Here is a 134,230-nt window from a genome sequence, read left to right as displayed (position 1 = left end):
AAAAAGACATTAAAAAGACAATAGGACCTTCTTGGTTTTATAATCTACATTTATTTTGCAGTCTTTCTCTATGCATCCTAGAACCACCAAGGTTTGTTTCCTTATTATGTCATCACAGTCTTGCCTATGTGTATCTCATCTTGCGCATTTGCCTGCCAAGGTGTCAGCTGCAAGATGTGACCTATGCAAGAATACTCGACAGCAGCAGTGAGCACACATGTGGGAGGTGTGCCCAGGTAGAGGAACACCTTCACTTAGTGACAGAACTGTGGGAGGCAGTGAGTAGATTGAGCAGCATCGGAGAGTCTGAGTGAGAGATAGACTACTTGAGAAACCCCCTACCTTCCCAGGGACAGACCTGGGAGGATGCATGATACAGGGGATTCCCTATCCTATCCTATCCTATCCTATCCTATCCTATCCTATCCTATCCTATCCTATCCTATCCTATCCTATCCTATCCTATCTTTAATCTGCAGAAACCATGGCTTAAGGGATAGGGGGAAAATGGTGACAACTTCCTGCCCTGCATAGCGGAGCATCCCCTCCATTACTACCCCACCTTTCCCAGATGCCCTGGCATAACAGGTACAAGGCTCTGCAAGTGCAGCTGAACAGTGACGAGAAGGGTGATTCATCTAGGTTGGACATGTCGCTGAGGTTGAGTCAGCCTACTCCTTGTGTCAAGACTGCTTCCATACAGAAAAAGAAAAAAAGATGTGTCATTGTCATAAGAGACTTTCTTCTGAGAGGAACAAAAAGCCCAATATGTACACTGGATCCACTCCTTAGAGAAAGTCTATTGCTCCTCGAAGCTGTGTTAAAGACATTAGGAGGAAACTTTCTACTCTGGTACAGCCCTCAAATTATTAACCATCAATACTTTTTCAGGAAGGCAGTGAAGAAATTGCCATAAGAAATCTAAGGGCAATCAAAAAGGGAATTCAGCATCTTGTGACTAACTGGTTAAGGGATCAGGAGCACATGTAAAATTCTTCTCTATCGTTCCACTTGCAGGGAATGATGAAGGAAGAAACAGGAAGCAGATCAAGAGAGTAATAGATTGGTATCTAGCTCTGAGACTGGTCAAACTGATCCCTGGTAGAATTTTGTGGGTTTTGATCATCAGGCATGCTGCTCCCAGGCTTATTTCTAGTGAGCCTGTTTTTATCCCCTTTTCCCTTCAAATGTAGTTTAAAACTCCTTCAGTGAGGCTTGTTAACTCCCGAGTGAAGATCCTTTTCTCCCTTAAAGACAGGTGCACCCCATTTGTCAGCAAATGATTTGATGATCAAAAATATTCAAGGGGGTGGTGTGCAAGTCGACACTGTAGCAGATTTGAATTGCCCCTGTACTAATTTGTGCAGGAGGGATGGGTGTTTAAGTGTTAGAAACCATAGAAGCACCTGAGAACAGTCATACAGGAATTAGGTCTTCTTCCCCTAAAGGTGGCAGGACTGATAACCCAACTGAAATGTAATGGAAAACATTGTGAAGCCCAAAAATTACAGTGTAAGCAATCATGGAAAAATAGTGGGATGACTTGTGCTTCTGGAATGCTGCAACAAGTGGCTATAAACTATTCAGAATCAGCAGGGAAAGAGAGCCCTCTTTAGGAAGTGGAGGAGTTAGGGAGTCTTTTGATGATCTAGAGCTTGACAATGGTGATGAATGGGTAAAATACGCCTTCTTGAAATATGTTATGCCCTTTTCTAAATGCATTTATTGACTCCAAACTAAGGAGAACTCCAAACAGCAGGGAAAACCTAATGACTGTCAGACTTCAATAAATGTATTAGAGTTGGAAAGGCATCTAAATGAAAAAATATAAAGACAATGCTGGCATTAAAAAGATTTTATGTATTATTGCCATTGAGCACATTTCTTTCTAATAATTTGTGAACTGTTTTAATCTATCTGAAATATATAGACTTAAAAACCCCCAAGATATAACAGAAAAAAAAAAGACAAACACTGAGAACAAGTCATAAAATGGCCTGTTTCAACTACAATCAGTTTCTATAACATTATATTAATATATTTTTCCATTTTCTTAGTTTGACTTTTTAATGCACCTTTGACAAATTAATGTTATTATGCTTCTCTTTGAGCAACAGAATTAGAACTGTAGCACTTAAAATATTAATTTGTCAATTTGTAATCAAATTTCTGTGAACAAGATAGAGATGGTCCAGTTTTGCTTCACTACTATCTTCACTTATCCCACATATCTAGGGAAACAAGATAATTAAATTCAGGTGAATACATATTATAAATTAGCCCACAAAATCAAATCAAGTAGTGAATGCTAGGTACAATGCTTAAGTTAGCATTGGTTACAAAATTTTCTTCATCTAGACAATGGTTAAACTAATTATTGAGTTAATAATTTATGACTACTATTATTAAATGCTTTAATCAGCACTTTTTATGTTTATCTCCTTGGTTTTGAGCCTATTAAGTTTCAACACTTCTTTATAATTATGAAATGATTTTTCTTGGCATGGTTATTTTTTTCAATCACAGCTTCAGTTCCCATTGACAGGACGTGTCAATTTTGTCTCCATTTTACTATTTAACATTTTACAAAGTTACTCATTCTGCGTTCTTTACTTCCTTCTCTTAAATAAAAAATTTAAAATGTATTTCTGTTGACGTTGAAAGATTTCTACTTGCTGCATTCCTAATTGGCTTAGGATCACTTACTTAGTTCTTATTTAACCTGTCTTGGAACTCCTTTTACACTTGAGGATTGTTCATGCAGAGAGAATAATAAATAGCTGTACCCCTTTGTAGCAGGGATTTAAATTGCATGTAAGTGGAATGTGTGTTCTAAAATTAGTCTTCTTATGGTTGTTTGGTTACACTTCGGAATACTTTGGAAGTATCCTTAAGAGTTTTGCTCTTTCTTATCATAAAACAGCCTCAGTAAGATACTTCAGATGAAGTTTGAATATGAGAGATGAATTTTAAATACTGTCTTTAAGGCGAAATTTAGAATTGGAATCACTGATCCATGGTGCATGACCTGGAGGAGAAAAAACCATCATTTCAACAAGGGATATTTGAATTTAAGAAAGGAAGCTGAAGGTTCTTTTCAAAGATTAGATTAGAAAAGCAATAAGTTTTATTCTTCTGAAAATGGGAGATACAAATGGTGAATTATATTTCTTCAGAAAAATTAATAAAATACTATTTCTTCTCCACTGACAGCTGTGGTATGTGTAAATGGTGTAAATGACACTGGACAGTTTATTGTGATGCCTAATTCAATTCCATGAACTGTACTCATGGATATCATGTATCATGAATATCAATGAAAATTAGAAAAACTGTTGTACTTGGTTTGTGTGGCAAGGTTTTTGTAGTGGGGGCTATGGGGTGGTTCTGTGAGAAGCTGCACCCATGTCCAATAGAGCCAATTCCAGGTATCTCCAAGCTGAACCCACTGCTGGCCAAGGCTGAGCCCATGAGCAATGGTAACAGCACCTCTGGGAAAACAGAGTTAAGAAGGGGAAAAAAATGGCTGTGAAACAGCAGCCAGGAGAAATGAGTGAAACTGTGTGAGAGCAACTGCCCTGCAGACACCAAGGTGGAGGTGGAGGTGTTTCTCCAGGTGCTGGAGCTCGTATTTCCCTGCAGCCCACGGTGCAGCCTGTGGAGAGGCCGCTGTGCCCCTGAGCCCATGGAGGACCACAGGGCAGCAGAGATCCACCTGCAGCCTGTGGAGCACCCCACACCAGAGCAGGTGGAAGTGCCTGAAGGAGGCTGTGACCCTGTGGGAAGCCCCCACTGGCTACAGCCCCCATTCCCTCTCCCCCTGTGCTGCTGTGGGCAGGAGGCAGAAAAGATCAAGAGCCCGAGAAAAGGGGAGGGATGGGGGAATGTGTTTTAAGATTTTGCTTTTATTTCTCATTCTCATTCTGATTTAATTGGCAATAAAGTAAATTAATTTTTTCTGCAAGTTGAATCTGTTTTATCCCTGTCAGTAATGGGTGAGTGATCTCCCCCTGTTCTTATCTCTAGCCATGAGCCTTTTGTTATATTCTATCACTGTTGCCCAGCTGAGGAAGGGAGTGTTAAAGCAGTGGGCACTTGGCAGTAGATGCCACAGTCAACCCAACACATCTGTTAGAGGAATTGGATCTAAAAATGAAACAGACAATTATATGCATGAAAAATTAACAGAAAGTATCCCATGGATATTTCCAAACTAGGGACAAAACACTGTCTTTGTTATTTTCTTAAGTCTAGCACAATCTAGAACTCTATGATGAAAAATAAGAGCATCCTGAAGAATATCGGAATAGATTCTGGATCTCTCTTAAGCACTCCTGTGCTGTGACACTTCTAGGACTTTTCAGGTAGCTTACCAGATTGTTCCTGTTAAATTTTCAGACCTTTTCAGTAAAAGTAGTAGGTCATAGTCTGTGTGAAATTGTTGGTGATAGAAATTTCCAGACTGAAAATGGCTAATGGCTTTGAAATCTAAAGATGCCGTCAATGGGTACATAATGACTTGTCTTTGGTCTCATGGTCTTCTACTGTTTGGCTGCTCACCTAGCAAATATTGCTCATACTGAAGAAAAAAGAATTACCAAACCCTAATTATTTGGAAGGAGGAAAACTTTCAGTCAACATTTGAGGGGGGAAAAAGATTCTGTAAAGATGAGAATATTTCATGGGCTCTGTTTTTCAGTGTTCTAGTATTCTTAGAGACCTTTCATTTTTCTTACTTATTGAGAGACAAGATGTCTTAAAGGTTACTCTGTGACCGATATTTTAACTTAAATACTTTCAGCAAATGACATCTCCTTATGATAATGTTGAAGGAAATCTCTTATATGATCAGTTTCCCTTTATCACTTTTTAATTTCCAGGAAACTCCTTGTATCTTGAAAGAGCTAGCAAGTTAAACACCAAGTTAAACTATGGGTCTGATTCAGAACCATGAGTCAGTAAGAAGAGATGTTTTCCCTTTCTTTGAAGGGATAACTTCAGTGGATTTCAGATCTTGTCCCAAGTGACTACAGACATACTCCTACATGTCTGCAAGGAGAAAGATTATCCACACAGTTCAGGTTGGATTTGAACAGCAAACACAGTGGATTTTTGTCATTTAACCAAAGAGAATGGTATCATCTCAGCTTGCATAACCTGGCAGGTCAGTGAAAAACTGAGAACCTTGGTCTCCCAAATTTTAGTTCTTTTATCTATGCATTAGGCTTTGCTGGTCTTAATAAATTTGAAGACATTTTCTTTCTTTTTTTGAAGAGAACATTAATGAAGCTGAATGTGCTGTATAATATAAGAGTGGAGAAATCAAGGACAAAAAATGTCAGGTCCCTCCCCCCTGCCATGTGGTCCTGGGAGAGGGGTCCTGGGGGGAGGCACGGGGTTTCCCTGCCCCTGGTCAGCCTCGTTCCCCATTGGTTGTTTTGTGTTCCCCTGCGCGGGCAAGGACCCTCGGGTCCCGGGATTGCCGCAGTTCCTCGGCAGAGCCCGGCCATGCAGCTGGAGAAATAAACATCTCTGAAACATCTATCAAGAATCAGTCCATATAGATTTCTTTTCCATGGGCCTCGTTGATTGATACGTGTGTTGCAGTTTCCCCACTGTAACACAAAAACATCAAAATACATCTGTAGTCTGTGATAAGTGGTAGCAAAGATGCTAAAATGAGACATTTTTTAGAGTATTTTAAGAAAAAGTCACTTGGGTCTGTTATTCCAGTTTGGGTTGCTACCAGATCTACTGTTAATAATGGGATATATACAGCTAATAAATTTATTTAGACTTCATAGGTTAAGAGTAGGCAGGAGCATATCCAATGAAAAACTAAAGGGAAAATGGACTCAGAGATGACTTGGGGGTTGCACAGGTGTTTGGATCAACTTGTCGTGTGCTAAGGGTACATAGTAAGTGTCCTTCAGACATTAAGTGAAAAAAAAAAGGAAAAGAAGCATGTTCTGTGTAATAACATTCTTTCCCAATTCCTCTATCACAACTGAAAATGTAAATGTAGTTACAAGAAAGCAAGTGGAAGTCTCAGAGTAAGCATCAGCAATGAAGTTACGTGGTCCTAATGAACTAATAATGACAAAAAGCACTAGTGCTGTTCTGCCCTGAGGGAATGACATTAATCAAAAACTGCTGGCACTCAGTCACTGTTCTAACTCAGGGTTATATTTCTTCCCATAGATATGTGATTTCTAAGATTATATCTGTACACATGCATAACCTAATATTCTTGGAAAATTCCTATTGTTATAGAAAAAAAGAAAATGAAGGTCAAATACATCTCTACGATTGTGACGCTAAAATCTAGTGATGCAAGTCACATTCAAGTATCTGTGCTAGCCTGTACAATAACTCCTCACAGAGGATTAAATTAGAAACTAGTCTTTGCTGTTTTCTATGAATAACAGAACATGAATAATATGTATATAGCAACTACCTAACAAAAAATAACAGATATGAATATTATAGTGCCAAAGACCACAATATTGAAAGTGTGCTAAAGCTGGTCCTTAAGGCATATATAGATGATAGTGATACATGGAAAAGGCAGTCTATCAAGCAGTAATCTATACTTGCATTTGTATGGATTTGCTCACACAGACTATTTCTGTAATTGGTAACACTGCCAGTATGAGTTAGCATCTGGTCTTAGATGGACTAGATGGACAGAGAGTTAGAGACAGTTTTTTTAATCCCATTATGGAGATGGATAACTTTAATAGAAGGATTGTATGACTTGCCCACAGATGCTTTGGAATGATAAAGACATTAGTTTACTCCTCCACATTCCATTATGGCATCCTATCCAGAACACATTATATACAAAGGTACCTTTGGAGCTAATTATCATGTGCTGTGAAGTTCATTTGCTTCTAGACAGTGTTTGCTGTGTTATATATATTGGGTTCTTTTTCCTTCTAATTGATGTGCAGATTGGATGTGAGCTGTTTTTTAAATTTCTAAATTCTCAAAATTGTGTAAAAAATTACAACTGTCACAAAGATGAATAGACTCATTTCTCCCCCTCACAAAGTTTATGTAAGTTACTGTTTGAGTGAAAAGTACTTAAAAGACAGTTAAATATAGGATACAGAACTGCAGAACTGAAATCCCTGAGCTGAAAGGGACCCAGGAGGATCACTGAGTCCAACTCCTATAGGGCAAAGTAAAGACAAGTCATCTCCTTCTTGAACACCAACAGACTTGGGGCCATGACTACTTCCCTTGGGTGCTTGTTCCAGTGCTTGACCACCCTCTCATTGAAGAACTTTTTTCTAATATCCAGTCTTACCTTCCCCAGGTATATCTTATATCCGCTTTACCATTCCCTTGTGTCTTATCACCAGACATCAGAGAGAAGAGATCACTCCACTCCACTCCTTTAGTACCTGTACCAAAGTGTTTTCTTTGAGGTGCTTCAGGAGTTTCCTGGACCTCTTTGTGTCTGCTGTATGACAGACTCAGTTAACCTCTGGGAATTTGAAGTCACCTGTAAGGACCAAGAGTAACTGCTCTGGAGATTTCCATCAATTCAATTTAGAATAATACACTGGTGCCATCATCCTGGCTGACTGATCTGTCCTAAACTCCCACAATAACATCTGCTTTATTTACTTTTCCTTTAATCCTTACACAAAGGTTCTCAACCATGTCACTCCCAGCTGTAAACACTGTACAGTCTGACCCCTCCTTTACATGTGGTGTTACCCCTCCGCCCTGACTGCTCTGCCTCTCTCCTGAAGTGTCTATAACTGTCCATTCAAATAATCCATTGAGCTTTGGAGCATGAGTGTTCCAAAGATACAAAGCCCTTATGTGTACATTAATTTTGCCACCATCCCCAGAAATTTTGTATGACCTCCCTCACCAGGAAGGCAAAATCAAAGGCTTTCACTCCATTGAGGGACATGGAGTGAAATTCTCTAGGAGATAACCAAAGTGAAAAATTGATTTTCTCTCTGACCTTACTTTGGAGCTCAACAATTTTGTGTTCAATGAAGTCAGTCTATAAGGACACCAAAACCAGAAACTTGACCCAGTTGCCCATTTTGGTCATCTCTCAAAGACTCATTACTTTATTGGTGCAGATTAAAACAAGAGTGAAAGTGCAGCAAAATATGCAGTGGTGAAACATCTGTGTTCTTTTTCACAAGCTAAATCACTTAAGAAATTTTGTACAGAATGTAAAACTGAAATGCAGAAAAGGCCAGATTATGTACTGCATTGCACAATCAGCTTTTTATCAAGTATCCAATGCTCACTGCAAATTAGCTTGTACACTGAATGCAAGTATATGTTCCTTTCATGCCACTGGAAAGCTCACCAGACAGTGACAGAAATGCTACCCACATTTTAAGTGGTTATCAAAAAGAACTGCAGACAAGACACAGTGTGGACACAATTTATTTTTCCTAGTCTTGTTTAGAAGAAAAGATCTCCTTTGATTTTTCATGAGGGAAAAATGAACTAGCAGATATAAATTCTTCTAAAGTAAATGTGTGATATATAGCTTTCTACTTTGATTCATCAGGGAGTTATGCTCAGAGGTATTCCTGTGAAAAGCTTTTCAGTTGTGCTTAGGATTTCTATTGCAATACTTCTCAGTGGTAAACAAAGGACTGTTACTTTCTTATACAGTTTTTAATATTATTTCTGGTACTAGTTATTAGAATTTAATCATCCACTTAGTCTTTAAGAAATAGGAAGCTGAAACGATGGAATATAAATAGGTAACTCTTTATTTTCAGTGATCTTCACACAATTGTAAAATGTGCACCATGTCTCTTAAGATCAGTCAGATGTGTTATTTCCCATATAGTGGCCAATCTTCACCTGATCTTACATGTTTTCTGTTAATAGCACTCAGCAAAGTGAAAAAAGGATATATTTTAGGGATAACAAGCTTTAAATTAATTTTCTTAATCCTACTTCATTACATCTTGCCCAATTAGGGCAGTATTATTAATTGAAAAAAACTTAATAAATAAATTCACACTACACAAGACATTCTGATTTTTTTTGTCTCTAATGCATAAAGTGATGCTGGACCATACTGCACATGGCTACTGCTAAATATATTTTTAATGTGAAAAATAAAATTCAGGTAAAGTGCCTAGATGAAATGCCTAGTCTAAACCAACAGAATGTTTCTGTAGGCATAATAAAATTTATTCAAAGTTTGCAATCTCTGCCTGTGTATACAGAGATGCTGACTCAATTACGTTTTGTGTGAGGTCTCCTTCTTTCACCTTTGTTAAAAAGCATATAACCATTACTAGAAATACATGAGATATGGAAGCGTAAAGTGTGGCCATTGTCATTATTACTTATAATAAAATGGCCATGAATATTACCTATTTAGATTTTCACAGTGTTGAACGCATCTAGTGTGGCAGGAGAATGCACAGATTCAGAGCTATGTAAGACCATTGTAAATCAATCATAGTTGGTTGGGTTTTTTTTCCTTAGTACTAATTACTAGATGCTTCAAAGAAGGATCAGCGTTCCTTTGTACAAAATATATTAAAGGAAAACAGTGTTTCTTGCTCTCTTCTTCACTACTAATATATACTAAGATATGTCAATTATCAACTATCTGTCAGGCTCTTCCAAATCCTCACTTGACTACAAGCCTAGGATAAGTGTTGGAGACTAATTACTGCAAATGACAGTGTTTAATTTTATTATAGAATATTGCATTACTGAATATTCTGCATGTTAAATACTTTTTCCCAGTCCAATTAACTGATTCTTGAAAACCTAAGAACTTTGTCTTGCTAGTGCAGTCTAATACTTTTAAAGTATTCTAGCCTGGATCCTTCCCTTCTGCTCTTGCTTTCATAGCAGAATCAGAGAAACATTTTAAAGTCTTAAATTCTGTGTTTAAAGTGGGCAATGCCCAAAGACTAAACAAGATATAATTTATTTTTTTAATATTTTACTTTTCTTCCATACCTCTTTACTGGTAGTGAGGATTTTAGTTTTGCCTTCAATCTAAATTCTATAAGGTTATAAAAGCGGTGTGTAAAAATCAATAGTACTCACAGTCCTGGATAAGCAAAATTTAGCAGTGCCTGTATTTTTTCTTTTGCAACCTGTAAATAACCTTGAAAAAATTAGAATGAGGCAATTTGGATCATAGTGAAATGCAATCAGAACAACTAGATTGCAAAGGACACTGGTCTCAAGACATACATTTTTAGTAATAGACAGAATTGTACGTAGATGATTTCCATATCATTCCACCTCCAGGGAGAATACATACACTGCATTAATTTGCAAGTTAATACATTCTGCTGTATGCTAATACGTCAAGCCCCAAAAATCTTTCCACGGGAAATCAATAAGGCCTCTAAAAAAAGTTCTAAGAATTTAATATATTTATTTAAAATTCTAGACTCTTTCATTAGTTGCTGATTCAGAAATTATTTCTAGTATGTTCTGGTGCTTGTCTTTTCCTTGGATAAGATTTTAATAGCAAAATGGTAAGTGAATGATATAGCAGTGTAAATTAAAATAACATCTAAAAGTATGTTCTACAGGAATTGAAAACTTTACTCGTATTGCTAAAATTAATGATCATTACACCACAGAAGCACATCCCTTTCCAGGTATTCTCTCACTTTTTTTTTAACTGCAGTTTTACATTCAGAGCAACTTAGTGAAAAGACGGGAATGGTACTAGAAATATTTTTTTAAAAAGCAGAAATTTTGAAGATTTGTTGTTTTTCCTACTTTATTCATCCAAAAAATGCAATGAAAACTTTCTTACTGGTGCTGTATATTGCCAAGAAGAACATGCAGCATTACAGAGTATTAGCACCAGGTACTTTTAAAGTGCTTTATCTGTTTTAATACAGAAAAATAACCTGTACATTAAGGATGGATCTCTTGAATAGAATAATTTACCTTTTAATTGCATGTAACCAGGGCTCCAATTAGGAATTTTTGGGGCTGAAGTCACACAATGCCTACTTGCACTGATGGGTGGTGGATTCCACCCTAGGCATTAGGCAAGATCACATGAATGCCCCAGAATCAAGGGCTGAAATGTGTTAGTGAGAAGAATGTTTTAATGACAAGAGACACTGACAAATGTTGACGACTTATACTAAAACACAAAAAGCAGTAATCTAAAAGTATTTTATTTTACTGGATATCTACATATTCAAATCTGGTTTATTTGCATTCGGTTTTCACTGTATTGTATTCCGGGGATAACTGACATATTTTTGTGATTTCTTAACATTAAGTAATTCCTGCTTCGATTTTATATTATTAAGGGATTTTTAACATCATAAAAATTATAATCTTCACCCTGCCATGCTTGAAAAATGTAAGCAGTCCTGGTGAAGTCAACAGAATAATTCATGTGGAAGAAAAGCTATTCATATGTTTGGGAGCGTTCACGTCTTAAATTTTTTGCATGACTTCTTCTCAATAGTGAGAACGCGTATAACTTTACAATTGGCTCACAGTAATTCTACATGGTAGAGAAAAGTATGTCCTCTCCAGATCAAAAACTGTTATAGTGGGAAAGGAAATTATACCTGGTGACTATTCCATATTTTTGTTCCATGACAAAACAAACTAATTGCATATGTTACTGGAGAAAAAGAATTTTAGATGAATAAAAATAATTAATTTTCAAGTGAAAGGTGGATTAAATTATCAACGCGAATGCTTGATAGCATTCCAACCTTCCACATTTTTTCTATTGACTTTAAAAAGACTTCAGATTAGGACATGAATTACTTAATTTCTTTCAGATCAAGCTACATCAGTATTAAGTCACCCAGTTCTATCTTCCTCTTTTTTTGGCACAGAAGTTCACCTGCAAGTATTGATTATATACTTTAGGTAAACTCATATTTCTATAATTCTCTGATATAGTTGGCAAATAACATAATATTATAAATATTATCCCCATAAAGAAGATGGGGATTTTTCCCCCCTCGGTTTCCAGTAGTATAGAATTTATAGACTGACATAGTACTAAAAGCAAGGGTGAGTTTTGGGCTATTTGCCCAATTATATGGCCATTGGAAATCTTTTGGGAAAAGATTAGACTAGCATTGGCTTGAATTAATGTAGGTGTAATCGTGAGACAGGGTGTTGGAAATTGTGATCTTTAAGGGCCTCTTAGAACATTATTTTTTAATTTAGCTGTGTCTAATTTTTACATATGTACAATACATGCACTGACAATTTAAAATTGGTGATTTTAAGATTTAATTAATTTATGATTTCAAGAAATTACATGAGTATAGGTCACAAAATTCAGGAACAAATTTATTAGAAGTGAAAAAGCAATGTTAGACTGCTTTATCCAGCTGCAAAGCAGGAAAAAGTGCTGGTATATTTTCCCAAGAAGGCTATGAAGTTGAGGAGAGGGGGGAATGATTCCTTTGAATAGTTCAGATGGAGGATAAAAGAATCTTTTGGCTGAATGTTAAAAATACACTTGGTATGCAATGTTAATTAATTTTGGCAACACTGTGTGTGGACACAAAAAGTAGTTCCCCTTGCTGTAATTGCTTAGCTGTTTTAGGTTTTTTTATTTGGTTGGTTGGTTGGGGTTTTATGTTCTTTTTTTGCTTGTGTTTGTTTTGTGACAATGATCTAAATAACTAAGAAAGTAGTTCAAAATTTTTACAGTGGGCTGAGAATGGATAGCATGTTAATGGCATAACAGGAATAAGAGAAGACTTCATAGTTTCTTCAAATTCTCAAGGTTCTACTTTTTTAGCCTTGCCAGAGAAAAAAACAAACCACTAACAACTAGTGAAATAATTGAGAATTTACTCTACACAAATATAAATAGTGTAGAATATATGGAACTTTATAGATTTTGAAGAATAATAACAGCAGAGTTAAAGCTATTAGGGTAAGTGTAAAATATATATTTATCTTTATACCGTGTAGCCTATATCACAAGCAGTGCTACAGCTTCTTGTTTAGATTTTGTTAATCTGAGCGATGCCTTGGTAACTTAGACCCTTAAACTTTTTCTTTTTTCCTTCTTGCGTTTCAGACTGTGACGGGAAGTAAAATGCATACATTGCACACTGCCTGAGCTTTTATTAACTACACTAAGAACAAATAAGACACACTTCTCTCACAACAAAAGTATTTTGGTCCAGACACCTTAAAGGATTTCCTTCCTCCACTCTCTCTGTCTTCCCAGCAGAAAATAACTCCCTATATTTTCTTTGTCTTAACACTTATCTTCATTATTCCTCAAATTCAACAACTTCAAAAACATTAGAGAGCCATATCCTGCTAGATAGCTTCTATTGTCCATGAAGTGGACATTCACACTCTTTCGAACCTTTAGATATGCAGTGAAAGTGGGATTGGATGCCGTTATGCAGTGTGGGGTTTGTCTGAAACTACACTGAGGGATTTTTTGTCCCACACAGGAAAACAAAGATATGAACTTAAGGCCTATTTAAATGGGAAAAAAATATAACTTAGCTGCAGTGTTTTGAAAAAGAGCAAACTGCTTACTCTTTGAAAAGAGTATTTTTTTTTGAGTCAGATGCTGAGAGATAAATCTTCAGTGGTACAATTGCTTTCTGTACTATACTTAGTGTGATGGAATTACCATTTTTTCTTAAGATAAATGTCTTGTCATTTGCCTTTTCATCTTCTAGTGTCACTTTTTTTCAAAACAAAAGGTAACTACAAACCCAAGCTTGATCTGTATTTTAAATGTATCTTAGAAATGTGTACCAGTCTGATTTTTTAGATGATCTAATGATAAAAATTCCTGCATCTTATACGGCCAAATTTTGCCAGCTGAAATGCCAGGTGAACTTCCAGACAAATAAATGTGAAATGATGGACCTGTGGCAAAAGAACCCTAGTTTCACACATAAAAAGGCAGGCTGATCATAACTATGCAGAAGATGGACCTTATTTTATGTGCAAAACTTCAACTTAATGCTCTATATAGGCCAAAACAAAAGAAAATTGGAAATTAAAAATTGTTTGAAAAGTAATACAGAAAGAACCAACGAGGATCATCCTGATCCCCGTATCTCGGAAGAGATGTATTGGAATTGTAGAAGATTCAGAGGAGGGTAACAAGGATGAACAATGCATGTTACAGTTTCTTTATGCTTCTTTACAAGGAACAAAAGAATAAGGTGGGATTTTTCAGTCTGGAAAAAAATCCCCAAAAAAACAAAGAACCCCTCTTCCCCCCCAAATCAGTTTAGTAAGGGTTATGTCAGGGGTTGCAAAACCACTGGTGGCATAAATTAAGCAGGACTTCTAACAAGAGTAAAGGGCAAGAAGAGCCAGGTTCAAAACAAGCAAAATTCTTCACAGCAGCTACATTTTCTGTGAATCTCCCCACTACAGGATGTTGTCAGTGCATAGACACGACATGACTTCAAATGGAGCCTTGAGTACATTGCAAAAGAGATCTATTGAGGGTTACCAAACAGCAAAAGCAAAGAAACTTGCTGCAGTGGCCCAGCCCACTTCTGGGCTGTAGCAGTCAAATGTCAATCAGGCCAAGGCCATCCCATGGGTAGATTTCCCGCCCAAGACAGTGAGTCAGAGGGCGGGTTAATAGGTGGCACAGAAGTTTAAGCTGCATCCCCCTGGATAGCACTGTGACTTAAACCGCCTCCCCCTGTTCTAGAAAGTTCTTCCACATTTGGTTCGTTATTGGCTCCCTGTTGTAACTCCCGCCCCTCTGTTACACCCATTGGTTGCCATTGAATTGTTTCCTCCCCTTTACTAGTGCCCTATTGGTTCCTCCCCTTTTCTCCACCCTGATCCACCCCCTATAAAATACCCTGCACAGTCCATTTCCTTGTCTTTTTGGTCCCTGGACGCCCCACCGCATAAACTTTTTGGAACCCATAACAAAAGGCCCTCTCTGCTTCTTTGCCTCCGGGTGACGCAGGCCCAGACCAACAGCCTCCCGCTGTGCCTCCTCCGACAAGGAGCCAGCACACGCGCCCAGCAAGCACGAATTCCCACTGAGGACGTACTAAGGACGTCTGTGGTAAAGATGCTGCGTCCCCTCTGACTGAGGGCATACCCAGGACAGCAGTGTCAGGAACTCCCTGACCTGAAAGCAATTAGTGACTTGGAAAATATGTGGGGGCAGTTTTATATGTGACTGCTATGTTCTTACTAATCCCTGGGCAGTGATGGTTCAGGTCCTTTGGACAAATAACAAAAATCCTGTGGAATGCTGTTTGCATTTGTTCTCATATAAAGGCCAAGGGCTGATTTCAAAACATGCTTCAGGCTGGATCAGGTGGAAACTGCTCAGTGTATCTTTAAATCAGACTGGTATTATCTTAAAGAGTTTCTTCAGATGGGGCTTCTATGAATACAAAGCGGTTATAAGGTGCCTTATCAATGTAATTTTCCTAGGGGAAAGCTTTGGGAAATTTTCTAAGAAAAGTCAACTTTTTTTTCCAGATGGAAATGGGAAGCATTTGATGACACCTCTGGGCAGTAATACATCTTTGTCTTCAGAAGGAAGAAAAACGGAGGAAAAATTAAGAAATATATAAACTAGTTAATTCAGGGATCCACTAGCTGCTTCAAGACAGCATATTCCATTGTCTCAATTGCTCATACAAGATTATAAATCAGGATATATTTTACCTTTGTAACCTTTAGAGACAGAGTATAACTAAGGATAAAATATGATTCTTAGAACTAGAAATTTGCTTGCATGATTTTTGAATTGACAAAAAAAAAGTTCAGAAGTTTAACTAATTGAAGCAATAAATCCATTACTGGGACACCAGTACACCCCTCCCCCCCCCCCCTCCCCCCCCGCAACAAACAAACAAAATCAACCCCCCAAACAAGCAAACTTTCCGAAACTCAAAAGAAAACAAAACAAACCCCAAACATGTCTAATAACATATAGCAACTATTTGTAAAAATAAAAAAGCTCATATTGTATTTATCTTATCTTTCTACCTTTCCCCACACAATCCTTTTCTTTTTCAGTACAGCAAACAGCTGCCAGAATTTGTAGATTACAAATGCAAGGATTTTCACAAAGAGCGATTCATAGAAATGTCCTTGATCTTGTAATAGTAATCATCCTCTGAGCTTAGCATTTATATACCATACAATAATATACTATTATTCTTCATGAATAAAGAAGGTGAGTTTTGTGGAAATGCCCATGTTTTCAGCACATCATTGGCAAGTATCCAGAGAAAATTATATAATAGCAGCAACATAGAGAGACCTTAAAAACAGGTTTTTATTGAATTAATGAAAAGGTAGTGATGTCACGGAAGCCAAGCTATTTCATCCCTTATGTTCCATCTGATTTTATAAGTGGTTTCTATTTCTGGATTGGGCAGGTGATCTTATTTTGTCCTCCAAATCCATGTGAATCCAATTTTCAGAAATTTAATACTCATATCTTAAAAAGATACGTAGCACTTCTTTAGGGTCAAAATTAGTGGAAGAAACTCATATGAAATCAATAGCATAGATAGAAACCTAAATAAAGACAAGAGAATCTCCTTTTGAATGTGTTTTAACAACAAAGTTATTTTTTAGGTTCAGTTCTTCCTTAATTTTCTATCTGTAAAATACAGTCCATTTTTCAGAGAAATGTAAGATACAGTGCAATATTTATATCTGGAAAACCAAGCAGAAGCAATACAAATCTGAACATGCATTTTACTACTGTAAAACTAGTTACTTCCAACAGGAAAGCATGATTTGAGTAATGATGGATATGAGTTACTTCTCTTTAACATTTTAATGTTAAATGCATTCCCATTAATTTCATAAGAGCCAGTACAGTACATAATAAGATACAAATCTTCAGAGCATTCTCTAGCTTCTACTATACAAAAGCCACTTGGGCTCGGTAGCACAGCCATAATTTTGCCATGTAGCTCTGTATCTGATCAATTACTCTATTTCAGGAAATATTTTTAGTGTCAATGAGCAGAATGCTATTGATTGGGTAGACAATTAGAAAGCCAAACCCTAATGTGACTAATGTACTATTGATTTTCTGAAGTAGTATTCAAACAGTTAATAAACTAGAGAACAGATTTGAGGGCAGAATCTTGGGTGTAATCAAGGGTAAAAATCTAGATTCACAGGAGTATTTGTTGCTCCTCTTCAAGGGAAAGGATTGGGGAGAACTATGAATATTAAAGCCAAATAATGAACTGTTTAGCAGCTGGCATAAAAATAAAGTACAGTTTCCAGTGTAGTTTGTGATATATTAGCAAATGCAGCATTTTAAAAACCTTGAACCTTACTACCTACTCTTATGAAAGGAAATGTTGCAGAATAGCTTGAAACAGTTTATTTGTACTTCCTTACTGTTACAGTAAGAGAGGGAAATAATCACAAAGATCCAGTGCCTGAAAAAGATTGAAAAAATTTACATCACAGCAGTATTCTTCTGGGTTTTGGTTTAGGTTTTTTTCATTATTTTTCCAGAATTATGGAGACACTACTAAAACATACTGAAAACAGAAAATGGGATAAACAGAATATAAGGAATCTTATACCGATGAAAAAGAAAAGTTACTCTTAAAAATACTCTATATTAATAAAAACCCCCTCAATTAAAAAAAAAACCAACCTGTATCAGCTTTAAATTAAAATACTTAAAATTGGAACCATAGAATGAAAACCACGAAGTAGCTTTATAATGAAATCAATACATTTCTTTCTAAATATTCTGAGAGAAGTGTCTAGTTTTATTTTCAACATTTACTGGGAAGCTCAGCTTTGAAAGTGCTTATGGGACAGAAAACCTTTTCAAATGCCTCTTTAATTTTTTGCCAAAAACTTTCAATCTCCATGTTTTCTTGTCCCTGAATTTTGAGCTTTGATGATCACTCCTACTTAAATGAAAAAATATGTGTGTTCTGTTCAACCTCTTGGATAAATGACAAAGTGATTACAATAGGTTAAGCAGGTCTATGAATAAATGCTTAAAACAAACAAAATCCTCTCTGTACATGAAGCAGCCTTAGATCAACAATCAGATCACTGATCAGTATCTCAAACTCCAGAATTCTAGCATTTTGCCAAAGTGCATGATCTTCTGTACCTTATCATGTGGTTCTTACGTATGTGGCCTTTTCAGTCCTTTCACTTGACCTGACTCACGTATTTTTCATTATACAATTTAATGGGCTAATTCACCAGTTGTATGGAAACAGATTTAGATGCAGTTGAGGCATATCACCAATGAAGGTCTACATGTTCTCATGTCCTCTTTTTGCTTGTTTTTTTTTCCACTTTTTTTTTTTTTCTTTTTTTTTGGTGCAATTCTGATTTCCAGCAGCTTTTAAAAGCTCATTTTTGTCCATTACTATGGAGGGAATCAACCTGATCCCAGAACTTTTTCACATCTCTCTCTCATGTAGGATTACTATTCCCCGGTTATGGGGAGTTCTTCCAAAGAAAAATGGTGGCTAACAAATGGCTGAGCAGTTAGCTCAGCCAAGAATTTCAGGATTGTGAAGAGAAAGTAGTATAACATTTGTACGTGAGTCAGATGACATAAACAGCTGAAGTGAGTAACTGTTTTTTATTTCTATTTATTCTATCTATTTTTTATGATTGTATGATGTATGAGATTGATGCATTACAGGAATTCTTTAACTGGTCACGTCACCACCCTTAGCAATGACAGCACTACACCATGACCTGCACAAGCCTCACGTGTCTCTCTTACGGTATTAACAAATCTAGGTTCCTTGCTGGGCTATGTTCATAAAAGGACTATAAAATGCTCCTTGTGGTCCTCTAATTTTGGAACCTAAAAGTAGACTACAATTCCAGTCAGCAATGCATACTGCTCAGTCCAGCCAGGTAAGGCTTTCTCCTTCATATCAGCATGCTGCCAAACTGCATGAACTTTAGAACAAATGAAGGGTACCCAGGGTTGTTTGTTTTCTCTGTTTGTAGGCACACATTTGCAGCAGCCAGGAACAGATTCCCTCCACTGCCTCTCCACATAGGGCTAAAAGCTGGTGAAGTGCTGGCTTGTGACTATATACTGTACTGTGTCACAGTAATTTTTTTATCACTTGCTGGTAACTTTTAGACCAGAATAAAGAACTTAAACGAAAGGGTAATTTAACAGAATTTGGATGATCCATAAAAAAAAAAAAAATTACTGCAGCAGCTTATATTACTGCCTGTTTAGCTCTATATTTAGGTGTTGAGATCTTCCTAGGCACATGGATTAAGTTACAGGATCCTGAGTGGAAGAAATTTGAAGGGACTGTGTTTGAGATACCAGAGTGAGAGCAATCATTCTAAATGAGCTTGACTGGCTCAAATCCTATGCCAGTGAGAAAAATACCAATATTTAGAAATCAGTATGAATTTAAAACAAAGGATGGAAGGAGGAATCACATTCATTTCTTCCACATGTGTGAAATGAACAGAGATCTTAAGAAGCTGGAAGAGCTTTTAAGATGTGAAGGGAAAGCGGAACTATAATACTTAAAAGCCAGATGTTACCCCTGTGGGTTTCTAGTGCGAGAATTTAATTTATTAGTATCTAGTATTTAATTACTATTTTTGGCATGGCAAGGGGGAATTAGTTCATTAGAAAAATACAGCATAAATAAAATGGTGTAGGCTACTGGAAGCAGCTGGTGAAATAGTGCCAAATGGTATTAAAATGCAAGCTGAAATATTAGGGGGAACAAAGTATCATGTCACCTTTATAATAATGTACTTTATAAAAAGATAAAAAGTTTTGGAAAGTTAAGAGGTGTGGTACCTGGCAATTTCTGTTACTTTGCTGTGTGTGCAGGGACTGTCAAAGGATTCCTTTCCATGAGGGCAACAACGCTCAGACTAGGATTAAACACTGGAAGTACTTTTTCCTTCACTTAGAACAGCATCCATATATATACATAGCAAATTATATCACCTTTTGGGATGTTCATATGGTGGTTTTGGCTGGGATAGAGTAAATTTTCTTCACAGTAGCTAGTATGGGGCTGTGTTTCACATTTGTGCTAGAAACACCATGTGTGGTAACACATGTATATTTTAGTAAATGCTGAGCAGTGTTTACAAGGAGCCAAAGCCTTCTCTGTCTGTTGCTCGTGGCTGCTTGGTTCCCTGCCTGCCTCTCACCATAAGTAGGCTGTGGGTGCACAAGGACCTGGGATGGGACACAGCTGGGACAACTGACCCCAACTGACCACAGACATATTCCTTATCACGTGGCGTCATGCTCGGCATATAAAGCTGGCAGAAGAAGTAAGAAGGGGGGAGGGATGTCTGGAATGATAGTGTTTGTCTTGCCCAGTCACCACTATGTGTGATGGGGCCCTACTCTCCTGGAGATGGCTGAACACCTGCCTGCATGTGGGAAACAGCAAATTAATTCCTTGTTTTGCTTTGCTTGTGGCTTTTGCTTTCCCTATTAAACTGTCTTTATCTCAACCCTCAATTTTTCTGGCATTTACTTTTCCAGTTCTCTACCTTATCTTACTGGTAGGGGAGTGAGTGAGTGAGTGCTGCATGGAGCTTGGTGGCTGGCTGGGATTAAACCACAAGAACACTATAAAGTTGAAGCCACAGCACTCTTTTTCTGTTTTATGTACTTGATGTATGGCATGGCATGTCTCTGATGCTCTTAAAAATTAAGATTACATGTAGCAATCATCCACTTTCTTCACCACTGCAGCCCAGCTGTAATTCTAACTACCCAAAATCGATGCACTGTTCTTTAAATTCTGAGATGTGGAAGACATCTTTCTCTTTTGCCTTATGTTCATCAGCCAAATCTTAGAATTACAGGTAATCAAGTAATTTGTTAAGTTGAACTAATGGCCAGTCATAACTGGAAAAATATCCTACAGCTTTTACACACAAACCCCTCCCAAACCTGCACTTACTGTTAGGTTTATGAGGCCGTATTTAGAAAAGGTTGGGAAAACCAGTATTGGTACTTGTGAATATGTGTCCATTTCTGATTAAAGTTGATGAACTTGGCATCACAGTAGTACAAGACTGTTTTTTGTCTCTGCTTAGTTGCTGGGGAGAGTGGAATGCTTGTGTCTGTCAGGATCCTGCAATAGAAATTGGAACTAAGTATGTGCTCACTCCTCTTTGATAAAGGCATCTTTTACAGAGGGGAAACTTTCAAAGCAGAACACCAGCTCTCTGTACTGTCACATATGATGCTAGAGAGGTGGAGGTGAATTGCTGGCAGAGAGAAGTTCTGAAGGTGATTCTGTGCTCCTCAGGGTAAGCGAGGAGTTAACACATTTCTGAGAATGAAAGACAGTGACGTTCCTGAGGCCTGCCCTATATACCAGCACACTGCAAAATACTTAGCATGAATACAGGGCAATAATCAATGGGCCTAAACTGCAAGATCACAGTTAAATGTTACCAAGATCCTTCTTAATAGGACTAACAGCACAGATTGCCTATGGAGAATTTTTTGGCAAAAGTAATTCAATGTCTACTAAGACAAGGAAGTGAAGCTTGAGCAAATGATTTGTGAAAGTTTCTTGAAGGTATATTGCTTCTAATTCTTTTTTCTACAAGGAGTTCTAGAATGTTCTCGAATGTGCCAACTTTAGCTAAAAAATTATTTGAACAACCAATACTCCCAAGAGCTGTCAGAACCTCCAACACTCACCCTTTGCATCCTCTCTCCTCCATATTTATGATTGTAAACCAAGTTGTTAACAAACTTTTAAAGTTATTTTTATGCTTTCAAATACAAAAAATACTTAAAGCCTTACACCCTCTGTGGCCTAAATGCTACTCAAATTTCAAAGTTTTTAAAATGCTAGTCTCCTGACTGGAGAACTAAAAAAGGGCCTAAAGATCTTTTCCTTTGCACGACTGTTGGCACAAAGTCGGTGGTGTTATATAGCGTTTATATATATTTTTAAATAATTACGTGGCAGCTGTTGCAGACATCAAGCGAGAGCGGGGTTCTGTCTTCCCCGTTTCCTGTACGGATACACAGGACAGGGAATGCAGGATGCCCGAGTGTGGCGAGCAGGGTAACCTCACCCACGTGTGGCGACAGTGCGAAACAAGCGGTGTGGCCGCCGCCGAGCGCGGGGAGCACAAGACGGGCACAGCATTTCTGTGAAACTGCCAGGCGCGGTTCGCCCGGCGACGAAGGATGCTGGTACTTGGGGACTCTTACCCAGCAGAGGATGGAAAAGAGCTGCGGTTCCAGGCGCCCCGCAGCTGCCGTCTGACACTGACTCAGCCACCTCTGGGCACAGGGCAATCCCTGGAAGCCAGACTTTCACTAAACAGGTGCCTTTGTCCCTACTAAGGAGACGCTTGAGGCGAGGGAAGTGCGCAGCTGGGCCGCTGCCTCCTCCGAGCGGGATCTCGGGGGTCTGACGGGAGAGCCGACGCTCAGCCTCCTCACACCGGACCCCTGCCGGCACTGGTGCCACGGCCCCGCCCCGCCCCGCCCCTCGCGGCCCCGCCCCGCCCCGCGGCGCTCTCGTTGGCTGCCGGCTCTGCCCACCAGCAAGCCCCGCCCCTCCCCCGCCCCGGCGTTCACTTCCCGCCCCCAGAGTGGCCGGCGCGGCCTGTCAATCACCCGCGCGAGGGGCGCGCGGCGCGTCCCGCCCGCCAGGGCGCCTATGCCGCGGTGGGAAGGGGCGGGCGCTCGGGGCTGCCGCCGCTTCACCTCCGCTTCGGAGCACCGCCCCGGCCGGCCCCCCTTCGGAGCCCCGCGCCAGGGGCGGGGCGGGACGGAAAGCAGTGCCCGGAGGTGAAGGGCCGAACGCCGAGAGTGCGCTCCGCTCCCCTCGGCTCCCTGGTAGGTCGCTGTCCCTGGCCGCCTTTCGGAGCGGCGTCGGTCGCGGCGGCCGCAGCACCTCCGTGGGCCGAGGCCTTGGACTGGCTCCTTCCCCTTTCCCTGGCGGCCGGGGGGCGGGCGGGGGCTGCGGAGCCCCCTGTGAGCGCGGCAGCGGCCGGGGCAGAGTGAGCCGGCGCCGTGCGGGGCCTTGCCCCAGGCGGGTGCGGGGAGCCGGGCAGAGCGCACCCCGCGGCCGCCGGCAGTGCCGCCGGGGCTCGGCCGGCGCTGGAAGGGCCCGTCACCTCCCGGGGGCTGCGCTCCTGGGTATCAGAAGCCGTCGTTGTGAGACCTCCGAGTGCCCTCTCCTGCAGGAGTTGGTCGCGGCGGTGGGGTTCACTGGCTGGCGGCCGGTGTCGGTGGTGCTGGCGGCGGTTGGTCCGACCGAGCACTGAGCTGGGTTTGTAGGAACAAGTAAGTTTGTTTTCCTGTTCTGTAGACGCAGGTTGCTGGAGTGCGATTCTGCTGGGTTAGCAGATTAGCAGGTTAGAGGGAAATTGAGCTGCCAGTGCTCTTCTATTCTTACCTTTTATTTTGCTTTATGGGAAGTTATTTATAGGCACTCTGAATGTAGTGGTTTTAAGTTTGATTAATTAAAATCTCTAGAAGTGATATTTCAGTGGTCCGCCATGGAACTTGGACAGAGCTTATTTTCAGGCATTCCTGTTCATTTTGCTGGTACGTCCTTAATGAACGTTGAAGTGACATGCAGTGTGTAAAAAGAAATTGGAATATAATCGAAGATTTTTTTTTTCTTGCTGAATTTTGTAGTTAAGATCAGTTGTATTGACATACATAGTTAGAAATGGATACTGTGCATGTCCTTAAGCATGATTATAAGTGAAGCACACTGTTAAGCGTATTAAGCCTTACTGCTTGGGTTATGACTGCTTGTAAGGATAAACAACTTATCTGCTCTTGACTCTCATACCTCTTCTGAACACAATTATCTAGTGAATGCGTTTTATCCTGAGCTGCATTGGGATGTTAAAATCCAAGATGGGAGTAATGCAATTTTGCTTTAAAGGGTAAAGATGAGATAGAAGTTTCTGTGCTAGCTATATTTTAGCAGATGTCTTCTCTCGACCTCAATATCCCTTAGTCAGTTTCTTTTTAATTGAGACGTTTCAACAGTTAAACAGTATTTGCAGTGGAAAAAAGTGGTATTTTGTTGTGCTGGCCTGAAATGGAGAAATTATCTGGCAAACGGCTGACTATTTACATCAGCTGAGAATAACTTTCAGCTAATGAAATTAATCTTTTTCTCTTGCCACTTTGCATCAAATAGATTGGCTTATAAAATATAAGTGAATTTCAGAATCTAGAGTACCAGTTCTCATTCATCACATTTTCTGTAGAGCTTTTTTCTTCTGTGTGATCAAGATAAATATATTTAAGATTAATTAAGAGAATCAACCTGTTACAGTCCATATCTTAACACTTCTGAAGTTTTTCTTCCCCTAAAGTAACAGAACCTACAAAAGAGTTTTTCCTTGTCCAGCCTACTTATGTATGATTAAAAAGACTGAATTTACTTCCTGTTGTAATTTTTCAGTTTTTGGTAGTCTCATAATTAAATTAATTGCATTATTAAAGCTCATGCAGTGTATCAAATCTTAGCATCCCCACTGTATCTGCAGTTTGTCCTATGAAAATAAAGTTGTTCTTGTTTCACTAGTTACTGTGCTAAATGGTTCTGTGATTAGAAGTATCAAAGTTACATGTATTTCTGACTTGTCTATTCTTGTCTTGAAAATTTGTTTGAAAAAGACTAGGAAGTCTTATGATGTTTAAGAATTACTTAGTTTAGTTATGCCCTTGAGACAACAATAGATGGAACATGAGGAATAGGGAAGTGACAGTGGTTACTTTTCCCCAATATCTTCTGATTACAAAAATGAACTTTCTAAGGAACAGGTACTGATCAGCTCTATTAACTGTCTTTATCTAACTTTTCTCCTGCTGAACATTTTTTTCAGTCTGCTGTAAACAAAACATATAGCTACATCTTGTTCCTCAGGCTTTTCTTTTCACTTTCAAGTGATTTTTTTAGGATGGCATACATAAAAGTGTAATTAAAAGCACACACAAACCACAGGAATAACAAAGTTTTAAGGGAGTTTGACATACTGTTTCTTTACAGTTAAAGCTCAATGATTCAACTGCAAATTAATGTCAAGAGTCCTCAGTCAACCCTTCATACCTCACCTGAGGTTGTATGAGCAAAATACCTGACAGTGCTTAGGGGAAGAGTAGAACAATCCTTTTCAGCTGTGTCTGTGTTCAGATGATCTTAAACTGACTGTGATAGTGGGGAATAATTCAATAATGTAAACGGAATGGTATGTTTCCAACTAATGTATGCGGGGCCTTTAACACTTTCAAAAATGTTTTGAGACTTCTATATAATTGATTTCCCATATCTATTAAAAGGTAAAAAAATAACTTTGAAGTACTTGTTTTATACTTTCTGATAGTCCTTAATTTTTTTTATGCTATGTAGGCATTTTAATGCTTCCTCAGTGTGGCTGCAGAAACAATGCAGTGAGATCAAGCCTGATGCTGCTGAGCTTGTTTCTAAGTTTAATTCTGAGTAGCCTCCTAGACATTGTCACTGGAGTTCTAGAACTTTGTAAGCTGTAGCTGAAACAGTTGGATGAACAAAAATAGGTGTGTTTAAGCTAAATAGTTGCTTAAATAAAAGCAGACTAGTAAGAAAGTAGTTAAAAGCTAGGGTGGTGATCACAGATGAAGACAGTGACTGGACCATCCGTCTCTCCTTGTGATCTTAGGTAAGCCACTTACAATTTAATGTCTCTTTGGTACAGGGAGGATGTAGAAGAGGAGACATCACACACCAGTCCATGCTGTGGAATTGGTTTGGATTATGGTTACTTAGGGAGCTTTCTGAAAGCAGTACTTTCAAAAGAAGTTCTGAAACTCATAGTAGTAAAATATGCATTAGTTTATTTTGGTCAGATTTAGCTCACGTCTTATATTTTGTTCTAGTGTTTTATAGATGATATATTCATTGCCTTAAGTGAAAAGGATTCTTTCTAGGAAAAGGGGCAGAAAATATTTTTATATTAAATATACATATACATTAAATATATAAATATTTGTATTAAATATAAAAATAAATATATGCTATTAAATACACAACAATTTTCGAATATTACAGATGTGTTTCCCAGCATATTGTTCTAAGGTGTTTATTTAACTCTGTGTTCCTTATCTCTTACAGAGAATATTTTTAAGAACTATACTCCCCTCTCTTTTTCATTCCTTTATCGGGTGTTTTTGAGTTTGTGTAGGAAAGCTTTTTAGTATAAGATACATTAAAATCCCCATTTGGCTGTTCAAAGAAGGGTATTTAGTACAAAATAAGTACATCCTGGAGGTGTGAAAAGCTAAAACAGTTTTCTTGCCATTTGTGTGTCTGGTATCCTGCCTTGTGCAGTGGAGTTAGGAATGGGAGGAGACATACTGATCAATCAGAACTGTCTTTGCCAAAATGTTTACTCAGATAACTGTAGGTCACAGACGCCCATGATACACACCCAAGTAAGATTTGCATATTCAAGTAAGTTTATTACTTAATCTGACTTTGTCTGTAACATCATTAATAAAATTACAACCATTTTTTCCTATACTTTAGGGTCTTCTCTCTAAGCTTACTAGCCACCTTAGCTTTTAACATGCCAAGACTTTGTAGTAGCAGTTTTACTTCACTGAAATCTCTTAATAATTTAATGTCATTTCCCTAGAAATAATTTCTTTTCCCTGCAGACTCCATCAACCATGTGTTTAAATTATGTTATTTTTGATTAAGACAGGATGCGAACTGCAACAGTGGAGGATGATGTCCTTTTCAGTAGGCCAAAAATACAAATGTTTTATGACAAGCAGAGGCTGGACTTCAGTTTGAAGTATGTGGTTTGTCGCACCTTCTTGTATTCTCTGCAATTATTCACTGAGTAATTTGTGAGTTGCCATGCTCTTTATTCAGTAAACCGTGTGCAATAACAGAATGTAGATGTAACAGTTTCCTGCAGAAGCAGAGTTGAAGGTGGTGTTTGGGTGGCAGTTTGCTATGGAGGTCACTGGGGTGTGATGTTCTTGAAGGGATGCACTTGATGGGCTGTGAAACACCAGTCATTGCGACTGTGCTGCTGGCTGTTGGAAAGGCCCTTCTCTCTACTACCAGGCATTCCCCTGCTCCGTTCCTGTCTGTGCAGTTTTGTAGCTCCACTCATGCTCTCTGTCTTGCCTCTTGTATCCTCCACTGAGTGGATTCAGCTTATTGAGTGTGTGAGCTTTCTGCTACTCTGAGGGAGTAATGTCTCCACTGAGGCATGGAGTGCTGATGCTAGTGAGCAGCAGGAGCAGCAGGTAGTGTGTCCCATGCAGTAGAAGAGCCATTGTACTAACCCATCATAGTTATCTAATTGCATTTTTCAGGACAAAGTTTCAGACTTGGGTTCTATTGTGCCCATCAAACTGTTCTTTTTGGTCCAGTTTGTCTTCCAGCTCGAGGTGCTGATTACCTAGTGAATGTTGCATCTGTTATGTTTTGAGAGCTGCATTGGCTGTATTTTTGTAGAAAATGCTTTAAAAGCATGGGCTTCTTGGCAGATTCCCTTTGTGAGGCTGGAAGGTGTGATTTCATCCAGGGTAGGACACATGTCTGCAGCCTAAAAGAAAGTACTATTTAAAAAATTGCATTGTTATATGTAGAAGAATCCTGTGAGTATCTTTCTGTATTTAAGGCACTAAGCATGTTCCATTTTAGGTCTTTATATTTGAACTTAAATGAAGTAGCTAACATGGCTGTTAGCACGTTTCAACAGCTTTTTGATGTAATGGTATAAAGAAATCTTTAAAGGCATTCAGTGTTGCTTTAGAGGAGTTCTGCTAGCTTAAAATGAGGAACATATTTAATGTCATATACTCTTGATATTTTTCATGTCAGTTTAAATATATAATGTCCATAAAAATACAGCTATCTTAAATCCTAAGTAATTGTGCAGTAATCTTGGGAAGATGAAGTAATGCTGTAGAGGCTGAAGTCAGGGACATGATTGCTTTAAGGGTTATGGGAGACATGTTTCACTTCTAACCTCAACCACTAGTATTTTCTTAGTTGCACCTTGCAAATACTTTCTTCTGAAAACAGAGAAGTTCAGTATAAAATGTTTTTTACTGTCTGTGGAAAATCACCTCAGTTGGCACTCATTCATTTCTTGCAGTGTTCCAGGAGCAGGTTGCTCAGTGTGTCAGGTTATTAAAGTTTCTGTGTAACATTTGCTGATGGTAGGCTGAGGAATCTCTAAATCTGGAGAAATAAGGATGAAACTTGAATTTATGGTTAACAGTAAAGAGGGAAGGCAGAATTTTTCTGACAGACAAGAGGAAGACAGAATAACTAAATTTGCTCTTAAGCTTTTGTCAGATTGAGATATAAATGTCTTTATGGAAATGCTCTTCTTTGCTTTTCATTTTTCCAACAGTATTCAGTATTGTTTGTTTTTGTGTAAAACACTGGGAGACTTTTAAGATTGTACTTTGAATTTTCTTCTGAAAAAAGTCTGTTTTTTAAGGAAATTAGGTATTTCTGATGTGTAGCTCTCTCAACTGCTGCCTATTGAAATTTGGAATTTCTAGGGCAGTTTTCACCAAGCTTAGATTGTTATGCCTGTGAAGATAAGTTCCTATAAGCTTCATAAAAACCAATTTAGATAGTACATATTTATTAACCGTTACCGTGGTGAAGGGGGGATGTTACCTGTTTTTTGTGATAGTAGCTTGAGAGCTCTTCAGCTTGCAACTTGTGATACCAGGCAAGCAACAGAACATCTCTCTTCACTGAGCGAGAAGGGAACATTTTAGTGTGGGAAGGAACAAGGGGTTTTGTGAAGAAAGAGAGCTGAAGATGTATCAGAGGGTGGCTTGGGAATACTGTGGAAATGTGGAAGATACCCAGCAAGCTGAAATTACTGCACTGGGGCTGTTATGGTGTTGAACACTAATATGTAGACAGCTAAGCTTACCTAGTGTTGATGCTTGAGGAATGTTTCTATCTTAATCTTCCTGAGTAGTACATCAAGAGTTTACTACACAGTGCCCACATCAAGATACTGACATTTTCTCATTTTAGTGCTTGAGAATTTTGTTTTGATTTAAAATCAGTGTAGTTAAGTAATTACCATCAGACCGTGGCAAAACTGGTGTCAATAGCGTCAGGTTATTTTGTTCTCAGAACTTTTAATTTACATCAGATGATTTTATATTCAATGTTGTTTGATTTTGTGTAAAACACTGGGAGGCTTGTTTTTTCCTCTTGAGTTCCACAGGAAGGCATTGGTTTAAGTATGTTTTGTTTTACCTCACTAATGATGAATCCAAGATCTTAACTGTGGCTAGTGTTTTTCCTTAAATTTGTGTCACTAGGCATTATATGCATTCAATATGAATGTGTCAAGCATGATTCCATTTGGTGTGGTGTCTGAGACTTTTTCCGTACATTTTTTTCTGTATTAAAATTACGACACAAGAAAAAGGCTTTATAGCCTTTTGAAGACTGTAGAGCTATAGTTTCAATTTAATAAAGACATTTTAGGTATACATTGCAGTGAAAGCCATGCAAGTGAGAGGAGAGTTGCAAGTGTATTTCATAGTGAAATACTTGGAACTGCTGTGAAAGGTACCTATCCAGTTTATGGAGACAATAGGACAGCAGAATAATCTGATTGCCGTGTAGTTTGTTATTATTAAAAAGCCTTGACAGATTCATAGCTGCAAAACTTAGTCTGGAGACATTTCCTATACTCTGAGTTATCCCTTTCCTGACATGTGGAGTTACTAAATTTGAATTTGGCTCCTATCTAAGTTCTTGAAGTAGAATTTGATCATGTAATTAAAGTTAAGTGACAGAGTGAATTGTGTCAGAAAACTAAAAATACCTTTAATTTTGAAAACTGATCTTCACAATCACCGTGGAATACTAGAGCACGTTATGTATTTTAGCCAATACAAAATTTAACCTGGAGACAGAATTAGTGTTTTTAGGACTCTCAGAAATGTTTTGGGGTTTTTTTTCCCATGTAGCACTGGTATGTGCTTTACCATGGTGCTTAATTTTGTCTTCAGATGTAGTTACGGTGTTAGATGAAATGCAATACTCTTTGCTTTGTTTTCTAACTTTTAGATGTGTTAACTTCACAGTTTCTCTGGCCTAGCCTTAGGCTAATCTGAACCTTTCTGTTGTGCTGCTATAACAGTTGTGTGCCGTGGTACAATTATTCATGTAGAAAATTGAAGCCTCCATTATGTAGTATTAGCTAGCTCAGCGTTAGCTTTCTGTCAGCTGTGGACAATATAACCCATTTAAGTCTGTATGGTTGTGGTGGTGGAAAAGTGAAAAAACAAATGACTGAAATATTGCTTAACCATCAGTTTTGTTCTTTCTGTGCTCTTTAGTAAATCAGCTTTAATACTGTCATGATTAGACTTCTAAAAGTTATTCCTGTTGTTATGACTCTCCTTTCTGACAACTTTTACTCTGAAATGGTGATTATATGAAAGTGCAAGAAGGATGCATGCACAGAAGCTTTGATCAAGTAAATGCATGCACTTGCATGGAATCATAAAGTGAAGTTGGTAGGGTTTTGTGGTGAAAGCCTATGATGAAGTCCAATTTATAGGTTAGGGCCAAACTTGCTGTCCAGGTCAGTGAGAAAATAAAAATGTTTATGCAGTGACCATCTCTGCTAATGTTTGTTTAGAATTAACAGAGATGAAGAGATTGCTTGGAGATCTTAATTGCTACATAGTTAGTCCTGTCTGGTATTTGTGGAAAAATTGTATTGAGTTAGGATGACCTCGAGTACTATACCTGTCTTCTGATGTGACAGCATTTTGACCAGAGCTGGCAGTGGGGTGGTGCAGAAGGATGCATTATTGTTCATTAGGTAGCAGATTTTCAACTGACAAAATTAAATGTACAGAACAGATACTGTAGTTTGGATATTGGCAGCCCTCAGATTTGTTCATGTGACTTTAAACCTTGGTACGAAAAAAATTACGCTAGCTTAACTAGAATAGACTTCTTAAACAAGCTTCAATAAAGATGAGGTAGGTTTTTGGTTAGTTTTTGCACAGGGGAGTGGTTGATTAAATGTGTTAATAAAGCTGTTTCCCTGTTAGATTTTGTGCATTAAAGGAGGATTATATCTGGCCATATGTGGCTTGCCGATGAACTTTCCCTAGGGAAATGCCTATGTACATGCAAACTGAAATGCTTATTCTAGAATCTCAAATTAATTATTTTTGTTGAAAATAGTGTGTGGCAATTGATACGGTAAGAGAAAAAGGTGATTTTTTATTTTTCTTCAATATATTTACAGCTGGAGATGGAAACAAGACTTTTTAGAAGGCTTGGTTATGTAAATTTTCGTTCATAAGAAGGACATTTGGATTTACTTTGACATTTTCAATTAGGCTGCCTCTTTGAGTGCATCTCATTCATATGTGTTTGTAGACTGAGAGTAGGTGTATGTAGACTTACGTTCAGTTACCTATACCTTTGTTTTATGAGGAAGATCATACATATCTGTAAGAGTAAGCAAATATATATTTAGAAAAAATAGTAATTTTTAGGACTGCTGATAGTCTAATTTGTACACCAAAATTAATAAATTCTGTTCTTGGTTTGCAAAACTTGAGTCTAGAATAGGTTAGCGTTACAGAAGGCATATGTGGAAAAAGAATGTTGTGAGAACAGTACTGTTGTCTGAGTTTCAGAAAGTGAAAATAAGAATATGTGAAAAACTGAGACTTTTAAGTAAAAAAGAAGTGGTAATTTAGAAGGTACTTGAGATACAAACATCTTATTGTTGGAAGTTCTGGTAATGGAAACAATTTATGTGTACTTGTGATCTTAGTTGCGTTGGAGTGCTAAAGAGCATGAATCAAAATAAAAGTGTTTTGGGGCCATGCACACTGAGAAATAAACTGCACAGTTGAGCTCCTGCATGATCTGTTATGAGGAGATTTCATTTGCCTTTGAAATTAGGTTATTATATTTGCCTTCTTAAATAAACACCTGTGTCTTCTGAAGTGTGAAAAATTTGATGTGATCAAGAAGTAGCAGTTGCTTTGTGTGTTTTCCCTCTTTGCTGCTGAAACTCTAGGAAGGATTTCCAACCTTGCAGTATATTATGTACTTTTTCTCTGTGGAAGAAATGTAGCAAATGTGGGATTTGTAGTTCAGTATTTTGAAAGGCAAACTGGCAGGGAAAGGATCTGGCAGTGGTTTTTCATGGCTTGAATGGGGATGCTGCCAAAGACCTTATTTAGGTGCGTTGTCATTTCTTGTATATCCCCTATGTTTCTTACCTTATTATTGTGGAGAGAGTAGTCCTCCCATGTGAAGCTGAGAAAGACTATCCTTATTTTTCGATTAGTTCACATCTGCTACAAAATATTGGTGGTCTTTTTAGGAAAAAAGATGCTACTTCAGAGGATTTACATGTTCTTTTTATAGTGCTTCCAAGGTAATTGAAGTCAGAATAAGTACCTAAGGAATGGGAGAATAAAGTAGTCTTTGAGGAATTAACTAACATCTGAAAATATAAAGAGCAGATAAGGCCTGTATTTTGTTTTTATGTTAAAAGTTTTTTAAAATGTTATAAGATCAGGCTACATTAGTCTTGGAATTCCCCAGGTATATGAAGTACATTATATTGTTGAGAACACAATGAGTTACTGATGAGTAAGTTTTCATTATGTTCAAGTCACATTTAGAGAACACCATCTAAGACTTGTAAAGTGATTCAGTAATGAGCAGTTTTGATACAGGTTATTGATAACTGGAGAGAGAAATTTTGACAGGAGAAATTTGTTTGGAAATGTTCTTTGCTTTTGAAAGCTGATACCGTGAGTATGTACCATCTTTGAAAGTTTTACGTACCGAATATTTCAGCACACCCATTTTGTCTTCAGTTTTGACTAAGGTGTCAGTGATTTTGTGTATTTTTTCTGCTTCTGAAAAATGATGAAGTAATAATTTGGTTGCATTTAATTGTGTTATGCAATGAATCATTTAACAACTTTTTATTTTAGAGTTTGCCTAGGAAAATATTATACAAAAAATAAAGCTGTAGACATATTTATTTGTAATATAAATGATTGGAATAGCAACTCAACCTATTTGGGTCACATCAAAGTCATGTGAAAGCCTGAATTTCTCTCATTGGACTAAAGTGAAAATATTTAAATCCACTCTTCAGTCATGAAATATTTATTTTTCATTTTAAATGAACAATGGATCTGACTAAACCATATATAATTTTAGAGGTATTTTCAAATTCAAATTCTATCTGAAAACTTTTTCACAGTTAGAAACTGCTGTCCTAAACTTACAAGGGGTCTTCAATTATGAGCCTATTTGCTGTGGATTTGAAATTCCGTAGATTTCTTCTGTTGTATGGAGACATGTATATAAAGATGAATGAAAATTATGCAGTAATAACTAATCTAGAAAGAACAGTTTAGACTTTCTGTGAGGCATACAAAAATAGCAGACATAGTTGATTAGATATTTAAATTTTGTATTGATGACCTCACAATGAAGCTCTTGCTTGGTATCAGATTTGTAGAATGAATTTCAGATTTTCTACTCTTAAGTATTTCTAAAGGAGTTTTGTTGCATGGAGTCTTGTATTATTCTCTCTGTAGTCCAAATGTATTTGTAACATTCAGATGATTGTTGGAAAGTGAACATGACTGTTCTCCCATCTCAGTTAAGGGCTTTGTAGTAGGTGGAGTGTTCCATAAAAACTACGTGTGATGTCAGAGAAAGTTTCTTGGAAGTCTTTAGTGGAGGCACTAGAAACTTCTTCTGCACTCTTCTAGAAGATGTGAGGAGAAGCCGTGTTGCTGAATTACTGTCATTGCCAAAAATCATGAGCCCTTGGGAGTAGAAGTATGTGAGCAGATACTTGAGAGGCGAGAAACGCAGAGGTATGAAAATGCCAGGAGGCTGAGTGAATTTTAAGTTCCTTGTGCTTAAACCAGGACTGTTTTTTACTGTCTTTCATAAAATAATAAAATATCCTGTGTTGGAAGGGACCCATAAGAATCATCAAAGTCTACCTCCTGGCCCTGCACAGGACACCCCAAGAGTCACACCATGTGCCTGAGATCATTGCCCAAACACTTCTTGAACTCTGTCAGGCTGGTGCTGTGACCACTTCCCTGGGGAGCCTGTTCAGTGCCCAACCACCCTCTGGGTGAAGAACCTTTTCCTGATATCTGACCTAAACCTTCCCTGACACAACTTCAGGCCATTCCCTCAGGTCCTGTCACTGGTCACCATAGGTCTGTACCTGCCCCTCCTCTTCCCCTCACAAGGAAGTTGTAACTGCAGTGAGGTCTCCTCTCAGTCTCCTCCTCTCCAGGCTGAACAGACCAAGTGACCTCAGCCACTCCTCACACGGCTTCTCCTCAAGGCCCTTCACCATCCTCGTGCCCTCCTTTGGGCACTCTTAACAGCTCAATGGCTTTTTTACATTGTGCTGGTTGTGGTGGTTAACTGTCCTTAAGGAGTTTTCAGTATTTCCCAGAACAATCTTCTCTATAATTTTACCAGTAACTGAAGTTAGAGTGACAGGCCTGTAGTTTCTGGGGTCATCCTTCTTGCAGTCCCTGAAAATTGGGGCATTAGCAACTTCAAATCAAGTGGGACTTCAGCAGATTCCCGAGACCTTTCAAAAATCATGGAGAAGGGTCTTGTGATAATATCAGTGATCTCTTTGAGTATTCTTGGATGAAACCCATCAGGCCCCATAGATTCTTAGGGATCCAGTTGAAACAGCAGGTCCCACAGAAGTTCGGGATTGACTGGGAGTTTGTCATTCTCACAGCCATAGTCCTCCATCTAGGAATATTGAGACCCTCTTGACCGGTCATCAGTGTTGAAGACAGAGGCAAAGATAGCATTATACTTCTCTCTGCCTTGTCTCTGTCTGTGAGATTTGTGCGATGACCATCCTCATTCTGTAATGGGCTGATTTTATTTCTGATTGCCTTTTGCCATTAATGTATTTGAAAAAAACTCGTTATTGTTCCCCACAGTTCTGTCCAGCTTCAGTTGGGCTTTGGCCGCATGGATTTTCTCCCTGAGGTGGTAAGCAGCATCTCTGTAGTTCTTCCATTCCACCAGACTGGGTTATGGGAGACATGTTTCACTTCTAACCTCAACCACTAGTATTTTCTTAGTTGCACCTTGCAAATACTTTCTTCTGAAAACAGAAGTTCAGTATAAAATGTTTTTTACTGTCTGTGGAAAATCACCTCAGTTGGCACTCATTCATTTCTTGCAATGTTCCAGGAGCAGGTTGCTCAGTGTGTCAGGTTATTAAAGTTGCTGTGCATACACCTCACTTTTTTGCCTTATTTGCAAGAGAAAATCCCTGTTCAGTCAAGATGGCCTTCTGCCTCCTCTGCTTGACTTCTGACATTTTGGAACTGCCTGTTCCTGTGCCCTTAGGAGGTGGTGCTTAAAAAATGACCGGACCTGATGGACCCTCAAAAAGCATTTCTCAGGGCACCTTACTCATTCCATAAACAGCTTGAAGTCAGCTCTTCTCATGCCCAGGGCTGGAATTTTGCTGGCACTTTTCCTTCTGACAACGGAGATTTTAAACTTGATTGCTTCGTGGTCATTGTGGCCAAGGCAGCTTCATTCATGAGATCCTCCCTGTTAGTAAGCAACAAATCAAGGAGGGCACTTTTTCTAGCTGGCTCTCTCAGTAGCTGTATTATGAGGCTATCCAGGTTTAGGACTCTTCTGGACCTGTTTTTGCCAGCTGTGTGATGCTCCCAGTTAACATCCGACAAATTGATGTTCCTATAAGGACAAAGGCAGTTGTTTTGAAGGTGTCCCTTAGTTCCTCAAAGAATAATTCACTGGCATCATTGTCCTGGCTAGGTGGCCATAGCAGACTTTTGCGATGACACCTGCATTATTTGTGTGTCCCTTAATCCTTACTCAGACACTGTCACCCTGCCATTGCCAACTTCAGGCTCTGTACATTCCAGCCCTTCCACCTCTCCTGCCCTGCCTGTCCCTCCTGAAGAGCCTGTGACTGTCCAACATGGCACTCCAGTCACAGGGCTCATCCTGCCTGGTTTCATTTATTCCAGTGATGTTCCTCGTGCTGTGTGTGTTGGTGTGGAAACATTTCGGGTGTGATCTGTTGTAGCTGACATCTCATGGACCAGGTTAAGGATCTCACTAGCACTCAGTTCCTCGAGTTTTGGCATACCATCCTGTCGCTGTGACCCGCAGGGATGGTGAGAAGCACGACAGAGGAGTCCAGGGTAAATGGGATGGAATCCTTTAATTAATTACAGACTCATTTATATAGCATTGTTCGCAAAAGTGGTATAACATTATTGGGTGCTTGACCATACACCTCCCAGAGTGATTGGCTGAATGCTACGATGCCTATTTTAAAGTATTTTCTTCAGTGAACTGAAACAGTATCCACTGCATTCTCACAACACCCTGCCCCTGCAAATAGTTTACAAAATAGGAAACAGTCTCTCAGCTTAGTTTGCGTGAGAATGGAGACTTTCACAGAAGACTGTAAAAGGTGGAAAATTTCTCTGCTAACTTTTTTAGCATTCATACTATCCCATTGCTTATCACTGTCAAACCTGTTTATGTCCTTTTCCTTCTTCCAATCTAGTTTAACGCTCTATCAGTTTTTTATTTTCCTCTGTGGCTCTTTTGCTACTGTGTGCTTTTCTTAAAAATAGAGAAAAATGTTAGTATACTGATACTAGCAGTGATAGAGACTCTTGTAATTGCAATGTGAAGGGTAATGTTTATGTTACCTAAGGGAGCAGTTATGGTTGCATGTTTCATTTAAGTTTGTCATTCCTGGGCAGTGGAATGGTCTATTTAGCAACTTTAATGTTCTCTTAATTAGTTTATTTAGGAGTAAATGTGGAACATAAAAAAGGAATGAAGTAGCTAGTAAGTTTTTATTTTAAAGGTGACTTGCACACTTGAATGTGAACATTGTCATGACAACACTTTCGGAACATGTCAGCTTGTGTATAATTACAGTGGTACTCCTGCTGCTGCTGCAGGATCAGGCATTTGAGAAACACATGAATGAAGAAGGTACTTAAATGAGCTTTTCTTTTATTCTGCATTATATAGTATCCTAGAGAGTTGTTGCTGCTACAGAATAGGGTTCTTATGTGGCATATAGTGTTTGGTAGTGTTAACTGGAGCATTTTCAAACTGAGATTAGAGAGATGTGTAGATTTATAGCTCTAATCTAGGGATACTTCTGCAGGTGTTAGTTTGTGAGACTTGTCAGTCAATTGAAAGTCTGTTGTCATTTAGTTGTCTTCACTTTGTCTCTCCTTACTTTTCAGCTGGTCTCTCTAGAGTGCTTGGAAAAGTCTATCAGTTTACACAAAAAAAAAGGAACCTCTGGTAGCTATTGTTAGTTCTGCATCTCAGTTACTCTGAAGTTACTTGCTTTTTTCCAATCTTGTTTTATATTTTATCTTCAGTCTATATGGATTGTAGATTTAGTTTATAATTGAGATCTAATTACTTTTCCTTCAATGTAATACCATTTTGACCTTTTTTTTGATAGCTTCTTTTGCCTTCTCTTTCTCTTCGTACTTGAACATAGTCATTTCAGTCCTGTGATGTTGCTTTGTTAACTTGGCTTTGATGGTGTGTTTGCCACTATCCTGATGTTTAGTCATATACTTCTTTAGCTAAGAGCAATTATTTAAATCCTAACAACATTTGCTGATGCTGTGCTGAAGTTTATGGTTTAAGTGTGCTCATTTTTGTAGGCAGAGATGAAAAAATGAAAATTAAACAAAATTAAGCTGCAAAATGGGGACAAGGATGGTATGTTTTTCAGAGTGCCTGTAACTATCACAAAGCAAGAAAAGAATTTTTGAAATAATTTAGAATGCTTACACTGTATGTATTCCTTTTTCACTTCAGATGATGCACACTTTTGAATGATGTCTGACTTCTGAGCCTTAAAAATTATGTTGAGTCTTTGAGAAAAATCTGCTGAATCTTCCTTAACAGTCTAAGAAAACTAAGGCAATTCCAAAAACTGTACTTTCATTCTATATCAGAAATTTTTACATGCTAAGTAATTGCAAATACTACATATATGTGTCTCTTTGCCTTTTGGTGCTTTTCCTCTAGAATGTGAGCATTATGGTGAAGAAAAGATATTGCCATCAACAGTATAACACTGCCATAGGTAAGTGCAATACAAATAAAAGTAACCATGAAAACTTTTTGTATTTTTTAAGGTAAATACATCATAAAATGTTGTACAGGAACTTCAGTATGAAGAAAGTCATAAGTGCTGTCCTTATTTTGACTTAGTTGCAGATTATTTTATTAGGAAAATGTTGTAAGAGAACGTTTGCATCCTGGAGAAACTGTGACAGGAATGCTTGCATGTCTTCTTTTTAATAAATAGTGTAGGAAAAATGTGTAGGACTTGTGCTGCTTGTTTAGCAGGTATCTTCTAAAAGGTACTAATGCCAGTTTATGTAAGAAGGCTTACCCATAATGTAACTGGAGTATCTGTTGTTTCAGCAGGAGGAAAGGGAAGGACAGAAGTTACTCTGTAATAGACTTGTCCATATAAGGACACATTTCTGGAAATCAAAATTTATGTTGTTTGTAATGTATTTGGTACACTAAAAATTCTAGGATTGTTTATTGTTAGTTCTCGCTGAAGAAGCCAGTAAGATATGGAACATAAGTCTTCTTTTCTTTGGTACCTAAAATATTTAGTGGCATTCTGTTGCATCAGATGTGCTGACCTTCTTTCTAAGAACCGAATGGTGACCTTGAAGTTCTACTTCAATACACTTAATGTCTAGCTTTCTTAATGTCTACACTTCTTCCCTAGCTTTTGTAGTGATGGGTGAGGGAAAATTACCTATTGTTTCTCATTGAGTCTGTTCCTTTGAGATCTGTGGTTTAGGAAGTGACTTTAGGGTATCTGGTGGTGGTGCTTAAAAACCTACAAGATTATGTTGTAATGTGCCTATCTTTTTCTCTTAAATGCTTCTGTCTGTACCATAAAAGACCACAGCGTTCATTATTTACTGCTGAAGTCCTTTTCCCTGGCATTAAGCAAGTCATCTTGGATTGGAATCTGCATTTGTGTTTTTTGATTGCTCTCAGAACAAGCCTTTCATTCCCCCTTTCACAGTATTGTGGTCATGTTTCTTTGCCAAACAAATCCATTCAGGTAATAGGTTAGTTAGCTGTTGATTAATGATTTTTAAATGTCATCTAGTTATAACCATGCTATAACTATGTATGATTTAGCAGATGCAATTATTCAGATGACTGTTCATATTATTTGGTGTATTTTCACTACTATCTCTTTGATTTTTGAAATTTTGCAGTAACCTATGATGTAAGTAATTATTTTACTTTGTGAGAAATTGGTTTATGAAATGAAAGTGTCTTCAGCTCAAAGTGTTAAAAATAAGTTCCTGGTGACTACCTTTAAAATAGGCTGTAGTGCATGAATTACATTTTTCCAAAGGAAAATGTAATTCCTTTACTGCAGTGTATTCCCAACATTGAAGCAAATGTAGCAAAATAATTTTGGACAGGTGTTTAACTCATCATGGAATTTTGCCTGTGTAGAACCTTCTGAATTATGAGGTTTTATGCCATTGTCATCAAATAGAAAACAGTATCCAGTGTTCTTGTAACTGAGATTTAAAACCAAAAGCTTTCTTATGGTTCTTTATTGCAGTAGTAAGATAACATTGTTTTTGCTGAAATCCATGTAGGAATTAGTGTCTAGGCAATGATGCTAAACAAGGGAGAAGGGGAGCAGGGGAACAGATTTATGACATAAGTATAGTAGGGAAGAGTAAATAAATACAGGGTTTTTTTAGATTCTAGGAGTTACTGAAAGAACTCAAGTGTCCTTGCCATGAGTTTATAATTTGTGCATCTCAGAAATTACAATTCAGAAAATACAATATATTTCTGTAACTTCAATAACTGTGCAGCTTGAGCATTTACTTTAAAACAACAGATAATATTTGAGAGAAAATAAATAAAATGCTTTCTTTTGCAGAGCTGGCATAAAGTGGAATGAATGGGTCCAAGGGTCAATTTTAAATGTGTTTATTCAGGAAGAAGTTTTATAGGGCTTTTTTGTTGCTTTTTTGAAACTATTCCTTGAAATGTTGAAATTCTGGCACACTTCAGTCACACCAGTATCTCTTGTCATTACATACTAGAAATAGAGACAATTAACCTTAAAGTAGTGCTTTTCATAGATCTGTAAAGCAAAATACACTTAGTTATAGCTTAATTGTGTGACTAGTTGAAGAGAAAGGTAATTTTGTGCAAGAATCTTAGTGTCTCAAATAACTTTGTTTTTCTTTTAACAGAGTTTGTCTGAAGACTAGGAAATATTGCTGGTGTTGTGCATTCTGGAAGTACATTTCATTACAGATACCTCCAAGGCTTTGCAAACAGGATGAACATGCTGCTGTTGACTGCTTACTGACAGTAACCAGCTGGGCACTTCACTCATGATGTTTGCATTCTCACATTGTCCAATTGGAATTTGCTTATACTGATTTTTAAAGAGAGGAATACGTCAAAGTGGAGTACCGTAAACTTGACATGGAAAATAAAAAGAAAGACAAAGACAAACCAGATGAAAGAATGGCACGGCCTAGTGGGAGATCAGGCCATAATCCACGTGGAACTAGTTCTTCAAATTCTGGAGTGTTAATGGTTGGCCCTAACTTCAGAGTTGGTAAAAAAATTGGGTGCGGTAATTTTGGAGAACTACGGTTAGGTAAGATCCTTGTTTCTTTATTTCAGTTTACATTATTCAAGGCCATTTTTATGCAGTCTAGGCATAAAAATTTCTGTATGAATACCATGCAGCTGTTTAAACTGCTTTGAAGTTTCAGATACGCAAGGCTTATTTAACCCATCTTTTCTGGCTTTACCCCAGCCAGTGCAAGCTTGATGACTTGAAGAATCTGCACAGCAGGATACTTTCTGGGACTAAAGTGTTTTCTAACTGTGCAGTGCTCTCCTAAATTCACTCGGTTTTCTCTTCCAAGATGCTGGAAGTTACATCATGGTTATTGTAAATGTCTTTTCTGACTTCCTGAGCCAGTTTATTGAGGTATATTTAGGGCTAAATGTATCCGAGGCACATCCCTGTCCTGTAGGTCTGATGGATCTCTTGGAGATACTTGGAGTACCAGGTACTACAGCATTTTTAATAGCAGCGAGCACAGAAATTCCTTGGTTTCTTTTCTAATGTAGTGAGGCTAAACATTGAATTGCTGTTAAACACGGCAGTGAGAATCAATCTGTAGAGAAAATCTGAGATAATTCGGTTTCTAGTTCTGTGGTAAACAGATGGGTGAAAATCAGATGGTGGAGAAGGCACAGACTGAGAAGGACCTATGGAGTTTTGAAGAATTTGGGCAGTAAAGCTGTCCAAATGAAATGTTAGCATTTAGTAAAATAGACACTGATGGGTGTGTGGTTTTGGAAGACTCTGTTTAGTTTTGTATTTCCAGGATGGACAGCATGATTAGCCAGGGTTTTCAAGGTGTGCAAATTCTGTATGTGTTAACAAATGCAACTTGACACTTAATGGCAAGGATTTATTCTAGTATTGTTAGAAGGTTTCAGTTCAAGTGCCTCATGCATTAAATAGATGTGGGTTTCAAAGTTAGGTATTTGAGAAGAGGGTGGGCTGTATAGGTGTTCTTTCTTTTGATCTTTGCCTATAGTAGAACTAATGCTCATTGGCCTTCAGGCAATATTTATGATAGAGTGCTTGCATAAAATATAACATGTTTTTAATATAGTGCATTGTGGGGGCTGTCAGGATGTAAACAAGCTTAGCAAATTAATACTGGAAGGGGATTAAAGACAATATTGCTGCAGCTCTGACTTAGGACACTGAATTTTGCAGTCTCAGTAATAGGTACTCTTGTTATTATTATTGATAGTATTTAAACAAAATTGATACATTTTGACTGTTACAGTGTTGCATATGTGCCTTTCCACAAATCAAGCTGAAAAATAGGTCTTCCTCACTTCAAAACTTATGCATACTGCCTTCGAATTGTAACTTCTGTTTCAATCCTCTCAATGAACTAAGTCAAACTAACAAGATTAATTTTCCATAAAGGCAACTGCAAACTAATAAATTTAATTTTTTTGTCTGTTATTTGGTCACAATGTACAGAGCTCATTAAAAATTAATATCTGATTAATTCATTTACTTGCAGCTGGTACAGAGTGAAACAATTATTTTAAATACAGTATTAAATAGTTAAGACTTACAGTTTGATAGTACTGAAATAAAATAGAACAAGTAGGTAAAAGAAATAGGAGGAAGATTACAAGGCAGTGTACTGTCCTGCAACAGTTACCAGGACAAGTGTGGCTTTCTCATTTTAATATCCTTGGGTTTTGCATATATACTAGATATTTCAAATCCCTATTTATTGTTGTGAGGTAAGATGTTTTAAATGTAAGTTACTGAAAGCAAGAGTTAATACTGCTATTATAGATTCTGATTTAAATTTTTTATCCCTTGCTTTGCTACAGTAGCAAGTACTTAGAGTGCATCCTTTCTACAAAGATGTACAGAAGCACTTTGTTTTATGTGTTTCTGCAAATGGGAGTATATTTTGAGCATGTGTCCTAAGTTTAAACCTGAGGGACTTAAAGGAAGATTAAAGACTTGTAGAGTGGTGAAGTTGCGTTCAGAAGATAAAAATCCAGTTATGTATTGGGAGCTGTTGTAGTTCTTCCACCTGAGAAGAAAGCAGTGGTCAGAATTCAGTAGTGGCTTATGGATCAAATGGGAAATTGGCTATGTGTAGCAAATTACTATCTGTGATGTTCAACCATTAGCTTGTAAAGGACTAAATTGGTTTGGATCTTGAGCTGTTAATTTTAAGGCTCTTTGTTATAGTTAAGTTAAACTGATTTAGTTAAGATAAACTGATGAGGTAGTAAGAGAGAACTTGTTTCTGTTGCAAGTGATGCATTACTCAAGACCTGTTGTGTGTTTATAGACAGATCAACAGTGGCATCATTTATACTTGTCTGCTGTATTTTAAAGAGACAATTGTCTTGACTGACCACCTGGAAAGTTAGTGTCCCTTCTGATACTACTTCAGAATAAACATGTCATTACAGCTTTTGGAACTCAATATCCAGCTACTTAACTGTAGCTGGATTTGATACTTACTCAGAGTAGATGATTTTTATATCTGAGAGATGGAATGAGCAGGGCTCCTGCAAGAATTTCTATTAAGTGTTTTATAGATTGTAATACCATACAAAGGCAAAGAAACAACTTCAAACAAAGTACACTTTTTATCAGAAATGTAACTGATACGATCATCAGAGAAGAAATACTTATGATGCCTGGATTTCCACTCTAGTCCCTAGATAGGTCTTGGAATACACATCCTTTTGTGGGTCAGATTATGGCATGCTGCTGGTATTGATTATGTGTTTGTTGTTGTGAAGGCATCAGGTAATTCGTTTTTGTTTGGGTTTTTTTTGTGAAGTTGATCCACTAAGGGATGCATGTTTTTAATGCATCTTGTTTCAGCTTTACAACAATACTCTATTTTTTAAAAGGATGATTAGAGCTTAAATCAGTCTTTGACTATTGGTGTAACTCAGTTGGTCGCAGCATGGTGCTAGTAACAGGAAGGTCATGTGTTCAATCCCTGTATGGGCCATTCACTTAAGAGTTGGACTTGATGGTCCTTGTGGGTCCCTTCCAAATCAAATATTCTATGATGCTGTGTAACTGTCTTCACAGGGAACTCTTTAGACTTGGTCCATGTCTTTACCCCGTTGGATTTCTTTAACAAAACTGAGCTAAATATGGGAAATTCAGACCTGAGTAATACTACAGAGAAAAAAGTAGGATTATCATTAAGAATAATATACACTAAATGCATTTGAAGATTGTAAAGAAACAAAACATGTTGGAATTGATAGCTTAATTTTTCCTTTATCTGCTATTTTTTAATTTTACACTATTTTTTAATTTTAATTTTATAAAACTTGTTTAACATTTTAGTCATTGCATACAGTTTTAAGTGATACTGAAAAGTTCTTATCCAGTTACAGAATCTCTTTTAAAGCAGCAGATGTGTTTTCCAAGTGGTGTAAGCCTGTCAGGAATGTCATTGTCCTGTCCTAACTTCTAGCTTAGTAAATTACATAATTGAGGGAAAAAAAATACTCCTAGTTAATTCTAGTTTTAATTAGTGGCTGATGTTTCAAAATTATATGGTAATTTTAGAATAAGTTTAAAATAGTTCTCAGCAATAATGATGAAAATGTAGGATATCCCATTCCAGTTACAGTGATTTGCCAATGTTCAAGCTTTTTTAGTACATAAAAGTTTCACAAACTTGGTGAAATAGCTGAAACTCTGTGAAATTTCCACCTCTTACACTATTCAAGGAAAAATTCTTTTTAAAGTAAGGTATTAGACTAATAAACACACATTTCTTGTCACTGCCAGAACAACTAGCACCTTAGGTGAAAAATGTTTTGAAGACTTTCATGATGTTTAAATGGCATTTTATTTGAACAGAAAAGCCAGTGTCTCACATTCTTGTTTTTCTTCTTTTTCAAGGAAAAAATTTGTACACAAATGACTATGTGGCAATTAAGCTGGTAAGTTAATATTTTTTTAAAGGATTTGAGATGAATAATTAATTAGATTTTTTTTCCTTTCAGATGTTATTGGTTTGATTTATTGCATTGAAACCTTTAATAGTCTTGTATGATTTCATCGAACTAGATAAAAGCAATTAGTGATAGATGTAATTGTATAGTTTGGCCATATTGAGTAAAACCAGTTTTTAATTGTTGTCACTGTTTTCAAGGCTAAATGTATGTTTGCAAAGTCAGCAGTGGTTTAATGCTGCTTTAGGGATGTGCTCTGTGGCAGTCATCTTAGTAGATTCCTTTGTTGTCCAACAAGTAGAGGTACAACAAATTTACTGTGAATCTTAATATCAGGTGACTACAGAGAAATTCCAGAAATTCTTCAGACTGCATGTGTTTTAATGTCCACACTCCTGCCCTTAAGTGTTTTTCATCTCTAATTGTTGGTATTTGCACATCACTTTGGTAGACATGTTTTATTTGCAATGTTGTTAATACATGTACTTCACTTGTGAACACGATACTTTTGGATATTGTGTTAGTTGTGTTAATGTTATTGTTTGGCTTTTTCATAATCTTTCATCAGAACTACTTTGGTAACACCATAATTTGCTTCTGGTTATTTTTAACCTCTTGGTAAATGACTGTTTTTATAACTGAAGTCTTTCATGATGAAATCCACTTGATTACTTTTTATCATTGAAGGGCTTGTAGGACTACAATTAATTTTTGTTGCTGCAGTAGCACAGAACTTTTTACACAGTGTAGTAGGGTTCCATAAAGTGAAGGGTAAGCTGTGGGAACAGAAATGCATGGCTTTATATAAGAAATCTAAAAAGCATTGCAAACATATAATAAACTCCTGAAAAATATGGGTATCACTGCCCTTGCTTTGTAAAATATTTACTTTGGGAGTAGTAAAAGTTTTTAGAACATGCAAATTATGGCTTGAGAGAGCAACATTGGATATAGTTTTGAGGGTTATTGTGTGTTAAATCAGATTTAATCATTTTGTTTTAACCTATCTTGAACTTATTCTGTATGTCTGGTGAAAGTTGAAAATAGTCTGAGAATTCTTCTAGTTAAAGGCTGTCTACTACAAAGCACATTTAGAACTACTTTGCAAGATAGTGAGGTTTTTTTAAGCACTAATTACTTGATCATGTAGAGCAAGAGAACTTTTATCTGATCGGTTTTGGTAAAAGCGTTTTTATTACATATGCAACTTAGTAAGCTTGGCTACCATTTCAACCGATTTCAGCTGTCACAGATGATACTGTTCGTTGGCAGCATTTACTTTTTTGGTTTCCAAATATCTCAGTCTTAGAGCTGCTTGTTTCCAGCTGAGTAAAAAGCTTGAAGTAACTTTATTGAGTAACTTAGTTTGAAGTCACCTAGAGAACCAATATAGTTAAGTCTATCTGTAATTTACTACTAGCACTGAAAGAGCTCTGAATATGTGATGAACTTCCCATTTGTCCTCTTACATTAGTGGTGTGAAAAGCTGTAATGTCTTTGCAATGAAAAGCAGACGAAGAAATCATAGTGAAAATCAACACTGGAGCTTGCGTCATCATAGTAAGATAAAAATACACTTATCTGCAGGTAGAACTAGTGGATTCTTTTAATATGGTTCTCCCTTTTTTATTTCAGTATGTGTTTCAGATACATACTTATTTCCAGATTGGAAAGGATTTGAGTCACAAGGTTCAGCCTGCTAAAAGCAGCTGCATCAAACTGTAGGATTTATTTGGATTTTTGCATTTTTTTTCTGTTTTTTTCCTTTGAGACAGTACCAGGACTTTATTCTAACAGTATAGATACAATGGCATATCATCCTTTTCCTTTTTAAATGTAAGCGTTTGTTTTCTCTGCCACTTTTACTTCTGTGCTTTCAGAGCAGTCATTAGGCCTATGCTTAGCCTTCGTTTTGTTATTGTAAGTTAAATACTCTTAACTTCCTCCCTGTTTTGTACCTGTTATAGTTCAAGTTTAGCCTTCATGAATGGGGTTACTTGAATTATGTTTATGTTATAGTTTGAGCAGTTACCTTTGGCAGGTCTGGTTGTTGTAATCTCTCCTGCAGTATCCTAAAATTGTATTTGCATTCCTTATGGTAGCATTCCATTGTTGACCTACTGTTGTCTTGCGAGCAGCAAGACATTTCCTATGCCAGATGTTTTGTGTATCAATGATAACCATATACTCTAGTGCAGGAGGACTTTGTGGGTTTCTCTCAAGTGCAATGAATGGCTGTGTTTATACAGCAGTGTTCAAGAGTGCTTCTGATGGTAAAAGTAAGTGTTTTTTAAAAGTGCTCTTTTGACTCAAAGTTTTTAATTGTGTTGAATTAGTATTTCTTTTGTGGACAAAATTATACAAGCACGTTCCTGTTACGATGCTTAGGGCAGCTTCAGGACTTGTGTGACAAAATAGCTTAAAAAATTTTTCTACATGAGGTCTGAGGGTCATACAGTGTATGCATTTTAAAGTATAATATTTGTATGTAAATGCGTATTTATTTTGGTAAAACGGCTACAGTTCCAGAATCTTCCTCTTAATCTTAGTTCATTATGGCCTGTTCTGTTTGGGGACATACTCCAGTTTGAGACATCAGAATAGGCTTTTATAAGAAGTAGAATGAAACTCTTTAAGAACTGGGCTTTACCAGTTCTGTGCTGTATAGTGGTGTTTGTACATTTCTGCTGGTCTTCTAGTATACAAACTGATTACTTGTGATCAAGTCATTCTTTAGCAATAGCTGTTTGGTGTGTAAAAACTCTACTGCTCACTTGTTCTAACTGTTAGATTTACTAATTTTATTATATGTCCCTGTACTTGACTTAAACCTCCTATTCACTATTCAGCTTTTCCCTCTCCTTCATTGTTCTTCTCTTTCCCTTTGACGTATTTCTCCACTGCTCAAACTTACCTCTTCAGCAGACACTTAAACACTACCGAAAGACTAGCTAAAGGAATTTCTGCTTGAGCATGTTATGACCCATAAGTAAGAGGCCATGATGTTCATTATAAATTCTCATCAAGATTCAACAAAGACACTGGACACACTTCAGGGAGCTCTTGTGCTTTTTTGTGTGATTGCCTTGTGTCCAGCAAACAGCCCACTATTTAAACTTAAAAGGTGTTGGCTAACAAGCCCTTATGTTTGAAGACTTCCACAAGTGCTGACTAACAAGCCTGTAATTTTTACACTTTAATATTAAAGTCTCAGCACACTACTCAAAGGTGCTGGCTCACAAACCACAACACTTCCACAACTCTCCCACAACAAACTTCAGTATGGAGTATGGAATAGAAAATGATAGCCATGCTTTGCCCAGACAGAGTGAGGAAGAAGAGAAATAAAAGCAGAAAAGAAAGAACAAAGAATATCATCAGTCCTTAGATCCTGCCTTGTGTCACTGCGTGACTGGTCCAGAGCTGGAATTGTGACACAGTGAAAGAGAAAGAGAGGAAGGAAGCCCAATTGGCTTCCTTTTGTAGTTAACCTGGTGCAACCTCTTACATGAATGAGATTTTTTGTGGTGTTTTGTTCTTGGATGCACAGCCAGCCCTTGGAGCCCTTCTCCAACGAGTTGAGTCCAGGGTGGGGAACTGAGCATGAGTCTCCAGGTGGAGCAGGGAGTCGGCTCAGCAGAGTGCTGCTCCACCTCAGTGAGACCCTCTCTTCTAATCACAGCTTTCCTGCCAGAACAGTCAAAATGTTTGAGACAGAACATGCTTATGCCAGGTCCTCCACAAGGCCCAGTGGTTCAAACATTCCTTACTGTTGGTTGGGCATATGGCTCATCTTTGGCTGTGGTGATCTCTATGTATTGGACAGAGGGCTAGAAGAGGGAGGAAGGAGAAGACAGTAAGCAGCTAATCATAGCTGCAAATAAGGTCCATGCTCATCATTAAAACCAGAAATCCACCAATATTACAATCCTGATTTATGTCAAACACTTTCCCCACCCCTTGATTTCAAAACAGAAGAAATCTGGGGTTTAAGGCTTGATTCATTGAACCAATCCTTTGGTTGGAGTGATTGGAATAGTTCAGTCATCTGGTCAGCAGCTTCCTTCATCTTTGCTCAGGCCTCTTCAGTTGAAGTTGTAGCATTGTGGATGGTGACAGAGCACTCCCTTTTGGTGAGGCTGAGCATCCCATGTAGCTGTTGTTCAATAATGGGTGTGCTAAGGGCGCATCCATCTCTGAGGGGTTGTCAAATTGAGCACTGATAGGATATAGGGAAGGAATTCAAACACTGCATTTCAATCCAGTATGTGTTCTGCTGTTAGATAGGAGTAAGATTTTTCATCTGAACTCCTCCAGGCCAACCCCAAAGGGGCTGTGTATTTTGTCATTCTTCAATTCAGTAAGATTTAGGATAATTATTTGTGGCTCTCTGGCAGGCTAATTCCTGCCATTGGGTACCACACTGAAAAATATATGGGGCTTTGGTCCCGTTACAACTGTAACAAGTACACAATTTTTTTTCAAAATTCTGACACCAAGTATGAACTTTGTTTCAGGGGAAGTCTTCAGGTCAAGTGCTACAAGTAATACACATCACAGCAGACAAACTTACAAGCAACAGAAGGAATCTTAATTCCTTCCAGTGTGAAGCAGGGCATGGCAAGGCAAAGCCCTTGGCTCTGAGGCCTCCATATTCTTACACATTTTTGTATTAGCTCCCAAGCTACATTGGAGTCTTACTACAATAGTTCATGTTTAACGGGCTGAAGGGAGAAGGATACATTGCTGAAATATCTTGGGTCAGTAGTGCTAGGTACTAATTATAAAACAACAGCAATATGCAGTTAAAATGCTTGATGTTAACATTAGTCACTGCTTTTGTCATAGTTCCTGTAGGAAAAGGAAAAATGCCTAGTCCTAAGCCAGTGGTTGAAAAGAAGGTAGTATCCATTGGCATGAACACAGTGCTCTTTATCATGGGCATTGGTAGCTATCCACAAATAGCTGCTGAAAGGCATCTTAGGTCACTGCTCCAGTAGTGAAAAAGAATCTGCTAAAACTGGTTGTCCTGGGTGATGCTTAAGTTTAATTGGATCTTTATCTATCCTTTTGTGAAAGATATCATTGATTCCTTTTCCCATGGCCCACTCCTATACCACCAGAGCAGTAAGGTGGTTGCCATTGTCTCACTGGGTGGAACTGGGTAAATAACTGAACCACTGCTTTGAATCTGTATACTTTTGCCTGTGCCTGGACTAACAACTTCTACTTGGATTAGTCCAGGCACAACCTCCATATTTGAGTTGGGAATATGTACAGCATCTCCCTTCTCATTTAACTTACCCTGCAATAACTTTGATATTTTGGTTGCCTTATACGGCACTATTTTGTAGCAGTTTGCTGACCCTGTCCATCATCTCTGGTTTCAGTTTTTTAACTAGGGGTCCAGATTCCAGATTCTACATCCTGCAATTCCTTATGAAAGATTCTCTCTTACGCATCCCAAAGCTGCGCCTGAAGCCTCCTAATATGACCATGCTGGACAGCAAATAGCCCTTCTGCCTTCAGCCTCTTTTCCTGATAACTCTCAGCAGCAAGTAACATCTTCTCCTGAGGCCTCCTCTCCCTCTCCAGGCAACAGGCAGCCACTGGATGAGGGTCCAGGACTCACAGGATCATTTACCGTATGAAGACCTCAGGTTCCCAGTATGCCTTGGCCTCCTCTTCTGCAGCTTCCTTGTGCTCTACAGCAGCTGCTGCCTACACTTCTATCTTTCCTATAGCCACTTCTCTGGCTTCAGCCTCTTTCACAGCTGCTCAAGGACCTGGTTACACTTGGTGGGTAATGCAGAAAGACGGGGAAACCTTAAGATTAGGTCTCATTGTGGTACACAATGGGTCCTTGAGCAAAGACAATCCCACAGATTAATCCAAACAGTCTTTCCTAAAACGCCTCTCATGTGTGCCACAGGGACTCTTGTCTCTATCCACTGTGTGCAAGGATTCAGACTGGGCGGGACCAGCTCGATTGATGGACCGTCAGGTATTGACCATCCAGGTGGCCTTTGCTAAGTTCACTTCCCAATTTTTGAAGGTCCCCCACCAAGTGCCTTCAGGCTGGTTTTAAGTAGTCCATTGCAGCATTCAACTTTCCTGGCAGCTGGTGCATGATAAGGGATATGATATATCCATTCGATACCGTGTTCTCTGGCCCAGGTGTTTATGAGGCTGTTCTTAAAATGAGTCCCATTGTCCAACTCGATTCTCATGGGGGTGCCATGTCTCCACAGGACTTGCTTTTCCAGGCCCAGGATGGTGTTCCGGGCAGTAGCATGAGGCACAGGGTAGGTCTCCAGCCATCCAGTGGTTGCTTCCACCATGGTCAACACGTAGTGCTTGCCTTGGCGGGTTTGGGGAAGGGTGATGTAGTCAACTTGCCAGGCTTCACCATACCTGTACTTTGACCATCGTCCACCGTACCACAGAGGCTTCGCCCGCTTGGCCTGTTTGATTGCAGCACAGGTCTCACAACTGTGGATGACCTGTGAGATGCTGTCCATGGAAAGGTCCACCCCTCGGTCACGGGCCCATCGGTATGTTGCATCTCTCCCCTGATGACCAGAGGCATCATGGACCCAACGAGCTAGGAATAATTCTCCCTTGTGCTGCCAGTCCAGATCCACCTGTGATACTTTCACCTTGGCAGCTCGGTCTACCTGCTCGTTGTTGCGATGTTCTTCATTAGCCCGACTCTTGGGTATGTGCGCATCCACCTGCCGAACCTTCACGGTCAGCTTCCCTACTTGGACGACGATATTCTGCCACATCTCAGCGGCCCAGATGGGTTTCCCTCTGCGCTGCCAGTTGGTTTTTCTCCAGCGAGCCAGCCATCCCCACAGAGCATTAGCTACCATCCACGAGTTGGTGTAGAGATAGAGTCTTGGCCACTTCTCTCATTCTGCAATATCCAAAGCCAGCTGGACGGCTTTAAGCTCTGCAACCTGACTCGATCCACCTTGTCCCTCGGTAGCTTGTGCAACTCGTCGTGTGGGGCTCCATACTGCAGCTTTCCACTTCTGGTTAGCACCTACAATTCAGCAGGAAACGTCAGCGAAGAGGGCATAACGTCTTTCAGTCTCCGGTAGCTCATTATATGGCGGGGCTTCCTCAGCACAAGTCACTTGCTCTTCCTCTTCTTCAGAAGATAATCCGAAAGTCTCACCTTCAGGCCAGTTTGTTATAATTTCCAGAATCCCAGGGCGATTCAGGTTTCCAGTTTGGGCGTGCTGAGTGATGATGGTGATCCACTTGCTCTGTGTGGTGTCGGTGGCGTGATGCATGGAAGGAACCTTTCCCTTGAACATCCAACCCAGCGCTGGTAATCGGGGTACCAGGAGGAGTTGTGCCTCTGTGCTAGTTACTTCTGAGGCAGTTTGGATTCCTTCATAGGCGGCCAAGATTTCCTTCTCTGTGGGAGTGTAGTTGGCTTCAGACCCTCTGTAGCTTTGGCTCCAGAATCCCAGTGGCCAACCCCAGGTCTCACCAGGCACCTTCTGCCAGAGGCTCCAGGACAGACCATTGTTCCCGGCTGCAGAGTAGAGCACATTCTTCACCTCTGGTCCCATCCTGACTGGGCCAAGGGCTACGGTGTGAGCGATTTCCTGCTTGATCTGGGCAAAGGCTTGCTGCTGTTCAGGGCCCCAGTGGAAATCATTCTTCTTGCGGGTAACCAGGTAGAGAGGGCTCACGATCTGGCTGTACTCGGGAATGTGCATCCTCCAGAAACCTATAGCGCCTAGGAAAGCTTGTGTTTCCTTCTTGCTGGTCAGTGGAGACATTGCTGTGATCTTATTGATGACCTCAGTGGGAATCTGATGTCGTCCATCTTGCCATTTTACCCCCAGGAACTGGATCTCTTGAGCAGGTCCCTTGACTTGCTCTTCTTGATGGCAAAGCCAGCTTCCAGGAGAATCTGGACTATCTTCTCTCCTTTCTCAAATACTTCCTTTGCTGTGTTGCCCCACACAATGATGTCGTCGATGTATTGCAGATATTCTGGAACTCACCCCTTTCCAGTGCTGTCTGGAGCAGTCCATGGCAAACGGTGGGACTGTGTTTCCACCCATGGGGCAGCTGATTCCAGGTGTATTGCATGCCCCTCCAGGTGAAGGCAAACTGGGACCTGCATTCTGCTGCCAAAGGAATGGAGAGGAGGGCGTTGGCAGTATCGATGGTGGCGTGCCACTTTGCTGCCTTGGACTCCACCTCATAGTGAAGCTCCAGCATGTCTGGCATGGCAGCACTCAGTGGTGGTGAGACCTCATTCAGGCCACAGTAATCCACCGTCGGTGTCTGTTCTCTGCTGGACTTACGCACTGGCCATATAGGGCTGTTGAAAGGTGAATGGGCCTTGCTGACCACCCCTTGGCTCTCCAGTTTGCGAATCATCTCATGGATGGGAACCACAGAGTCTCTGTCGGTGCGGTATTGCCGGCGGTGCACTGTTGCTGTGGCGATTGGCACCTGTTGTTCTGCAACTCTCAGCAGTCCCACAGCAGAGGGGTCATCTGAGAGACCAGGCAAGGTGCTCAGTTGTCTGATATCTTTGGTCTCTAGAGCAACTATCCCAAAAACCTAACGATGTCCTTTTGGGTCTTTGAAATATCCATTTCTGAGATAGTCTATGCCGAGGATGCATGGGGCCTCTGGGCCAGTAACAATGGGGTGTTTCTGCCAATCATTCCCAGTTAAACTCACTTCAGCTTCCAGTACAGTCAGCTGCTGGGATCCTTCTGTCACCCTAGAAATAGAAATGGGTTCTGCTCCCACATACCTTGATGGCATCAGAGTACATTGAGCACCGGTGTCAACCAAAGCCGTGTATCTTTGTGGGTCAGATGTGCCAGGCCATCGGACCCACACAGTCCAAAAGACCCGATTCTCCCTTTCCTCTGCCTGGCTAGAGGCAGAGCCCCTCTATTCCTGGTCATGGTACATGTTGCTCCCTTCCGGTGAATATGTTCCTGAGGTCCCTTCAAGAGAATCAGTGATACTATCATTCCTATACCATCTGGAGTTCTGTGCACAAGAGACCAGAGCAGCATTGACTCTAGATGAGCTTCTTGTGGTAGTGGTCCCTCTTTTTAGTTCATGTACAGGGGCTACTAAGGAGGAGGTGGGTTTTTCATCCCACTTATTCATGTCTTCTCCATGTTACTGAAGAAAAAACAGAGATTACCTTGTGGAGTGTGTCCTTTCTCCCTAGTTGCGGGATGCCTGCTCCTAATGGCAGAGACTCTTGTTGGTTCTGGTGGGATGTGGTAAATCTCTTCCTTAAGTTCCTTTTTCAGTTTCTGATGGCCCTCTTCAATCAAGCCCCGGACTTGCTCAGCCAGCCTTGTTTCCACGGATGAGACGTGGGTGCGAAACGGGGCTGTGACGGTGTCCTCGTAAATCCTCAGTTTGTTCACCAAGACGCCCACCCTGTCCTCGCCTTCCCTCCATTGCAGTGTTGCCAGGTAATGGGAGTATATCTCTGGTCCAAGGCGTGCGAACCTCAACCACATCTGTGACGTGCACTGGACACCATCTGGGCTCTTAGGAAATCTCTCATCTTCTGAGAAAATGATCTCCAGCACAGCCAATTCCCTCAGGCACCGGATACCTTGTTCCATTGTGCTCCATTTTCCTTGGTGCACCTGGAGGTCTTCTTTACAAAGGTACCTGTCCCTTATGCTTGTAAGCAGTCGCCGCCAGAGGCTGAGAGTTTCTTGGGTTCTCCCGATCCCCTGGTCAATGACCACATCCCGGGACAGAGATCCCAGTTGCCTGGCCTCACTTCCATCCAGAATGGTGTCATTGGCTGCAGTGTCCCAGATGCGGAGCAGCCAGGTCAGGATAGACTTGTTCGTCTGGCGGGTGAATTCCCTCCACAGGGCATGCAACTCACCCAGGGATAGCGACCGAGTGATGATCTCTGGCTCTGCCTCTTCTGCTGGGTGCGAAGGTCCTGCTGCATCCTCGTCAGTCACTATGCGGACTGATTTGCTTTTTCATTTCTTCTTCTGAACCGGGGCAACTGCAATCGGTTTAGGCTGTTCTGGTTCAGTGACAGTTTGTGTGGAGAAGCTGAGAGTGCCTTTGTTTTTTTTTTTTTCCTCTGTGTCAGTCTGCATAGGCACGGACACTGTTGTCTTGCATTTGGTTTCTTTCTCCTCTGTGTCACTCTGGATAGACATGATGTTTGTTGCTCTGCTCTTTTTTTCCCCTCTTATCCTGAGGATGCTGTGCCGTAGCTCTTACTCTAAGCATGGTGTACATGGTGCAGACTGTACAAAGAAGACAAAGCAGAGCTAACAGCAAGTTTATGCTGTCTTTGACATCCAGAGGGAGCTCAATATTTTCAAAATCTGCTGTGTCAGGCCTGAAAGACTGGAAAAAAACATTCTTTACTCCTTCCCCCAGGGGCTGGGTGCAATTGTTGAGGCCCCAGATGTAGCAGCCTAGACTTAGGACAAGCAAGCCAAGTTGAGTATGTATTCCGAATTATGTTCATTGCCTCAGAGGTTATCATGCAGTATAGGCATAATAGACCAATAAAGCAAATTTTATACCATACTGTCTTGGGGTGACTTTATGATGTGTATCCCCTATCTCTGCTCTATGCCCAGAAATTAATTTTGTGCCTTTTTGTGCCTTTAAACTGAGCGTGAGAGGGGGAAGAGAAAAAACTGAGCAAAACTTTTCAAAGCAGTTTGTTTTAAGGACACAGAGATAGAGACGGCTCTCTGTGTTCTGCAGTGGCGGGAGCGGGAGGAAGCAGCTTGCTTGCTTTTCAGCCAGCTTTCGGCTTCTTTTTCTCTGGAGAAAGACGGAGAGTTGCACTTTGTTTTTTTCCTGGGACTTTGGATTTTCCTCTTCTTCTTTTTTGGACTGTTTCAACATCAGAATACATCGGGAGGACCTTCCACCGAGGCCTTGGCCCTGGAGGTGGACCCATGACCCAGCTCCAGGGAAGGGGAAAGAGACCTGTGGAAGGACTCTAAAATTATCCCAGGTTTTCTCTCAGCAGAGCGAGAGGCTTTGTCATTTAGCATTATTATCCTTTTCGTGTGTGTTTGTTAAATAAATAGTTTTTATCTCTTTCACTTTCCTTCAAGGAAAATTTCTTTTTTCCTGAACCTGGTGGGGGAGGGCTGGTTGTAACCTCCCGTCTATCAGAGGATATTTTCCTCTAAATTTGTACAAACTGGCGCACATACCCTGATCTACATGGGAGCATTGCAATTGTCAGGTAGTTCCCCCTGTGCAGAAAAAATATAGAGAGCTAGGTACAAGACCCATGAGCATCATAATGAGTAGGTGGCTTCTACAATACAAAATTGTAATTCTGACTTTTCTTCAGTACCCTGCTGCATGTTGGGCGCCAGAATGTGTGCTAGTTTGAAAACAAACCAGTGGGAGGCACCAAGTCAGAATAACAATTTAACAGGGAAATTAAAGAAAAAATAAAGGCAGAAAACACTGGTTTAAACTGACAGAGTCAGGATACAACCTGACACCCTGTTAGTCATGGTGGCAGTAGCAGTCTGAGAAGATGGTGGCTGCAGTCCTCCTGAAGTGTTGGATGTGGTTCTGTCGAAGCGGTGGTCCTGTAGAGGGGTCTGCTCTTCCTCAGAGGGGCCAGTGGTGGCTGTGCAGCTCCTGTCCTCTGGGAATCCAGTGGAAGGGGTGGCTGTGGTGCTCAGAATCTCAGATTATATCCAGGATGGAATGCTTGGTTCCTCCTTCTGGGTGGAGCATCTCCCAATGGGATGATGAGTCATGAGGCCAGGCATTGATGGGCTCATTAGCAGAAGATAGTCCAGAGGGAGGAGGCAAGGAAACACTGCCCCTCCTGGTTTCAACAGCTCATCAGGATGGTAGTAGAATACACTGCAACCCAGGACAGGTCTTTCTGTATTCAACAAAGATTCCAATTTTACTCTCTCATTTTTCTCTCTATCTAAACAATTTCATAAGTGGTCAGCCAAATCTTGTGGGTGTTTTTATAAGGACTCAACCAAGACTTTAAAATGTTTTTGCAAAGAGTCAACCAAATTTTGTAATAAATTGTCTCTCTCTTTTTGCTTTCTACACATTTTGGTAAAAAAGAGTCTTGTCTCATGCTCTGTGTATGAACATTTTTGTAAAGAGTCAACCTGGTTTTATAGAAATGTCTCTCTCTTTTTGCTCTCTATCTAGACATTTTAGTAAGGAGTCTTGAATCTTTTTATCCTTTCGTGTTTCCATTGGTATGGCACACAGTACTCCACATATGTAGATGAGTATAGGGCAAGTATTGTCCACAATGGGAAAGGGGTCCGTGCTTGACATTTCCTGGGCTGTCACGTCCTGCTTCTCCCTGTTCCGGATCCATCCTGTCCCCCAGTCAGAGATGGAGATATTCAAGCCCATCCCAGCCATAAATAGCTCAAGAGCTGTTCAGTCCCTCTCAGCCTCATAGGAGTCCTGTCTGTGACACCAATTTATTGTTACAAGCCATTGGTAGGAGTGTGATGTTTGTTGTATATTCTTACTGCGCTAAATGAAGACACCAGACCACACGGTGGGGAGCTCTTGTGCTTTATTGTACAGTTGTCATAACTTTGGCAACCCCCCACTATTAGACTCAAAAGGTATTGGCTAACAAGCCCTTGGATTCTTACAATACACTTCTCAAAAGTAGTGGCTAACAAGCCCTTCATTTTGTACAGTACAGGGAAAAATACGACAGCTGTGCTTTGCTCAGGCAAAGCAAGGGATGAGAGAAATTTAGGTGGAAAAGAGAAAGAAAACAGAAGTTCACTGATCTGTAGATTCCTGCAGTTGTTCCTGCTGCATGGATGGTCCAGAGCAGGGACAGCAAAACAAAGAGAAAGATATGGAAAAAGAGAGTGAGGGGGCCTAGTGTGCTTCCTTTTATAGTTAACCTGGTGCAGCCTCTTACGTAAACAAGACTTCTCATGCTGTTGTGTTTGCATATGCACAGGCAGCTCTTTGAGCTCTCCTGGGAAGTCAGTTGTGAGGGGACTAAGGAGCAGGAAGCTGGCTCAGAACAGCACTACTCCATCACCATGGTACCCTCTGTTTCGTTCAACTTTTCCTGTCCTAACAGTCAGAGTATTTGAGACAAAACATGCTTATGCTTAGTCCTCCACAGAACTTCTTCTGGAAATATGTCAATTTTTCTTTCTTTGGGTGAAAGATAAGTTACAAAATAGTCATCACTGCCTTTTAAACTGTAATCTTTAATTCACTGATTCGTTAGTCCACTAAAGATTTGAATTTCTAAAATTGTAAGTGAGGGGTGTGTGTTGGAAAGAAAGTTGTGCTTCATTTCAAGGTTGTAATGTTTTTTCTCTCAGTTTTTGTTTTTAAGGGGTGACTGTGGTCTAGAATGACACCTTTTCAGAATCCCTCTAGGAAATGTAGTAAATCCAAATCTAGTGCAAGTCTGTTTAATGGACTGGTCTTTTCCTGTAACAAGAGCCTACCTCTTGACAAATTTTTTTTCCTGAAAATAGCTTGTTTGCCATTGCTTATAAATGTGCGAAGCAGAGACAGAACGTAAATTGAGCTGAATTCTCGCTGAATTACTAAAACCATGAAAAGTAGGTAATAGCTGAATGTTTATATTGTGCTTTGGGTTATCAGACTAGAAATTTCAACCTTACAGTTCAAGCAAACTGCTTCTTCAAAGCCCCTTAAAAGAGAAGTGACTTGAAAATTGTACAGTATTTTATTCCGTGTATTTGGGACAAAAATAATTGTGAAAAGAATTCATAATGAACTTGAAACAGATTTCACATTTCAGATGTCTTTTTCACTTTGTTTGAATGTATAAGCATGCTACAGAATTAAAAAAGGAGGGTAAGAACCTCTCTGATAAACTAAGGAGCAGTTGTTTCTGTCGCTCAGGTAACTGGGGCTCCGTAAACTTCAGTAAACTGCACGTAATTCTTTGATGGCATCAAGACCGCATATTCCTCATTTAGAGAGAAATGGTCTTTTGCAGGGAAAAGAATTTGTTGATGTTTGAATACTGAAGCTTTGAAATAATTAGATGTGAATGTAAAAGCAGGGTAGAGAGGGTCATTTGCAGAACTTTGCAGATCCTGGAACAATTCTTTCAGGATACTTCAGTGAAGGCATGGGCTTATTTAAGTAAAGAAAATACACTAGTTTCTTTTGGTTAGAGAAGTTGGATTCAAGGGACTCTGGGGTTAACATGATGTTTGAACAGTTATGTGTTCTCAGGCTTATTTTTAGATGCTGAAATGTACTGAAACACTAATGAGACTAAAGAACTATGATTTGCCTTTTATTTTTTTTATTACTGAATATTCTTTTTAGACTTGTAGATGCCCTGGTGCATTTTTCACTCTTATGGTGAAAGATTACATTTAGCATTCTTTTGTCTTGATTTATCTTTTCCTGTCTTTTCTCATTTATGTGTAGATACTACATAGTACAGAGTGGGATATGCAGAAATAATTGTATGTGGAGAGGTTATTGTGCTTGCCCTCTTACAAGTTTTGTTGAACAAGATGGCATGTTCCCTTTGCATGTTTGGAATTACAGGAAGATATCTAAGCCTTCTTACAAAAAGAAGTCAGTCAGTAAAGGAGCTACAAGTACATATTGCCATATTTTTTTCACTTTTACTGGAGGGAATAAAAGTATTTAATTGTCTCTCTGCTGAACAAGGTTTAGCTTCAATCTTTGGCTGTGTGTAGTAGTTCAGTAGATGTGTGTGACTGTTTGAGAACATTGCCTTCTGGAGATTTATCAGAACTGCTTTCTGCTGATGGCCAGCATAAGCAGCGTTCATGAAAAGGAGGATGTATGTGTTAAAAATTGGATACTATTTCTTTTCCCTAGAAATTTTTTTTTATTTAATCTATTCCTGTAAATTTAATATATACAAGCTGTTTTTCATCCTTTTTATGGGACCATGTTACAACACTGAGGGGTTGTTAATGTACAGTCAGTTGAGACAAAACTGTATAATTGAAAAAAATTAAACTTCCTGTAAGCCAGTGTTATTATTATCAGCAGACATGCAGAGTTTTGTGGACTGAAATATTTTCTTCTTAGCTGGCAGAATCCTAAGTTTTAATTAGGCATTATGTAGAGTGTGGTGTATTCTGCAACTAACAGACTTGTATGCTACGAGTAAACTAGTTGCTAAATTTATGTAGTTTTCTAAAAGGTTAAAGTGTTTCAATAAATGCTTCATAGTGGGTTTCCTCATACCTCTGAAAGCTGAGTAGGAAAGGTTGATAGTTGCCCTGATTTGCTTTTGACTTAAGGTGGTTTTTTACGGAGTATCTCTCTTCAATACTTGACCATAAACTTAATGTGTCTTTCTTGTAAAATGTAACTAGGCCTTTGGTGGGCCAGTTAGTCTTGCTTAGTAATTAACTTTTGAATAATAAACACTTCCTTGTTTTATAAAATTCTTGCTCTCTTCTTTGCAAAGAATACCAATGTTATGCTGGTTGCTCTGAAGTGTAAAAAACATACAGTAAATTCTATTTGTTTTTTGCAGAAACTGTTACATTGGTCCTTCTTTACTTTTAGGCATCTGCCTTCGGCATCCTGGCAAGATCAAATGCATGAGTGTACACTAACAGGGACTTTGGCAGCAGTTGGAAACACCTAAGTCATGGAGGGAGATGGGTTGAGGAAGAAGACTAAATTTCTCATGCTTGCACATTGGCTCATAGTTTTTATGCACTGGACGTGGCACTGAGAAACAACACAGGTTTATAAACTCGTAGCTTCTGAAGATGATGGAGTAAGGAAAAAGATGAGCACTTCGCCCAAGCTTTTCCCAAAAATTGATATTCAGCAGTATCAGTTATTGCTGATAACTCTGTTAGCAGTTACTTACTACGTGCTGCAGTTCTAGTAGTAACCAAATTAGTTTCCAATTTATCACTGATGCATTGGAAGATCACAGAATCAATTAGGCTGGAATAGACCTCAGCATTGAGTACAACCTCTGACTGAATACCACCATGTCAACATCCCGCTCAGTGCCATGGCCAGTCTTTTCTCAAACACCTCCAGGGATGGTGACTCTACCACCTCCCTGGGCAGTCAATTCCAATGTCTAAGCACCCTTTTCTGTGAAGAAGTTCTTCCTGATGTCCAACCTAAACCTCCTCTGGTGGAGCTTAATCTTAAAATCATGTTACATACCAGAAGAAACAAGGCACAAGGCATATATTCTAAAAGATGCCGTCATTTAAAGAATCTTGTGGTAAAGTACCTTTTCTGTGCAAAGGGAGGTACTCAAGAAATTCAGGTTTCCATTTCGGCTGCATGTGTGTTCCTCTGCTTAATCTCATGTCACTTCATTTTGTTCTATGAGACCCTGACACACTGGTGTGTGGAACACAGAAATACGATTTAATTAATGTGCGTAAACTACAAACTTATTCTGGGGCTTTTTTTTGCTTGTTTTGGATTTATAATTTGGAATGGTGGTACTTAATTTCTGCTAAGCTGTTACTATTTGGTGGAAGGATTTGGTATTTTTTGTTAAGATCCTAGGATAAGACTTTATTCTTACAAAGATATGCCCATCATGTATTAGGTGTTCGGAGGTTCTTTTCAATCTGTTAAGCTGTATATTAATGCCACTTTCTGAGAAATGTAGGACATATCATCCATGTGCTTTAGAGAAACATACTATTTTTTAGCTGTTCCATTGTGTGTCTGTTATTTGGTTCGCATGTTGAACCCTGGTCCAGTGGAGCAATACAAGATGAAAATGTCCTTATATGCACTAGTCTCACCTGAGGGAGGTTTAGTTTTCTCTGTTTCGTAATTGCCAGTCACTTTGGAAGAAATATTCAAACTTTCTGTGTTGCTTGGAAGCAGTAGGGCTAGTTTGGCTGGTAGTAGGTTAGCATGTTAGTTTTTAGGCTTTGTTTTAAATGTTGTTTTTGTTTTTAAATCAGGAGCCAATGAAGTCGAGAGCACCACAGCTACATTTGGAATACAGATTCTACAAGCAGCTAGGATCTGGAGGTAAAAAAGCAGTGTAATGCATTTTACTGTGATGTAATATAGGGTCAATTTTTGGCTGAAGTTTTCTGGTTTAGAGGTATAAATCTATTTAATAAAGTGTTCCTAGCTACTTAAAGCAGAAAAAAACCCCATGAGTTAGAGGATTAATGTATACATTCCGTATTCTAACATTTTTTTCTCTACTCTTTAAAGTGTATCTATGAAGTCCTGACTATTTAATAGATCTTACCTATCACAGCATTTGTCTACATACAGGTGCACCTTAAACTAAGTAATCTTAGACTATTCCCAGTACAAGTCTTTGACAAAATTCTGCAGATCTCCACACTGCTAATCTACTAATCACATATTTTAATTAAAATTGATGTGGTATTTAAATAGCTTCAGATTCAGTTTTACTTTACTTCATTTTAATGATACAGTATATATTGCTGCTTGCTAGTTTTAAACCTCTTAAATACCTGTAGAAAAAGTTTAAATGCAGTTTAATATTTGAATTTCTCATTTCACTCCCCTTGTTGCTTTTATACCCAGAAGTACTCTTATGATGGTCACCTAAATGATCCAATTGTCACCTTTTGATTTTATAGGTGAGCGATACCTTAAATTTTTCACATATTTTTTGTGCCTTTCACAAAACTGCATTTAATCAGTCAGGAAGATGTGAAGTTTCTTACACTAGTAAAGTGAGTACAGATATTCTCTAAATCAGCTATAACCTAGGAAAAAGAAATCTTTTGACATCTCTTCCTTTAAACTATTCCTAGAGTAGGTAATGTAATTAACTATTTTTACCTTTTTTTTTTACTAATGTAGAAGCTTGTTATGAGTGGACCACTAACAGTGGTTTTCTACGTGTGTTTGGGGGTTTATTAGCAAAGGCAGCCTGGAATTTGTAACAGTGATTTTAGTTGTGCTTAAACCAGAATAAAATCCAACTTAGTATGAAAAATTGTCTCTGAAAGGGAATACACAATGAACACGCCCATACCACTTTGATTTTGTTACTTTGAATGTGTGTGTTTAATACTTTTAAATTACTAGTTTCACCTTTTTACTTAAAATTCAGGATCATATGCTCATTGCTGCACTGACGGGATAGTGTTTCTCAGGTAGCTTTCAAAATTTCATGCTCCTCTTTAAAGACTACATCTGGTGAAACATAGTTTCTAATATGCTCAATTAATACAGAAATTTTTTTGCTGCTGTACTAAGAATGCTTTGCAACCAGGAATTTGTAGAGATTATTCTTTGTAAAACAGAGCATTGTCAGTTTCTCTTCCTAGATGGAAAATAAAGTTGTAGATAGGTAGTCAAAATCTTGAGTCTTACATGCTTGCTATTTGGAGAAAGTCATCAGACTATGATGTATGGGTGGTTTTTTGTAATAAGTTTTAAATTACCAGCATACCTTACACTAGCATTGTGAAATAGCTGATGAGTACAAAGCTGAGATCTTAAGGGCTTAACTAATGGGGCATGACTACCCACAGGTTAGGTACAGTCTATCTGTGAATATAAAGGTGTAACTATCTAAAATTGTGAAAGAGCTGTGTAGTAGAGGTAAGAATAAAGCGGTAATTTCTAGTTCAGACTGTAGAAATCAGGCAGTGCTCCTCAGAGGTAGCAACCCTTTATTAGGAGTATTTCTTGGAAAAATGTCTTGGTGAATGTAGCTATGTTTACCTTTTTATTTACTGAATAAGACTGGGAACTGTGTTTAGTGTAAGAACATAGTGAAGTCAAAGTTATTCTGCTTTACTCAGATATCATTTGGTCTTTTTAACCCTATTTGCTGGTTGCAACAACTTCTCTCTCTTTCTCTGATGCATTATTGAAGTACTGAAACCTGTCTGATTCTCTGCATGAAGACGAGGTGACCTTTAGGGTGAAAACATGAAGATAGAGCTGGTGGCTTACTAAGCATCATCAATATTTATGAAGAACTTGGTTATAGACCTCCTTTGTTTTTGCAATAACCTTCTTTAATTCAAAAGTGAAAGCCTCTTCCAGCACAGAACCTTCAAAGCTCCTTTTTGAGCCTTTCTCAGGCACCCCACTTGAGATACTTTAATGGATCTTATGGCAAAGGCTTATTATGAAGAAAGTAATTTTCTTGTTCCTATCTACATAGAAGTTAAAAAAAAGCTGATTCCTTCTCTTTTGGCGGCAGTCTCTTTTTCCGTCTTTGCTGGAGTTGGGCCATCAAGCCGAGGAAGTTACGCAGCCTATGATTTTCAGAAAAAAAGTTGCAGTATTACGTAGTTTCTGTTCTCATGTAGTCTGTGGCAGTTGGTTTGAGCTTACTGATTTTTTGTGACGTGTATTTACTGTCAAGCATAGATTTAAGTAATTTTATCTCATGAACAGTTGAAAACATAGTGTTGGAAAGTTGATCCTCCAAGCGATAAATTCAGGAAACAAGTATGTAAAACTCCTATGTAAAACAGGAGATATTAAAAAATCTGATGCCAAGTCTGTCCATACAGACAGTATTGCGTTATGGGCAGCGGTTGTACTTTGGTCAGAGAGAGAGTAGATTGAAGGAAGTGGTCTTCAGTGTGCAAGTTGCAGAGGAGTCTGTCATATCAGGTATAAAAATAGCTGCCATTGCTTGAAGAAATTTGAAATATAGTGATTGTGAACAGATAGAAGGTTTCTCTGATACACAATTACGCACAATGCTAGCAGTTAAAATTGTGTGAAGCTTTCTGTCTTTTAAGCTTCTAAAAATACACATTTGCAGGCTTTCTTATGATGAAGTAGTCTTTTACTTAGCTAGTTTTGTTTATTCGCACAAACTTGTAATTCGGCTGATAGCTTTACAACTGTGTTGATTGTGTGTTTTGCATTTGGTTGTACTAAATTGTGCTTCCCCTTGGTCTCCTCATGTTTACATGCATACTTGTGTATTAATAGCAGGTGACTACTTAACTATGGTTTCAGAAATAATTGGTGAAAAGAGAATTGTACTCCCAGTACTCATTCCCAGTCTTGTAAGCAGAGCCATTATTTTCTATAAAAACCCTATAATTTTCACAATTAAGAACTCCGAAGTCCACAGTTTATGCTAAAAATTGCCTTATGCTTAGTGTGAAATAACCTGAAGCTTAAGGGATAAAATTCCTGTAGCCCCCATGAAATCCCATTTGACTTGGAGGTGGCAGGAGGAGGAAGGAGAGGCGTTAACATGTGAACGAATACTTCTAGGAGAAAATTAGGTTATTTTCTGGTAATATCTTCCTGAAAGCAAGTAAAGATGTTTTTGGGATTAGAGATTATTTTACCTTCAAACTGTTTTTAGTAGAGCATCTTTCTGCTTCCTCTGATCTTCTGGGCATCCTAGATGAAAGGAGCAGCATTTTGAAATTTTATGTTTTCTTGGTGTTTCCTTTTCTCCAGCCAGTATTTGTCTACGTCTATTTATTTATTTTTATAGTATCCCTTTTTTTTCTTTTCTAATGACCTTGTAGCTTGGGTTTATACATATATATATATATATATATATATATATACACACACATGTATATATATATATGTATTATCAATCTGTGCTATTTTTTGTCTTGAATCCCTTCTTGAGGGAGGAAAAAAATCAGATCTTTTATAGTTCTCCTCACTGAGGCATGAAATATGATAGATGCGCAGTTTTGATGCACAGCACTTTGGAACTAAGAATATTAATTCTTTGTATTTAATAAAAAGTGGTTTTGACTTGCATGAGTAAGAATTAACATTTCAAAACTATATTCCTTTGGAGAGGATCTGCTCATAAGGAAGGCGTAACTGTAACTTTGCTCTTAAATATGCTCTTTGAAATGCCTGTGAATGTGCAGTAACATGTAGATGTTTGTCAGGAAAAAAATGTGAAGAATCTTTCTTAAAGAGGAAATAGTTTCTGTGCTTTTGGGTTTTCTGAAATATTTTTAATGTTTTAGGGGAATGGACCTCAAACTTATTAAAAGTAGCTTTTAAAATTAGTTTAAAGATGTGGCTTATTTTAGTTTCATCATTATTTAGCTTTCATTTAGGTTTTATATATGAATAGCGATTTTTATGAAAATTGCGTTTTCTTTTCTGCGATAATTTTGTCATTCAGTAACTACGAGGGTGTTTTCCTTGAGAAGTTTGAGATCATTAGTCAATATGCAGAAATTTCTAGTCAACTGAATGAGCAACATATGGATGGAATTTAGAATATCTTCGCTTCTAATAAATTTTGTTCATTGTGTATTTTCTTAATATGCAATTATGAGTTATAAGAAAAACTTAATATACTATTACAGATGCAGTACTCCAAATAGAACTATGGCTGAATTGTTACCTGAAATTGCACTTAGGCTTTTGGAATTAATAGAAAACAGTTTTGTATTTTCTGTTGATTTTTGAATTCATCTTTTATGCTATCAGCCTTTCTTTGCATGAATAGAAGATGGGCTGTAGGTGTATTTCATGCGCTATGCTGTAATTTAACTGACAGATAGGTATTTACAGTATGGTTCAGTTTCCCTTGGCAGAAAGGAGTCAGTAAATAAAAGAAGTTATGTGTTGTTATGTGTTGAAGAGTGTAAAAACTACTCAGCTTTAATTGTCTTGATTTTTCTAACCTCTCTTAATAAATGGGTCATTATCATAATGACTGGGAGGCTTTGCAAGTGAATGGGATCTCTTTTGTTCTTAATTACCTGACAAGTGAAGCAAAAGAATGGCAAGCAGCTTCTGCTGCTTAAAATGACTTAGCAGAGCTCCTGTTTGTAATGCTGCTGTTAGAACACACTTACTGTAGTTCTTGTTTATAGCAGCAAAGGGTATCTATAATTAGATTTTATTTTTTTCATTTAATGTCATTTTTGAGATCACAGATCTCAAAACAGGTCCCAGATCTGTTCAGCTCTGGATTATCCTAGTGGTGAAACTGCTGTATTAATGTTACAGACAAGGCAGATGCTCAATACTGTAAATCAGATTTTATTTTTCTTAACTTTTGTACATCTGTTCTTTGAGTGGAAATCTAGTGAACACTTCCACTTGAAAAACTGGAAGCCAAACAGTTTTCTTACAGGGTGATTATTGGCCTGTCAGTGTATAGGTTCTATTTGTGTACAGTGGAAAAAGGTGTTGTATTTAAGAAGGTAATGGCCAGTGTGAAATGAGTGCTAAGTATTGCATTTTGTACATGAATTGTCATGATTTGGTACCAACATTCATGTGATGTACTCTGTATTGCTATCTAAAAATGCTCTTTTCAGTTCTGAGATCATGTGAGCCTGCCTTTGACACAACAGAATCATAGTACTTGTGCAGCTATAAAATGTAACTGTTGGATTAGTGATTCAAGAAGATTTCAGTGTGGGCATAATGTGATTTTGGAAGATACAGAAATATTACCAGATGACTTGTGTACATGTTGGCTAGTTAATGTTGTTAGTGTAAAACTGGGCTGTAGGTAATGCTGAGAAGCTGCAGCCAGGGAGGTGTGAAGCATTTGTGTGTGGTAGGCAGCTGCTGTTGTAGAGCAGTGGAGTCTGCTCACTGTTTTCTAGTCAAGCTCAGTAGAATATTTATTTTAGCATTTAAAGCATGTCAGGATTTGCCAGATTGATAGTTACATTTTGGTTTGGGAATGTAGCAAAGTGAGTTTGAAATACTCTGAGTTTCTGATTTTGAGGGGGGCAGAGTACCTTAAGGCAAGAACACTTTTTGTTATGAGGTACCTTATACACAGTTTCATGTGGAATAGTAGGTTAGACATTGCTGTTTATAGTTTTCTTTTTTGTGTTGGAAATGTGTTGGGCCAAAGGCTAAGAATGTGGTTCAGTAGTTCAGTATTCGTGTTTTTTCCTCTAGATAAAGACAAAAATATTTAAGAAGGTGAGAAAATGTGATTCTTATCTAATTTCAGTTTGGGCCAGCTTTAGCCAGTGTGTGTGAGATCTGAGTGTTCAGTGACAGCTATTAATTTTTCTTGTACAGCTCTATTCAGGATATGGAATCTGTGAAGCAGATTTTGCCAGTGAAAGACAAGCTATCTTCTGTATTTAAGATAATTACAGGTGGCTTTTTTTTAGTCTGTCATTGAACCACTGGGAGAAGCTAACGGGCTCTCAGATTTCTAGTAAGACCATTTCTAGTTCATCCCCTGCACTGTAGCCACCTTGCCTTCCACTTCAGCCTCGGAGGAAACGCAGCCCAGCATGATTTCATCGTGGTGTATCCAGAATCTGTGTCCAAGACAAAATTTTCAGTACAATAATTTCTTAATTTCTCTCTCAGTTGGTGGACTGTAATTTACTTTAATAGATTGATATTGTATCATGAGTAAGTATCTCAATAGCAAGTCTCCTGAGGGTAGTGCTAGAAACAAAGCCCTACAGCTAGATTAATGTGTCAGGTGTTTATTTTTGTTCATGGATCTTCTAGAAGCAATTTAAAATAATCTAATTCGGTATTTTTCAAGATATTCTGGGCTTGGTGTCTTGCTGCTATTATAGGATAAATATTATGAAAGTTATGAAGGTTTGTAGCAAGTTTGAAAAGATTTTTATGAGAATACTCAAATGCGACATATGTGCAAATATATTAATTGAATGTTCCTGGTATTTAGTTAAAGCAGCAATAATGTACTGGAACTTCAGATTTTAGAATATTATTTAATTTCTAAAAGAAGGGTGTTATGTTTCTAATGCTCAGGAACACTGGAAATTGAAGACAAAATGTCTAGCTATGAACTACAGAGTTAGCAAGTAAGTCAGTTCAGGGTAGTCTTAATTTACATATCTAAATAACATTTTATCAGTTCTTACAGATATATCTGAGTTGTCTCACTTCATATCCTTTCTATACATCTTGCTAGCCATCATTCAGTATACATGCAAAGTGACTTTTATTAGTACCTTCACGTGAATATTGCTTTGAGCTATACTTCTAGGTAGGTAGATGAGAATTTACTCTTAAACTGAAAGCTGTTTCTTTAATTTTTTTTTTAGTAATGCTGTCCTGCTTTATTACTTCTGTTGTAATTTGACTGGGATTATTATGTTGGGGAATAACCAATAAGCAGTTAGTTGAAGTGGTTTGTAATCTATATTAAGTAAGAAAAACAAACATGCAGGTCATCTTAGAAAATAATTTTCTCTGCTTGATTTAAGAATGTAGTGTTAGAGCACTTAAACTGAATCAAATATCGAATCTCTTGACTGAGGAGCAGTCTGTTCCTAGGCACTGGTAATCTGTGTACTGATGACTGCTCTGGTTTCGTTGTGAGTTTGGGGAAGGCTGACTCAGTTTTGAGTTTTTGCTGCTGATACGCTTCCTTTAATAGGAAGGTTGAGCTGCTTAATTATTAATGTGAATATGCTAATATTTATGTTTATATGGATAAACAATGATGATAATATCTAATTTATTTTTTAAGGGTAGTCCAACAATAACTATAAAAAGTGTTGCTGGTAGTTTTTCTTGTTTTATGCCAATCGTTTTCTAGCACTTGGCTTAATGTAAAGCAATTTTTTCCCTTAGAATAAGTGTGAGAGATCTGGTAAGAATGGCAGCTGCATAATAGAGTCACATGATAATGTTTCTGAGAAACAGCTGTTACTGCCTGTCGCGATAGAGGGGAAACCCAGACGCTCAATATGAGTGATCAACAGGAATCTGTTTATTGATTGTACCAGAGATTCTTATATACTATTAATAATGGGCTCATGCATATTCATAAAGGCATGTTCTAAGTGGTTCACGTTGTCTAAGCTGATCTCTAACCCCTCCTTTAGTTCCCCTTCTGTGGTCAGCAGCTCTTCTTTTTCTCTGGCCTTCTAACCACAGATGTCTATTGTTTTGCTGCCAAAACCTATCCTTGCTAACTCTGCAGATAAACCCATAGCTCAGCAATAAGACTCAATGGTGGTTCAGTTATTGAGCAAGATACATGTAATATTCTGCAACTTCAGTTGTTACACATAATGTGTGGTGCAGTGTTCTGTGAGACCTTGCTCAGCTAACTGCAAGGGTCTATGTGCCCGTTCTCACGTAGCCAGCTTCTCAGATAAGTAAGCTGCAAAGAATCTATATGTCCCTTCTCACATAACCAATCCTTCACAATTCCCCCGTTTTTATTAGTTTGAGCGAGCAAAACTCCCTGAGTTAACTGTTCTACACGTTTGGCTAAGCAAGAAAACATAATGCATGCTCCAAGCAATAGCAAAAGTATAATGCTGACCCATCTGAGACCTTCCTTTATGAGGCTTACGGCCCAAACTCTGAGTCCCCCAAAAGTTCTCTGGAACCATCCATCGAAAGGACTGTCTTGAACTGTGAGCTTTTTGGTATGTTCAGTGAGCCATTGGAGCTGGGAGTGTATGGATTGACTGTGATCTGATAAGTTAAAGCAGCACATTCCTTCTACATCTTTGCATCCATGACCTTGTGCTAACAGTAAAAAATCAATGGCTGCACGATTTTGCGATAAAGCGTGGCACAAGCTATCCACGTCTGCAACAAGCTCACCTATCAGGTGTGAGGTGACATTTGCTTGCTTGCCTGTCCAACATGCCAACCTTCTAAGCTGAGTGAGGACACGTGCTGATGCAGCTCCTGGGACTAGAAGAGAAGCAAAAAAGACAGCAGGAGTTTTCCATAGTTGCACATCGTCTCTGCAATTAGGATCCAACGGAAGAATGCTCCGTCGTGATCGCTTGTGTGTAATATTTAGTAGCTGCTGAATGCTAGGGGCAAACATTGTTAGTTTCCCAAAATAGCATGGTCCTCCCACTGGTTTAGAAGGCACTCCTGGCCATGCTCTGTCTCCACAAATGAGGAAAGTTCCTGAGGGCAGAGCCCTAGGTTCTTGTGGAGGATTATCAACTGGCCATACTGAGCCATTGCAGTACACTGTGATGTTAAAGTACCATGAGGTGGTAGGGCTCAGCCATGTGCTGTCTTTGTTTGGCCTTTGGGGGCTGACACTGCTGTCAAAGTGACTGCCTTTAAACATAAGACAATAGGGACTAGGCTGAGAGCCTAAAAGATCTAGCTCTTGTGGCTCAAACATAGATGTATTAAGGCCTAAGGCAATCGCTTGTGCTTGGGCAGCTAGAGGGTTTTTCTTTATTTTAAGGGCATTGCAGGTGTTAAAAGTGGAGAGGTGAGCATCGAGATAATTATCAGTGAGGGTGGAATGGCTTGCATTACAAAAGGTTGAGAGTGCAGTTTCTGGCTCTGAATAGCTAAGGGTATATTTTTTGAGGCTACTAGTTTCTGCTAACGGAACCCCAATAAGGCAGGTACGGAAGGGATCAGAAGGTGTTGCTAAAGATATGCAAAAAGAATCTTGGCCTGTTTGGTTAGCCCAGGTAATCCACATGTTCTTTCGGTGGTCTGTATAGCTAACGTGGTGTGGATCGGTAGCGTGCACGGTTATCAGCAATGCTACAAGCATTAAAGCGCTGACACATGCGTTCCCACTTAAAAGCACGCACCAATCCTTCACAACTGCCCATAAGAAGCCTGGTTGTATGCAAAAATTTATATTGATTTTCTATTGTGACATAACACAGATTTCAGAGATTAATTGTGGGCGTTGTGAAGCACACAATAGATGGCTCTAATTGTGAAAGGAGGCTTGATAATACAGTTCACTGCACAAAGTGAATGTTTCATAAATGGATATTTAATAAAGATTACAATAAAATGCATCTCTAATTCTGTTTTAGTAATGTAAATAACTAGTTCCTAGTTATCTATGTCTTCCTAGTTAAGGAAGATTTTTCCTTTGAAATAGATCTAACTATTATATTACTATTCTTCTTTTTGCAAACATATTCTTATATTTCTAAGTAAGAAATGTAGTCTGAGTGTTGCAGCGATATAGTGTCTCATTCCATGTTCAGAGTTTTGTAGTTCGTGGCTGATCATGGCTTCAGTAGCATTAAGGTGCTATGTTTCCAGAGATTGTATGACCTTCTGTGTATGCTGCTTTTGCTCAAGTCAGTATACACTACCCTGGGTTTTATAATCACTTCTTTGAGAGGATTCAAACCAGATTCCATAGACTAAGTAGGGAATACTTGTGTTTGTGGCAGTTTTTTGATTTGTATCCTTGACAACAGAGTACCAGTATGAATGTGCCGTGAAAGACAGCTGCAAGTCTTCCAACTAGTTTAAGGTATTTGGCTTGTGTCCAATGAATTGTCACATAGGAGAATAAAAACTGGTAATAAAAGGCAGTGCGGTATGGGAAGGTGAATGCAGAACACCTTGATCTGCAGTGTGTTTTGCTGGCATTTATGTGTCTGATTTAACAGACTCTAAGCAGCAGGATATAATGCAGATCACATCAGTCTGTTTCTTGACTGGTTTAGAGAAAGCTCTAAAAGGAAATGGATATTACAGAAAGCTGAAAACCACTGGAAATCTATTTACTACCTTAGTATCTTTACAAATATCTTTACAGATTGTATTGTATAGAGATGTTTTGCCAAGATACAGCTCAAAATCACGTCAGTAATAGATGAGGTTAAATACAAGTAGTATTGCCATTGACCTATGGGTTACATATTCCTTTGGCAGTCAAACTTTGTTGCCTCTTTATCAATTTTTTTTCCTGAATGGTGACACACACACACAATAATTGAAGCTGCAATGTAGTATTTGTGTCAGAGCAAGTAGATGGAATTTTTTCTTTAAGATACAAAAGTGTGTTTGTGCTAGTGATGTATATTGCTCTAGACAACTGAGTGAACAACATGCAGTCTCAAATTTAAATCAGGTTTAGTGATGAAAAAGACAGTGACCGAGATGGATAACGGTCCAAAAGCAGAAATAATGTCTACATTATTTTCTTTACTTTAAAGAGGTTTGGCAGATACAGTTTAATCTACTAGTCATATTTTCTTTATTCTAATGTTTTTATCCTTTCATCATTTTAGAAGAAATCAGATCTGTCAGCTTTAAAAACTTCCTTTAAAAACATCATGTACATAAACATGGTGGACTAAAGCATTTGAGTGAAAATTAAACAACATAATCCATAAATCCACATAACTGCTTTAGCATTCCTCCCCTCCCCCCACGGTGGATAGTCAAGTACTTTTGGGGTGTTTCGACTTGATTTTGGAGACCAGAAGTGTACAGCAGTAATTTTAGGTGGCTAATGAAAGTTAACTTTTCTAGAAGAAGAAACTGGAGTCCAAGTGATGTTGAAATAGTTAATTTCCAAGTCAAGACTTTTTTGATTTTTGTCAAGAGTAAAATAGGACTCAAATCATGCTGGTTTAAAATAGATTTACAATTTTATGGCAGGGCAGTCACATAAGTATTGTGGATTGCTTTAGTCAATGGAGCGCATTCAAATGAAAGTGTTTTACTTGTCAGCAAGTGTAAGGTATCTAGGGATAAACAAATATGACTCATATCTGGAAAAGAAGATGCTATATTCAGTTTTAAACCTAGAAAGGAAAGATGTTTAAATGTTAAAGTAACTTAGTGGGAATAAGTGAATCTGTTTTTTGGCCACAAGTAAATTTCTACTTTGGTGGAAGAGTAGGAAGTTACATCTAACTTTTAGTGACATCAAAAAAGAAGATTTAGAAGATCTGTCAAGGTACTAGAAAGGATTGAATGGTAATCCAATTAATTATTGGTCAAGAAACCTAAGAACAATGACTTCTTTAAATTCACAGCAAGAAGACTGGGATGCATTTTACAGGCTCCGAGGACTTCCTTCTTATATTCTTCCATGGTTTGAACCGGAATAATTGAAAATGGAAATAAAATACATCCTCTTAATTGGTAATAAGTAGGGGAATATCTTGTCAACAAAATAGGGCATTCTTAATTTTCTAAAACTTAGAGTTTTTTCATTTTTAACTTAACCAATATTTCTTAAACATATATAAAAGAGCTTACATTTATCTCTCTATATTGGGAGAAAAAGCCTCATATACATTTTTATTAGTAGCATGTTACTTTTTGACTTCTGGAGATGTAGAGACGTGAAGAAAGAATATAAGTACAGCTTGATATTCGCCTACTGCTTTTAAGTGAAAGCACTAAGAGGGCTTTGATTAAGAACCAAAGCCCCTAACTTCTAGTACTTTGAACTGTTAATATCAAATTATTTGTCTACTTGGGTAATTTTAGATAGGATGCTCCATATGCAGTGCAGAAGTTACAACATGTTAAACAATTTTGGTATGTTTTGGAATTCTCATCTAGTCAGAAGTTTGAGTGTTTTAAGTGTCTATCTGATAACTCAGGATGATATTTTTAAATTGAAGAACACTATCTTGTACCATATTCTGATACAGAATGTGGTATGTTCTATGCTTCTTCATTAGTAGCAATAAGCTACTCCTGCAAAATCTTCCTGAAGTGCATATGATTATGCATTTTAAGTATATTAGTATAGAGATAGGTGTGATGATACATATTTAAAAATAAATTTAAGCTCAAGTCATGTGAAAAATGAACAGTTAAACTGGATTTTTAGGGGATCTTCTTTCTTGTAGGAAAAGAGATTAGTGAAAAACCTCTTAAAAACAGTGCATTCATTTGATGTTAGTTTTGCTGAAAAAATATTTTTAAAATTCTTTTTTTAACCAGAGCTGTAGTGAATACAATTACAAATTTGAGCCCTCAATGTAAGTGTCACTGTAGTAAGGTATCAAAAATTGAGGGCTTTATGTACCTCAGAAAAAACAGAGTTAGGGTTACGTTCGTCCTACAGAGAATGATGGTGAAATCCATTGTTTCATTGAGGTCTGAAAATAGGTTTGGTACTTCTGTGTATTGTAACAGTGGACACTGTAGGAAAAGCTCACATGAAAAGAAGAATACATTTTCAGAGTATTGAATATTTGGAATAAATGAAACAGAGGATACCTACTGAAGAACAAAAAACCCAAAATCTGGAATAATTTGCTTCCTTAAGTGAACAAAATTTATTCTGCTGAATGAAGAAGACGTCCTCTGCATGTGAAAAAGTACAAAATGAGTAGAAGCAATTATACCAAGTTATTTTTAATTAAATAGACACACAATGCATATTGTACAAAAAGGTGGAAGTAACATTGGATCATAAGGCTTTAACTGTTTATTTCAAACTTCTGGATTGCCTGTGTTCCTAAGGCAGGTGTTCATATAAAACTATAAAGCCCAGACTTAATATATCGTTAAACTCTCGGGTTCATTAATCTCTTTTTTTGATTTTTTTAAATGATTTCTCTAGATAATAAGGTGGTTTTATGTTAAAGGTAGGAATAGTCTTAATTTAAAAAGTTTAGTTTAAGTGTATTTTTTTTTGTAAAAGAGCTTATTTAAGCCTTTCTTCATAGCATTTTAAAACCCTCTCTCAATTTATGGTTACAAGACTTAATAGAGAGGTTCTAATTTTAATTTTTTTATAAAAATCTTCATACCTTTCACAAGTCAAATATGTAATAGTACCATTTCATTAAATATTTTGTGACTATCTTCAGTGTTCCTGTGGTATCTTTTACCTGTAGTTTTTATCAGGTTTATTTTTGCTTTTATGTGAAAAATGTATTTTTAACTTAAGATCAACTTGAAATTGGGTAGGAATTTTATTGGTGTGTTCATTAATCTTATTTAACCCCTTATCATTACTTTGTATTTTCATTTTACAGATGGAATACCTCAGGTTTATTATTTTGGCCCATGTGGCAAATATAATGCTATGGTGCTAGAACTACTTGGACCTAGTCTGGAAGATTTATTTGACTTGTGTGGTAGGACATTTTCTCTTAAAACCGTTCTTATGATAGCCATACAGTTGGTAAGTAGAATAGATGTTAATTTGAGTGTTCACTAGAATAACTAAATCAGTCCTCAATGGCTTAAATGCTTATTTCACTTAGGTTTGCGCTTCTTATGTTTTAAATTGGTGTTGGTATTTAAACTACTTGTGATACAGTTTTAACAGGAATACTCTTATATTACTTTCATTTACTTTGTTCCAGTTTTTATATTACTTTCACTCACTTCATTTCAGTTTTTCAAGTCATTTCTTGAATGTAATTACTTGTGTCTTCTGAGTTCTCGTCACAACCTGAAATGTGAATTTTAGTTTGGCATACTCTTTCAAAAAAGAAGACCTTAAAGAAATAAAAATAATTAAGCCCACACAAGTACTTGTATTATGGGACTCCTAAATAGCATAAATATTTTTTTCCTGGGCATTCCTATAAGCAAGAAAGCAAACAGAAAAACAAAAAATTCCCCAAATCCTTCCAGAAGTTATAGCACAAAATTATTCACTGAAGTATTATTCTCTTTTTTGAAGATTTCTTTATTTGGTTCTGACCTAAGGGTGGGTTGAAGTGGAAAGAAGAACAGTTAAGGCTATGCATGTTTACCAGATTTCCACTTCCCTAAATAGTGATATTTTTACCTGTGAAAGTTAAAAATAGCTGTTTAAAACATGGCTGTAAATTGTGTAACAGGCCTCCAACTACTGACATACAGACACATTGAACTTATTTACAGCCAAAATGACCAAGTTCTTCTTCTAAAATGCTCAAGACCTCACAGATCCAAAGATCAGCTTTATTATTAATACTTCCTGTTCCTTTCTGAATATGGAAATTTTGATAGAAATTAGGTATTGTCCAGGTACAATGGACAGTATGTGCATAGTGATGAATTTTCAGTGCCTGTCTTATTTATACCTTTAATATGTAATTGATGTACATCAAACTTGGCTGCTTACTGCCTGGCATAATTTCTGGTTTTACTTTTAATGTACACAAAATATGCTTGTGGCAGTTGTTCTTCTATTATGTACAAGATTCATGACTAATGTCCAATGTGAAGGTTTCCAATACACGAACTGGTATGTCTGCTTTGGGAAAGTGTACAATTTTCATTGACTTTTAACTGGGAGATACTTTGTTAAGAACAATATCCCTTCGGTCTTAGGATACTAGGAGGGGTGATCTTCTAAATGTAAAGCCAGTGTAAGATATTTAGCTTCTAACACGTTTTAATGTGGCAACCTGAAACTTAAACTAAACTTTCTTGTCTTCTTTTTTTTCTTTTATTGAAGATTTCTCGTATGGAATATGTGCATTCAAAGAACTTGATATACAGAGATGTAAAACCTGAGAACTTCTTAATAGGACGACCTGGAAACAAAACCCAGCAAATTATTCACATTATAGACTTTGGTTTGGCAAAGGAGTACATAGATCCAGAAACAAAGAAGCACATACCATATCGAGAACACAAGAGCCTTACAGGAACAGCTAGATACATGAGTATAAATACACATTTAGGAAAAGGTATGTGTGCTTTTTAGGTACAGAAACAGCTGTGATTTATCATAAACCATCTTGTTCTCAAGTTATTATTTTTCTTAGTCTGTAGTAACTAAGAACTGCAAATTTTGTGTATTGTGCAAAATATAGTTGGCCTTTGTGGAAATATTGTTTATGGGAATAATATTTTTTGAAAAAAGTCTCTAATCATCATGATCATGTCTTAGGAATTGTCCTCTTTGTTAGATATTCTTAAAAGAAAGATGAGGTATATCTTTTTGTGTCATAATACTTTCACATTATAAGTATAGCATGGCAGAGTGAGGTGTCCAGGAAATAGATGTGCTTATTAAATACAGTAAAGCTGATAGGTTGCAACAAATGGGTTTTCAATGCTTCCTTGCTAGTTTTCTGATCTCTTTGAAATGCACATAAAATAATAAAGTAGCTGAGATATGATATTGATTTCTTGATTATTTTTTTAGTGCTTACACTGTTAATAAGGGTTTGTCAGATTAATTATGAGTTATGCCAGCAAGCTAAAGAAATGACAGGAGGTTTATAAATGTCAAAGTTGTTATTATTGAATGAATAGATTCGCCTTGAAAAAGGTATAAGCACTCATCTTTGTTTATGCCAGCTGTAGAGAGGTTTCCTAGTGAAAACAGTTAGTTTGAATTCGTGTAAGCCAGTTGCTTATCACTGCATGGTAAACACTAATTAGGGTACTCTTTGAATTGGTCATAAAAACATTGCACAATACTTACAGTTTAACTGTAAGTATGGCAAATGAGAAACCATTCACACTTCACAGGCAGGAATAAGGTGCTTTATCAATAAAGCAGAACCACAGAATTGCTTAGGCTGGCAAATACCCTTAAGGTCATTGAGTCCAACCGTTAACCCAGCACTGCCAAATCCACCACTAAACCATGTCCCTAAGCACCACATCTACAAGTCTTTTGACATACCTCCGGAAATTGTGACTCAATCACTTCCCTGGGCAGCCTGTTCCAATACTTGAGAACCCTTTTGGTGAAGAAAATGTTCTCAATATCCAATCTAAACTTTCCTGTGGCATGACGTGAGGTTTTTTCCTGTTGTCGTATTCCTTGTTCCTTGGAAGAAGAGGCCAACGCCCACCTGGCTACACCCTCCTTTCAGGCAGTTGTAAGAGTGATAAGGTCTCCCCTGAGCCTCCTTTTCTCCAGGCTAAACACCCTCAGCTCCCTCAGCTGCTCCTCGTAGGATCTGTGCTCCAGACCCTTCACCAGCTTTGTTGCTCTTTAGTGGGCATAATCCAGCACCTCACTGAAGTCATGTTGACTGTCATCAGTCACCTCCTTATTTTCCATGTCCCTCAATATAGTTACCAGGAGGATCTACACCATTACCTTGGGCACTGACGTGAGACTGACTGGCCTGTAGTTCCTCATGTCTTCCTTTTCTTCCTTTTGTAATAATGGGGGTTATCTTTGTCCTTTTTTAGTCTGTGGAAGCTTTACTGGACTGTGATGACTTCTCAGATGTAATAGAGAACCTGAGGTTCCTAAAGACTCATAGATGCATCTCAGCAGATTCCATGGATTTGTGCAGCTACAGTTTCCTTAGATGGGCTCCAGCCTGATCTACAGCAGGCAGTTCATTCTGCCAATCCCTGCCCTTGCCTTTTGTGACATGGGTGATGTGACTGGAATACTTGCCAGAGAGACTGAGGCCAAAAATAATTTTTTGCCTCAGCTTTCTCCATATCCCAGGTCTCGTTTTTCCTTCTGGAGAGGTCCCACATTTTTCCTAGTTTTCCTTTCGTCACTGATATACTTACAGAAGCTTTTTTTGTTGCCCTTGACATCCCAGGCCACATTTAATCCTATCAGGGCTTTAGCTTTCTTAAGCTGATCTCTGGCTACTCAGACTATTTCTCTGCATACCTCCCAGACTACCTGTCCTTGCTTCCCCTCTCTATGCTTTTCTTTAACCAACTTTCTTAGGGCCCTGCTTTCCTGCAGAACTTCATCTCATGGTACTCTGCCAGGCAGATCCCTGAAGAGGCCAAGTTGCCTCTGCTGAAGTTCAGGTTACTGAGCTTGCTTTGCTCCTTTCTCACTACCCTTAGGATCTCAAAACTCCAGCATTTCATGGTCACTGCAGCCAAGGCTGCCCTTAAGCTTCACATTCCCCACCAGCCTCTCCTTGTTGGTGAGCACAAGGTCCAGCATGGCACCTCTTCTTTTTAGCTTCTCTGTCACTTGGAGAAGGAAGTTATCATCATTGATGACTTACTGGATTGCTGATGCCCTGCTGTCTTGTCTCCAAGAGATACCAGCGTGATTGAAGTCCCTCATGAGGACCAGGGCTTGTGAACAGGAGGCGGTTCCTGTATATCTTAGACGACTGTTGCGAACGAGTGTTTGAAATTGCTTAAAAAATCATCAGCAAAGGTATCAGTAAAAATCTGATTTCATACTAAGCAACAGCAGGACAAGTTCTTTGGCAAGATTCACTCTGCTAATTACTGGACAGTTAAGGCACACTAATGAAAAAGGGAAAAAACCCCAAAAAACAACAAAATCCAATAAATCAAAACAGAAATGAACTGAGATATGGGGGCGAGGGTGTGTGTGTGTGCTCATGTGTGTGTATGTTTTGGTGCGTGTGACAAAAGGATGGTGAGGGCAAGGATAAAAAGTAATACAGCCTAAAAGATTAACAGCACTCAAAAGTATTCAACCTTAATTTAAACCTTAACTTATACCTTAAACATAACAATTTAACACAGGAATAACACTTAACAGCATTTAACCTAACTTTCTATTTAACCTTACTTACAGGCCTAACTTACTTTGATATCCAAGGTACTTAAACATCTAAGAGAGCAGTATTTCTCACAGAATTTGCTTTAGCATATGTGTGTGTGTACATTCATGCACACAGAGTCAGTGCAAGGTACCTGTGAAAAATTCCCTTCAAAGGCAGTGAAATACACACTCTGGTTGCTTTTCCATCTCCTCATTTTGTGAAGAGTTGAGCCTTGAGGAGTGGGGGTATTGGCCCAGGATTCATTGTTGTTCAGTAATCCTCCGAGTACAGCAAATGTGGGAGTTTGTGGGCTCTGAGAGGCTCCGCTCAGAGGGAGGTTGCTGGACACAGCTTCTGCAGTCCAGAAGAACTCACACGTTCTTGTTTTGGACCGCTGTTTATACAGTCGCAAAAGAGTGGGCTTTAATCATAACAATGTTTCATCCTGACCACAGTGTGGGTTGGCACTCTTTCTTGTAAAGTGTGACAAAGGGATGTTATGCTATGCAAGGAAGAAAATTAGTTTCCAAGGCTGTTCATAAAGAAAATAGGAGCTTGTTAGACAGCAGAAGTTCCTGGGAGCAGAGTGTTTCTGCTAAACTCAAGAGAAGCTGAGCGCAGGTCCTGTTTGTCAAAGCCAAGACCTAATGAGCATTTCTCAGGTCACAGGCCTGGAAGGGGTGGGGGAGGGATGCACCACCACAAGGACTCAGCTGCTCAGTCTTCCTGGCTGGGGGGCCTGTGGCTGCCTAACCCTCCCCTCCCATTAATCCTTCTCCACTAGCTCTCGGTCAGTTCCTCTTCCACCCCCAGACAGAACTCCATGCACTCAGCTGGCTATTGCCATCGAGGGTGACATCACCTCCTGGTCTCCCTTACCTTTCCTTCCTAAACAGCCTGAATCCTTCTATTCCAGCAGTTTTTTTATGTTCTGTGATATTCCTCTAAAAATGTAGTACATTTTTAAATTCATGCAATGAGACGTATAAAACACTGAAGGTCCTCAAGCTCTGTGTTTACAGAGACAGTGGCATATAGGATACAGGTTGCACTGAAAATAGTGATAATAAGACAGTTTTTTAGGGTGGTATTTTTAGTCTGTAGATAATTTCCTGAGCTGCTTAAACGGTCTGATAGCTGACCCTTGTAAAAAATAAGTGTTTTCAGTAAACAGGGTGACTGTCAGGTTTGCGTTCTTTTATAAGTTACTTTTGAGTATGTCTCTATTGAACTGTAGCTTTATCTGTTACTGCATATGAGTAAGGAAGGATTTTGTCCTTGAATCAAAAGTACGCTTAAGGATCCATAGTATTTAAAACTATCATAACAAATGCATAGCTACTAGAAAGACTTTAAATGCATAATCAAAACTTGCACAAAATCACCAAAGCCCACTCTTTTAAGGTACATACAGAAAATATACAGTTACTGAACGTGCTGTAGCCAGTAATCTGTTGTTTCAGAAGAGACATTTGATTGGATTTCTGGTAGTTTTGTGCCAAACTGGGAATTTGTATATGGAATAGAAGGTATTTTGTCTCTGTGAAGAATAACATGGCTTTATTCAGAGAGCTGTTTGAAGGAAATACAAATACTCTGCAGCCCTTACTAGAATGTAGCTGATGCTCTACCTTCCCATGAGATAATTTCTCTCAGGGATAAAATTTCTCTGTTTCTTTTCCAGTTCACTTCATTTTCAGGAAGGGAAAGTGAGGTTCCAGAGAGTGTAGATTCTGACTGGGAGGTTAATGAAGACAAAAATCTGCATCTGTAAAAGTCCTTCAATTTTCTGTGTTTGCTGGATATGTAAATTGGTAATTATTTTGGGATTTCCCTAAATTCAGAAAAACAGTGTCTTAAAGTGTTGTCAAAGTTATTGACTACAGAAAGTATAGTCACATGGAGTCATAACTTACTCTAATCTAGCCATCTGTAATGGTCTCTGGGGAACAACCCATATCCTTGATTGTATTGGTCTTTTCATGGTAGCGCTTAATTATTGAAGAGACAGAGGTTAGTTATCATACAATGAATACTTGAAACTCTTCTGGGAATGAATCAGGTCTGCTCTTAATGCCAATAGAAAAGCCAAATAAAGCCAATTTCTTTAAACTGTGCTTATCCTCAAACAGAATTAGGAGAACCCCATTCTTACCTTTAATATGTGTACTCTTTTGTCAGACCTTCATATCTTCTAGATTGAAAATCACTTTTGTAGGGGCTAGACTCCTTTGTAATATAAACCATCAGCAAGAAAAATAAACATTTGATCCTAAAATTTTATGAGCCAGTGGTTCAGGATGAAGTCCTTTCCCAGACCTAGGTTCCCTTCTAGGAAGTTTGGTGTTTTCCTTATACTCACTGAATTATCACTGGACCTCAGGGCAGAATTTTAGCTGTTTTAGATAAATCCCTTTTCCTGTGTAAGTTAACCTTATAAATCCACAGTAATATGAAACAGTGCTTCTAATAAAAAAATAAATGAGTCTTTGCACCCTTAGTTAAATGTATAAATGAAAATAAAGTTTTTTTTTATTTTCAGTCTCTATTATTCTTAAGACAACAGTATGGTGTAGAATGTGTGCTTATGATAAAATTGGCATGCAACTTCATTGTTATGAACCAGAATCATTAACTTCAGGATTCATGGTTTTATTTGGGAAGAAAGGTTTTCTTCTCTCATAATATTGAATGAAATCCAGTCATTTTTAGTAAGAGTACAGACTCTGGGATTCAAATTTATTTTTGCTAAATTTTAAGAACTCAGAGTTGAAGCTAGGTAATCACTTCCCATCTCTGTATCTAACCATGTCACCTTCTCAGTAACTAATACTGTGTCTTCTGATCCAAACAGATGTTTCTACTGCTAAAGCTTTCCTAAACTTTCTTTAGGGAGTTCGATGCTTACTAAAGACTGAATGTCTGTTGTTTAAACTGTGTTACGGTTACTTAAGTGTTTATGCTAAAAAAAGATAATTTCTGGGGATAGCCTGCTGAATGAAGCTCTAGTTTTTATTTAAATCAGCCTATTTGAATTGAGATAATTGTCGGTAGTTTATGAGTTAAATAACAAATATTAATTTTTTACCAATTTAGCTAGCTTCAGGTGATCTCTTTGAGAGAGAGGAAACCATGTGCCCTAAAACTTTGTTGTGTATTTGTTATCTCATGATTGTATTACCTTTTAGGCAACATATCCTCTCAATCTCTTTAAAATGTGATGCAATAGGATCTATATACATCAGCAGCTCTTCCTCCAGCTGATGCTTGAAATCCTTTTGTCTTCCAGCTAGTCCACTGCTAGTTTTTTCCAGTTTTTGGATGTCCTTCTTTGAATAATAGCAGTATAGTCTTTGGATTTCCTGTTTTTCAGGCTCATCTTGAAGATTTCCATAGGAAAGGATATTTGACTACTGTTTCTTAATTACTCCAAAGTGATCAGTGAAGAACTTGCATGGATTCTAAATAACAGTCCCTGTCCCCCAAATTAAAACAAACACAAAATCCTTTCCTGTAGCATATTTTTGAGGGCATTGTGAATTTAAATGTTCTATCCTAGTTCCCAAAGAAATTTCTGTTGTCCTACAGAAATATTGCCAACAGTCCACATCTCATTAAAAAACAAAACAAAACAACAAAAAAAAAACCCCAAAAAAACCCCCAACAAAATACCACCACGAAACACCTTAATTTGAAATAATAAAGATTAAAAGTGTCATAGATAGGACTCTCTGTAAAAGAGCAATTGCCTCAATAAGATGCTATTACTTTGGTTGGTTTTTTTAAAGAGAAAAGGTTAATTTTTCATTGGCATAACTCATAGAAATTAATTGAAAGAGAGGAATTATTGTCCCTTAGCAAAGACCAAGTGGAACATTCCAGTACATTTTTAAGGGCCATACCTTAGTGTTGCCCAGAGGTGGACCATCTGTTGCATACTTTCAACATCCTCATATGCTTTGCCACCATCTTAGCACTGATCTGCGTTACATGAAACGCACTGCATTGCATGAGGTGTCTGTCAGGAGCACTGTCCCTGAAGTAGTGATTTTCTGCATGTTCACTCTACCTCATAAAGAGCAGAGGATTTCTGCCAGCAACTGGACCTAACGTTTCTTTCACGCTCTGAAACCTGTCAGGTGTAGAACTTTGCAGCTTACTCCTGCTTTCTTCTTAACCTATGAGATTGTATCAGGATAGCATGTGGTCAGCAAGTGGGATGTTGCAGAGTCAGCAGAGAAATTCAGATAGGACCAAATTGTCTGGAGTTCCCTCACTGAGACAAGTGGCAGCAGTGGACAGCAAGAGTGCAAAAGTGAGCACAAGAGTGTTGGCAAGGGAATTGGAAACATGGAAATGAGTGAAGGAGAAATCACTGAAAGAGCCTCATGTGGCTGGCAGATGTGTGATGAAGTGAGGGCCTAGATGTAGCCTACATCTTACCACCATCCTTTTTTTGGTATTTGCTTACTCATTTGATAATATGTGTTTATTCAGTGTTCAAATGAGAAGATAGGGCTAGGAAACAGCATAGTAAGTACATTGTTCTATTTATACGAAAACTAAAAATTGTTCCTCAGATTCAATATATTTATGGCAATATTATCTGTTGATCAGATCAGGGCCAGGTTGGCTTTGTTGACATCTTTTTCTTTTACCTTCCTGCTCCATTTCTCTTGTTATCAAAGCATAGTAATTTTGTTTTGTGAAATACCGAGTAGAAACAATGTTACTATTTTGTTTTTCTTCCTTGTGTCAGGGACAAAGTCAAATGTAGAATTAGATACTGCCTCTTACTACAATACGTACAATGTGTAACATTTCTTTCAACAGCAATACAGAATGAAGTTAGGTGGAAATAAAAAGGTCTGTTTTCTGCTAGTAATTTAGAGACTCACTATTCTCTATAACCTTTAGTTTTCCCAAGAATGATGGATTTAATTTAAAACCTATGTGAAATATACTTTGAAAACTTTGAATACACTGTGTTTTACTTGTTACTTTTCTTTTTCTTTAACCTTCTGTGAGCTTTTTGAAGGACTGCCACTGCTTTACTGCAGATGAAAAATTGTAGCTTTGCCAGGCATTGTGTTCTGTGAAAGCTCATATGTCAGCTAGACTTGATAGCAGGCTGAAGGTACATGCTGCTTTCTGTTCAAATAATAGTACTTCTGAGCCTTCTTCAATCTACCTTTGGCTCAGAAATTCCATAATGGGTCCCTGAAGAAAACACCATCTTCTCCATGATTTTTTAGAGGAAAAATTAATTCTGTTGAAGCTTTCTTAAATTGTTTCAAGTTCACAAATAATAGGTAAAAAAAATGTCAGAATTAAAATGCAATTTTAAGGGTCAAAGGTGTTTTAGAATAAGAACGATTTCTTACAGTAAGAACGATTTCTTACAGTAAGATCATTTGCTTAAAGTGCTGTTGAGATGAGTATACCTGCAGTTTGCACCTGCTTTTTTTCTGGGTTTAGCTGTGTTCTTAAGGCAGTCCATAGTACACAAGAACACCCCCACATGCACAGTTTGGTTTCAAGTACTTTATACCTAACAATTATTATTATATAATTTGGAGGCTAGTTTTTAAAATATAATGTAAAATTACACAGATTGAAATTTCTAATAATATTTGCATTTTGTTTCAGAGCAAAGCAGAAGAGATGATTTGGAAGCTTTGGGTCATATGTTTATGTATTTTCTCAGAGGAAGTCTTCCATGGCAAGGTTTAAAGGTAGTGGGTTTTGATGTCTTCCTCTGTCCTATTTTCAGATCATCGGCTTTTATTGATGTGTTTGGGGTTTTTTTGAATGTGTGTCTGCAAGCTGTATAACTTCAAAAGCTTTTTTGTTCTTCTGTCGTAGGCTGATACATTAAAAGAACGTTACCAGAAAATTGGAGACACTAAACGAGCAACTCCTATAGAAGTATTGTGTGAAAACTTCCCAGGTAATGTCTGCTGTTAGTAAAATGTTATGTATTAATTTATAAAATGAAACTGGCATAGGTAATTGCTTAATATCTGGGTTTAAAATTAGAGTATGCTTAGTAGATTCCAGAATATCAGATGGGTCAGGTTGGAAGGGACCACAGTGGGTCGTGTGGTCCAGTCTCCCTGCTCAAGCAGGGCCATCCCAGAGCACACTGCACAGGGTTTTGCCAGGTGATCTTGAATATTTACAGTGAAGGAGAATCCACAAGCTCTGGGCAAACTGTTCCAGTGCTCAGTCACCTGCACAGTAAAGAAGTTCTTCCTCATGTTCGGGTGGAGCTTCCTGTGCATCAGTTTCTGCCCATTGCCTCTCCTTCTATTGCTGGGCACCACTGAGCAGAGCCTGGTCCGTCCTCTTGACAACCACCCCTTAGATATTCATAGGTATTAATCAGGTCTCATCTCAGTTGCCTTTTTTCAAGGCTGAACAGGCCTAGCTCCCTCAGCCTTTCCTCACATGAGAGATGCTCCAGTCCCTTGCTCAACTTAATAGCCCTTCGCTGGACCCAGTCCAGGAGCTCCATGTCTCTCTTTTACTGAGGAACTCAGAACTGGACACAGCCACTGAGTAGAGGAACAGGATCACCTCCTTCAACCTGCTCTTTGCAATGCACCCCAGGATGCTGTTGGCCTTCTTGGCCCCCATGGCACACTGCTGGCTCACGGAGAGCTTGTTGTCCACCAGCACCCCCAGCTCCTCCACTGAGCTGCTTTCCAGCAGGTCACCCCCAGCCTGTGCTGGTGCCTGGGCTTGCTCCTCCCCAGGTGCAGGACCCTGCATTTGCCTTTGCTGAATTTCAGAAGGTTCCTCTCTGCCCGTCTCTCCAGCCTGTCAAGGTCCTTCTGAAGGGCTGCACAGTACCCTGGGGTATTGGCCAGTCATCCCAGATTTACATTGTCAGTGACACTGCTGAGGAGGCCTCTGCCCCTTCATCCAAGTCATTGATGGATAAGTTAAACAAGACTGGGCTCAGATAGAAGAATTATCCTTTGAAGCAGCAGTAGGCTAATGCTGTCGTTCTTCAAATATAGATTCTTCTAAAGGAAACATTAAAAAAATACTGTATGTATGGTTACAGTGATCAACTAGTCTGCGCTTGTATCTTCACACTGAGAATTTTGCAAGCCTTTTCAGCTCAAATCTGATATCATACCCCTATTAAAAACAAGGTGCATTAGAAAAAGCTTAAAATAATTTTTAAAATAACTTCCAAGTTTCAGGTGTCACTTCTAGTTCTCTGTAAGTACAGGCAGAATCAATGAGGCGTTGGAAAATTGGACAGAAGCAAATATGACGTTTTCTAAAAGTAGTAATAAAGTGCTTGGAACGGGACGTGTATGACATGGATGTGATTTTGCCACAATATAAGTAAACATCTTGAAAAGTAATCAAAATACCATTGATAGGCAAAGTGGATTTGCTGAGAGTAGCTCATGACAAATGAAAGGAAATCCGTCCGCAGTAGGCCTTGTGGACAGGAGGCTGATGCTTTATGTTGTATACCCCTTTTTTACCTTTCCTTAGTCTTGTCTCTGTAAAATTCATTGGAATGAAGAAAGTAGAGGCATTTCTCTCCACGCTTTCTTGCACACTGTGCGTTAGAATTGGAATGTTGAATAGAAGATCTCAACAGGTAACGTGAAGGAAAAATTAGTGAGGTGTCACTTGCTTGGATATGTTTGGAATATGGCAATATATCTCAGAATATGGTAGCATCTCCAAGAACATTATTACTGTTAAGTAACTTCTTTTTTCTGTTCACCACTTTTTCATGGTGAACAACTGTTCAGATTTTATGGTGAGATGTACAAGTTGCTTTAAAATGAAATAAGGTGGTGGGGTTTTTTTGAGTTCCTTTAAAACAGATGTTGGCAAATATGTATACTCCTTATTTATCTAGAGGAAATGGCTACTTACCTACGTTATGTAAGAAGGCTAGATTTTTTTGAAAAGCCAGACTATGACTACTTGAGAAAGCTCTTCACAGACTTACTTGATCGAAAAGGCTATTTGTTTGATTATGAATACGACTGGATTGGCAAACAGTTGGTGAGTACAGTTCAGCTGTTAGTAATAGAATGGGTTTTTCTGTGATCAGTTTTGAGTTTCATAAGATGTGTGCATCTCTACGCTGCTATTTAGAGTTGTGAACAGCTGCTATTAAAAGTCCATCTGCAGATGCATGTTCTAACATTATCTTTCAGCTTGAGTGTTTCATATTCAGTCTCTTTCCAAATGTACCCTTAATGTCAAAGTGCATCTCTGCTTAATCCAAAATGAGGTCGTAGAAATTCAGATTGGTTTTTGAGTTGAAGGAGCATAATATTTTGCAGGTGATTGTCATGGTTGCAGGTTTTTTTTTTTCCCAGTATTTTTAAAATGCAGACCTATAACTTCTCTGCATATGAGGTATACTCCAGATACTTATAAGTTCATTATGAAGAAATATTTCATATTGCATCATTCATTGCATATTTCATCACAGAGCATCTAAGGTTTCAGAAACACTCTGTTTATATACTTTAAGAAAGGGTAGAGGATGGGGTTTTCTTCAGCTTCTCAAAATTTTCACTTCTTTTTAACACATAGGGAAGGGAGGGCTAATATGTATTATTTTGACCAGTTTCCGAATATACAGTTCATTCTGCAGTTCTCTAGGTGACTCTGAAAGAATTATAGTATTTATTGCAAAATATTTTTTCAGTGTTTTGCATTAAAAATTACTTTAGGACTTTCATCAGATTTCATCAGAATGTCTTAACTGCTAACTGCAAAAGTAACAGTCTAAAGTCTTCCAGAAAATTAATGTGTGATCATACTTAGGACTGCTACTTCATTAAATTCTGTAAGTCTTGGTTTGCTTTTTTTAAAATTGGTATTAGTAAATATCTAGTGAAGCTTCTGCTTTAATCTGATAATTTTGTGTTACTTGAAACTGTCAGATTTAAGGATTATTTTCTATTACAGACCTGTAGCTTTTGGTGAGACTTAGAAATTTATTTTTTTTACCAGTTGGTACATATTATTTATATTTGTAGCCTACTCCAGTGGGTTCAATACATTCAGACCCTGCAATGTCTTCAAACAGAGAAGCGTATCAGCACAGAGACAGATTGCAGCAATCCAAAAATCAGGTAAGATACTCATGTAAGATTATCAGCATTACTATGTCTTTTGTCAAATGATTTGTGCTATGTTTTTATTAGAATTTGAGAATAAAATTGACTCTAGGTTTTCTTTGTTTTTACATTGATTTAAGTAGATCTTTGTTAAAGTCTACATACATAGAAATACATAAATATCTCCTAAAAGCTTGCTTGTTTGAAGCTCTGAGGCAGTGTAGTGAATCAGTAGTGTATTTTCTCCCTACTCACACTTCTTTATTTGCTGTCTCTCCTCCATGCACTGTATCCTCTCTTTCAGTTCTAACATGTATGTATGACATTTTCACTTTTGTTTTTTTTAAATGAGGCTAATGACTAAGGTGGTAACAGTGTTAGGAATTCAGAGCTGTGTCTATTTACCTAAGCAAAATTGCGGGGTTGTCTTAGTGTGCTTTTTCTTACTAGGAATTTTGAGGTTTAGCTGCTTCACCTCTCTGTGAAAATGTATATGAAGGCATATGTAAGTATGTTGATAATGTGGAAGTGCAATCTATATAGGGATTGAGTGTGTAGTGCTTCTGTGCTTTTTAAAAATAATGTATAATAATGCACAAATTGTTTATTTTAAATTTTTTTTTCTTCTTTTGCATAAATCCTAATACATTCAAAAATGATAGTCTACAGATCATAGGGCAGCTTGGGACTCACAACAAACCAATCCACATCATTTGAGGGCTCACCTGACATCTGACAGACATGGTGGCTCTGTACAGGTATTTTCTGCTTCTTTGCATGACTTAAATCAGTTGTTTTGCATTACATAATACTATTTTCCTGTAGTGTATCATAATTCATATTTTCATATTAAGATTTCTTACCAAGAAATTTCTGCTGTTATTTATTACTTCACAGTTCAATTGTCAAACTGAAATTAAAAAAGGTGCTGAAAGTATGGAACTTTTTGTTTATGGAATTTTTCTTGCATGTTTCTTAGTGAAAGTCTTAAAACAGTTGAACTGTCTTTTTAGAGAATATATGCTTACCTTAGTGCAAGCAGCTGAAGTTTAGACTTTTAATGTGTTAGTTGTATCAGCAACTGAAAAACACTGTTCACTGAATTCAGTTTTGCTCAAGTAATATTTTTTGTTCCTTAAGTAAACTTCAAATTAAGATGCTATTTAGTGATATTTGCTTAAACTGTACTCCTTTTATTCAAACAATAATTGACTAGAAGAATGTTCCCAGGGCAGTACCTCACACATACCAGTGAAAAAATGAGAAGAAACCAACAGCTTTTCCTTTATTATTATTATTTATTATTCGTTTATTTCATCTTCAAAGAAGATTTTTTTTCTGGTTGGTTTTAAATTTTTTAAATTAATTTTTGAAATTTTTGATGTCTTGCTCTTTGAAATATATTTAGGGTGAAATAGTTGGGGTAATATGTAATGAATTAATACTGAAAGATTCAAAATGCAGCTGTGAAGTCTATGTAGATTTTGAGCTTTGAGTCCCAAATGAAAATGATTTAGATTTAGGAAATCTTATCTGGATGGGAGGTGTTGTGTGGAAATTGTCTACTGCATTTTTGATTATGACAATCTAAGTTGCGTATGTTTCTTGTGAAGTTTTTGTTTTGGAAAAAAATTGTCAAGACCTGAAGAAAGAATAAAAAGTTCAGGGTACAGAAAACAGTGCTGCAGTCCTGTCAGTGTGATAACATTCTCAAAATTTTGTTGCTTTAGAAACAGCTGTCATGTGTCATGTAATAAAATCTAGTAGATGATAATTATTACTGTGTATCAAGAAAAGTTTAAATGTTTTGTGCTTCCCATTCAGAAGTGTTTAAAAAACTTCACCTGTGTATCTAACTTGAATTACAATTGTTCCCTCAATAACATAAGTTTTAAAGGTAATTATTTATCTTTTGGGAACAGCATAGTCATGAGGAATCAAAAATGGATTTGAAGTATCTTCCAGAATTTCTTTTCCCGTTTTTTTTAGGTTCGAAAAATACCCACTGAATTTGTTAAATTACAGTTAGTAGAACTTTCGAAGTGTCATCATATGTCTCTGTTGGCAATCGTGGCGCTTACGAAATGTTTTATTCTTTGTCAGGTAAAATGTAACCATTATAAGAAATTTTCTTCCTTTGTAAAATATGCTAAATACCCTTTGGGGATGGGGAGAACATTTTCTAGGAAATAACACAAGTAACACTAGTATTCCTTACTGTTAATATAGTGTTGTTTCTATTCTTTTTCCTCAAAGGATACAGGCAGTCTGTCTGAGTTCAGATCATTTAGATCAGTTGAGGCTAAGCAATTGCCACGTGAATAAAGCACTGTGCGAAACTGCAGCCATGGTCTGTGTCTTTGGAGATCAGGTGTTGTGCAGCAGGGTTGCTTTTTGTTGTGGAGTGGTGATGCTTCCTTGTTAAGGGCACTTACAAAATCACATAATATCTTCAGTTATGCTGTGACATAGCTTCTGGCTGTTGCCAAATACCCCTTTGTTGCAGGCATACTTACTGAATCATGCTATTTGTTAAGTTGCTTCATTAGCTAGCTGCTTCAGTTGGATTCTTAATTGCTTTCAAGGAGACAAATTCCAGAAGTGCCACAGAAAATTATTCAAAGGAAAAGTTAAGTCTGAAGTGTGAAGTTAAAGTGTATTTATTTTTTTCTGTGATATTAGTGAGCCATTGCTCATCTTAGAGATCAGTTTTATCAATTTTTCTGCAAGATATGAAAATCTGTCAGATTATTTTGAAGTGACAGTGGAATGTTTTTAGGTCAGCGCTATTAGTCATCTGTAATACTACTGCTGCCGTCATCTCTGAGGTTCTTTTTTTGGAGATTGTTAAAATGTGCTAGTGATTCTTTTCTGTGACATACTAACATCAAGTGGACTTAATGTTGGTGTATATATTTGTTAGCATACATTTGTATGCTCCTAGTGATAAGTTTAAGTGGGAACTGTTGAGGTTCAAACAAGTTTGTTCATTAATAGATACTGTTCTGGTTTTTGCATTAATTTAATTTATCCCAGACCCTAGGCCTGTGTTCAAAAGATCCTAATGTGCTTAGACATGTCTAATTATGCTTTGTAGCATCAGTTAAAGTTCAAATAGTATTAGGAAATTGAGTTGAAAAGGGAAGACATCCCTTTTTCCATTTACCTCAGTCCATCTTTCTAGTTTGTGTAGACTTATTAATGATCAACTGATACCTCCCAGCAATTCATTCAACAACTTCTTTTGTGCCTTTGTTTTTGTAAGTTTGCCTCAGTTCGCAAAATGTCAGTTGTACAACACCGAATTATTTCTTTATCTGCATGAGCTACAATCTGCTTGTGCACTCATAAAGACTGTATTAGTCTGTTCCATTACTTTTTTTTACTCACTGATCTTCCTCTTACCTTTTCTCTTTCTGTTTTCCCATTGGGAAATTCTTTAAAAGGAGGTTAGATTGAAAGATTGGGTTAAAGAGTTCCCAGTAAAGTACTTAGAAACTGCTTGGAAGGTTTTTATATTTGATGTCAGTAGTTTTGAATTGCAAGATTCCTCTCCTTCAAGAAGTGAAGATACTAAAGCATTAGATGAAACAAATAAATGTTCCTAAGCTTTTGTGAACTAAAAAGGTATTGTGATGACTTTTATTCTTTTGTCTTAACGGAAAACTTTTTGAAGGTAAAATAAATGATTGTGTAATATCACTACTGAATGCTTTTTTTTTTTTTTGAGTGGAGAATTCAGTTATTGAGATTCTTAATGGAATGAAGGGGTTTTTTCTATGTCTGTTTAAAATTTTTGCAATTCCTTGTTGTGATTATAGTAATGAAAATCAGCAAAATTTGTTTTTTATGGCACACTTTCTAACTGGTTTTTTGAACATAGCAAGTAAAAGGTTAGTTTACATACTAATCTAAAAGTAAAGAGGCTGAAGATTTACTGTTGCCATTTAGGGAACTGGCATTTAGGCTTAACTTTGTCTGTTATAAATGGCCCTTACCAAGCTTCCTGAGGATCATGTGTTGAAGAAATCAATCTGTTCCACAATTAATGTGTCATTAATGGCTAGTGAGTGGAATTTTTGTTTCTTTACCTCATGGCATAGAGGGTAGCAAGAAACAACCAATGCTTCTTTATATAGATGCTCTTCATATTAAACTTTTAAAGAACTGATTAAATTTGAAGTAACTAAATTTCAATGAAGATAAGTTTATAAAAATGGTTAAAGTAGTTTTCAGTTTAGTGGTTATTGAAACTAGGTGAACAGCTTAAGTTAATCTTCAATATTGAAATACTTCTAATTTGAAACTTTTAAAATATTTGTTTTCTGAAACCTAATTCTTCGTCTATTCAGGGAAAAATGTTCATCTGCATTTTGTTAACAGAACTTTTAGGTGCAAAACCATAACTTAAATATCCTAATTTTTTCACTGTAGTGGTATTCAAGTCTTCTAAGAGATGAATTGTGCCTCGCATTTTTCATCAGGCCATTGATTTCATCAAGGGAAATCCATTCCAACTTGAGTCACAAGCAGAGAAATTAAATTAAAAATTTTTCTTAGAGCAAACTTGGGGTCATGTATCAGTGCTTCTCTTTCCTAAAGTTTTAACTTTTTATGTGGATCTACTGTGATGAATTTTCATTGTGCCTCATTTGTGGCACATTCTGGCTACACAATTTGGTGTACCACTCCTTCAGTGCATACGATGTCCTCTGGATGACTTATTCTTGCTCAATTCTGTTGTATTCCCGTGTCTTCCTGCCTGTGTTGGGCAGATTTTTGAGCTGATTAGCATGTAGTTGGAGAGAAAAGTGTAATGATTGGCCTAACTGATTAAAGGCTTTAGGTCAGATTGCAAAGTACTGATGTAACATGGAATTAAATTCATGCAGCTGTAGCCTTACTGACAGTGGAATTGAAGCACTCCTGCCTATCTCTTGTACTCCTTTGTATGGGCCTTTGTTAGTTTCTTGTTTCTTCATCTTAGTGATGAGCTCCCAGAGCTGCTTTTGGCAGTAATAGATTTGAGTGAAACTCAGGACATTTGTGATTCTGGAGAAGCATGACTGATGCTGTTTTTTGGATTTATACTACATACCGTTCGGTTCACTTATGCTTTCAGTGGTCATAGTTCTTTCCAGAAAGAAGAACTTCATATTCCTCCCATCTAAACTAAGTCATGCAACAGACAATTACACTTGATAGTATTTGTTTGTGTATTTGGTGAATGTGTTTGGGTGTGTATGTGTGTGGGAAAGATTATGGTCTCTTTCTCCCTGATATCTGTCAAAGAGACAGAGATTGTCTGTCATTGACCAGAGCAAGGCAGGACGGGCTTTTGCTATCTGGTGAGAAGTTTTCGACAAAGTGTTTTGAATTCTTTTAAAGTAAACAGTCAAAATAATAAGCCAACTTAGGACAAAAGCTGTCTTGAAAAGAGATTTGTCCAGTTAATGGAAACCACTGTCAAGAAAAACTAGTAAGTTTGAAGTCAGTTTGAAGAATAAGCTGCAATAAGCTTTGTTTTTTTTTTTTTACCAGATAGTAGTGCATTGACCCCAGCAGAGGATGATTTTGCCTACTTTAAAGATTGTCAGTTTAGATTAGTACAACACATACATAATACTTAAAATATTATTAATATAGGAAGAAGTTCTAGATACCTACTTTAATATTTTTCAATTCAAATGAAGATATGTGCGTAGTTGAGTTGGATCTCTTTTTTTGAATGTGTTGTCCGAGAAGATAGATGTGAATCATTGCACAGGCACTCCTGGGAAGGAAGTGTGAGGGAGAATGTCATGTGAAAGCTCTACAGATGCTACAGTTGGGCAGTGTGTTTGATATTTGTGTAAAAGTCATACATTTTTTCATTTGCTTTTAGGAAAAGAGAAGAAAATAGGAGTTCTTGCAAATGCCTCTGCAAACTGTGACCTGTTCTTTACAACAGTTAGGAATGCTAAGTTGTATTGTATTTGCTTCCCATCCAGAAAGGGTCTTGTTTTTTCTTGATGTACCCTACTTTTATTTGAGTAAACTGAAGACAAAGGCCTCTGTTTCTCGTCAACCACTGTTACTTAATCTTGAGCACGGATCTTTTAGAAAAGTTTTTAGAAAAGTTCTTTTTAAGTCTAGATTATGGAGCAGAAATCTGCATTATTAGGGCTGCAGGCAAGGTTAACTACAGTGTTAATTGTGTGATATTGCTGCACATGGATTAGTATGGGCTGTAGTTGTGGTTAGTTATATAACTATGCACAGGAAGTTGCATGTGAGCGTTACCCCGCCAGTGGTCCCTTCCAGCCATAACCATTCTGTGCTTCCTTTGGAACCAAACTCATTTGGTGGGCAAGTTGAGCAAATTTTTTTTACCCTTACATTTTTATGACTGCTCCTATCTTAGTTAGAAAATACTTCTGATGCACTTTTCCACTCTGGGTATTTCACAAGAAGCAATGAAATGATCTTCACAGTAAGATACCTGGTGAGGTGGTTGGACAGTGATGACAACTCAGAATATTCTGTGACTCTGTAAAACCCGATAAATACTAACTCAGGATGTTTGGTTCAGGATGCATTCTCCACTGTCTTAAGGTTTGTTAAAGTACAATTCCTACCTATTTCTGTCACTGAATCTGAAGTGCTTCTGTCGTGCCCAATGATACGAAACTAAGCTTAAGATACCCTGTTGACACTCCATTGACTTACTTATCATTGCAGAAATAAAGTCCAATCTCCCATAATTCCTTCGCATATATTGACTGAAATTTAAGTAGCTAGATTCCTGCAATCTCAGACATTTTTTTATTTTGTTACAAGCTTCTAGGGTTATTTTTGCAGTGGCTCCTATTTTAGTGAAATCAGAAAAAGGAGAAAACTTGTCCTGATGTCAGCATATGGCATGGAAAACGCCTGGAGTGCAGCAAACTTCTGAAGCTCTGTATTTAGTTATGATGGGAACCACAAAACAAGCCTCCATAGACTAGACTCTTAGCTCTGGTTATAAATAGATGAGACATAACTGCTATATTAAGAGGAGAGCTTGGAAGAGTGAGGGAAATAATATTATGGTGATGACTTTCCTTCCCTGTCCTTTCATCTACCTTAATCTCTGACCGTCAGGCAACAGCTGGTAATAATCTTGAATTATGGACTGCTCTTGGTCTCTATAGCTGATTAATTTTTTACAGATGTTTTCTGCAAACTCTTGTGTTATTTGTCCAGAATGATATTTTTATGCTTGGTGCCTTGCCAAGCAGTTGCTGCTACTTAGTAGCTAGTAGACCTCTCCACGTGGTCAGTCAAGTCTTTAATGGGTCAATTAGCACTGTCAGCAGCTCTGATCAGATAGATACTTGTGTACAACTGGTTAACCATCTTCCTTTTCGTATTCTATGGGGTGGATAACAGAGAGGCCTCTGGAATGGCTCCATTTGTCATGCAGGAAAGCTGACAGGAGCTGAGAGAGAATATTGGGTTCCCCTTGGTTTAAAGTCAAAACAAATATTCCCAGAGAACCACAGCATTCACGGTGACTTGAACAATTTACATAGGAGTTTGAGAGTAAACTAATAGGAATGAAGATTAATCTGATTTTTATTAATTTTTTTGGCAGTAGGTGTTTTTGTGTTCTAAAAATTGGACACCATCTATACTCTTAGGTCTAGAAGATGGTCTTAGTTTTCACCTTTTCTGGTGAGTGCTCTTTGAGATACAACTGAATCAGGCCTTCATATTCACTCTGAATGTAAAGACCTAAGCTAAGGAGCATAAATACTCTGAAGGTGTAGAGATAGACTGAATTGGTATCAGAAAAGTGCTTAGTGCCTTCCCTTAAGGCTCTGAAGAGATGTGGGGGAGATAAATAAATCTGATCCACAGAGTTGCTTTGCTTCTTCCACTCACCTTGAGTCTGTCATGTAGATGACAGTTCCATTAATAGATATGAAAGGAAAATTACAAGAGCACAGAGATGCCAGAATAAAATCTGGAAAAGGTACTGTTACTGGAATAAAAATAACTATGGAAATAACAAAAATTACTGGGTTTTTTAAGAGGTATTGTAACCTCAGGAATTAACAAATGTATGTCTGGCACTGGCATAATTTCAGGTCTTTCTTGTGATTTCAGGTAGTAAGCTCAACAAATGGAGAACTGAACACAGATGACCCAACCGCAGGCCGTTCAAATGCACCCATCACAGCTCCTGCAGAAGTAGAAGTAATGGATGAAACAAAGTATGTCCTTCTTTTTATATCCTTTGGATCTTGTGTGCTCGGCTGCTTCAATATTTTTCTCATATAGGTTTTCAGAAAATATTATCTGAATTGAATAGCCATTGGTGAGGGGAAAAACTATAGTGCTATACTTAATTTTGCCTTTAAGTTTTTAAATAGTAGAATTCCTATAGCTTGTGCTTTTTTTGGCTAAGTCTTCAATGACATATCTTGCTATGCTGGCTAGAGAAGTGCATGCATTTTTGATATTCCAACTAATTTTGAAATACTTATTTTAAAATAGTGTTCTGACTACCAAAAGCCATGTGTGAAAGATGTAAAATTTTTCCTCTATGTGGTATTCTGATTCTCTTTTTTCCCTTACTCTCTTTCTGTATAGCTGCCAGAAAGTGTTGAACATGTGGTGAGTTATACAGCACAGGCAGGCAGAAATAGCCCCAGGAGCTTTGTTCTTGTTATTGGGTTTAAAACTAATTTCAGGGAACTTAAAAATAAAATGTCTGTTTAGAAACGACAAAATACATTTCAATTCTGTGAAACAATTAACTGTTTTTACAAAAAGCCACCTTCAGGAGCTATTCTGCCTGCTTCATATCCTGCTTGCTTTTAAGTTCTGTAGTCTGCGATGTACTTTATGTCAACCTTTTAAATGGGTACTAGAATATTTTTTCTTACTTTCTATTCTGTTTGAAAGGGGAAAACATTCTTTTCAGATATTGTAGCATTCAGCTAGTGTATTAACATCTAGAAAATAACTCACATGAATAAGTGCAAATGTTTGCACTTTGCCAGTTATCTCTGCAAACAAAGTATTTACCAGCATATTGTTCTGTGACAACCTTTTAACTAATCACTAAAACATAACTTCAGGGTTCCTTAATGTTACAGTGTAATGAAAGGGAAAAATACTAAGGTCTGTTAACATGGGATGGACAACTGATGTTTATATATTTGAGTAGTAAACTCAGACTTGCAAAATCATACAGAAAAGTATTCTTGATAGCTAAAGGCAGTATGAATTCCAACATGTTTTATTTTATGATAGTGCTTGAAATAGGATTTTACAAGGATATGGACCTAGTTTACTGTAATATAGAGGCACACAAGTATGAAGAATACATTAGTAGCAGAACAATTCAGTAGCAGCAAGTTTTCTATGACCCATTTTCCTAACTTTTAGGAAAAGGGAAGCTTTTCAAAGTGCAATTTTTTTCTTGATGCAATTGTTTTACAGATTCTTATTTTGGTAGTTAAGCTTCATTTGCATGTATAATTAATAATTTTGAATGGAGGTGTCTGTAGGGCCATGTTTTTGCACTGGTTTTCTGTGAGCACTGAGAAGAACTAAATTCTTTGCTGCCATCTTTGTAGAGTACTGTAGTATTTTACTGTCAAGAATACATTTTCTTTTATAAATACATTATTTTCTTATTAAAATACAAATTTTCTTATATGTATATGTTTGAAACAAAAAAAATCCCAAAGCACAAGGATGTTGATAGGCTGCCCATATGTAAATTCCCTGTCCCCTCTCTTCAGATAAGCACAGTGATAACTTCCCTTATGCTCATGTGCACACAGAAAAAGATCAAATTTTTTCCACTTCGGGCAGTGCTTAGCACAATTAAACCCATTTTTAGTTACCTACTTTACTTAGTTACCTGCAGAAAGTTAAGAGACTTCTCAGGAGCCAAGATGCTCAGCTGCTTTAGAAATGTAGAAGTTCACTCCTTCTGATGTGAGTACATAATGGACAAATATGCTATCCTTGACCTTTCTGGCCTACTCTTAACTGGTTTTGTTACAGACAAAATAACTAGTCTCAGTGTCCTACTCTTTAGTTTAATTTTCTTTTTTTTTGAGTATGAAACACTCAAATTAGTGTTTCAGCACTGTCTGTTTAAACTGCAGTTTCCTCAATCACTGGAGGCTTTTCTGGGGGTAGAAGTTGTTTGGCCGTAATTAACATGCATTCATTCCCACTCACCCACACCCCCTCTCCAGCTTTCCTGTCAAACATCAATGCATAGGTACACATACTTTTTCAGAAACAACACTTTAGGAGATTTAGATAATTTTACATTTTAATATGATAATTACAAGCTTAGTATCAAAAGTTGTGAGACATTTCAAATTTTGTTCATAGGTTTTATGCTGCAGAATAGTGTAAGGGAATGGGATTTCTAGTATCCTTCATGTCTGTGACAGGGGTATTTTTGGTTTTAAGGAGATACTGTTTTCTCAAAAGACTCTCACTTTGTGCCTCTTTCGTAATCTTTTCTCCACCTGAAAGTATGAACAAAGCTAACCTTGCTCATATCTTCTGTGTGTAACATTTCCTCATACTCTGGGGAGACAAGTGTGAATCTTTTTTAGAAATGCTTCATTCTTTGTTCTAGAGGTCTTCTTATGTTTAGAAACTTAGCATGACTATATCTTTATTTAAAAGATTCAAAAAAGGGTGCCCCTCATATGGGATTGCCCCCATTATGTGTGATTTTAACTATGAACACAAATGTAATTTAGCTGAATATTAGAGCTTCTGCTACCATTTCACTGAAATGCTGTAGATCAGAAAGGATAAGTTTAGGTTTTTTTTCTTCAGTAAGAATTTTATTGTTTTGGGACATTTAACCAACATTTAACCAAACATTTCATTGTTCAATAAATATTTATGTACTCATGTGCAGTATTTATTCTAAATCTTATGCCATGTCATTTTCATGGTGGCTGTGCAGTTAGTGTGACTTAGCAGTGGGTGCTGTGTTTTGGGCATTTTGGTGGGTTTGTTTTGTTTGTGAGTGTTGGGGGCGGAGGGGGTTGTTGGTTTGGTTGTTTTTGTTGGTTTGGGTTTTTAGAAAAGTAGCTACCTGCCCTATTTCAGTTGTTACTTACTGAAGTTGTAAAGCAAGGAGAAAACTAACCTGATCACTGTGCTGCCCCGACACTTGGGGTTCTACAGATCTCTCCATAATCTTCTACAGATGGTCTTCCATTTATCAGTGAGCAATTAACCTGTCTTTACTGTTTGCTAGCCATCAGAACAGTTGCTTCTATGAAGCATGTGTGATCTGGGTAACCAAAAGGCTCTTCTGTGGGATGGCAAAGAAGGGCAAATAGGAAATGATTATATGATCTGTCCTTTTTGCATCTTCCATCTTTTTTGCCACTTCAAACACTTGTTATTAATCCTGCACTAAAGTGCCTGCCACATGCTCAATGGCAAATATAAAAGCACAGCTATCTAAATACAAATGACAAATTAAGTTGCTTTAGCATGTTGGCCCAAGGGACTGCTCAAATGGTAGAAGGAAGGGTATTAAATAGGAAAAGAAAGTATGATAATGTTTCAAGGACAAGAAATGTTCGAAACTGTAATGCTGAGATTGCTACCTTAGATAATATCTCAAAGGTCACTTTGGATTGTACAGGAAAAGTGCAGTGGTTTTTTATTTTTATAGATTGCTATTATACTGCCTGCTCTAGAAATGTTACATAAACTACAGATAAAGGTTAGCAGTCATTAAATGCTTTATTATAAAGAAAATCCTTTCCTAGAAGTAGAATTTTTTAAAGCATATCTCTTCTGTATTTTTGCATGCATATTGAATATTATAATAAGTTTGTGGTTTAATAGTCCTTAATAATGCACCTATCTATAACTTTAAATGTGGCTCTAAGCAGTGTAATATCTGTATTATGTGTAAGTGACAACAACACCCTCTAGTGACGATATTCTTAAGAACAAGTCTACATTTCTGTTACGAATTATACTAGTTGAGAGATTCTGCACTATGGATCTCTCATTCAGGGTTTCTTTCATAAAATTTATAGTCAGGCAATACAGTCTGATCTGTCTTAATCCCATGTAAAGGTGCATATATTTTAAAACTACATTTATTTGGCCTTTGAAGCCAAGTTGAAGTCTAGCACTTCTAGATTTAAACATACACAGTGTTTCAGTGTACTTTAGTCCAAATTTCCAAGACAGTCCTGTGGTTTACAATTCATTAGGAATTTGCATTCCTTTAGTGCTTTTTAGGTATGTTATCTATTAATAAAATGCTTATTTTCCCACATCAAACAAAAATTTTCAGCATTTAGTGATTTTTCCTTGAATTGAAATACAGCTAAGTAGTTTTTATAATTAAAAGAAACCAAACAAAACAACTGTTAATAGAAATTATACTCATAGTAGTATTATGCAAACTCCAGAAGACCAGAGGATTAAAAAAGTAGTGCTTTATGTTGGTTAAAAATAGAACTCTTGAATTCACCATTGCATAGTGCCTTTTTCTCTGATTGACAGTGAAATAGCAAACTAAATAGGCTATACAGAAGGAATAAAGGACAGTATGATATTTGCAGCAAGGATGAGTTAAAATTTTCTGATAAGGAAAGCAAGAAAACCTAAAGTGTCCTTGAATTGCGGTGGATCCAAGTAGTCCTAAGCATTTAAGAAGTCTGATCTACTTGGGTTGTGCTCCATTTAAAATTTATTTAAAGAGTAAAGAGTTAAAATTCTAGATAGCTGTTCTAGAATATAAATTAACTGTCTGCTGTACTTCCATCTTTCTACAGTTACTTATGTAACCAGGGTTCTGTATATGCTAATATGATGAATCAAGACAAAATTTTTCTGTGGGCTTTACCTGAGGCCTGCTAATCTCAAACAAGTGTACGAGTGATTTACCATCACAGTTGAGGGTAGGATTTCCTCATCTACAGGATTATAGGATAATTCATATTGAAAGGGAGGAGCACTGTAAAATCCTTTGCTTTGATATGTGGCATATATATACATAAAATACTTGGGGTGAAAGAAGAATAAAACTAAATTCGAGTTCATACAACTGCAAGGAAAGTCAAAGCTTAAGTGATAATGGATGTTAGTGATTATAGGCAAATGCTAAAAAAAAAGAGTTAGTAGTTACGGGGGAATTTCAGTTACAGTCAGTGGCTACTACCCTTTAAAACCAATTATGTCTCTTCTTTAAAAAGTACTTTTAATTTAGTGAATACAGTATGATACTTCTGCTAGCTGTAAAAATACTTACCTATGTAGTTTCCCCTACTGAATTTTAATTCTGGGCTTCCTCTTCATCAATAACCAATGTTTTTTTCTACTGAAAGTTATGTAACTCTCAGAGCAGTTCTGGTCTGCCTCTGCCCACTGCTACTTTTTCAGTGACTGAGCGACAGAGTGCCTTGGATATTTTGAGAAGGTAACTTCTGTCTCCCCTTACTTTGGATGTTCTCACCCCCTGTAGAACCTTATTTTTAGCCCCTTATTCTCCCTGAGTTTTAAATTCTTTCCCCATTTCCCATATTCCAAACTAAATCATCTGGATTCCTTCTGAATTTTAGTGATATAAAATGCTTGGTGAACTTAAGGATTTACTGATCAAGGCTATTGATCCAGTACATTTATATTTTCATTACTGTTGTACTTCATAGTTTAAGACTCTTCAGTGTACAGTGCTGCAAGTGAGAATTCAGTAACCAAACCACAGAACTCCATGGGGCAGCCTCTGTTAAAGTAGACAGCTTGCATGTTCAGTTTTGATCACACACACTGTGAACACTTTACTGTGAAGCTTTATTTTTAAAGGTGGTGTTCAGGATCTGGCAGTTGCTTAAAATAAACCCAACAGTACAATTTAAATGAATTAAAATTTTTTGGTGTTACTTGTTGCTTTCCTGTTTAGTTTATTTTCCAAAGTACTTTCTGCAGGACTTCTGCAGTCCTCCTCTATATTATCTATATCTATCTCCATACAACTCTTCTTCATTTTGTAGTGTGCTTTCATGTACTTTCAGATTATCTCTATTTGCTAAGTTAAATTCACAGTATTTGCCAGTTTCAGTTTCATTCATGTAGTATGCAATAAGGCAGAAGAGAGAATATCAGTGTTCTTTATATTTAAGCTGTGATTTTTCACTGTAGTAGTATTATCACAGCACTGAATCAGAACATTAATTATATTGTTCATGAACATTTTCTTCTAAAATATCTTGTGGAATAACTTTAAAGAAAGTTTTTCCAAGTTCTGGTTGACAAAGGAAGCTCAAATTGTTTTCTTGTCTTAGCAACAATAGTGTCTTAAGTGCACAGTTTAGGTGACACAATCATAAGCACAAGTTTCTATTTGGCATATTGCCAGTTAATATGAACAAGTACTCAGGTAATGGAATATTCTTTATTCTTAAAATTGCTTTTGTAAGTTGGCCTATATTACCTGTGCTTTTTGATACTCTTAACGATACTCTGAACTTAATAGCTACTTGTATTGTAAGCTTTTTTAGTTTGATACCTTTTCCAAAAAAAGGTGAAATGTGTCAAAAATATCTCTACTTCAGTTTCTTTATCTAATAAATCAATTGCCTACAATAGAGCTTAAATGTGTTCCTTGTGGTGCTGGCTATACCTGAGCTACATACTTCAAAGGAGAGACATACAGTAAACAGTTTAGTTTTGTAGTTTCTTTTTATGTCATATGTAATTCATGTCACATTTGCAGGTGCTGCTGCTTATTCAAGCGGAGGAAAAGGAAAACCATTCAGCGCAACAAATGACTAGAACCAAACAGAACATGGGAAAATGCTTATTTGTTCAACTGTTGTCTTGTGATCTTAAAAAAACCCAACAACAAAACCCAAAGCAAAAACCTCCGTAATAAACACGATTTTCCAAGGACTCCCTCAGAAACAATATCATGCCTCTGTGCTTTGATATGGTTCTTCTGCATCCATCTTTTGTTTTTTTAATTCATCTGTTCTGAAAGCTTTAAGGTATTGTCAAATAGTAGTGCTTCTTTGACCATCAACATACGGACCAATGAAATGATAGAAATGAACAGTATCTTGAGCAAAACTGAACTTGAGAAGTATTTCTTCTTTCCTAGGAAGTAGTAACAGTGTCTTAGATGAAGACGGATGTCATAAATCAGTTACTTGGATTTGTAGCAGTGTATCTAAAGCGATTTTCTTCAAAAATGCTGAAGAAAAATACAGGTACACAACCATATTGCAAAATAATAAAATCTTAAGATTTATTTTATGACACTTGCGTTGTTTTTCTTCTTTTGCCTCAGTATTACTGGTTAGTCAAATTGTTACTGTACTCAAATTGTCACTGTCTAGCGATACGGTGGAGGCTGGTTTAACTGTTGACAGTTGTCAAAATGCTGGTGCTACTAATGAATGGAAAGTGTTTCCAGTATCCTCTTGGTTTGAAAACCTGCTTTTATTTTGCCTACAATGAAAATTGCAGTACAGTAGAAATTATAAGAGTGTGCAAAGAATACAAATGTGTGTATAATTTAAGTTGACTTCTCGTAATGATAACAAGATTGAATTACTTTCAGAAGAGTTCTACAGAGCAAATACTGAATCTGGTTAAAGTGGAATAAGTATTAAAGCCTGTATGTTCACTAAGGTAATTGATGATTGACAGCATCTTTAACTTGAAAATATGGACATGCCATGTAAAGTTAGAGGTCTATTAGTTAATTATTTTGCTCTTTAGTTTAGAAAACAAATGCAGTGGAAGTGCATTAGACTTCTCCCTTCACTGCATACTAGCCCAGAGCATCCAAAATTTCCTTAATTTTTTTTCCTGGAATTTTCTTGTCTTGCAGTGTACTATTATCATAAGATGGCAAGGATGTGTCAGGTGCTTCTATACAGTACAATGAAGTGCTTGCAATATGAACAAACCAACAGTTCTGTAGGCAAGACAGCCCGTTTCATATTTTCTTCTTCAGAAAATACATGCTTCTTTTAAAGCCATAATTGTGGTTTTGTCATGTTTAACTGCCAGGTATTGAAGAAGGGCTGTGGAAGATGGAAGTGACTAGACAGATTTATTGACCAAAACACAGATTATCTCTGGTTTTTTATAATTCTTCTAGAGCTAAGTAGCATTTTTTTTCTATCCACAGATGTCTTTTGGCATACTTATTTTTTAATCTGTTTTGTGGTTGCATTTAAAATGTATATGAAAGCAAAGGTACATTTTTGAATTAATCATTGCATTTACAAGGATTTTAATTGTATTTTGTAATTTATTTTTCATTAAGAGCCAAAAGTGTATTTTATTGTTTGGATTATGTGCTCATATGTATACTTTGATTTTTGTCATTATTACTGTTCACAATCTTAAGTTTTTGTTTTAGAAATCCTGAACTTGGCCTACAAAAACATGCTGTATAACAGGTCGTAAGTTTCCACTCCACCAGGGCGTGTTACTGATTATTTCAAACTCATGAAGTTACTTCTTTGTTTTTGTTTGAGCTGAGAAGTAGGTCACTTGTCTATTCTCTTATGAAAACACATCCTTGTTTGTAGTACTTTACCAGATTTGTTGCTTGTACATGTGGTATATGTATTTCTCACAGACCTGATGAGTTTCATTCTTGGAGGTTTTTGATCTCTACAGTGTTTGTATGATCTGAACTCCATAACAAGACGGTGTGAATATTATGGACTTAAAATGGTTGAATATATAAAAGCTGTTTATTTGCTGAAATGACTAGTATCTAGGCACTTGCTTTTCAGCAGTTTTTTCAAGTGCTTGATTTTAATGTGGAAGAAGGTTTTCTTCTAGTAAAGCAGTCAGCACTAATGTAGGTATGCCAATATGATTTGCATTTATATACTTTTTCTTCCTGTCTAAAGTAATGAAGTAAACAATGGCTGGATGTCTAAAACTGAAATACATCCCTGTTTAAATGTAAGAAAAAAAATAAAGATAGTTTTTTAAAATTTGTTGTTTTCCCCCCTTTCCTGCAGTCTTAGATTAAATGTTTTAGGATGTGCTGAAAAATTTAGTCATTTTGGATGGCAAGGAATTTGAAGACATTATTCTCATAATGCTATCTTGACTTACAGTTGTGTTTGCTTAGTTAAGAGGTGTTACTGTTACACGTTTTAATAGACCTGATAACAGCAACGGAGAGAGGAGACCTCAATGCACACATTTGAAATCTACTAGTGGATTAAAGTCTATGCTGTCTGTGCCACTTAGAATAAGACCTGAAGAAGTCTAGGAAATGGATAAAAAGAACATGTTTTGGATTAGAAGAGACTCTTAAATAACATCTAGTCCAAACACAAAACACCACTACCCCCCTCCTGGCATGAGTGTGGAAATCTTTCCCTAGATCAGGTTGCTCAAAGCCCCCATCCAGCCTTTGAATGTTGCCAAGGATGCGGCATCCACAACTTCTTCAGGCAACTTGCTCCAGTTGCCTGTCTCACCACTCCCATAGAAAAAAGGTCTTCCTTACATCCAGTTTAAAGCTACCCTCTTTCAGTTTAATCTGTATTTTCTTCTTCTGTCACAGGCTTTGGTAAAAAGTCTCCGTGTTTTACTCTGCAAGTATTGAAAGCCCACAATAAGGTATTGTCAGAATCATCTTTTCTCTAGGCTGAGCTACCCCAACACTCAGCCTTTCCTCATAGGAGGGGTGTTCTCATCCTCTCATCATTTCTGTTGCCTTCTCTGGACCTTCTCTAACAGGTTGCAAGTGTTTCTCATGCTGGGGACCCCAGAGCTGGACACAGCATTGCAGTGGGATCTCACCAGCGCAGAGCAGAGGGGCAGAATTCTCTCCCTCACCCTGCTGCCCCTGCTGCTTTGGATGCAGCCCAGGACACGTTCGGCTTTCTGGGCTGAGTGGATATCGCTGGGTCATGTCTAATTTTTCATTCACCAGTTTCTCCCAAGTCCTTCTCCTCTGGCCTCAGACCCTTTATCCACCAGTCTGTACTTAGACTGGGGATTGCCCTGGGCCAGGTGCAGGATGTTGAACTTGTCTTTGCTGTCATTCAGAAAGTTTGCATGGGCACACTCCAAAAGCTTATCAAGGTCCTGAAGTACATAGAAGGTAGCTTTTGATAAAGGTGCATTCCTAGGTCTGTTGTTTGCAACTAAAGACGGTCTCATGGGTGAAGTGAAGACTGGTAGCTGTCTTGGTCACAGTTGATTATGAAATTGTTATGTTTAAGATATTTGGCACTCTGAAAAAAATGTCAGCAGAGATACTATCCAGGATTATGGAAGAGCAGACTTTTGGCTTTCAGGGGTGTTTGGGTCCAGGTACCCCACTGAACTTGTTTATGTATAAATAAGGACCACTGGGTGATGTGATGGTTGTAGTCTGTCTTGGGCACAGAGATTACAAAATGATAGAGGTTTTGGTTCTCAGAGAAGTGAGGGAGCGGATTAGCAGAACTGCCACCTTATACTTCTGGCAGACAGACTGTGGCCTTTTAGCTTTATATTGGAGCAGACGTCATATAGTATGGAATATTCCTTTGGTCAGTTTGGGTCAGTTGTCCTGTTCATGTCCCCTCCCCACGTTTGCCCAGCCCCAGCCTGCTGGTTGTGGGAGTGCAGAATGTTGGGGAGACATTGCTGATGCTGGGCCAGGGCTGCTCAGAGGTAGCCAAAGCACCAGTGTGTTATCAGCACCTTACCAGTCACCGATGCACAGCAAAGGTGAGAGCTGCAGTGGGGAAAAGAACCCATCCCAGCTAGAGCCAATACAAGTAAACATGATACCCATCTACAAAGAAGGCTGGAAGGAAGATCCAGAAAACCAACAGGCCTGTCACCTGGCCTCAGTGTTGGGGAAGGTCATGGAGCAAATCATCTTGATTGTCATCACATGGCATTCACATGCAGGATGATCAGAGGATTGGGCCCAGCAACACAGGTTTATAAAAGGCAAGTCCTGTTAAGCCCACATGGTCTTCTTTGACAAGGTGACATACTTAGTGGATGAGGGAAGGCCTGGATGTTGTTTGCCTGGGCTTTAGTGAAGCTGTTGACACCATTTCCCAAAGAATTCTGCTGGAGGAAATGGCTGCTCATGGATTGGACTGGTGCTCTTCTCACTGAGTAAAAAACTGGCTGTGTGGCTAGGCCCAGAGAGTGGAGATGAGTGGGGTTACATCCAGCTGGCAGCTGGTCTTATCCATGATCTGGACGAGAGCGTTGAGTGTGTAGCCTCAGTAAGTTTACAGATGACACTACGTTGGTCAGGAATGTCGATCTGCAGGAGGGTAGGAAGGTCCTGCAGAGAGATCTAGACAGGCTGGATCAATGGCCTGAGATTCATTTAATAATGAGCCTCCAGGCTGAGTGCTGAGTCCTGCCTTTACAGTAACCCTGGGCAGAGCTACAGGCTTGGGGAAGAGAGGCTGGAAAGGTGCTCAACAGAAAAGGACCTGAGGGTGCTGGTTGACAGTGGCTGAACACAAGCCAGCTGTGCCCAGAAGAAGGCATCCTGGCCTATATCAAAAATGGTGTGGTCAGTAGGAGGAGGGATAGTCCCAGCAGGATAGTCACCCTATAGAGGGCACTGGTGAGGCCATACCTCAAGTCCTGTGTCCAGTTCTGGGCCCCTAAATTCAGGAAGGACTTTTTTTTTCTGAAAACTATGAGGAGACTGTGTCCTACTGATGGAAATTATCTCTGCCTGCTGAAAGTTCAAGGCTGAGGCTAAAATCCAAACAGCAACGCTACCGTATTTGGGTTGTATTGCAAAGTTTCAGTAGCAGGAGGGCAGTGGGGGTGGTTTCTGTGAGAAGCTGCCAGAAGCTTCCCCCATGTCCAGCAGAGCCAGTGCCAGCCAGCTCTGGGACAGATCCACTGCTGACCGAGGCTGGGCCGATCAGTGACAGCGGTAGTGCTTCTGGGACAACAAATTGAAGAGGGGGAAGAAGATTTGTACAGGAGCAATTGCAGCCAGGGAAGAACGGAGTGAGAATATGTGGTAGAAACAGCTCTTCAGACACTAATGTCAGAGGAGAAGGAGAGGGAGAAGCTGCTCCAGGTGCTGAGGCTGGGATTCCCCTGCAACCCCTGGTGTAGACCATGATGAGGCATGATGTTCCCCTGCAGTCCATGGAGGTCCATGGTGGAGCAGAGATCCAGCTGCAGCCTGGGGAAGACCCCACACTGGAGTTGGTGGGTGCCCAAAGGAGGCTTTGACCCTGTGGGAAGGCCACACTGGAGCAGGACCTGTGGCCCCATGATGAGAGGAGCCCACACTGTAGCAGGTTTGCTGGCAGGATTTGTGACCCTGTGAAGGACCCACAGTGGAGCAGTTCATGATGAACTGCAGCCTGGGGAAGGGCTCATATTGGGGAAGTTAATGGAGGACTGTCACCCTTGGAAGGGATTCCTGCAATGGATCGGGGAAAGCATGTGATCAGTCCTCCCCCTTTGGAGGAAGAGTGGCAGAGACCACTGTGCGATGAACTGACCATAGCCCCTGTTCCCCATCCCTCTGCACTGCAGGGTGGAGGAGGGAGAGAATTCGGCAGTGAAGCTGAGCCTCAGGAAGATGGGAAGGATGGGGGTTTAAAGTACATTTTGTACGACTTGTGCAGACACAAAACTCATATTGCAGCTGAATTAGTTTTTGAATAGTGTTTAATTTTTTTTTTAAACAGATTTCCTGCTACGGGTGCTAAAATACTGTAATTTCAGTTGTGTGCGATGCTGCCACTTAGAGCGAACATTTGAAAGTTCTTATTATACGTGCTTTGGAACTGAAATCATTATTTTCAAGTAAAATATGCTTTACTGAGAAATACCACAAGAAATTGAGTAACTGCTTCAGAAAACGCTCCATTTTGTAGCTAAAATTTGTAGCTTAAAAAGAAAAAAGGCAAGCAAACAACATGCACACAAAAACCCCCAACCCAACTACTGATCTTAAGTATGTTAAACTGTTGTAAATGTAGACATTCTAGGAATGTTCAATTGGTGTTTCATGTAACTAGTTTACCAAAACTGTAGATTTTTTGTTTAAGAACTATCTTATAAATACGTTTTGATGTACAAATTGTTGATGTTATTGTTTTAAATTATATTTTCTATACAATAGAGCATTGGAAACATACAGAGCAGAAATGGTATCTGCATATTTCAAAATACATAAAGGAAAAGCAACCAATGTTTTTAACTAGAAAAATGCACTCAAATTTTCAGAAGCTGTCTTTCCATGGCAACAATATCTATTGTTCTAAGCTTTCAATAACTTTGGAAGTGTAATGTACAAATGTGTAATGCAGAAATTAGCAGAGTAGCTATGGTTGGTGTGTACTGATGACAACTGTAGGAACTGAGGCACTAGTGTGCAGATAAAACGGAATTAAAAATCCATCACATCTTTCATTGTGGAATTAGAGCTGTGCAGTTATTCTTAAATATGATCACGAAGCTCAACAGCTTATAGATCTCTGAAATCCTTTCTTTGCATAATCCAAAAATGTAAGATTTTGCTAATGGGTAAGAATACATGAACGAAACTCAGGCACAGGCAGGCCTGAGCCTCAGTGGTTTGTTTGGTTTTAATTGTATTGCTCAGTAAGTTTTGAGTCTGCATGTTTGTTAATTTTCCCCCTATCTGTGCCATATAGTAAACTATTTTGCTGACCTAAAAGAGAGAAAATGGAGTTAGGGAAAAAAAGCAATTTGCTGAAACACTCCACTATAGATGATTATAAGGAATTTTAAAGGTGTGCTACAACTGAAAAATGTGAAACATTACATTTCCTTTCATGTGAAGGTTGGTATGACCTTCATTGTTGAAAATAGTAGGAAGTATTTCTGCAATGAGTATACTACACTTTCAGTAGTTGTCAAGCGAAAAGCTTAGCATGAATAAATACAGATATAAATTCTCAGGTCACATTTCAGTGAGAGTTCATGTTACGTAGTAATATAAATGTAAGATCTTACAATGAAATGAAATTTGTATATAAAGATCAAACCTGCTTATGAGAATCTTTTAAGGAATCTGTTGTACTGAAAAGATTAAAATTTTGTGTTAATATACAGTAGCATAGTACAACAAAACTAGGACATTTCTGCTGGATAAATGTGATATGAATTAGGATCTGATTCAGCAGAAAAACTGCATCTGCTTCTATGTGGATGATCTTACCATGCAAGAAAAAACTACCTTTTCTAAAATATGAAATGCTGCTCTTAGATCAAAACAAACAAACAAACGAAAAAAAGCATAGTTAAATAGTCAGTTGTCACAATTTTTAACTTTAGCATACTCATGCACTGAATTTAGCTGTTGAAGTGTTTTAGTGATTTAAATTCAAACATTCCCTTTTAGCAGAGGTAAAATGTTATCGTATGGACATCACTGACAGTGTGCCTGTTTGTACCTTTCCTTCAGCAATCACAGTAATGTAGGAGCATTGTGGCCGTGAGACATCACAGCCTGTGAGCGAAGGTGCAGAGCTAAAGGTGCAAAACCAGTTTGCGCAGAAACTCAGCAGATCACTTCTAGTCTGTGTGTCATGTGGAGATACAAGGTTGTCTGGATCAACAACTGTGAATCTTTTAATGAAATGTACTTAAACTAAGATGGCTTATCAGAAACCACAAGTACAGCACAGACAAGTGATTGCAAGGGCATTTCTAGTGAAATTTTGTGCTTTTTTCAAATGTTGTGTTTCCAAATGTGCATAATTCATAGTAAGAGTGAAAACAGGTCACGCTGCAAGAACAGCCACGTTGCAGCAGACTGAATGTGTATTGAGCAGTCTGTCGCTATCAGTGTTCACCATCAGATACCTAAGAAAGAGTGTGAAAAAAGGAAAGATTATACTAGTACTTCTCCCAGTAATCAAACTCTCTCAGCATACATAGTTCAGGAATATTGACAGTCACAAGCAGTATTTATCAGTTTACTAACCTCACTAATTTTATTTTTTCTTTAAGTTGCCTGATTGCTTTGTGAATTGGCATGTACCACTTTTAAACACTAGGTGAATGGAAAGTCTTGCTATTGATCTTTCTACATGAGTTCAACATATAGAAATGTTTGGATAAGCTCTCAAACAGAGCTTATCCAAAACTCAGTTTTGGTTTTTTGGAGTTGTTTATTTTGTTTGGACTTTTTATATGTTAGGTGTTTTTTTTTCTGGTGGTGGTGTTTTTGGTTTTGGCTGGGATTTTTTTTTTTGTCAATTTGTTTTGGTTGGTTTGGTTTTTTTTTTAACTTCTGAAAATGTGCACTAGCACATGTAGGAATGAATGATATGGAAATAAATGTAGGAAATAACTGATAATTCTGTGCAATAATTGTAGAACTTTAGAGGCTGATAATCAGAAATGCAAGTTCATAAAATGCTACCACTTAACTGGGATAGTTTTGTTGGCTGTGAAACATCTCTCTCTGCTTGTCAGGGTGATGATATTACTAGGATTTTTTGAAACTTACCTTAGACTGTCACAATGTCAACTTTAGCTGGTCACAGTCCAAGGGGCTGATTTCACATGTCTCCCTCTATTGTTGTGGCGTGGCAGTGGTAAGGAAATGCAGAAACAGCTTCAACATTAGTTGAATTAGCAGGTTTTGACTGTAGTCTTGATCACCCTGGCACATTAACTTGTCCTGATATATAATTCTGAATACTTTTTAATGTTTGTTTTATGTTCTAGGCTTTGTGGGTTTTTGTTGTTGTTGGTTTGGTTTTGTGGTTTATGTGTGTATTTTGTTGGTTGTTGTTGGTAGTTTTAATTGCTGTTCAGAATGCATTGCAATATTTCATGGTGTCAAGGAAAATAATCTGAAATGGACAATTACTATCCTTGTCCTACTTGGAATGCTTGTTTTGACATCTGGCATATTTTATCTGCACATAGTTTCTAATTTTTCATTTCTGCTTACACTGTGGAAACCAGATAGATTTGTCTCAAATTGTCATGTTTGGGAACTTTCAATAATCAGTGAAGGTCTCAATTTCTGAGCAGCCAATAAATGAGAACATGTAGTCTGTTCAGTTGCTTTCTAATTATATGCATCTCTGTTTAGAAGTCCTTAAGGCAAAAATTAAAAATGTCACTGTGACACCAGTTGTGATCGCTGAACACATTAGAGAAGAAATACTAATGCTGCAACATATGCACCACATTTGCAGGGAGTTTGATTTTCTTTGTAATGTTCATTCACTGTTTAGCCACAGGCTTTCTAAATAGAACCTTTATTCTGGACCATTTTTCCCCCAACGTGTATTCTTGATTTAAGTCTTGAGAAAGCTTTTAAAATCTGTTTTTTATCATCTAACAAGTATGCCCTGTATTTCCTTTTAAACAGCAATGTAAATTTGCACTGTAGCTAGAGAAAATGCTATTAACTACCCTTATGCATATGTGTTTGTAGTTAATTCTCACTTTATTTTGTTCACTTTGTGATGCTATTTTCCCTTAGGCTTCCACTTCTATTTCTGTACTCATTTTAGCCTGTGTATTCATTGATGCAAAGGCTTGTCTTGTCTTTACTTGCAGTAAAGTACCATGCTGCAGCATTAATATTTCAGAGGAAATACTGTGTTCTGACACTATATGTACAAAATCTAAGTAATAGCAGAATATAAGGTTTTTGCCTTCTGCCTTAATATCGTAACTTACAAGTTTATGAACTGTTTACTACAACATTAGACACATGAAAGCAAAATACTGCAATCATAATAGCTGGCTTTACTTAACCCAGTCTGCTAACAAACTGGCTACTTCAAGTTTCTGGTTGTAAAACTCTAGAGAGCACCTAGTAATAATGTAGCTTCATAAATGTTGTATTCACTGCTTGCTTATTATATGTTTGCCGTTGACTATGTATGATCCTTCTGTGGATAATGCTTGTAACAGTCTGGCTGGTGATGGGTAAAATCCGCAGGTGCATGCAAAATACTTGATTTAGACCATCCTGTCTTGAAAGGGGGAAGATACACTTCACTGCAAGCTGTCCACACAGAAATGATGCTGTGCTCACTTAGATAATCTATTTCACAGAAAGCTGAGTAAATAAAACAACTCTTTCCTCCAATAACTTCTCTGGTAGAAAACCAGATGCTATCTGTCACATATATCCATATTTTCTCATTAGGCAAATGCTCTAAGAATGTTTTTTTTTAACATTCTTCAATCCAAAAATGTTTATTTAAGTTTCTCTGAGGAAAACCATATCACATGTTTCAGACATGTTCAGGGTTGTTTGTTTTGAAGTAAACTGGGCTTCTATATTTCTTTGACACCTGGAACTCGTGGAGTTTATATAAGACCTTAAATTATGTGCCTGATAAAAGTACAGTGTTTACCTTTTTCTTTGTTTGATTGTGTGTGTGAGGAAGTTTATTTTAAAAAGTAACAAGAGACTTTTTGCTGGGCAGGAGGGTGGAATGTACTTGTAGATGTTTTAAGTGACTCAGAATATAAGATGGACATAGGCTGTGGTCCAAGACACACTGAAGGAATCAATAACCTTTTCTGGTCTTTCTTTTCCTTGAGGCGAGGCTTGTCTGGTTTAAATTGTCGTGGGGTGTCTGCTGCTCTATTACCCCTCTGGCTGCAGTAGATAGGTCGAGTTTCGGGAGCCCAGCAGACCAGAGGGAGCTTGGGCGGTGCACTACCTTCAGACTGGAAGAGCTGCTCGGACGTTCGGACCCGCAGGACAAAGGTGGAGCTGAGCAAAGGAATCCTTTATCCCTGTCATCCCCCGCTGGATGTGCCACTGGATGGCAGCATTGGCTACGCGTTGGCGCCGGCGGCACGGCACCGAGCGGGGCTGGGCTCCGGTTCAGCCTCGTTAAACATCAGCCGGGTAAAAGATTGATAGCAATGCAAATGTATTTATAACCACTAGAGATAGTCACCTTCCACCCCAATTAGCCTTTGAATTGATTTAGTGAGAAAAACATCTATTATGGAATAAAAGTCTTAGTGATTAGTGTTGCATTATTTTGCTACATTTGAAATAGCTGTAGGTAAGAGGGTCTTACAGGCATCAATAAGCTTTAATATTATAAAGTGCTTTTAGGCTACATCAGAAGCAAATTACAAGTCGGTGGCTTGTTTTCCGAGTAAAATATAACTACAGGTACAGTGGGTGTGCTGGGACTCTGGCATTTACAAAATCTAGCTTATAGAATTTTTTTTTCATTCTTTTATTTTTAAAATGGATTATTTCACTGATCACAAGACTGTGCATCTTTCTGCAAGCAAAAAAAATTGATTATGTTTTGAAGTGGTCTGATTTTTTTTTTTTTTTTCTATTTTTCCTTCTTCCCAAATGCAGTTTGCTGAAAAAAAAACCTGGAGTGAGAGGAGTGGTGATGATTCTCTCTCTGGAGTGTGAATCCTGGTGGTACATCAGGTACATCCTGACATCTGACTAGTACTGCTAGGAAAGAACACAGGAAAGAAGAGAGTTCTCTGCTTGAGTTTAAATTAATACAAGGGGCTGGTGTGGTTTAATGCTTCTAATATAAAGACCTAATTTATGTCAAATTGAGTTTCAATTACATGTTTGAAATGTTATTTCTTTGAGAGGCAAAATTTCCCTGATATTTGATAATACTGTACTGTTTTTGCTGCTTTTCAATGATGATGTAAATCAGCTTCCTTGCTAAGGATTACAATGTGAACAAACAGCCTTTGAAAACAGAACTGGAGCTGTAGCTGGATGCTTCCCGATTCAGATTCGGCACCCTCCCCCCTGCTCCCCCTTCCCCCACTGTAAAATCTGTGCAATCTTTGCTTTCTATTTATGTATTCATTTGTATTTATATAAAGGATGAAGCTTAATGAAGTCTATGCAGTCGCAGCAGGATAAACTACTGTGAGATCAGATGTGGCCCTATGCTGTGTCTGAGAGCAAGACCTTTGAGTGTTGTTATTCTCTTCATTGTTCCTCAATCCATCTTTATTTAATATATAGCTTATATGGTTAACACCATAGTTTCAAAATATACTGTTAGCATTTTTACTTTTTGGGAAAAATTATAAGTTGCTGTGGTTTTATGACAATAGAAAAATACTCAATCCAGCATGCTGGTTTTGAGGGCTCAAACCACAAAGACCACCTTCCTTCCACTCCCCACAGCAGCTATTGTGACTGTTTCAAAGCCTAGTCTGAAATTTACCTGAATTCTTAATGAATGCTTGCATCCAGATGGCAGAATATTTTTATTGATACTAAACAAAAGCACCTTTCTTGGTATAAAGTTTTAAATACATTTTATATGTTTGTATTTATGGTTTGCTTTCCAACATTTAAACAAAGAGTATGGGGACAAAGAAAAATGATAAAATAGGAGAGAAATGTTAGCAATGTTTTCCAAGAATATCTTTGAATGCACAGCAGGACAGGAGGGTTTCAAATCTAAAATGCCTTATAAAAATTGGAAAAAAGTAAAGTGAATAATTCTACTTTTAGTGTCTTTTGTAACCCTGCTTTGGCTATCTACAATGTACTGCAGCATTGATACTAGATAATACAATGATATCCCACTTAGTCATGGTGAAGCATGCTTGACAATCAATCAAAAATCAGCTGGAAGTAAAATCTCCTGAAGGCAGCCTAGATCTGACGGGATTTGTCCTTATTTGTGTGTACGTAAGTGCGAGATATGCAAGCTTTTCACATAAATGGCATGCATGAAGACTACACTGGGATTTAAAACATATATTGTGTATCTCCAATTCTAAAGAAATAAGCAGTCTGATAAAAATAGGATCCAGGGAGCTAATATTGGCATTGATTTTTAATTTACACAAAAGTTATTGCAAATATATATCAGTGTCAATTAAAGCAGTTTCATTGCTTACAACATATAGGAAATCAGATTCCATAATTGCATTTGCCATGTGGATGGTAGCACTGCTTCCAAGGTTCAAAGGTCACTGACAATTATCATAAGATTTAAAATTAAATTACACTAAATATTGTTTATTTTAATTGCTTGAAAATTTGACAGGAGAGTATGAATGTTAAATATAAAGAATATATTCTGGCAGCAAACCTCAGTTGTCTTTTTTCTCTAAGGTTTTCATTTTCAGATGTTTAGTTTTGTATTTGGTTCATAGAAAATAGTTTATGTTGCACCTAGGTAGCCAGATAGAGCTTATTTACCATAAAGACAAGACTTTCTGCAATGTTTGTGGTAGCCTGGGAACACAACAGTGTAGATAAGATTAATAAAAAGGCAAATGTAATAACCTAGAACTGGTTAAACATTTCAGTGGACAGCAACAAAAAATGTCAGTTCGGTCATAACTGCAGGGTAGTATTTGTATTTGTTAGATTTTATGGTCTGATTTTCCCAATAGAAGTTTTTAGCTCAATTTCTTCTCTAATTGTATTATATTTTTAGTGATCAAAATATGTGTGTATATGAGTTCAAAATTTAGTGGATGCTTTTCCAAATATTAAAATGTGGAAGGCCTTTTTGCAAGGATACAATTTTAAAGCAGGTGCTCTGATAGCAGAAAGTAGGCTAGAAAAAGTGACACTACTTCAATTTTCTCCATAGATACAATTGGAACATTTATACAATGGTATCTGCAGTACTTAATGACATGAAACCAGGAGTATGACACTGAGGAACGTACCCTGACCAGGCTTTGCCTTGTGCCCTGATTGGCAGTCTCAGATGTGCTAAGATCTGCACAGCCAGCTGAATATGGGATTTATCCCTTTATATAGCTGTGGAAAAGAAGTGGAATAGACTTGGGCCTATTGTTGGAAGGCATTGCTAATGCTTCTTTAAATGAGGGCAAGCTGTCAGCTGTTCTCAGAGATGTGATGGTTCAGCCACTCATGGTCTGTGAAAATGTTGCTTGATTCTAATGCCCTCTTTGATTGTTGTCTCATGTCTGAGATTGGAAGGTGTTACCGTCTATGGTATTTCCCATGTGTTGCTTAAAGTTACTTATGTCCAGTAAGAAACAGGGATATGGCTGGAAGCTACTTAGCTTAAAATTAGGCTAAATAAAAAGCCAGTTTTCAGAAGATGGAAATCTACAGGAGTTCACTTGAGTGAAGTTTTCAGACTGTACATAAGACTGTACAAAAGTGTATCGTATGCCCAGACTTTTGAGAGAGGCAGAAATGTCACGGAAATTAAAACCTTAGATTTCTTTGAATGCTTTTTCATTCGTAACAGGTGAGAATGTTATGGCAGATGTGCAACATTTTACATATGCAAGATGTAAGAGCACTTTGGTTTAAACTTAAAAATGCACAGGAATTTTTCCATGTTACGAAACATAAGAAAACAAGCCTTGAACTGAAGAACAAGGCAACACAACGTTGTCTGAGTTAGTGTACTACATATTTCTAGGGTTATGCATAAGGAAAGTATTAGTGGATTCTGTAAGAAAAAATCTACACATTACAAACAAGATTAATGTTCAAGAGGCCATGCGAAGAGCACTTCTGACATTAAGAGAACACAGGTCAAAAAATAACATGCTTTTAGTCCAATGAGAAACCAAACTATTTCTCAATTTTTGGTTAAAGATAAAATGTGCATTATTTAGGGAATAAGGTGTTTTTCCACTTCCTATATAGTAAAGAAGGCTTATTATTTGTAGAAAGTATTCAAGGATCAGCGGTAAATGAATTTGAAGCAAGGGTGAAGCAAACTTTCAAGAAACACCATGAAATTGCAAGCTGGTGATGACACTACATGTGAAGATCAGGACTGTAGTTCAAAAATGGCAAAGATTTTTTGCTGAAGCTATATTGATTTTATATGATTATTCTAGAATTACAAAATCAGCATTGTAAACTTCTGTGTATACTGATTTCTGGAAAGCAAATTAGTTGCCAATGCACATAATGAGACAGTATGAATGACTTGAATTGCTAAAGCTTGTTACATTTAAAGTTGTGTCAAATGTGTGTGCACCCCATTGCTGTGTGAAAAAACAGTTTCAAAATGCACTAACACTTTACAAATTGTAGGGTAATCACTTTATAAAAGCAAATATCGTGGAATAATTTCTTATTTCTTTTCTGCTTGACAGAAGATGTAGGAAAAAACACATGTTGAGTCTCCAGCCTGAGGGAGACTACAATTTTGCATATGATCAAACCTTAGAAGAAGAATGGACTTGAGAAGAACAACGCAGAGGTTCTTTAAAGACTTAAAAACCCAATGATTGAATCGGAGACTGTTTTTTTTTTTTTTCTTTTTTAAATTATGATTATTGTATACTCTTTTAGCTGGGAAAGAAGTAAAGTTATTTTTTGGTTTAGATGGTAGTACTTAATCAGCATCCTCTGTCCTGTATCTCTTGAGAAACACACAATTCTCAGTTGTCCTCTCTCCCCTCTTTCCTTTAGTATCTAATACTTTTTTTTTTAGTATGGTAAATGCTTTTACTTTTCAGCTCTTTTGAGAATTTTCTGTAATGACCAGAGGCAGTAGCCAGTCTGAAACTAGAAGAAGGTCATAAAGCCACACAGACACCTAATTTTTCTCATCTGAAACCATTGAAACATACCTCTAAATAAGAAGGTGAATGTTTCTACTGTGCCAACAGTCCTAGGAAATTTGATGGAATTTGCTATTACAGTCAGTATTTATAAAGCCAAAAATATATTTTTGTATATTTGTATTTTTTATAGCAAAAGTAGCATATGTCGTCTTGATTTTCCTCTGAGGAATGTTTTTTAGAACAAAGGAAAAACAAAACTGGATTTAACAATAGGCTTAAAAGAGTTTAAATTTCTAGAAATAGTTTTACTGTATGCTCTGAAACAGCATGGGAGAGTAACACTGAGGATTTAAGACCTCCAGTTTTAGCCATACCTATTTTTGAGAACTGGAAAAAGTTAGTCTGCTTCTACTACACAATTAAAGGAAACAAATTCAATCCCTGTAATATTTATGCATTTTATTTTAAGTAAGGAATATTTTTATAATAAACATATTCTTTAGATACTTGCTTTTGTAGGTTTATTGTTTTAGCATTGAGGCTGAAGAAAACATTTGTTTTATAAGAAGTTTTCTAAACTGTGAGAAGTAAAGAATAGTAAGGAAAAAAACTGAAGTAGAAATGAGATGGCGCTTTTTTTTCACAGTTTTTTTTTTTTTTTTGTGCAGACAGGGTAGCACTATAATGCATTCCAAAGGTCTTTTGACTCCTTGTCAGCTCCTGATCTTAAACTTTTTCAGTTGATATGACTCTTCACTGCACAAGTTCAAAATTCCTGATACATAACTTGCTATGTTTCAAAGATCTCTTAGAAATAGCTACTGAAATAAAGGGGAAAAAACTTTGTGAGTTTCCATTTGGGTTAGGTTAAGAATGGTAACTGTCTGATGTACTCCAGTGTTGACAGCATTTTGAAACTGGTTTGTAATTGACAGGAATTCACGTGACGTGAGCCACTATCAGAACTGTCACATTGTGGGCATTCTCAGAAGACACAATGTGTAAGATCAATGTAGAGGTTAAAAAAGGTTAAAATGAATGGTGGGAATTCAGAGGATAAATTCCACTAGATCAGGCTTTGAGCAACCTGGTCTAGTGGGAGGTGTCCCTGCCTGTGGAAGGGGGGGTTCAAACTAGATGTTCTTTAAGGTCTCTTCCAACCCAGACCAGTCTATGAATCTATGAAATAGGATTGAACAGGAAGATGATGATGCACCTCAGTGTTGGTTATTTTGAGAATAATGTCTCCCAAAGGCAGGAGGCTCTGCAAGCAATTGCTATATCAGAACCATTTCTAATTATTTTTGCATGTTATGGATAAGAAAAGGACTTCTGCAGTAACAAGTATTCCAGGAGTACTTTATCCAATTGTAGAAATTTCATGGACTTTGGTCATGCAGGGATAGCTGATCCTCATTTGTGCATGTTCTGGCTTTCAGGCCTTGTGTTTGAATTTTTCATATACTTTTAGGTTATGTATAGTCTGAAATGTATTAGACCTTGTTATTAAATAGTTATCAGGAGAGGCATCTGTTCACCTCTATGGACATAAGAGACGACCTTGGGTTACAGCTGCTTTGCATTGCCCAAGGCCACAGATAAACATCGTGGAATATAAGCAGGACACAATGTGGCAATTGTATGACGTTGTATGATGTGCAGATAAACATTACGCAGTACCTTTCCAAGTATTATCTGCTTTTGCAAGCTATGCCATCCCCATTTTATAGATAGGAAACCAAAGCTGTGAGAGATTAAATCTCAGTAATTCTCTGATGTAGACCACACTTTGAGTATACTCTGCTTGAAGCTAAAGCTTCAGCCAGGAGTTCTGCCTGCACCTAGGTCACAGGATAATTTGTGCTTTAGTGGCAATAAAACAATAGTGGCATGTTATAAATTCACTGTAAAAAATGCTTATTTGAATAAAGCACTGTAGCTTATCTTTCTTTTCTTTCTTTCTTTCTTTCTTTCTTTTTCTTTCTTTCTCTCTTTCTCTCTTTCTCTCTTTTTCTCTCTTTTTCTCTCTTTCTCTCTCTCTTTTTCTCTTTCTCTCTTTCTTTCTCTCTCTCTCTCTCTCTTTCTCTCTCTCTTTCTTGCCATTCTACTTTGGATCCCTGGTTAATTAATTAATGTGATTGTCACTCCCATTATTCCTGTTTAAAAGCTAGTTAGCCATTACCTTCTTAACACTTTAAATCAGGTGTTGTTAACAATGAGTTAATATTTTTTGTTTAGTTTAGTTTAGTTTTGTTTTTAACTGGCTCTTCCAATTTGTGGAAATTTGTTTCCATGGTAACTTTCAGACTTCAAGGCTTGTGGGAAGAAGACTGGTAAGTGTATGATTTAGATTATACTTGCTGAGTTTTATTATGTTTTAAAAGTGTTTAAGTTGGAGCAATTTAGAATAGTGAGATTTGGAAAGTCTGACTGAAATATTTTGCTAATGTCTTTGTTATTCTGAGGTTGAAATAATTCCAGTGCAAATTTGTCTCAGACTAGATTTGGTGGGGTTTTTTGAAAGTTTCGGGATTTTTAATGAAGAGAGCTTATTAAGCAATTGTTGTACTTGTAGACTGAAATGTTTTTTGCATGCTGCTATTTCAGAAAAATCACCCTTTATTTTGCAAAACCTGAACTTCTTATGAATAAATAAACTTGAGGCTTAATTAAATACCTTGTATTTATTGTTTTTAGTTCTTGATATAAGGTGTTTATTTCTTTATTAATAATTCAGTTGTCCAAATTACCAACCCCCAAATACTCTTATACCATTTCCCCTCAAGGTTAAAATAGTCTAAAGGAAGCTCTTGAAATCTTAAAATAGGGCTGCAGGCCTACAGTGATTTCAGTATTATCAAATACAAATGTGAACCTGTTTTTGATGGAGCTTAAATCATGTTTTTTTATATAATGCGTGTATGGTTACTATCTTAAACTTGATTTTCTTCTCTTGTAGGCATTTTTAATGCAAAACCCACCTCGTGGTCATCAAGATCATGTATGTATGCACAGCTGGTCTTCAAGGCAGGATTCAGTTCATCTTCATTCAGGAAACATCTTACATATCTAATGTTTTAATTTAAAAGAAAAGGATGAGCAATTTTGAAAGATGATAGGGATTTAGGGTCCTAAAAGTTAAGGAACCCATGACATATGTCGACCTGTAGTTATTTTTATTATTCTTAATGTAAGAGAATTTCTCTGACCAAACAGCTTGATCAGACCCAAGCACAGCATCTGAACAGTTGTAGTAGAAGAAATGTTTGTTTTTCTTTGGCTTGCTTTTCCTTGGTTAGGCTAATTTTTAATGGTTTTCTTTAGCTGCCATAAGAAAAAGCTTGTGCTTAAATGCATCTGTTTGTGGTATGGAAAACATTTATTTATGAAACCAAAAGCCTTGTGAAGAGTAAGAAAACATAACACATTAAGCTTTTGGAAGAGAAATCATTCTGCTGAAGAGGATTTGGCATTGCCTGGAGTTAGAGTCATTCAGTTTTACTTCTAATTTTGTTTGGATCCTTTCCATAGAATATCTTTGCTTTCCCAGGTTTTTGTGGTTGTGAATATGCATTTGAATCTACAGAAAGGACACCAAATCAGTTCATTTGCTACTGAAACCTACAAGATTAGGAAAACTACTTAGATAGTAAATTCACATAATTGTATACTTTGGTGGGTTGATCTTGGCTGGATGAAAAGTGCCCACCAAAGCTGCTCTATCTCTCTGCTCCTCAGCTGAACAGGGGAGGGAAAATTCAGCCAAAGGTTTACAGGCTGAGGTAAGAACAGGGAGAGGTCACTCACCCATTGCTGTCATCGGCAAAAGACACTGGACCTGAGGAAATTAATTTATTGCCCAATGACTCAGAGTGGAACAATGAGGAATATAGCCAAAACTCAGAACAACTTCCCCCCACCCCTCCCTTGATCCCCAGGTCAGCTTCATTCATGTTTTCCTTGCATTCTCCACCCCAGCATTTTGGGGGGCAGGGGGGTGGGCTGTGTCAGTTCATCACTCGTTGTCTCTGCCACTCCTTCTGCCCCAGGGGAAGGACTCCTCACACTCTTCCCCTGCTCTGGTGTGGATCCCTTCCAGGAGGTGCAGTTCTTCAGGAACAAGCTGCTCCAGCATGGAATCCATGTGGGGCCACAAGTCCTGTCAGCAAATCTGCTCCCACATGGGCTCCTCTCCGTGGGTCACAAGTCCTACAGAAACCTGCTCCAGTGTGGGTTTCCCACAGGGTCACAGTCTTCTTTCAGGCATCCACCTGCTCTGGAGTGGGGTCCTTCCTGTGCTGCAGGTGGATCTCTGCTTTCCCATGGACCTCCATGTGCCATGGGGCACAGCTGCCTCACCATGGTCTGCACCATGGGCTGCAGGGGAATATTTGCTCCGGTACTTGAGCACCTCCTCCCTCTTTATGGCACTTCATGGTATGTTTTAGTGGGCATGGGAATATGATGTCAAAAGTTGGACTTGATGATCTTGGAGGTATTTTCAACCTTAATGATTCTATAATTCTATGATTCACTGACCTTGGTATTCACAGGGCTGTTGCTCTCTCACTCTTCTCTGGCTGCAATTGCTTCTGCACAATAAATTCTTCCCCGTTCTTAAATCTGTTATCCCAGAGGTGCTGCCACTGTCACTGATAGGCTTGGCTTGGAGATGGCTGGCATTGGCTCCATCAGACACAGGTACAGCTTCCAGCTGCTTCTCACAGCATCATGGAATCACAGAATCAACTAGGTTGGAAAAGACAATGGAGATCATCATGTCCAACCTATGACCTAACACCCTGTAGTGGTTTGGTCTAAAATACTCATTACTGTTTATCTTCTGTGAGATAAGAATTAGGAGAAATGCAAAGCAGGCACCAAACTTGAAAGAATATAAAGAAGTTTATTAACAGACCTAAAAGAAGGGAAAAAAAAAATTATACCACCTTCAGAACTCTCCTCCTCCCCCCACCTTCCTCCCTTCTCCCACTGACAATGTAAAAAGACAACCCTTGAGATGTTCAGTCTGTTTACCACTTTCATAATAACCTTGTTCAGTCCATTTAGAAAGAGAAGTCTCTTCTTGCTCATGCTATGAAAACATTATCACAATGAGACAGCCGCCCACTTCCAAATATTGTTCAGTCCATTTAGGAAGAGGAGTCTCTCTGCTCGCATGCGAGTCCCTTCCTCCGACTTGCAGCTTTTCCCACAACTGCTTTCGAGGGTCCACTCTTGAAGTTTTTTGGGGTACAATTTTAAGGTTGAGCCGTTCAGAAACAAAAAACAGAGGCCCTTCTCCTTCCCTGGGCGCAAATGGTCTTCATCATCTTCATCGTTAGGACTATCTCTGGGAGCATCTCTAGGAACTGAGGTTTTCTCCTTTCCCATTTGGAGCAAAAGTCCTCATCTGGTCCATCTCTCCCTGTCCAAACTTCTCATGAAATTACAGCTGCGACAGCATCTGCCTATCTCAGTGCAGGTGCTTTTGCTTACGAGTTGAACACTCCACCCTGTTGGGGTCCCTCCCCTGCCATGTAGCCCTGGGAGAGGGGCCCTGAGGGCACAGACACGGGGCTTCCCTGCCCCTGCTCAGCCTCGTTCCCATTGGTTGGTTTGTGTTCCCTGCGCGGGCAGAAGGACCCTTGGTCCCGTGACTGGAACAGTTCCTCGGCAGAGCCCCGGCCATGCGGCTGGAGGAATAAACATCTCTGAAACAGCTATCAAGAATCTGTCTGTCCATATATATTTCCTTTCCACGGGACACCTGGTTTGGTATATGCATGTTGCAGTATCCCCACTGCAACACCACCCCCCAGATCTTCATGGAATTACAACAGGATACTCTGATATATCATAGCTTCACAACAGAATTTCAGCTTTAAGCATCTCCTCTCTCTCTTCCCTCAGGTTTTCAGCTCTTCACAGCAATAAAAGGGTTAATCTCACCTCGGCCTTGCAGCTTTGCAGCTGGAATGTTGAATTTTTCTTATCGAAGTGGAGAGGGGGGAGAGCCGAGCCGCTCCGGCTGCCCACGGCAAGGCAGTGGGGGGGTTCCATGGCTGGAACAGGTCCATGGCTCCAGGATGGCCGTGGCCCGGCCCGGCCTGGCCCAAGCAGGGCCTGGCTGGGCCCGCTGGCCCCCACTTGGGGCCCGCAGCCACCTGTGCCAGCGCCGGAAACGAGAGAGAGCTTGGGGGTGTTTGCGTATTCTTAAGTGTGGATCACAGAGGTTGTCACAACTTTAAGTGGCTTAAAGAATTGTCCATATTCAAACTGGCCAGCTGATAGGTTCTATCAGTTCCCAGAGGAAGCTGTCAGCACCCCTTAGCAAGGACATCCCTTCCGGGACTATGCTTGCTAACCTATGACACACCCCCTTATCAACAAAACCATGGCACTGAGTGCCACATCCAGTCTTCTTTTAAACAGTTCCAGGGACAGTGACTCCACCACTTCCCTGGGCAGCCCATTCCCATGCCCAACCACTCTTTCTGTAAAGAATTTTTTTCTGATGTCTAGCCTAAACTTTCCCTGGCACTGGTTGCCTGGGAGAACGATAGGATGATAGGAAGACATCAGCTATGGAAGTGAAACTTGATATGCTGTACTTTGGAATGAAATGTAATAAATTTTTAATTGGTTGGGGGTTTTTTTGGTACACATCAGAAATATTAATGATATTCTTTCAAGTTCTGTTAAAATTTTTTAGACTTGAGAAACCCTTACTATTGTAAATATGTGATGTGCTGTTCTCTTTGCTCTTAGAGTAGGGAAATAAAGATAATTCACCATTATACTGTAGACTGTGTGTCAACATTAGTAGGTCTCTGAACCAGGAAAAAACCAGGTCTCTCCTGATCCAGTGGTATTTCTTCTCTACTCCTTTCTTTTTTTCCCCTCACCTTAGTACAACATTAACTTTTAGGGCACTGGTTTTCTTTTTACTGTTTGAGTAGATGGAAAAAGCAGCTAAAATAAATGAATAACTTATTACTGTAACAATAAATTAACAGTCAAACTTGGTTCCTTTGTGTCATTTTCTTACCATAGAAGCAAAATACACATTCAGTTAAGAGAAAGGAGGCTGTGACAGAGACGGTTAGTTATAGAGGTTTCCAACTTAGTTTCACATCAGTGAGTAGTGTTATTTTGTGGTTACGAACAATACTGGTGGATAATGATTTTTCAGGTGGATAGTCATATATTAATTTACTGAACACTTAAGGGAAAGTCAGAAGTAAAAGTCAGTTCTGAAGGGTTGGGTTTTTGTTGGTGGTGGTGTTTTAATGGTTGTGGGGTTTCTTGTGCTGATGTTCTATTTTTATTGATAGATTGAATTTCTGGGAGAAAGGAGGCTTCAATATAAGTAGTAGATTCTTTCAAATTGAAAAATATGAGATGTGGTAAGAGCTTCTCTGGACCCAACTGTGAATAATCAGTAGCAGGAGCTCTGCCTGTCTGTAAGACCCAGATTTGCTTCCCTGTAAGAGTCTATTGGTCCTTAGGGCCTGAAAGAAGAAAATGTTGACAGCAGTGCTTAAATCAGTGTGGTGTTTTTTACTGCAGGCATTTTTTTTCACTTTGCAGAGGCATCATGTTCATGCTGTTGTATAGGTTTTTTTGTTCCTGTCATACATTAGATTTTCCAGGTGAATAGGACTTCAGGCACTCAATTGACACATTTGTCCAAGAAATTATGTAAGCAAGTTGGAATCTTCTTCAAACAATTGCAAAATAAACTCACTTTCTCAGTAAAAGCTTGCTACCAGTAAACACTTCCATGCTATTGTTGCACAAACAGTAATGGATCACGCTGTCCAAGTTTATGTCATGTTGGTGGCAGATGGCACATAATAAACAACCCGCTGTTTTGATTTCTTTCATGCTTTGATTGTTTGTCCAAATGAGCAATAAGTGTAGCTAATGTTTAGGCTCCAAAATATCTTTGACTGTGAGTGGAGAATGCTTCACTTGCTCTGCTGAAGCAGATATTCTGTATTCTTGTTTTCCTGCCACAGTTCACAAAACAATGATACCCTTGGAATAGCTGCAATATTTGGTTCTCTGACCACTTGACAGTATATTAGGTGTGTGCTAATAAAGTATTCAGTGTCTCCTGTCAAGGACAGAAAGAAGGATTAAGTCAAGGAGACTTATTTTGCCTAGTCTGCTATTTCACTCTTTTCTCCTTCTTCTTGCTTGCAGTCAAGAAAAAAGTTAAAATTACCTTTTATTCTTGTTCTTCCTGAAATAATAACCAAATCTATATTTTAAAATGTCTTTGGATTATCCTGACCCATTCTCTTTCTTCTGCTTTATTCCAAAATCAACGAACAGGGAAATTTAATTGTACTATTATTTGGCTTCCAGATAAAAAATTACCTTGTAAAAGCCAATTCCAGTTGGTGCTGATGTGTTTGCTTTTTGAAATATCGAACATATGAATGTTTGATTGCTGAGGATCAGATTGGATGTAATTTCCTTGGCTTCTTTGATCTTTAAAAACAGCAGGAGTCTACCTTTTTGACTGGCACTTGAATGTAGGTTAAAAAAGGAAAAAGAAAAGTAGCATGTGTGAATATCAGGGCAAATTATATCATTATATCCTGAATGACATGGCTTGGTATTACAAAGCTAAGCACAACTCTCTCTGTTCTCAATAAATAGAATTATTTAATTCAAATATGTGTATGAAAATTGCCGTCTGCACAATTAAAGTCATGACCATTTAACTATTAAAATTGGAATTGATTGTCCAAGTCTTTGTAATTCGGTTCCATGGTAACAGTTTGGATATTAGTGTGCTACAATAAAATTGCCATGGCTACACTGACTGGAGCCTTGATCTTAAAATGAACTTCACACGAAAACAGGGGCTTACACTTGTCTAACCACTGGTATTTTCACACCCCGTTGAAATCAGCGTGCAGAACACTTGGGTTTGAGCAGGAAAGACTGCTCTGAAACACTTAAATTTTAATCTCTCTGCTCTAGGGTCAGATTAAGACTTTTTTGGAATAATTTTGTAAAAAGTTAAGAAGTTTAGTAATGGCTAGATTGAGCATATAGCTGGTGTTTGTGTTTGTAAGGAATGACTGCTAGCGAAACAGGGCAAACCTTTTTTCCTAATATGAATGAGAAAGATTTCTGAAATCGATAGACTCCCATAGACTTTAGGTGGCCATTGATGGGGCCTCCACTATAGCAAAAGATGCACCTCAAGTGCTTTCCTGAGCTGCCGTCACAGGATGTATAGTCCTTCTCAGATATCTTTGCACTTTCTGAGGTTCAGCCCTGTTTTACCTGACTAGGAAGGTGAGAGATCAGTTAAAGATGAATGGGTAGACAAAGCAAGATAATTAGAATTTAAGAGAGTCTTTCAAAGTGGCACTTGGGAGAGTTCCTTACGGAGACAGTTACTGTCTGAAATGTTGACTTACCACTTCTTAACCATCATAGGAGACCTTGTATTTGCTGGTGTCTGCATTTGATATAGCAAGTTGTATGGGGTAACCACTGAAGATGGAACAGGATAAAAATTTAAGCAATCATTTTATATATATATATATGATTAGCAATCACAGGTTAATTAGGTCAAGTTACCTTTGCCTAGATTAATGCCAGCAAAATGACCACAGAGTGTGAGGTACAAGAGAAAAAGCTGAAGCTTTACATTGGCAAGGATTGAATGAAACAGCTTCAGTGTGAAGTTAACAAAAAGATTAATTTTTTGGGTCTTACTTGGTTTAAAACATGACAGGCTTGTGTCTGACTACCTTATATAGATATTGGACATCTTTTAGGGCAGAAGGGAGAGATCCAGCTTTTAAGAGAGTGGTGTTCAAAAAGCCTGATTGAGCAGCCTGAGAATGAAGGGGTTTGGTTCCTTCAAAAGGAAAGCTCCTGCTTGTAAGAGCTTTGGCTGGAGGAGAAGGACTGGTAGAAAGTCTCTGGTGAGTGTGGGTGTGTGTGTATATTCCATATTTGTGATTGTGACCTTGTGATGCACAATATAAGTGAGCTAATCAAAATCCTGAAAACTTTGTAGCTGCACCAATAGTGTTTCATCAGTACTGTTGAACCAGTTAATCCTTCGTCTCAGGGTGAATACAGTTACTGAAAACCGAGCTACCCTCTCTCCCTACCAGTATTCTCTGCCTTGTAGGTACACTAGTCAGGCATATGAGTACACTTTTGCATGGTATTCACTGACATGAAAGATTGCATGTCCATGATAACGAGAAAAAATCTTAGCATGAGAATAATGGTTGAGAACGTAAACTATTGAGCTGAAGAAATGTTTTCCCATCCCATCATGAAATGACATTGTTTTCTATTGAGAGACAGTCCTAAGAGGTTATACATATGTTTCAGAAAATTTATTTGCTTCCAGTTTCCTGACCATTTAATTCTAATGCAAGCATCTTCCAAGTTTTATTTGACTGAACTGATATCCTTTTAATTTAAGCGCTGCAATTTATGAGCTTGTTAACCAGGTTTACTTTTCTGAAAATTTCCGATTTGACTCAAATCAGAGTCACCATTTGAAGTAATGGCATTACATATGAAATGACATTTTTAGATGTCCCCAATGCATTGGAAGCTTTATTGTCAAGTGACTTGTTAGCAGAATGTCTTGTTAGCTGGTGTAGAGTTACTTGTAATACTTTTAGACTTCCTGTCAATTTATAGCTTATACCATTAATAACATGTAGAAGAAAAGAATGCAAAAAAATTTGAAGTTATTTCAGAAGTACTTGGTGAAGTGATGACAAGATGATAACAATTTTCACTGTTTCCCAGCTGAAGAAAAGTTTATTTAAAACCCTGTTTTTTCACATTACCTAGAAAACTTTATTGTCTTTGTGGCATCAATATTAATCTTTCTGTGCATCAACACAACAAAGTGCTTGCCAGGAATAACAGCAGGTCAGGACATTGACTGTAAATAAAAGGGAATATTTAAATTCTTGCAAGTAAAAACCCCTAACACTTTACAACACAGAGTGAGATTGTGTATGGTATTAGAATCTCACTGACATGTTATTTTGAAGTCAAACTTAAGTGATTTTCTCTGTTCAAGTATTAGGGTGCTGTTTATTCAAAAAGGCTGAAATCTTTCTTGAGTACAGGCTTATGTTGTGCAAGTACATCAAATCAGACATCAAACTATGCTTTTTCCTTTGCTGGGAAATGACCCAGCATCATGCAAATCTTTATTCTTAGATCACAGGAAAGGGAAGAGGTAGTCTTCTGCACCTAAAAACTTCTCATGGGGTATGGTACCCATCACCATTCTTTGCTAACTGAACAGACCTCACACAACCTTTCCTGACTAAAGTCCTTTTCCCAGTTCAAGGGGTGAGAGCACAGACAAGGAGAAGGAAGTTTTTTTGAAAGACAGTTGGCTAGGTGTCCCATAAATAGTGATCCTTCAACTTTCATGTTGAGAGCTGAGATTAATATCTCCCCATCTGGTTAACTTTAACTTTGGAAGATTGTGTTTGGGCCTAATTATTTTCTCTATCTCCTCCAAAATCAAATTAAGTTTATGCAGCCAGATATACTTTGTTAACTCAAGTATTTTTTACTTTTTTTTGGTCAGGTTGATCAAAAGTAATAGAAAGAATTCAATGAAAAGCTGGCCTAGACCTTTTGAAGCCCAGAACTTCTTATCCTTCTATCGCAAGTTATAAGCATTTTGCAGAGACGAGGGAGGATTCCTTTTGAAGCAAGAGGAAACAATTTGTTAAGATGATTTCCAGAAGTCCTCTTAGTTTAGCACAACAGTTTGACAACAGCAAGGTCAGATACAGTAACAGTGCCTTGCCAAGTGGCTCTGCATCTACTATGGTTGAAAATAAATGACAAATTATGGAAATTAGTAATGCAAAACCTGATGTCTACAGTGTGTAAATATATTTCTTCTCAAGATAGGATAAGATGTGAATATAGAATGCAAAACTAGCTCAAGATGAATAGAAACATGCAAATATTTACTTTAGAAACAACAGAAAAGTTTAGTAAGGGATGGAAAATCAAGCTTTGCTTGGTATCTTACTGTATAGTAAATTTGTAAATATCCCATTCACATTTGTGAATGTAAACACTTTCAGTGCTGGATCTTTTTACAGTGATTTTCTTTTTAAATTTCAGTCCTTTATTTTGTCAGTATTTTAAACATAGGAAAGTCTGATTCAAATCTTGTCAGTAATTTTTTTCAAGTAACAGGTTTGACAACTCAGTTTTCCTGTTACTGATTTACTTTAAGAACTTTCAGATTACCAAAGTGTATTTGATATTCCTGTGTTTGTTTTGACCCATATTTTAGTTGTCAAAATGCAAGCAGATTCACAGTCTTAGTTACATTTCAACACAGTAATTGCTAAATCATTTAGGAGGGAGAAAATAAAAAGTCCCATAAGCAGTTGTTATTATGCATGTGTATTTTTAATATCTGATTTTCAGCATAGCTTTAGATTACAATGCAGGTTAAATTTCCCTTGCTGATTTATAAGTATAATGTAAACTCTAGGCTCAGCTAATGATATTGCAATATAAAACTGTTCTCTTGCAGAGTAAAGACCTTGCTTAGCACTGCAAAGCTCTGGGTTCATTTCAATGTGATCATTCAGGCGCTATGGAGGGATTATACTTTTATTGTATTTTGTTTCATGAATACATGAATGAATAATAAGTTCAACAAACAAGAGTTCCCTACTGGCTATCTCAAAGAAATCATTTTGCAACATGTTATGAATTTCAATCAATCATCCTCGACAGTCCTTGTCCTGCTGAGGTCTGTGCATTAACAAAGTCAGCATTTTGGAACCATTGTAAATAGCTTGAGATTTGATCAGAATGTCCAAGATCAGGAAGTTGAAAAGGAATGCTAGAGAGGAGGCATCCTTTGTATATTACATATTTTTTTATACCTACCTTTCCACACTTTACAAGCATGGATTGTGTTGTAGTTGCATGTCCAGGACATGTGCTTGTTTTGTGTGACTTCGCTTTCAATGAGCTATTTCCCTTAAGAAAGAACTAAGAAAGTAATGATAAACCACGAATACTTATAAATGCATACACACCCACGAAAGCTTGTGACTCAGGAAAAGCAGGATGGAAATGCACAAGAATGTGGACTGTGTTTAAAACATTACTCTTTTATTCCATCTCTGTGGAATTTTATCTGTTTTTAAGGGCAGGGTAAAATACTAATTCATTTAAATAGTGATAGGAAGAATAAACACATTGATAAGAAAGTCAGAACTTTGCAATATTTGCGTGTAGGATGGCATCAATATCAAATTATCATAGCTGATTTGTTTACATCTTTTACAATAACTAGTGAAAATAAGTAACATAGTACATGGTAACACAGTACACTGTGTGCCTTATTCCTGGGGCTAGGTGTCCTGCGGATGCATCAATTAAGAATTAAAGAACCCCTGAAATGTTCATAAGATTTCTGAAGGGAGAGATGGGGGAAAACCAAAAATCATTCTGATGGAATCCACAGTTTAGTATGATGAGTTTAATTATGTGCCTTGTCCCACCTTCATCCCATCTCTTTTTCTGAGAGGGACAAAGTTTTTCTCTGTATTCAATGCAAAACCTGATGTCTACAGTGTGTAAATATATTTCTTCTCAAGATAGGATAGGATGTGAATATAGAATGCAAAACTAGCTCAAGAGGGACAAAAGTTTTCTCTGTATTCAATCTCTATACGTCCTCCTGCCTTTCCTTTCTCAGGTTATTACTGAAGTATTTTTCTTGGTGTTTGTTGTTATTGTAATAAGAACAAAACCTACTTATGTACCATAATTTTGCTTAAAATATATATTTACAAACTTTTGTAGCTATTCTTAAAAAAACCCCATGCCATGTAAGTACCAGGCTGTAACTCTGCAGGTTGAAAATGATGGCCCTTTACACTTGCCAAAGATAAATATTTATATTTATTTTATAAATAAATATTATATTTATTATAACAAGTAGTTATTTGACAGCCTGCTGCTGTTTACAGGATGTTTGTTCTCTTCAGCTGGTTAGTATTGCTCTTGTGCCTTCTCTTTTTTTCACTAAGAAGTGAGTGCAGAGCACAGATCTGCTCTTTCAACATTTTTATAGAATCATAGAATCGTTTATCTTGGGAAAGACCTCCAAGATCATTGAGCCAAATGGTTAACCCAGCACTGTCAAGTCCAAAGCTAAACTATGTTCCTAAGTGCCATATTTACATATCTTTTAAATGACTCCAGGGAGCTTGTTACATGGCTTGAGAGCCCTTTCAGCATAGAAATTTTTCCAAATATCCAATCTAAACCTACCCATGAGAAACTTGAGGCTGTTTCCTCTTGTCCCGTTACCTGTTACTTGGGAAATGTGGCTGACCTCACTACAACCTCCTTTCAGGCAGTTGTAGAGAGCAGAAGCTTCACCAGCTCTGTTGCCCTGTTGCCCTCTGGATTCACTTCAGGACCTGAACTTCTTTCTTGTCATGAGAGGCCCAGAACTGAACACAGGACTTGAGGTGCGGCCTCACCAGTGCCCAATATAGAGGGACCATCACTGCCCTTGTCCTGCTGGCCAGGTTATTGCTGAGACAGGCCGGGATGCCATTGGCCTTCCTAGCCAACTGGGCACAGCTGGCTCATGTTCAGCCACTACTGACCAGCATCCCCAGATCACTTTCCACCAGGCAGCATTCAAGCCACTCTGATCACCGCCTGGGGTTGTTGTGACCCAAGTGCAGGATCTGGTATTTTACCTTATTGAGCCTCATCTACTTGCCCTCAGCCCATCGATCCAGCCTGTCAAGATCCC

The 134,230-nt window shown here is 38.0% G+C and overlaps 1 protein-coding gene across 7 annotated transcripts; it reads left to right on the top strand.

Annotated features, from left to right (window-relative positions):
* The first annotated feature begins 22,657 nt into the window (after positions 1-22,657).
* CSNK1G3 (casein kinase 1 gamma 3) lies at positions 22,658-105,369 on the top strand. 7 transcript variants are annotated; one of them, XM_048291412.1, is made up of 17 exons: positions 22,838-23,275; positions 26,694-26,790; positions 38,121-38,178; positions 40,355-40,770; positions 44,617-44,657; positions 61,643-61,712; positions 75,356-75,504; positions 76,774-77,008; positions 85,433-85,518; positions 85,649-85,733; positions 87,678-87,826; positions 88,816-88,911; positions 89,559-89,654; positions 97,027-97,133; positions 97,513-97,536; positions 102,267-102,358; positions 103,655-105,369. In XM_048291412.1, the coding sequence occupies exons 4-16, from the start codon at positions 40,593-40,595 to the stop codon at positions 102,322-102,324; spliced, it is 1,374 nt and encodes a 457-aa protein (XP_048147369.1). In that variant the 5' UTR covers positions 22,838-23,275; positions 26,694-26,790; positions 38,121-38,178; positions 40,355-40,592; the 3' UTR covers positions 102,325-102,358; positions 103,655-105,369. The 7 variants fall into 7 exon arrangements, with proteins under 7 accessions (XP_048147367.1, XP_048147370.1, XP_048147371.1 ...); XM_048291410.1 differs by lacking the exons at positions 22,838-23,275; positions 26,694-26,790 and adding an exon at positions 22,658-22,825; XM_048291411.1 differs by lacking the exon at positions 26,694-26,790.
* Positions 105,370-134,230: the final 28,861 nt, after the last annotated feature.

Source organism: Corvus hawaiiensis, chromosome Z, assembly GCF_020740725.1.
Source record: "Corvus hawaiiensis isolate bCorHaw1 chromosome Z, bCorHaw1.pri.cur, whole genome shotgun sequence".
NCBI classification, from domain to species: domain Eukaryota; kingdom Metazoa; phylum Chordata; class Aves; order Passeriformes; family Corvidae; genus Corvus; species Corvus hawaiiensis.
The sequence above is the reverse complement of the archived record's forward strand: the minus strand, read 5'-3'. Positions and strand labels throughout refer to the sequence as shown.

Coding starts and splice junctions, on each gene's coding strand:
- CSNK1G3 (XM_048291413.1), top strand. CDS start 40,593: ATGGAAAATAAAAAGAAAGACAAAGACAAACCAGATGAAAGAATGGCA. Junction 77,009..85,432: donor AAATACACATTTAGGAAAAG/GTATGTGTGCTT, acceptor ATTTTGTTTCAG/AGCAAAGCAGAAGAGATGAT. Junction 97,537..102,266: donor CAGAAAGTGTTGAACATGTG/GTGAGTTATACA, acceptor TTCTACTGAAAG/TTATGTAACTCTCAGAGCAG.